Source organism: Myotis lucifugus, unplaced genomic scaffold, assembly GCF_000147115.1.
Source record: "Myotis lucifugus unplaced genomic scaffold, Myoluc2.0 scaffold_27, whole genome shotgun sequence".
In the NCBI taxonomy this organism is placed as follows: domain Eukaryota; kingdom Metazoa; phylum Chordata; class Mammalia; order Chiroptera; family Vespertilionidae; genus Myotis; species Myotis lucifugus.
In genome coordinates this window covers 8,033,708-8,149,996 of record NW_005871075.1, presented here as the reverse complement: position 1 = coordinate 8,149,996, position 116,289 = coordinate 8,033,708, and the positions used below count along the sequence as shown (strand labels likewise).

Here is a 116,289-nt window from a genome sequence, read left to right as displayed (position 1 = left end):
GGCTCTTTCTAGACGGCGGTCGGCGCGCGGTTCCCCGCCCGTACCTTCCCCAGGCTCGCCGGACGCCCCGCTCTGCTCCGCCGGGGACGCGCGACCATCCCGCGTCTGCTCCGGCCGCCGCTGTGCGCCGCTGTGGGTTGCACGGTTAGCGGATCAGGCACCTTCCCAGTCTGGGGGGGCGGGGGGAGGGGGAGGGGACGGGGAGGGGGTAGTGCCACTGTCTCGTCCAGAAAACACCAATGATGAGTAATCACCTGTTCTCCAAGCTCAGCAACGTGGCCACACATCCTCCTCGACCAAAAAAAAAAATCGTACTTGGTCACATGAAGAAGAAATCCTTGGAACCGAAAATGAGGACCATTTTACAACAGTGCCCTAGATCCTAGATTGTTGAAGCAAGAGTGCCAGAACACTCAAACTACTTTCTGATTCGTCCTGGTTTTGATGTGGGTTTCTGGTGGCCAGATAACCCCAGTTCAGCCCAAAAAAATTCCACACTTCATTTAGTAAGTGGCACCGAAAATAATCTGACAATAAAGTCCAAAAATATAAATACCCCGTGTTTTCACCAACGTATCCATTGGCATTGTTATTCCCAGCATTCCTTCCCAACACCAGTTCCCCCAGAAGTGTCTACCAGGCCTGTGATTTCAGCCGTCACTGAAAACCAATGGGCGTCTTATCTCCAACTGGGAGACAGTGGCCTGTGGTTAAAAGCAAGAGCACCAGACATAGATAACCAGGCCTGTTCTCCATTTGCCTGTTACTTACCCAATGAGTCAGTTATTCTTTTGTTCCGCAGGAGGTTACGTATGATATTATGTGTTTAAATGTGATGCTATATAAAAAGCCCTTTCTGCAGGGCCTGGCGTGTGGTAGGTGTCCTGTGCTGAGCTATGAGCTACCAATAGGTCTTCTCCTAGGACTTTCCCATGCTCCTCCCTCTGCACCTCTGCAATCCCTCACACTTACCATGTGGCATCCTCCCCATATCTGCACCAGTCCTTCATCAATGACCCTGGGCTGGGGGTGGGGGGTGGGGCTGGGACCCCTTGTTCCTCACAGGGGACCCCTGCAGCCGAGATATCCCAGTCTTGATGTACTTTCTTCTTTTACTTCTCTAATTGTAGGACTTCCATTCAGCCACCTTTCAGGCGGTGCTGAATGATGGTTATTCTGTATTTTAGTTGTAATTTGGTTGTGGTTGCGGGAGACGGGGAGTCCCACTGTGTACCTACGCTGCCATCTTGGTTCTCAAGAACATTGTTTTTAAGCTTCAATCAGCACCTTCAGTTGCTCAAGGTATATAACCTCAGTACATGGAATCACCAGAGTGACGTGGTAATCTGCACATAAATCAAGGATCTCAAGATTTTACTTTAAAACGAAATATTTGCATAGGAATTGAAAATAATGGACAATTAAAGAGGAGTGGTCCTATTGGCAGCTGATTAAAACAGGGCAACTAATTTATCCAATCATTGATAGGCTAGCTCCTGTACATCCACACTGGGGATGGAGCCTGCAACCTGGGCATGTGCCCTGACCCGGAATCCAATAGTGACCTCCGGGTTCATAGGTCGACACTCAACCACTGAGCCAAACCACCTGGACTCCATGCATCTTTAATAGCAGTCAAATATTCAACCATCAGAAAAAAATAGTGCTTTCAACTTTATAGTCAGTTTAAGCATTTTGAATGGGACAGATTCCAGAGTCACAAATATGCTTATATTTGAACATATATTTATCACTACACAATATTTGTTTCTTCTAGTATACCTTCAGCTCTTTGAAGAACAAGGACTTCCTCATGTTTGCTTCTGCAGCATCGAGCACAGTGCCTATATGGTCATTAATAAATGCTGGTTGAATAAATGGATTAGTGAATTTGACAAACATTTATTGAGTACTGCTGGGAAGGAAAATTGTTTCCTCCACCCTTCTTTTAGCTGGTCTAATAATTAAAATGACATGGGACAGATTAGGAGGAGAAAAGACAATTTACTTACTTACATAAGGGGGCCCCTTGAAAGCATGAGAGCCAAGGGCAAGGCTGAGGTTGCAATGCCATCCTGCGTTAAGGAGTGGGATAAGGGCCCAGAGCCTCAAAGGGGAGAGAGTATTGCACAGGACAGTAAGAAGAGCAGATGTTTGGCAATTCCATGTTTGCCCTGCCATACAGGTGAGGCATGCAGATCAAAGTTATCTCTGGTAATAGCTCTCTTTCTGGACCAGGCCCTCCATCTAAATTCTTCTAGTAGTTAAGGCAGATAGAAGAGTCTTTCTTGAGTCTGCTGAGTCTTGATTGCCTTCAGTTCAAAATAATCCACATGCCAAAGTGGCATATTTGGGGGTCACGTATCTGCGCCCCTGCTACTATATGCCAAGGACTGTTCATGGCCTGGGATATATAGCAATGAAAAAAAAACCTGCTAAGTCTTTGCCCTCCTGGAACTTACAGAGGAATGAATGAATGAATGAATGAGTGAGTGAAATAAACACTCCCAAATCCTCTACCTCTTGGAGTACCATTCTGGATATTCCTAATTTATTTGTGTATTCACTAATGAATTGATTGCTTGGAATTAAATAATTTTTCCATAATAATGATGTTTTTTCCAAAACATCAGCTGTCTACACACTGTACTAAAAAAAAAAAGCATCAATAAATTACATTATAAACATCATCATTGAGAGTAAGGAAACAAAATTTTATTTAATAAACTGTACAAAGATTCTTTTAAGTTTTATGAAACATAGTGTTCAACATATTTTTAAAATTTTTGTATTGATGTTTAGAGAGAGAGAGGATGGGAGAGGGAGAGAGAGAAACATTGATCGACTGACTTCTGCATGCCCCCTGCCAGGGATCTGGCCGCAACCCTGGCATGTGTCCTGACCAGGAATCGAACCAGCAACCTTTCAGTGCATGGGACAACAACCAACCAACTGAGCCACACCGGCCAGGCTCAACAGATATTTTTGAATTAAAAAAAAAAGGGAAACCAATTATATTTATTTTGATTTCTCCTTCATATCTATCATCTTCTAAATATCTCAATTTGGAAGTGAGGGGAGGGGGCTACATCTACACTTTCCACCATGCCAGAAATTCGATTTAACTATATTCAAATATCTTTATTCCAATTTATTGGCTAAGTCTCCATTTCAAAATTATTTAATTAAAATACAAGATAAGATAGCTTTACAATCTGCTCTTTCATCTCAGTCTGTTTTATCATCTATAAATCGGGTTATTTTACTGAATGTGTACTGTAGGGTTCAGGAAGAGCCACCCAAGATGTGCCTCCGTGGTCTGCAGGTTATTTTGAACTAAAGGCAACAGAGACCCTGGGGGCACAAGAGAAATTCGCCTGTCATAAGAAATCACCAGAAATAACTTTGAATGCGCTATCTACATGGCAGGGCAAACTACTAACTACTGAACATCTCCTCTTCTTACCCTCCTCCGATGACCCTTTGAAGCCCTGAGGCACCCCACCTCATCCTTAGCTCAGAATGCCACCTAGCCATGGCCAGTGTGGCTCAGTGGTAGATCGTAGGCCAGAGCACCAAAAGGTCTCAGGTTCGATTCCCAAATAGGGCCCATGCCCAGATTGCAGGCTCAATCCCCAACAGGGGGTGTGCAGGAGGCAGTTGATCCATGATTCTCACCATTAATGTTTCTATCTCTCTCTCTCTCCCTCCCCTTTTCTCTCACAAATCAATTCCATATATCCTCGGGTGAGGATTTTTTAAAATGCCAGTGATGCCCTAACCGGTTTGGCTCAGTGGATAGAGTGTCGGCCTGCAGACTGAAGGGTCCCGGGTTCAATTCTGGTCAGGGGCATGTACCTTGATTGCGGGCACATCCCCAGTAGAAGGTGCGCAGGAGGTGGCTGATCGATGTTTCTCTCACATCGATGTTTCTAGCTCTCTATCCCTCTCCCTTCCTCTCTGTAAAAAATCAATAAAATATTTAAAATAAGTAAATAAATAAAAATAAAAATGCCAGCGATACCTCATTTTAACTTTCTGTCCCTGAACCTCTCATGTCGGTGGGGCCTCTCACTCACCCATGTATGTGGGGTTCCCATGCATACATATATATTAAATTTGGTTCCTCTTTTCGTGTTACTCTGTCTTATATAGATGTAACTACTAGACCAGCAGAAGGAGCACTGCGAGGGACGGGTCTTCCTCCCCTACAACACTTGCTTAGACTGCCTTTATCCGTAGTACAAAATACTCGCAGAAAGCGTTCTTTCCAGTTCTCTGATTACCTTAGCTTTGCCCAGTAGAGTTTCGGCTGCGGGGGGGAGAGTGGGGAGGGAGGATTTTTGTTTGTTTTTTTCATGCATTTCATTAGTTTTTAAGGATAGAAGAGTGTGGTGTGATGATATAATAAGAAATATTTATTTTGCTGTTTGTCCAGGGTTCCTATTATAGAGTTCCTAAAACGCTTGTAATTTTCATGATTTGTTATAATATTTGGGTTTTGTTCCAAGCTCCTGAAATAGCCACAGAATAATAAAGGTGAAAGTGTTTTGCCCTGGTGGGTGTGGTTCAGTTGGTTGAGCTTAGTTCTGTGCACCAAAAGGTCACCGGTTCGATTCCGGGACAGGGCACATACCCAGGTTTAGTGTACAATCCCCAGTGTACAATTCCAAAAAAACAGAGAATTGGTGGGTGGTGGGGAAAAGCATTCCAGAGAGGAAATCTATAATTTGGCTTTATTCCACCCTGTTTAAACTAAATTTATAATACTTTCCTTTGAATCACATATTTTTGACTAAGGCCAGAAATGTGCCTTGTTTATAATTGTTTAATTTTCTTGCAACAGAAATAAATGTGTAACTTTTTAAAAAATATATTTTTATTGATTTTTTAAAGAGAGAAGAAGAGCGAGAGAGAAACATTGATGAGAGAGAAACATCAACATAAATTGGCTGCCTCCTGCATGTCCCAACTATGGTATTGAGCCTGCAATCCAGGCATGTGCGCTGACCGTGAGTGAATTGAACCAGTGACCTGCTGGTGGCTCAATCATTCAACCACACCAGCCAGGCTGCAATATTATTTTTTAATTTTTATTTATTGATTAATTTGAGAGAGGGAGGACGGGAGGAAGAAAGAGGAGAGAGAGAGAGAGAGAGAGAGAGAGAGAGAGAGAGAGAGAGAGAGACCCATTGCTCTACTTATATATGCACTCTTTGGTTGATTCTTGTATGTACCCTGACCTGGGATCGAACCCACAACCTTGCTGTATCTGGAAGATGCTCTAACCAAATGAGCTACCCAGCCAGGGCTAAACATGTAACATTTCTAAACAGGGTGGGAGGGAAGGCAGGTGTTCCTTTTTAAGTAAGTTGTTACATTTTAATTGTAACTATTTTGAGAGACATCATCTTAGCAATCACCTCTCAATTTTTCCTTATTGTCCCCTCCTTTTCAAAGGCCTTCATGATTGATCCAACATTCTCCCTTCGCATCTGTAAAGGAAGAAAAAAACCTGGACCTTGCAGCTACTGACACCTCCTCATTCTTTCCTCTCTTTGGTAGCTGTCAATGGCATTCTGAGTTAGTAAGATATTGCAGTGTAATAAGCCATCCCAGAACTTGGGGTGTTTTTTAAAAATTTTTATATATACACTGAGTGGCCAGATTATTATGACCACCTGATGTTTGTAGGCAAATTAGCTATAATTTCACGCTGAAGTTGCTAGAGGGCCAGACCATTATAAATAGGGAAGCAGGTTGTTTACTACGACAGTAGAAGTGATTTTTTTTCTGAAGATATGGGTAAACAACGTGATTTAACAGCCTTTGAATGTGGGATATATATATACATATACACACACACAGAGTGGCCAGATTATTATGACCACCTGACGTTTGTAGGCAAATTAGCCGTACACTGCATCGTATGGAATATGGAAGCCGAAGGCCTGTTTGAACACCTTTGCTGTCTGCAGTTACCAAGATAAAATATCTCCAATTTGCACAGGAACACAAGGATTGGACCGTCGAACTTTGGAAAAAAGTCATGTGGTTCGATGAATCACGTTTCCAGTTGCATCATGCAGATGGCAGAGTGAGAATTTGGTGGAAACAGCATGAAAGCATGCACTCCACATGCATGAGTACAACCCTTCAAGCTGGTGGGGGCAGTGTTATGGTTTGGGGCATGTTTTCCTGGCATGATTTGGGCCCTTTAATTCATGTGGAACAACGCCTGAATAGCACAACATACCTAAGTATCGTTGCTGATCAAGTTCATCCTATCATGTTGATGGCATATCCCAATGGAGATGGCTTCTTCCAATAAGACAATGCGCCATGTCACGGTGCTCGTATTGTGCATGAGTGCTTTCAAGAACATGAGGGAGACTTTACCTTGCTTAGGTGGCCCCCACAATCACCAGATCTCAATCCAATTGAGCATTTGTGGGATGAAGTTAAAAGAGCCATCAGGCAGCTGGTTCCACAACCATCAAATCTCACAGAACTGGACAGTGCTATTCATCAGGCATGGTGTCAGATTCCTCGCATCACCTTTCAACATCTCGTGGAGTCAATGCCAAGAAGAATCGTTGCAGTATTGAAGGCAAAAGGTGGCCCAACGAAGTACTGATGGGGTGGTCATAATAATCTGGCCACTCACGTTCAAATATATCCCACATTCAAAGGCTGTTAAATCGCGTTGTTTACCCATATCTTCAGAAAAAAATCACTTCTACTGTCGTGGTAAACAACCTGCTTCCCTATTTATAATGGTCTGGCCCTCTAGCAACTTCAGCGTGAAATTATAGCTAATTTGCCTACAAACGTCAGGTGGTCATAATAATCTGGCCACTAATAAAGGAAATTAATTAGAAGAAATATTTTAATATCGCTATTCGCCCTTTCTCTATAATAGAAGTGTCAACCAAATTCACAATCGACAATGACAGATCGAAACACACACGTGTGATTGGTGCCAGTGAGAGCTTTATATATATACATATAGACCTGCTTTCTGATTTAGCTAAGCTTTTTCCAGCTCAGCGAAGCACCCAACTTCTCTTTCAGGTAATTATCAGCAACACAGCAGTAAATACCAACACGAAGCAGATTATTATTGTAGATCATGCAGGGAGAACAAAGGGTAAAATATGTAAGTGCAGCAGTGTTTGACTATATTCTGCATAGTGAGAAAACCTGAAGTCATTCTTAAGGTCCACCATTTCTTACTTCTTTTCAGTCAGGTCAAGTTTCTAAGCTTTCTAAATCTCCATTTTCTGGCCAATGAAAAGAAAATAGGATTCCACCAAGTCTCCTACCTACCTACTCCAGGACTTCTGGATGAGATGAGGCATGGGAAAATGCTTCACAGACATTTGGTTGAAGTGTAAAATGTTTCCATCTGGCTATAAATCAAGCCTAGGTTATAGGCTTGATCCCCAGCCCCCATTGGGGCGTATGCAGGAGGCAGCCAATCGATGTGTCTCTCTCACATTGATGTTTCTCTCCATGTCTCTACCCCTCTCTGCCCCTCTCTCTAAAAATCAATGGAAAAATGTCCTCAGGTGAGGATTAACAACAAAAACTGTTTTGGGGTTTTTTTGTACATTTTGCTTTCATTCCCTGGCTGTGTTCTCCCCTCCAAGTATTTTCACTCCTGATGCTGAGTTGCAGCTGAAAATTACTTTGTCTTCCACCCTGGACTGATAGGTGAAAGGGAAGTCACACTGCTTGTGACCTAAGGAACTTGGAAGTAAGTTAAAACTGTCATCCTTGAAGCTGACTCTGTGTCAGAATCATCTGGGGGAGCATTATTCCCCCAAAATATAATTCTGGCTCCATTCCAAATCGTACCAGAAGGAGATGGAGTTGAATTGACTTAACACTCAGCAATGCAACACTGAACACTTGTTTTTTCCTTGACGAGACAGGATATAAAACATTATCTCTTTACTTTCTGGCACTGGCAGGCATGGATGAGCTCATGGGAGTCTCTTCAGCTTTGTGAACAGAGGAACATTTTGGCCAGGTCCACGTTGGTACTAAGATGTGATTTCAGGAATATCAAGATGAGAATGATGGGAGATTCTGTCTGAAAAGTACAGAACTCTTGTTAATCATGAACGTCTGTTGAATTCCTGATCTACAGCAGGCAATATGCAAGCAACTGGGATAAAGAAGTAAAAAGAGCCCTGGCCAGTGTGGCTCAGTGGTTGAGCGTCATCCCTGGTTTGATTCCCAGTCGGGGCATATGCCCGGGTTTCAGGCTCAATCCCCAGTAGGGTGTGTGCAGGAGGCAACTGATCCATGTTTCTTTCTCATTATGCTCCTCTCTCTCCCCCCTCTTCCTCTCTCTCTAAAATCAATAAAATCATTTTTTAAAGTAAAAAGACATTTTTAACGTCAAGTTCAAAGTCAAGTAAATTTCCATGACTTAAGTCAAATTTCCAGGGGTACTGTTATTTTTATTCCTGTTAAATTGTATGTATTGATATTCAATTCTTATGTGCTACAGAAGGCTATGTTCTCAAAAATTCTCTTCTGGTATAGAAACTGCATTAAGATCTAGGAACTATTACTAAAGAACTTTAATAGTAGTTCTTGGGGAAAATTATGCTCAAGCAAAATTACTACAATGTCTTCTTCCAGTCAAAATCTGCAAGAGATTGCCTTGAGTCTATTAAGATTCCTGAGTTGGCCATCAGAGACAATTACCCCTGACAAACTGGCCTTATCACCACCTGTCCCTAGACACAAGATACCCAAAGTGGCCCGGCTGGCATGGCTCAGAGGTTGAGTATGGACCTCTGAACCAGGAGGTCCCAGTTTGATGCCCAGTTGGGGCACATGCCCAGGTTGTGGGCTCAATCTCCAGTGTGGGGCATGCAGGAGGCAGCTAATTGATGATTCTCTCGCATCATTGATGTTTCTCTCTCTCCCTTCCTCTCTGAAATCAATAAAAATATATTAAAAAGAAATCCAAAGTGTTAAAACAGTAGCTATAACTTGGACTAATATAAAACAACTAGAGGCCCAGTGCACAAAATCTGTGCACGGGTAGGGTCCCTAGGCCTGGCTGGTGATCAGAGCCGATCAGGGCCTTCTGGCTGCTAGCCAGGCCCTTCCTTCCCGGCTGCCAGCTGCCAGGCAAGGCCTTCCTTCATTCCGTGCCGCCCCCTGGTGGTCAGCGCACATCATAATGAGTGATCAAATTCCCAGTCAAACTTCCAAGGGGACACTTTGCATATTAGCCTTTTATATATATAGATAGGTGGGAGTGGTGCGATGTCCCCTGGTAGGGATGGGGTATTTTTAGGACCCACGTATTCTTCCCATTGAAGACAAAGCCCCATAGAGAGGTCTTGAATTTCAGTGCATGTACAGCATCCTTGAAGAAGGCATGCACCTTCGAAGACAGTTGCCTGCAAGCTGACATCATTGTCCCTTGGCAGGCTATTTCTAATGCACTCTCAGGCCAATCACTTCCAGATGATGCATACATGATAAGGCCAGCTGACCCCATGGCCACGGGCCCACTCCTGCACCTCCTTTGCTGTGAAGTGAGTCTCCTGGTCAGATAGCATGTTGTGTGGGCTCCATGCCTGTGGATCAGGCACTCTCATGAGACCCGACAGTGATGTTGGCTGACTGACTCTACTGGCAGAAAAGGGAAACCGTTACCCTTTGTATTAGATTGCTAGTAAAAATTTTCACAAACTGAGAAGCTTGAACAACAGAAATTTATTCTCAGAGTTCTGGAGCTAAAAACCCATGATCAGGTGTTAGCACGACCATGTTCTCCAAAGGTTCTGGGCAAGAATCCTTCCTTGACTTTTCCCACAGTCCTTGGTGTTCCTTCGCTTGTAGATACATCACTCATTGTTCCATGGTGTTCTCCCCTCAGATGCCTGTGTCTTCTCCAGTTCTTAAAAGGACACCACTCTACTCCAGTATGACCTCACCTTAACTAACCACATCTTCAATAACTGTTTCCAAATACATTCTGAGGTAATGGGAGTTAGGACTTCAACATATCTTGGTAAGCAACACAAGTTAACCCTTGACAGATGATAATAGTAGGGAGGCCGATTTCAGTTTGGAAGAAGTAACTTTCTAGGAATAAGATTTATTCAGGAGTGCAGTAACTTTCTGAGGTTAATTCTCATCAGTGAAAGCGGTCAGGGGTGACCCCTTCAAAGATGTTGAAGAATGACTAATTCAATGGTTAGGTTATTCAACTAGAAAATATTTAATTCCTTTCCAGCTGTTAGTTAATAAGCTCATGAACTAAGTAAAATTACAGCACACTGTTTCATTGGCATTGCCACCTAAAAACTTCAGTTCACATCTTACTAATTGACTAGATAAGCTACTATACTTGGTGCTATGGGGAATACCAACGTATCTCCTCCCCCAAATTGGTTCCTCCTTTTGTGAAAGTCATCACTCCTCACTCAGTTGTCCAACTAAAAAATACAGCGTCCTACTAAGTATAAAACTATTGACTTAGAGCATGGATTTTGGAGTAAGTCAGACTCAGACTTAAATTTCAGCTTTTAAGCAAGTTGTCCATTTTCTCATTTTCCACTTCAGGTCATCATCATCATCTGCTGTTTGTATTGCTGAAAGCCGAATTCTTCTCAATTAAAGCATAATGTTCAATAAATTAGAAACACTTAAAGTGTGCAATTCAACGAGTTCTGATATGTATCTGTAAAACCAAAATAATCAAGACGAAGAACATATCCATCAATTCATGCCCCTTCCCACCACCCCTATCCTCACACAAACTCTTACTTAATTCTTGTCACTATAAGTTCCCATTTTCTAGAATCTTAATGTAAAGAAAACCATACAGTATGTACTTTTTCACCTGGGTGTTTTCACTCAGAATAATAGAAAGTTATCAATGTTGCATGCTTCAAGTTTGTTCCTTTTGTGTGTGTGTGTGTGTGGGGGGGGGGTGTTCCTTTTTTTTTTTTAATTGCTGAGTAGTACTCCATTGTATAGATATACCAGGGTTCGGCAACCCAATCACCTATTGGTAGACATTTGGGATAAACTTGAGAAAAGGTTTGTGATTCTGTGTGTGGACACATGCTTTCTTTTCTCTTGGGTAATACACAGGGGAGAAATGATTGATTTGTACAGTAGGTACGTTTTACTTTTTGAGAGGCTGCCAAACTGTACTCCCAAGTGGTTGTACAATTCTACGTTCCCATCGTCGTGTAGGGAAGTTCCCATTGCTCCACATCTTTGCCAAAACTTGGTCAATGCAGTGGGTGTCTCTCGTTATTCATTTATATTCCCCTTACGACTAATGATGTTGGGTAGCTTTTCATGTACTTATTTGCCATCCCTGTACTTTCTTAAGTAGCAGTTCAAAATATTAATAAAATTTGCCCATTTTTAAACTGGGTTTTCTTCATATTACAGTTTTTTAAATATAGCCTAAATATAAATCCTTTACCCGATATATTTTGCAAATATATCGCCTTGCCTTTTCATTCTGTCTTTTGAAAAGTCTAAGTTTTAAATTTTGATGAGCCCAATTTAGCAATTGTTTTTGTATCACAAAGCATATCCCGGGCTTTGTTTTATGGGCAACCTTCCCTGTTATTGGCCACACAGTGGCTCAGCTTTCTAATTTCCTCCCTATTGATAAATGTCCTGAGGACAACAGGAACTTTGCTAGTGCATCTGTGGGGTGGACACTGAGAGCCCAAAGTTGGTTTTTACTGAACATGTGTCACTTTCACACCATTAAGTTGAAAAATTGTAAGTTGGGAACTGTCTGTACCTGTTTAATGTCCATTTTTAACCTTAATGAGTGTGAGGTTTACCTTTATGATCCTCAGGGCTCCTCAGATGTACTTAATTTAAAGCAAGTTCTTAAGAATATATTAAAGACAAGCAATTTATCTCAGAGATATAACAAGAATATGAGAAATACCATTTTTAAATAAAACAAAGCAAACCCAATGAATTTACTTAAGAGTAATAATTTTCTGAAGAGTAATTTTCTAACTCTGGGATGAGAAGGGTAGCATGTTCTGCTCTAACACTTCACAGCGATAGTGATTTAGATGTATGTTTCAAAACTGCTGGTGCTTGCCTAAGTTTCTTTAAAACAGCTATGATAAAAGACCAAGTAAAACCAAGTTAATTCAAAAAACATTTATTAAAAGCTTATATGACAGGACTATGTGCTAGGGACACAAACACAGTTGGGACATTGTTCCTATAGTTAGAGTTCAGGATAGAAGACTGGCGGGGGGGGGGGGGGGGTGGAGAGGGAAGGACAGAGGTAACATTTGAACTGGTGCTTTCGGGTAGGAAAGCAGGTGATGGACACCCCAGGGACTGCGGAGACCATCAGCAAAGTACAGGCACTCGTGTTCTGTTACTACTTAAGGAACGAGGTGTGTGGACAGCTGAAGAGCAGTCTAGGACACCAGGACCAAGTAGTGTAAGGGGACTGAGAAAAGGGGGAAGTTTCAGAGATGTCTTAAAGACAGGCTCAACAGGGCTTAATGAGGTCAGAGATAACTAGCAAGTAATGTTCAATTCCCCGTCTGGGTAACTAGATTGGATAGAATGCTGACAGGAAAGACGTTTTGGGGTTCGAGGGTAAAAAAAATTGTAATGTCAAGCTGAATACCTTTTCTGCAGGACATAGACATCCATATTAGGTTCTCGCCTGATATGACTCTACCCACATTATGTCCTTGAAGGCAAACACATCTAAAAGATATTTTCTACCTTAGTTTATTTCAACTTTCCTATTAAAATATTTTCATACTCCACTGGACTGGAAAGGGCACACAAGTATTCCCACTTATATACTCTGCCTTAATATCATACGCAATTTAAAAGATTTGCTGACAGGGATTACAAAAGGACAGAACCACTGTGGCCTTGGGCCATATTCTCCAAGCACACAAAACCCTTAGCTGTGTCACCTGACCCTTCAACTCAGTTCATGTTTGATTTTGCTGGGTGTTATATTAGCGTGAAAAGTACTAAATACAGGAAGGGCTTCAACATAAACACTCATTCACCCTTACACTAGTGGAGAAGTCATACCATCTATGACAGGTAGAAATTATTCTGAGGATTACAGTAAAGGAAGAGAGTGGCATCAGAGTCCAGAGGAGATGGATCTTGCATTTATCTAAGGAGCTGCTCATCGAGCTGCCTAGGGCTGCAGAAACTGCCCGTTGAGATAAGACATCCCGCAGGATGGCTGCCCCAGGTTGGAGTGAGGTGCTCCCCGGGCCATAGATACCCTGTGAAAAGAACAACACTCAGACCACCAGCAGAGCACACTGGGTTTCCTCCTGCTAGGAAGAGCTGAGATGCAGAGACGGCCTTCTTCTGCTTGCTTCCTTCTCTTCTCTCATAGCTTCAGGAGTTCCTCGTTTACTTTAGGTGATGGGTCTGTATCCTCAGGAAAATATCCAGAAGTTCTGTAGAGTATGCCCTTATTAATCACTCAACTTGAAGTTCAACAGCACCAGACTCCTGTTAACTCTAAGTGCCCAGGTCTCTATTTCCATCTTTTCTGAAAACGCCCCGTCTTTCACCAGGACTTAAAGCACGAAGAAGCACTAAGAGGCACCAGGCTAAACTGCCAGGTAAAGGTGACCTGTGAGCAACACAAACAAGCCGCTCTAGTGACTGTCTTCTCTGCTGCCCTCATTTGGAAATGGACACGTTACTGTTTCCATAATCTTTTCAAGATCCGTCTTTGTAAAGAAGAACTACTACAGAAATAAATTTTTACATTATCATCTATAAAGTGGTTTAATATCTCTGCAATTTAGTACTCAAGTCTACAGGAAAAAAACAATGACAACTGCTTTATTATTAAAAGTTACTGAATTCCATGAAGCACACAATGTAATTTATATTCAACTAACAAAAGTTTGATACATGTATTTAAAAATATATAATATATAGGCTTTATCTGTCTTTTAACATTTATATTCTATTTAAAAAGCAATAGCTTTACATATTTTACAACTTGGATTTATAAAATATACACATCCACCCTCTTCAAATCTTCAAGCGCAAGCTTCCATTCCTATTAATAAAATGTACAATGTGTATTTCTGAATATTGAGAGGAAAATGGTACCAAATAAGAACAAAAAATCCATTTTGACTTATAAACATGCAGTCAATTCTAGATAATTAATTTAATAATCTATTCAAATAATTATTTTACCTCAAGCATGACAATCCATTCCATTTATGTGAACAATCTGTGGTTAATTATGGAGAGGTTTGTATTTTCATGGTAACTGACACAATCTACCAAATTGCTTAGCAGTCTTGCTTCAGGCTTTATAATTAACGAGGCAGGATTATTTAATCTTTCCATATACCAGGAAATGTGACAAGTGATGTCATGTTGAACAAGCTAAAGCCCATGCCTTTGCCTTTGAGCTTAGAAGTAATGTAGGAACAGTTTCCTCAAAAACCTGCCAGTGTATGTGCCAAGAATCAGACCGAGAACTGTTTCCTTTCCCACTAACTGCACTCGGCTCACAAAGCTGCAGTTCTTTAGGTGTGTTAGGCCAGCTTCTAGTCTGGCATTCCTTCCACACATTCAAAATGACTTCAGGTGTTACTTTTTTTTTTTTTTTTTAACCAACCAAGTACCTTTCATAAAAAATATATTCTTGTAAACATTCTGGAGATTCATCCCCAAATATATATTCCAATACTAACATTTTAGAATTAAAATCACAGTCAGTACCATAGAACCAGAACTTCCAACTTCAGGGGACAGATTTAGTTTGAAGGATGTGTTTAAATTCTGTGGGCCTCTAATGATAATGATAAACGCACAGTTTATGCTGAGAAAGCAAAAGTCTCCTACAAATTATTGTTTAAAAAGAGTCCAAATCTCAGAGTGACTTAGAAACTTAGAAATATACTTTTACCAAAACAAGTAATTTAACGGAAAGGAAAAGGGAAGTAAAGGAGGAAGGAAGGAGGGAGGGAGAAAAACTTAGAAGTCAGAAACTGCTGAAGAACAAAACACTACACACACATCTGTGAGGACACAGTGAGGAAAAAAGAGGAATAAAAAACAAAACAAAAAACAACCGACTGCAAAGAGGACTAGCGCCAGTGGGTGCAGATGAAAGACACCCTCTTCACAGATCCTACTCATGCCCAACACAGAACACCAGAGCAGCTGCTTCTGCTAACAAGGAAGCCTCAGAAGAGAAACGTATGGTGAAGACTGAGTTCTTCATAAAAATCAACTCACACAGTTATAAATCTAAAGCATTCAGCTAAAACACGCACAAAAACTAAATAAAAGTGAGACCGAGAAATATAAGCAGGAGTAACCATAAAGCCTTGAACTAGTGACACTGAATTCTTTATTTAAAAAAAGTTAACACACAGTACCTCCTCTTCTCTTCTATTTTTAGGGAGAAGCTTTAACAAGGCTTAAATATCTCAATTCTCGAAAACAATAGGCTTTTTAAAAAATAAGACTTGATTAGCAGAAACAAGTCCTATGTGGTTACATACCATTTTCACATCACTACTCATTTCCATTATCTGTCAATTCATCTTTGATGTAATCTGGGGATGATCAAGCAGCCACTAGATACCTGTTTTAGAATCTGAAAAAATTATCCACCACAGGAATCTAATGACACATTATATTGCATATATTTAAAATATCAGAAGGGAAAAAGTAATAAACTATTCTAGTTATTTTATACCAAATATGGGTATACCTAGTCAATAAGGATTAAGATCTTTCTCCAGGTGAACTGTTTAGAAAAGCTATTTTTAGCATTTGCCCCTGGGGATTAAAAAAAACATTTTATTTCCCTGCTAGCTAAAAGGAAGAATTTACACATTACAAGTAAAGTCCTTTAGAGGTGAATATCAAATTCCTTAAGAGAACATCCATAAAATTTACTTTTAAAAAGTGTATCTTAAAAAAACTGAAAACCAGTTCTCTTTAAAGTCTACGGCAAATACCTACTTGACGTAATAGTATTTTTCTCTTTTTTTGAAAGGGCCAAGTTCCTGATCTAAGCATGCAAAATAAGGAATTGAATGCATCACTGTCTTAACAGAATTTGGCAAACCAGAAGAATGGCCTTAAAATAAATAAATAAATAAACAAACAAACAAGAAGGAAGTGCACACTGTCTGAATGTGAGAGGATTCTTAGGCCTCCGCAGCAGACAGTGCCCCAGAGGGAAGCAGGGAAGAGGGAAGGCGCAGGTTCCTATGTACATTTTCTTGGCATTGTGGTTGTCTTTCAACAACATATCACAGAGAAATAGTCATTTAATTATTACAAAGCCATTAACTGCCCTTTCCAGAGCAATGACTCAGGTAAACAGCTTATGTCTTTCAATAATGTAACTTACATTTAAAATTAACTCGTTAAATCTAAGTGCAAAGGACTTGTCAATGATTCCTAAGTTCAAGGGAGAAATAAAGTGTTATCTGATTGTACATTTTGAATGGCTGGTGTTTCTATATTTTAGGACATTTCATCTTCATTTCTTCTCTTTAAACCATAAAATGTACTGAAATTATTTGGTTTTCCTCTGCTTCATTTTAATTTTTATGGTGTCTCCATGTAGAGAGAGAGGTATGTTAAAATACTGTTATTCATATTTTAAAAACTCAACTGAGGTTATATCTATAATATAGCATTGTTAATCTTTGACCTGGTATATCAATTCTTTTGGTAAATAAATGTCACAGGTCATTTTTTTAAATAAAAGGATTTTAGTAAGAGAACCAGCAGAACGAAGAGAATTTCCCCCACCCTCACCCCCCAAAATGATCAGGTTAATCAGTTTAGAGCAGTTATGTAAAATATGAAAAATACATAATTTACAGCTGCGATTTTCATATTAAAAAGCAGTTAAAAACTAAGAGTAATTCAAAGCATCTCCAAAAACATTTTCTGTCTTGGTTAAATAGGCCATCTAGTAAGACAGATAAAGACTACTGTGGGAACTTACTTATGCCTAGTCAAGAGAGAAAAAAATGTTTTTAATTTTAAAAAGTGGTAGTTGCTAACTAGCAGTATAAACAGTGTCCACAATTTGGTGGCTGGCTATAGTTTTAATTTTTTTTTCAAGTTATTTCTAAAGCAGACGTATTTTTGAAGTCTACCCACCCCTGAGTTCAGCAATTATACTTTAGAGTGTAAAATTATATGCCCATAATTAACAACATGTACAAAGCTACAAAATGTTGTCTATACAGAGATTAAAAACAAATTTTAAAATATTATTTGCCAATTATTGATTGGACAGTTTTGCTGGGGTACATATTTCAAACCTTTCAGCCAATTGGCTTTTATTTTTAAGCCCAAATTGATTCATAAATTCACTGCAGGATATGTCAAAAGAGTGCAACAATATGCATTAGTAAAAATAACATTGTAGTAGAAACAGATTTTGCATATGTGAAAAGGTAATTTATAAAATACATTAATCACTTTTAAAAAAGAGAACCTAGCTGCAGTATCATTACTTACACGGTACTGAGAATTGGACCTTTCAACAATTTTTTTCCTATAGAAAAAATTTTACTATAAAGCAAAGACTCTAAGCAAAGTCTTTTAAATAAGAAAACAAAAAAGAAATCTCTCCAGGAATAACTGTATGGTTGTGTGAGATAAATAAAATAAGTAAACATACCATTCTATAGTGTACTTCTGCCTAAATTTTAAAATAAAAATGTCCACACTCTTTTGATAAAACATTAAGCCTCTGTCAAAAATGTATTTCTTATTTTAGGGTACAGGATTGAAGGACAAGATGATAGTTACAAGTAAAGAAAATTTACAAGAAAAAAATTGACAAAAGTTTTTCAATTAAAGTATTGTAACATTCAAACTTGACTTAAAACATAACAAAAGAAACAAAATGGCAAACAAAAAATGTTTTTGGGTTTTCGAAACAAATAAATGAAATAGTGTTTAGGCAGTAGGGCTCATGCTGATGGCTAGCAGGAAGTAACAGAGTGTACTCTACTTGGAAAAATCATTAATGTACAAACAAGCCCAAATTATGGACTGCAGTAATTTAATCATCACTGCCATTTTTCTTCCAAAATAAAGCCTTGATTAAACCATTCATACCCTATTATTACTCATACCTTTACTTCAAAGATTAAAGGAACTATATACAACAAATGAATTTATTTTCACCATAGGGATAACATATTGTACCTCTCTGCCAATGTTACTTGAAAACCTTCCATGTCAAAACAACTTGACAGTAGATATAGACAATTCAATAAATACGCAATGATCTTTCATTACAGTCCTTTGAAGATGCATGTTAATTCATGCTGTTAACCTTAGGATCACAGTGCATAGAATCCAAATAGAAACAAGTTGGGGTGACTTTCAAAGTAATATTGGATCCCTCACTTTATTTATAATCCCACTAGAACCGTTACGTTAATTTCATAGGCCCTATCATGCATTAATCACTGGTTGGCAGGAGTTAATGAAAACTTTTCCTGTTATGACGTCCATTGCCGGCAATGAACGTCCCAAAACCGTCAAGGAAGTCATTGTTATTGCACAATACATGAGGACCTGGAACTTTTCCAAAAGCTTAAAAAAATAAAAATAAAAAATGGAATTATATTTGACATTTCCTGACACCTGCATTAATACTGTATGACTAATAAAAGCATGTCAGTTGCCTGGACTGAACCAGCGATCAACATGCGCCCAGAATGCACACGAGTAAAAATGCAGTAAAAGGAAGTAGTCTTCATTGCCTATAGGTCACTTCCAGTCAAAGGTTAAAGTTCAAAGACTGAATGATCAAAGTGCTCATTTTCTCAGTAGGACTATCTTCTGCTAGGAGGATGATAATAGTGGCATCAACAAGTATCATCTTGAAGAAAAGGAGAAAAAATATAATTAAAAAAGTCAAGCATGTGTTAATAAAATCTGTAAGTTAGTCTAACAAAAAAATAATTTCAAGTATCAAGAACACTAAGGTTTACATATCTGACTTGCTTCACCCAATCCCTGCAAATAAAAAAGTCCAATTTGTGTTCATTTATATAGTGACAAACAAATCAAGTCCTATTTTTTCAGGGAAATGGTAGTTCATACAAATCTTTTTTAGTTCATACAAGTCTTAAAATGACGTATTAATAGTACATTAGTTCTATTTAAAATAATAAATTAATGTATGTTAGCACATATTCAGGATTTACCAGTCTTAAGAGAATTCTTTTATGGGCAACAATTTAAAATGATAACAAGATAAGAAGTACACCCCTGAGCAACAATGCCATGCTATTTAACACAGAACAAACAAGTCATGTCTTCAGTCTATTAAAGTAACTTCACAAAGGAGGTACAATCTCCACATCAATCAAATAACGTCATTAAAAAAAAACCACGCCCTAACTGGTTTGGCTCCGTGGATAGAGCATCGGCCTGAGGACTGAAGGGTCCCAGGTTCGATTCCAGTCAAGGGCACATGCCCTGGTTGCGGGCTTGATCCCCTGTAGGGGGCCTCCAGGAGGCAGCTGATCAATGATTCTCTCTCATCATTGATGTTTCTATCTCTCTCTCTCTCTCCCTTCCTCTCTGAAATCAATAAAAATATATTAAAAAAAAAACACCACGCAGAATTATTTAGTAACGCCTTCTCGTAGCCTCAACATTATATTTCTGTAATACGTAGCATCATCTTCTGGGTTTGTGACTTGTTTTACAAGATTTATTTCACCAATCATATCTGAAGGATTTATTTTGAGGACTGGTTATTCTTCAGAAAGAAGCTAGACTAGTGGCAACTACTAGAGTTGTTAAAGCTTTCTAAGTGAAAATTCTGAAAAATTGGCTAAAGTATTTTACAAACCATTCCATGTTTGGATCAATATATTGCTATTAACATTCCCATTCATAAAGACTCAATGGGAACTAAAAACCAGTAAACTGACTTCTATTCTAGACAAACTAATGGAATATTCTGTGATTCTACACCTTCTTTTATTTTTTTTAATATATTTTATTGATATTTTACAGAGAGAAAGGGAGAGGAATAGAGAGCCAGAAACATCGATGAGAGAGAAACATCGATCAGCTGCCTCCTGCACACCCCCTACTGGGGATGTTCCCGCAACCAAGGTACATGCCCTTGACCGGAATCAAACCTGGGACCTTTAAGTCCGCAGGCCGACGCTCTATCCACTGAGCCAAACCAGTTTCGACCTACACCTTCTTTTAAAACATATTTTTATTGATTTCAGAGAGGAAGGGAGAGGGAGAGAAAGCTAGAAAAATCAATGATGAGAATCATTAATAGGCTGCTTCCTGCACAATCCCTACTGGGGACTGAGCCTGCACCTCAGGCATGTACCCTTGACCGGAATTGAACCTGGGACCCTTCAGTCCACAAGCCAACACTCTATCCACTGAGCCAAACCAGCTATGGCTGTGTTCCTACACCTTAAGGGTAATCTAAAGGGTGAAATAGACTAGATTTTTAAAATAAATCACATCTAAATTAGAATCCTTTAATAAATAACAAATCTTTAAGAAGCTGATGTGGCTCAATGGTTGAGTGTCAACCTAAGAACCAGGTGGTCAAGGTTCAATTCTCAATCAGGGTACGTGCTTGGGTTGCGGGACCGATCCACCATGTGGTTGTGTGGGTTGTGCATGAGGCAGCCAATCAATGATTCTCTCTCATCGTTGATGTTTCTATCTCTCCCACTTCTGTCCTCTCAGAAATATATATATAAACAAGTGGATAGTTTATAGCCTCTAAGTGTCACAACTTGAAACTATCTGTTTCTTAAATCAGTGTGGAAATGGGAAAAAGAGGACATATTAGTTATGGGATGTACAAACTTAAGAATATGAGTAAGTTCCTTAAAATATCACTTCTCCAGTAGTATATTTCATAATACTAGAAATTAATACTAAAACTAATCACACTTAAATCTCTAAGCTAAGAGATAGCACTAAACTCTATCTAATATGTCCAACTACTAAGGATAAACTTTAGCATCATGTCATGTGACAAAGTATGCACTAAGTGACAGATAAAATCAACTCAACATAAAGTTACCCAGCAATAAGTTTTTTTAAAAATATACTTTATTGATTTTTTACAGAGAGGAAGGGAGAGGGATAGAGTTAGAAACATCAATGAGAGAGAAACATCGATCAGCTGTCTCCTGCAGACTCCCTACTGGGGATGTGCCCACAACCAAGGTACATGCCCTTGACCAAAATCGAACCTGGGACCCTTCAGTCCATAGGCCGACGCTCTATCCATTGAACCAAACCGGTCAGGGCAACAGTAAGTTTTTATCTCCAAAGACACATCATCTTTGATAGGTGGTACCATAAAGGTACCTTTATCAGGTTGTTCATTCTGGAAGTTTTCCAGGACAATAGGCTGATGTAGAATGTGCTACCAACATCCAAAATGACTGGGAGATCCATGCGAAGCTATTCTCCCTATCTTGATTCCCATGTTGGGTCAGATGTTAAAAGAAATTTAAAACTAATGCAACATTATCTGCCTTGAGTACTGTATCCTTAGAGGAATAAACTTCCTAAATAAGTTCTGAAAATGGAGTTCAATTAAACATGACAACTCCACGATGGCTGCCTGGCATCAAGAGTCTGTGAGCAAACACTTAAGTACAGAGACAGGTACAACCAAAAGCCACGGCCACCTTCTCCTTAAAAAAGAAGACCCGCCTCTAAGCAGCAAAAAATTCATTGTTAGAAGGAACACAGCATCCTGGCTAAATGAAAGGGTTCTTGGATATCAGAAATGGCTTACAAAAGAATAGTTGTTATAGTGAACCCATCTTGGATCAAAACAAATATAAGTCTACAAAAGGTACTGAAAGAACACAACGTATTTAACCTCCTGGCTAACGTATTTGTGCCAAGATGATGTCCTAAAAAAAAAAAATCTATTAACTATTTAAATTTTTTCTGGAACTGCAGAAGCCCCTCCTAAAATTATATTCTCAAATAGAATATACAAATCACCAGTTCCAAACAGGTGACACCTACCATGGCTAACTTCACTGGGTTCTGGGAAACATGAATGAGAGAGAACTATATTAGAAGAAGGTCATTTAGTTTTCCCCAGAGTACAACTACCATCACATTATACTGGAAACCACCTTCCTGAATATTACCAGGTACAGAAGATTAGAAGAAAAGGGATACAGGTTAAGATCAGTAGATATGAAGTAGGATGCTACCTCCAAGAAAGACAAAAATCAATCTTTATAGTTAGATTAGTCTCTCAACAGTTTAGGGAATTAAAGTTTTCCTTTGATGAACCGATTCAAGAAAGATTTCAGATCAGACAATAAAACTATTATAAAGGGCAAAAAACTGTTAAAATTAGTATAAAAGTTTGTACTCATCAATTTAGAGTTCAAAAAGGTAGCACAGCCGTAACCGGTTTGGCTCAGAGTGTCGGCCTACGGACTGAAGGGTCCCAGGTTCGATTCCAGTCAAGGGCATGTGCCTTGGTTGTGGGCACATACCCAGTGGGGAGTGTGCAGGAGGCAGCTGATCGATGTTTCTCTCTCATCGATGTTTCTAACTCTCCAGTCCTCTCTCCCTTCCTCTCTCTGTAAAAAATCAATAAAATATATTTTTTTAAAAAAAGGTAGCACAAATAAAAAGGTTCACAACTAATGTAGATAAACCTATGAATTTATAAGGCAAGGAGAAAAAGAGTTTGTTAATACTAGTTTGAGATTAATTTTATGTTCTTATTCCCTTATAATCCTGCAGGAAATGTTTCAGCCAAATGGAACCAGAATGTAGTCTATAGTTTTGCAAAAGACATTCTTCTGCTCCTTATCAGTTTACTGAATAAAACATATAAACATTATGTCAATTTATTTCCTATAAGCCTAGTTTTCTGGAGCCAATACTCGAAAGCAGTCTTAAGCTATATTGTTCAATAATCTATCACCTTAAGAAAAATGCTTCAGTAACCACACATCTGTACTCCTATCTATAGAAAGCATTAATTTAAGAAACTAAGTTGTAAATGTTTTATATTAATTCCAGAAAGCAAATGGATATTAATGGATTCTAGTTGACTGCTAGCTCACTGAAAGTTTTTATAATCTCATAAAAATATTCTTTCTTATCTTTTTCAAGAACAATTGTGTCTGCTTTATAGAAAGTTGAGGCTCAATCATTCATTCACTTGTACACTGAACTGGATACAAACTTGTCTTCTAAGAAGATTCTAGCTCTCAATCACAGGTAAATCCCACAGATCCTCAGTATGCTGAGGTAAACTGTCCATTCAATACGTATTTAGCAGTGACTAGGCTAAATTTCAAGGTATGCTAACTAATAATGCAGAAGATGACAAATTTAAGCTGAGATGCTTTTTTTTCAAGAACCCAACACTGGTAATATCTGGCAGCTCAATTTTAGTGTGTCAGCTGAGTCCTCCTCTTCTAAAACCAGGAGATAAACTAAATTTCAGATTTGTTTTTCATTAATAGTGCCTTCATCCTGCATCCAGAAGCCCCCTCTGAAGTACACATAAATCACCAGTCTAAACCCAAAACCTCTCCTGTCTCTTTGGCTACACTTGACACATATTCTGACCCACGCTGATCCAAGGATGTTGGTTAGCACCACAGAGCAGGACTGTGGAGCTCCATACCTGACGCTTACCATTCTGCATGTTTCTAGAAACTGAAATGTTAAGTGTTTCAGGGAGTTCATCCAATTCCAAGCAAATCTTTGTTTAGTCTGATCTTTTTGTTTGGCTTTGCTGGCAAACTTTGTAATCCTTTCAGAATTAGATGCTGCTAAGAAGTAACAAAAGATCATCTGTCTTGGTAACTTGGTTATAAAGAGAACATGATCAATGAAGACCTTTTGGAACTAAAGCAGCTAAGCAGAATACAAACACCTAAGACTTGATGTATTCTACTTTATAAGTGAGTACGATTACCTTATTGATAAGATTTTCCAAATTCAATTACAATGTCAAGGTAGGCTATTTTTCACATTGCCCAAAACTGTTAATTATTCTTAAGTGTAAAAAGAAGACACTATATGCTACCCAGCTGACACACTTTATCTTTTTAAAGATGAAGAAAATGTTCAAATAAGATTCTCTGCACATACTGACCCACATTTATGACAGGGCAGTTGCTCTACCATCACAAAATATATACTAATATTCTCTTCCCTGATTTCACATCAGGCTCACTCATGGAGCAAAATTGTTGATTTAAGGGTAATTGTGGGAAGGGAATGATTTACACTTACAGGGTTCAAGAAAACACACTGAGGTAAGAATGGTCACTATAAGTTAATGAACTGAGGATGTTCGAAATAATTATCTGTGAATGAAAAAGAACATGTGTTCTGGGGCTAGGATACTATCCCAGGACTGAAACTGGACTAGGGTAGTCATGATTTAGTTGAATTAGAATCCAGTGCTTTTAAAAAATGGCTTACTTGTATTTTAGGGGGAGGGATAGGAAGAGGGGATACTTTTCATCTGTTTATTGAGAAAATTAATTCCAATATAAACCCTGGACTATTTTACATTAAGAGGTAAATTTTGTTTAAAAAGTCTCTCTTGGCCTGGCTGGCGTGGCTCAGTGGTTGAGCATCAACCTATGAACCAGGAGTTCACAGTTCAATTTCCGGTCAGGGCATATGCCCAGGTTGCAGGCTGAACCCCCAGTGGGGGGGATGCAGGAGGCTGCCAATCAATGATTCTCTAATTGATGTTTCTATCTCTCTCCCTCTCTTTTCCTTTCTGAAATCAATAAAAATATGTATTTTAAAAAAGCAAATCTCTTTTCTTGGCACTTTTTGGCCAACCTAGAGATGATCCATCTGAAAATATTAAAAGACTTTTCTAGTTTAGTTATGAAAGTACAGATTTCTCAGAAAGTAACTGATAAAAACTATTAATATCAAAATAACTTCTATTATAAGTGTATTTTATTTTAAAGAACTGATTTTTATATTTTTAGTATCACTGTGGCTTTTCTCCATTTCTTATTAAAAAACAGGTAATAGCCATAACCGGTTTAGCTCAGTGGATAGAGCGTCAGCCTGCGGACTGAAGGGTCCCGAGTTCGATTCCGGTCAAGGGCATGTACCTTGGTTGTGGGCACATCCCCAGTGGGAGGTGTGCAGGAGGCAGCTGATCGATGTTTCTCTCTCATTGATGTTTCTAACTCTCTATCTCTCTCCCTTCCTCTCTGTAAAAAATCAATAAAATATATTTAAAAAATAAAGAACAGGTAATAAATTCTGGACGTATTTTCAGATAAAAGGCTTCTCAATCAATCCTATATAATAAAAGGCTAATATGCAAATCGACCGAACAGCAGAACAACTGGTTGCTATGATGTGTACTGACCACCAGGGGGCAGACACTCAATGTAGGAGCTACCCCCTGGTGGTCAGTGCGCTCCCACAGGGGGAGTGCCGCTGAGCCAGAAGCCCTGGGCCAGGCTCATGGCTGGCAAGCGCAGTGGCGGTGGTGGGAGCCTCTCCTGCCTCCGTGGCAGTTTGACATCCCCCGAGGGCTCCCTGACTGCGAGAGGGCGCAGGCCGGGCTGAGGGACACCGCCCCCCCACCACCCAAGTGCACAAACTTTGTGCACCAGGCCACTAGTTTACCATATTTACAAATCTTATATACAAAAAGACCTAGAAAAGTCTAATTGTATTGCAATGTCTATTATTACATTAATATGTTTTGGTGTATGGTAGACTAATTTTCCTTCTTATCTTTTAGTTGAAAGTTCAAACTGATTTTTTTCACCTGTCATTTTTTTCCAAACCTTTTAAAACACTCACCCCATCATTCCATTGGATTTTTACTGAATTACATCAAACCTATAATTTTTCAAGAATACACATTTTTGGGGAGAGCATTTGAGACCTTGCTCTCCAACATGTCATCAGTTTGGCTCAAATAAACTCATAAAAAATTACATTTTAAAAATAATACTGGTGTCTCATTAAAATATTTTCTCACAGCTCTTAACAGTTTTGTTATTTTTTTTCTTCTAGGTCTCTATATTTCTCATTAACACTATCCCAAATATTCCTTTTTTCTGTGGCTCTTCTTTCACTGTGCTTCCTAAACTGTACCTGCTGGAATAGTGCTATTGTATGACTCCAGTCATCTTTTATTTCAACACCTAGAGAACTCCTATTATTTATTATTTTTTAACTCTTTATTGTTTAAAAGCATTACATATGTCCCTTGAGAACTCCTATAATTTAAAAAAAGTTTTTTAAAGAATGAAAAGGAAACAGTAGTAAGGAAAATTGTTTTTGGAGTCAGAGGTCCTGAATTGCAACACGGTTTCATTACTTCTTTTGTTTTTGTTGCTTCTGTTGTTGTTTCCAGATTTACGGAGGTATAATTGACAAATAAAATTGTCAGATTTTTTTTTTAAGTTTTTAATAGACTCAAATTAATTGAGGTAACAGGTTTCATACTGGATAGAAAGATAAGGGGGAAAGGCTCCATTCCTTTTCAATAGTTTTGTCAGTTCTAATTCTTATTAGATAACATTAAAACAAAAATCAAAACAAAGGAAACGCTCTTATGTATATAACTAGAGGCCCGGTGCACAAAAATTTGTGCACTCAGGGGGGTCCCTCAGCCCAGCCTGTGCCCTCTCGCAGTCTGGGACCCCTTGGGGAATGTCCACCTGCTGGCAGTCAGACATCACTCTGGCAGCCTGGGAGCCCTAGGGGGATGTCCATTTGCCAGCGGGGAGCAGGCCTAAGCTGCAGTTGGACATCCTTAGCGCTGCTGAGGAGGCGGGAGAGGCTCCCGCCATCACTGCTGTGCTGGTAGCCATCAGCCTGGCTTGTGGCTGAGCAGAGCTCCCCCTGTGGGAGCGCACTGACCACCAGGGGGCAGCTCCTGCATTGAGCGTCTGCCCCCAGGTGGTCAGTGTGTGTCCTAGTGACCAGTCATTCTCAGTCGTTCTGCTGTTAGGGTCAATTTGCATATTACCCTTTTATTATATAGGACAGAGGCCTGGTGCACGGGTGGGGGCCGGCTGGTTTGCCCTAAAGGGTGTCCCGGATCAGGGTGGGGGTCCCGCTGGGGTTCCTGGCCAGCCTGGGTGAGGGGCTGAGGGCCGTTTTCAGACTGGCCACATCCCCTTCAGGGTGGGGGTCCCTACTGGGGTGTCTGGCCAGCCTGGGTGAGGGGCTGATGGCTGTTTGCAGACTGGCCAAGCCCTCCAGCGATCGAAGCTCCCAGCCTCTCCTTTTTTCTTTTTTCTGGGATTTATTTATCTTCTATAATTGAAACTTTGTAGCCTTGAGCGGAGCGGAGGGCCAGCCAGGGCAGGCGGGAAGCTTGGCTTCCTCCATTGCCAGGGGCAAACCAAGCCTCCTGCTCGCTCCAGCTCCGTGGCCTCCACCATCTTAGTTGGGTTAATTTGCATACTCGCTCCTGATTGGCTGGTGGGTGTGGCTTGAGCATAGCAGATGGACAGTTAATTTGCATGGTTCTCTTTTATTATATAGGGTGTCACAGGGGGTGTGTTTTGTTCACTTGCTTCAAAAAGTATATTGAGAATATCAATTTTTTGTCTTTAATTTTAAGCATTTCTGGCAAAGCAGTAAGGTCAGTTTAGAAAAGATGCCAGGAGCTTTCAATTATAAAAGCTACCATCACCCTCCCCACAAGAACAGAAATTTAAAATTATAGAGTACTGTATACATAACTTCACATTTTTTGAGGAATAACTATTAGAGGAGGAAGCACTTTCTTTAATTTGATGGGTCAGCTCTAACAATGTGGTTCCCCCTCCCAGAGAACAGCACCAAAACTGAAGGAGTACACAGGCATCAAAACCTCTATTTCAAACATCAGGTTTCCCAATAACTAGCTCTAATTTGATCTAAACATTACTAAGGACTTCTTTTTTTGTAATATAATGGTAGTTTCAAAATGTTAAAGCAATTTTAGATTTTACTTGTATGATGGTTATAATTTTGCGTGCCCCATTAAGAAGCTAGTCTAACTTGCCCATAAAATATCTTAAAGTATTTTGAAAATTTTTTCTCCATATTACAAAAATTCAACATTAATTATATTCCCTTCTTTTTCTCAAGCAAAAAGATATATAATTTTTCAAATCAAAATGCTAAAAATTTATTATTCTAAAATAAAACTGCTTACCATGATACCACCATTTTGTTTTCTTTGGATTCTTGTTACATGTTCGAACATAAAAAGAATTATCTGGTGGTCGTCTCTGAAACAAAAAAGCGTTTAAATAGATAAGAAGTTGTAAAATAGAAAAGCATAAGGGAAAGACAGATTTAATAAAAGCTTTAGCAAAACTATTATAGAATGCATAAAAAAAGAATATAACTACTGATGGCATAAATGAAAGAAACCCTAGGGACTGTAGACATTTGACACTAAAATTGCTTTTAAAAAACTAGAAGTGTGTGGTGTAGTTTGAGTTAGGCTCCTGTAGGATTACTAGAGAATGAATATCAACTAGTAGTGGCATCATTAGGTTGTAAGAAATTCTGGTTTCATGTATTTTGTCTCCCTAGAAATAAGTTAGTAATAACTTTTGTGAGGTAATTAAAACAAAAAAGTCTACCCAATTAGATTTGTCTGAGAAAACTAATGCAACTTACACATCTCCACAAAGGAATTTACTTTTCTGTAAGAGCACCAAGGACAGACCATAGGACTCAGCTTCCAAATAATATGAGAAAAAAGGGGAAAAGATATATTGGCATTTCTGCTGTACATATATATGCCTTACTAGAACCATACTACAAACAGATGGCAGCTTTGCAAGGGATATACTAGTACATCAGAAACAGTGATGCCAACACTGAAGATAGATTATAGAAAAGAGCTGTCCTGAAAACTGTTGTATATTGATCAAGTACAAGGAATAGGTGACACTAAAGATTTGGAAACAGGTCAAACCTATACTAAAGTCACGGAAGGTAGGTTTGTAGCTAATAGGATAGGCTCAAGCACAATGCAATGGAGAACAGGACTACCTAGAGATAGCAGGAAGGAAAACAGGTAGTCCACCTCATCTAAAACTCACACATACGACTCTAATCTTAGCCGAGCCTCATAATGCCCCTATGAGTTAATATTAATTTAACAAAAGGGAAGAGTAGAGCATAAGATGTACAACTATCCAAGATTACCCTGTTAATACTGTCTGAGGAAATTCCTGAAAAATTATGACATTAGATGCCTGACTACTTCAAAGACTAGATGATCTGCTGTTGCTTGTCCTGCAAAGTCATAACCAGTGCTCATATGGAATAAATTGCTACTACTATGGCAAATAATTTCACAAACTACTTCTATGTATATTTACTAGAACCCAATTTAAAAAAGACACTTATTCTATTTGCTTAAGTCAAGAATATAATCTAACTGGTAAGTGCCCAAGGAGATTGTGTTCTTAGAAAAAATAAACTATATATAAAGATGGATTACCAAATTGTTTTAGAATAGGAACACAGGCTGGGAAGTTTGGACTATCTATATTATAAGGGCACTGAGAATAAAGGGTAGATTACTAAAAAACCCCTGGTCTCAAATCTACTAACACCTACTGACATAACAGATTTACTAGTAAATACCTTCAGTTTAGGAAACCATTCTTGACTATGAAAAGGGAATCTGGAACAAAACAATTGTAACTAAATCTAAACCTCAAAAGCCTATAGTAAAAATTAAAATTTGCATTAAAAAAGAGTCACTAATAAAGTGAAACTCATACAACCATGTCCACCACAGAATACCATTCACCTGCTTTACTAGAAGAGTTTTTGGTGAATATTTAAAAGACTTTTTAAAGCTTATTTGAAGCTAGAGCACCTCAAAGACAAAGCAAGTTTCCAATTTGTAATCTACTACTTAGCACAGTAAAAATAGCATAGAGTAGGTACCTAATAAATGTTTGCTGAATTTCATTATATTTCACAGAGTTAATGCAGCCAGTTGCTGACTTCCTTTGTTGAATACATTATAGTTTATACAATATAATATAGCTTATCAATAATTATAATATAGCTTATCAATAATTCAAATGGTAGGAAACAACTAAATATGAGGGGAATGGTGAAACTTAGAAAAAGATGAAGGAGGTAGAGAATACAGTAATTTTCTAGTTTTTAATAGTAAATCAATAAATTTAAATGTAAACAAAAGCTAATCATCAGGTATATGGAAGAGCTATGTCAGATATCACTAGTATTCATCTCTTAGCTTTTCTTATTCAAACCTGTTACTGCCTCACCTGTCTATAGATATTAAACATTAGCAGGGACATAGAAACCCTAGTCATAGCAAACTGCTCTGTTCTACTAAAAGCTTAAAACTGGTATGTGTCCTGGGGAAGAAAATATGGAAGTAATAAAGGAGTAAGACTTATTTCCAAAGCCCTTGGGGTTTACTAAAGCTCAAATGTAGTGTTAAAATGCAGCTTAGAAAAGAGCAAAGAGGAAACTAAAGTTAAAAAGTGATACTAACATATGTACTCTATTTCATCTCTCCTAAGATGTACATTTTTCTTGCACAGTTTAATATTCTTGAATGGAGATACATGTCTTAACTAATGGTGTGTCACAAGTTTAACTGCCCCAGTTAATTTCCTTTCTTATATAGTATATAAAAGTGCATTTTAAGGGCTCTTAATTTGAAAAAAAAACACAATCTAACCCATTATTTACCCAAGAAACCTAACATCCCAAGAAACTTACTTTGCAAACAGTGGCTTAAAGTGCTTGAGTCTAGATAACCCACTGTTTAAAAATAAAGTACTCTGCTAGCCAGTTTGGCTCAGTGGGTAGAGCGTTGGCCTGTGGACCAAAGGGTCCCGGGTTCGATTCCAGTCAAGGGCATGTACCTCGGTTGCAGGCTCCTCCCCTGCTCGGGCCGTGGTCAGGGAGCATGCAGGAGGCAACTAATTGATGTGTTTCTCTCACATCGATATTTCTCTCTGTCTTTCCCTCTCTCTTCCACTCTATCTCTAAAAATCAATGAACAAATATCCTTGGGTGAGGATAAAAAAAATTAAAATAAAATCCTATCTTAAAAGTTCTCTAAATACCAATTTAATAAAAATGACAGTTCAATTTGGAAACAGAAAAATAAATAACCGCTCAGCTCTCTAATCTCAAGGAGAAGTTTGTTTCTTCTGTAAACAGAATACAAAGGAAAGCCCCATGGGGAAGTAAGGCTTTAAAACCGTAGCACTCTATGAATATTGTGCCGCACTCACCCTCAAGTGGGAGTGACAAGAGGACCAGAAGTGCGGAGGATTTAGGGTCTTTGAAAGGATATCCTAAATATTAACTCATGTGACTTTTGTTTTTGGTCTTATTCTCCTCTGCATCAGACAAAGAACCTGTGGGTTTGTAAAGGAGAGTAAGAGGAAAAGTCCTAAAAATTCTCCTGATAATCTAGTCTGCCGCCTTCAACCTAATCATTATGATAGCAAAGCTCCGGTTCCTGGGAAATGCCCTAAAAGAGGCTGATAGGGTGAGAGCCAGCACAGGGAAGAAAGGGGAGTAGGGAACTCCCTTATGATGCTTGTTCTTGGGGCTTTTCACTCTGAAATCTAGAAACAAGAATTTCTTGTACACTTTTGCCCTGTGCATGTTTTTGGAAATAAAATCCAGACTGTTTAGGACATCTGCAGGTATTTTCTGTTTAAGAAATATAAAACAATGTCTAACTTCTATTTGGGATGAAAGATTATCAAAACACACATTCCCTGTAACTTTATAATAAAAAACATTAAGTCTTTCCTTCAAATAAAATGTATATGAAAATAGTTTCTCTACCTAAACTGAAAGAAGAGACATTACCTGGAATAATTCTGGAAAGTCCTACCTTTTCTTTGCAGCTGGAAAGCATGCTAATAATGCTAAGACAAACTGATTGGACTGAGAGCGCTGGGGACCAGTCTTCTGTTAGAATGGATAAACAGATATGACCATTGCTATAAACATGAGGATGAACGGGAATATTTTCACCAGTAAACATGACCTAAGAAAGAATAAAATTCCATTAACATGCAAATATTCTGTATGACAAAAAAAAAAAAATCCCCACATATCTTAGTATTTTTAAAACCAAATTAAAAATAAACAAAAACAGTGCCAGGAACAAGATAAATAACTGCTTTTTTATTCTCATGAATTCAGTAAATACTGGTTTCACTGTATGAATGCCCATGTCATAGGGGGAGGGGAACCCCCAAATTATCTATTTTATATTTCAGTTATTTTTCAAATCCCCTATAAAAATTTTCAAATTACCATGTATTTTTAGACTAGTAAAAGTCAACTCTCAATTTTTAAGAATGGTTTTTCAAATTCTATTCATTGCTCTCTGCATTTGATTTGTATAGAAATCAAATACAATAAAATTCTGAACAGAAAGTATTCAATTTTGAGACAATATGAGTTATAGTTTGGAGGAACACCCCTTCCACCTGTAACAATGCTACCACCTCAGGTGCTCTATGCAAAAGGAAATGACTGCAACATATTCCACCTCCTCTAAACTTACACATCCATTATGATGGGCACAAATTACTACTTATTAATCATAATCAGTAAATAACTATGTGCCTAGACCAAAATAAAAAACACAATTACTTGCTGTTTTTCTCTGCCTTTTCTTTTACTCAGTTCTTATAATAGTTTTTCCTTTACACTATTTTGCTTCTACACTATTTTGAAAGGTAATAAACCTATTATTTCCTTCCTTTTCCCTAATAATTCAACAAATATCCTAATAGTAGTGTTTCTTATACATACCTACCTAAGCATCTGAAAAGGAAGGAAAGTAGATCCATGTATCCTGAGGAATTTATAAGCATAGCCCAAAGTAGGTCAAAGACAATAAAAGTTATTTTTAAGAATGTTTGTTACTTCATATTAAATTACTTATTTTAACATAGAAGTTAATTCACCAATCTTTAACTGAATTTTATTCTGCAATAAAATGTACCATTTTTATTCTGTTGTTTAGTATTCATTCCTAATTCCCCAACCTGGCCTTTAAAAAAATTACCTGAAGATGTGGCTAAAAATACAAATTCAAGGACCCCACTTTCACAGATTTTGAATCAGTAGGTATAGTGGGATTATTATAAAGCTCATCAAATATAAACCAGTAGTTTCCAAACAAGACTTACAGTATTTTTCTCAGTCCTGCAAACGGCCTCACACTTGAATATAGCAGAATCTTAGTAAGGAGAAACTTTACCTTAACTTATGACAGAAACTGATGAAACATACATTGTTCTAGACATACCTTTCCTTCCCTTTAGAGAGAAAAGAGCCAGTGAAATAAATGTGGCCAGTGTAAAGTATGTCATAATTTAATATAGGACACGTTGTGGAAAATTACCATAAGCTAGGCTTTTGCTTTTATTTTTACACAGCTAGCTACAAATCTAATTTTATTACAATCTCACAAATACTTACATTTAACAAAGCATTCTTTCATACAAGTAGGAGTTCTCTAATATTTCAAACACACTACTAACATATGGGACTCATTTCCTTGGCTAAAGCTAATATAAGACAGCAAAAAGATTTTTTTTCTCAAAGGAATGACTTTTCAAACATTCTTCTTTTTTTTTTTTCTCTTTAAAATCTGGCCATCCACCCTCCATTCACACTAAAGAGAGCTAAAATAAAGCTGAAAAATAAAAGTAAAATCTCAAAATAAGAGACATCAAGTTACTTTCCTTGCCCATGCAGAAAACCCCTGAAAGACTGGCACAGCTGTGTTAGAAGTATACTATTTACCTCAATTATATCTGCCCATGCTAATGCCTTTTTCATGACTTCTTGCTTAAAGAAAGTGCTGCTCTGCAAAAGGAAATGACTGCTTACATGGTCTTGCAATTCTTGAATTTATCCTCGTTTCCACAGGCTGTTTTAATTTAATTTTTAAATTAAATTTTATTTTTTACCAGTACAAATTATAGTTTATTATTACATGCATTTGATATTCCCACAACCTGTTGTAGATGTCTACAGTGGGTGTTAATGAATCTCACAGAATATGCATCTGCTTTGGGGTATTCCTTTTGCCAGAAAATACCGTTGGACCAGTAGGATATATTTATTAAGAATGCAAGCAATGCCCAAGAGCTTATTCTCTGACCACAACAATTATTTTTTTACAGGATATTTTTCAGGAACAACTCTTTTTTAAGAAATCAAGTAAAACAGTGCTTTGAAATTGCCAAAAAATGAAGAACCACCAAGTTATCTTCTTTGGCAAAAAAGAACCAATGTATCAGCAACCATCAAGGAAAACACACAGACAGACAAATACAATGGTCAACACTGTATACTCTGACTAGCCAATTCACAGAGCAGAAGGAAAGCAGCATTCTTGGGTAGAAATGACGGCACACTGAATCACTTGGCCTGGGAGCCAAGAAATATGCAGGGACCAAAAGGAAACAAGGAGAAGCGAGAGGAAAGGGGGGAGCAGCCGTGGACACCTGCAGCAGAGGCAGCACAGTCTGTAAGCAGAGAAGAGCCAGAAATCAAGAGATCAGCTCTGAAGTATGAGGGGACTGAACTAAAAATCAGATCTCAGTAACCCTTAAAAAGCAAAAAAATAAAACGGGGCTTTTTAACATGCTGCATGCAGGGCAAATGCAGACAGTCCAAAACTTTTAGCAACCATAAAAACGGGAATAACTTAGTTGTACATAGTACAGGTAACCCCTAAGGCCTAACCTGACAGATACAGAATTTTAGAAGTTTCATGTCTAAACATGGAAAGGCTGAGTTTACGTGCCACAGATGAATTGCTAAAATAAAACACTTTTCAAGAGTATCATGTAAAAAGCTGGTAAGTAGTTTCCACAGGCTGTTTTAATGTAAACTTTGCTATTCTGGTCCTCTGCATGGGATTGGGAGAGTAACCAAGGCTGAATTTCTTCAAGATCACTCTCTTAATCATCCTCATTTACTTAACACCAGTAGAAGCCAAAGGAGGAAATGTACATTTCAGTTATTTTAATGCAGCTAAGTAAGTTCTAAAACCTTAAGAGATAATTAAGCTATTTTCAGAGTTCAAAACTTTTTATTTGAAGTCCCAAGTAGCTGATTAAACTATCTAAAACAAATCTGGCAAGACAACTGAATATAAACGAATTTGAAACCAAAGGGAGTAAGAATGTTGCTAATTTATTTATTTTAAAAATAATTTATTCAGATACAAACTAGTCATATAGACCTAATGCATATGAACCACACCTGAAGTTCTCAGTCTGCATTAGAAGCAGTCCTCAGATGTCTCTAAACTTCCAAACATCTCCCTATCAATGTGGCTCATTTTCAAGAGCAGGTGCGATCTGAGAACTGTGCTCAGGATCCATATAATTTTATGTGTGCATATTACACATCCACTGAATGTACGGTCATAAAACACTACTAAAATTTAAACTGAAAGCCACCAATAGTGACAAAATAAAGGCTGGAGCTCAGCTGTTCCTAATATGAAATTAATGGTACTCATATATAAGATTTCCAAGCATCAAGCTCAACCGTACAATACTGAGGTCTTACCACAGGAAGGCATACTACTATGTTCAGACTAGTGCGCTAGAAGTAATTATAAAGTCAGATACCTAATCTGGTGTTAGGTTAGGTCAAAACACAGCATATATAGAATGAGTAGTAGAAAACAGGCTATAATTATAAAAGCCAATTGATAATACAGATACCAAGATTTCTCCAGGGACAATGCGAGAGAATACTTTTTTCCTGATGAAAACTGTAAGTAGATGAAATAATGTGTAACCATAAAACTGAACACACAAGCAGAGAATTTACTGTAATAAACTAAATTGGGTATCTAATTATGAGTAATATATGATTATAGGTAGTCTAGTGTAAATGGTGAATCTTTGACAAAAGTGACTGGGGTTAGATTTTAACATAGTTTTCAACTCAATTCCTCCCTTTGGTCATCTACTATGAATTGGCAGCATCAGTATTAACCGTTTTCCCGGTCTTTCATAATTGCCATGACCATACAGCTATACCTGTACTGCAAAGACAAAATTTCTGGTTATAATTAAACTAAGATTGGGTTCCCGTGGATGGTAAACATTCTCTCCTTTATGCCCTGTGATCTTCTAGCCTACCTGTCTTTTCCTGTACCTTCCCTCCGCTTTACTTCCAATACTTGAATGAACCGGGTTCATTGTCAGATATCCTAGGTGCTAGACCATTTAAGGCAATAGAAATTGTTATTAAGACTTTGGAAAGCTTACCTGCCATCATATGACAGAGCAAGGAGAATTGGAGCACAGATAACAGGACGAGGACACTATGAAGACAGGTTTGGGATCTCCACAGTTCTCAGCAACTAAATGAAAGGTCTATGTTCGGGGCATGCAAAGGAGGGGAATAAGGGTGAGGGAAAAATGACTACTCTTTTGCCCCAATGTTTCGAAAGCTTTGTAGTCAAGGCAAGTATACTTTCAGCACTGCTCTTAGCATCAATATGGTTTCAAAACTAAAGTGTCCTCTACCTCCTAAAAAAATATTCCCCTCCTATTTCTAAAATGCCTAACATTTCTCCAACAAAAATTATTTGAAAGCTTAAAAACAACTATAACTGGGACATTTACAACCTAATATAGGTGTGCTTCAGATTTGTTTTATTCAAATAGGATGTTCTGCCCTAGCTGATTTGGCTCAGTGGATAGAGTGTCAGCCTGCGGACTGAAGGGTCTCGGGTTCGATTCCAGTAAAGGCACATACCCGGGTTGCGAACTTGATCTCCAGTAGGAGGTGTACAGGAGGCAGCCAATCAATGATTCTCTCTCATTTTTGTTTCAATCTCTCTCTCCCTCTCCCTCTCTGAAATAAACAAACATAAAACAACTAGGATGCTCTGACAGGCGAATGGGGTCTAAGATAGTGAATATTTTCAGGAAGGAAGAGTTGTGAATGTGAAGGAGGAGGTAGAAAGGAAAAGAAGCAAAATAGTAAAGACATAAGCTTGAAGACTTCCTAGTTTTTTGTTAAAAATATATTTTATATTTTTATTATTTATATTTTTATTATTATTTATTGATTTTTTACAGAGAGGAAGGGAGAGGGATAGAGAGCTAGAAACATCGATGAGAGAGAAACATCGATCAGCTGCCTCCTGCATACTCCCTACAGGGTATGTGCCCGCAACCAAGGTACATGCCCTTGACCAGAATCAAACCTGGGACCCTTGAGTCCGCAGGCCGACGCTCTATCCACTGAGCCAAATCGGTGAGGGCAAGACTTCATAGTTTTGATGCTGACCATACCTCCCAAGTCCTTTGAGATAAACTTCAAACTCCTTCACATTACTGTTTTGACAGATTCCCAAATATCCATTCACTTTAATCTCTCGTTGTAGCCCTCCAGGATCTACACACAAAACCACAACAACATAAGCTCACAGAACTCAGAAGAGGCCACACAAAACCACAACAACATAAGCTCACAGAACTCAGAAGAGGCCACATTCTCTCATGCCTTGCCCGTTTGACATAAATAAACCCTTCTTGTTCCTTAAGTCCCAGTGCAAATAGGTTTTTCAACAAAAATTAATTGAAAGCTTAAAAACAACTAAAGACATTCTACTCTAAATCAGTCACTGCTTTCTCTTTGCTCCCAAGCATACAATCACACTTCCAGTTGCAGAGCCCAAAACTTGTGGACTCCTTCCCTTCATTCACATTCCACGCTGATCCATCAGCAAATTCTGTTAGCTCAACCAACTTTTAAAATAGGTATAGCCCAGCCGCTATACCTATTGAGTGGTTGAGCATCGACCCATGAACCAAGAGGTCAGGGTTTGATTCCCGGTCAGAGCACATACCCAGGTTATTGGCTTGATCCCCAGTGGGGGCTGTGCAGTAGGCAGCCGACCAGTGATTTGCCCTAATCACTGATGGGTTTCTCTCTCTCTCTCTCCCTCCCTCCCTCCCTCCCTCTCTGAAATCAATAAAAATATATTTAAAAATAAAATAAATAAGTACAAAATATGGCACCTTCCATGATCTCCACTGCTACCCTTCCTGAATTACTTCAATAGCTTATCTGGCCCTAGCTAGTTTGGTTCAGTGGATAGAACATCAGCCTGTGGACTGAAAGGTCCCAGGTTCGATTCCAATTTTGGTCAAGGGCATGTACCTGGGTTGCAGGCTCCATCCCCAGTAGGGGGCATGCAGGAGGCAGCCAATCAATGATTCTCTCCCATCATTGATGTTTCTCTCTCTCTCTTCCTCTCTGAAATCAATAAAAAATATATACATATTTAATAAAAGCTTATCTGGTATCCCTGCACCAGTATCCCCAATAGTCAATTTGCTATTTAACAGCCAGCTTTTACCTTTTAATTTTAAGTAGGATCATGACATTTCTCTACTCAAAATCTTCAAAGGTTTTCCATTTCATTCAGAGTAAAAGTCAAAATTCTTACCATGGGCTTTAAATGTCCTATCAGCCCAAATTACCTCTGCCCTATGCCCTACACTTCCCCCCTTGTCTACATAGCACTCTAGGGACCACTGCAGGAGCACTGAAGTCACCTGCTCTTCCCCTCACCTCTATCACATGGTTCACTCACTCCTCTCTTTCAGATCTCTGCTCCGATGCCACCTTTTCAGTGAAATCTTCCCTAATCACTCTTTCAAAACTACAACACCCTCATTCCTCTTTTCTGTTTTCCCCCCCAGTTTTCCATACTATATGTATTTTACTTACTGTCTGTCTCTTTCCACAAGAATACAAACTACATGTAAGCAGGGTTGTTTTTTTTCTCCTATAGTTTTATTTACCACTGAATCACCAATACCTAGTCCAGGATCTGTCCTATGCTATGTGCTATATAAATACTTACCAAATTAATGAATAAATGTCTACCTGTCCAAATATTAAACAGATTATAAGGCAGGACCAATGCTTTTTAATTTCTGTACTCCCATCTCTGAAGTACACAGAAGGGTATTTGGCACACAATTCATGCTCAATACAAGTTACCTGCATGCTAATATAGAAAAGTAGTATATACAAAAATATTATATTTTCTGTATGGCTGGTCGTAAATGCATATTCGTAGAAACCAGTGATGAAAAGGTGTCTCATCTTGGCTCTCATATTAACTGAAAATGTTTTTTGTCATTGTTATTATTTTCTTTAAAGCAAATGGCCAGGCCAAACACCATTATTTTAGATAGATAGTCTTTTCACTATAAAGTGAAATAATGTGAGATAAATTATAACTAGTAGGGGAAAAAACTCAGCACACTATCATGTTTATGTATGGTTTTAAAGATCTCACTCACAGATACAAAAGTAATAATTTCACAATGAGATTGGTCTATTCTAGTGCTATTTCCCCAAATTCTACTCTTGTAAATAATGGTAAATTTAGTGTTGTTCATTGCACAGGAGATTGAATGACTAGCCAACCAGTGCCAGTGCTGCCAGGTCTCATCCAATATAATCTTTGCTTTGAATGAAGAAATTTACTACCTCAGAGCAATGGGCTTCTACAAAGTCTGTTATGACAAACATCTTTAAATCTATATGCATATCAAGCGTTTATTATTTAGACCCATTATAATTACATTATAACCATAAAGATGATGTGATTAAAAATAATATTTAACTATTACTGGACTCAGAGTAGCTCTGTCATGTTCTCAATCCTGGATATTAGGATATGCAACTTCTACGACATGGGAGAATTCTACAAATGATCTTTCTCTTCCAGAGATAACATTACTGAATGGATAAATAGGCATTTTTTTTCCCATGCTGGTACTCACTCCTAATTGGCAGGCAACAGAGAAGTAACTTGGGTTTGAGTCGTGACTATTCTACTAGCTACCTTTTAAACCAGGAACAAGACATTTTACTTGTATAAGTTTCAATTTCTTCACTTTTAAAATGAGGATGAACCCATCTCCCTCTAACCCAGGGGTGGGCAAACTTTTTGACTCAAGGGCCACAATGGGTTCTTAAACTGGACCGGAGGGCCGGAACAAAAGCATGGATGGAGTGTTTGTGTGAACTAATATAAATTCAAAGCAAACATCATTACATAAAAGGGTACGGTCTTTTTTTTTTTTTTAGTTTTATTCATTTCAAATGCCCACAGCTGCTCTAACCTCTTCATTAAGAGCTATTACAAACAAAATAAGGATGGATGTTACATTACAAAGTATAATATAAATATCCTATGTAATAAAAGGCTAATATGCAAATCAACCAATCATAGAGACTGGTGGAACAACCAGTCTCTATGACGCACACTGATCACCAGGGGGCAGAAGCTCAATGCAGGAGCTGCCCCCTGGTGGTCAGTGCGCTCTCACAGGGGAAGTGCTGCTCAGCCAGAAGCCTTGAGCTGGGCTCATAGCTGGTGAGCACTGCAGTGGTAGCACTCCTGCCTCCGTTGCAGCACTAAGGATGTCTGACTGCTGGCTTAGGCCTGCTCCCCATTGGGAGCAGTCAAGACATCCCCCAAGGGTTCCCGGACTGCGAGAGGGCACAGGCCGGGCTGAGGAACCCCTGCGAGTGCACAAATTTTGTGCACCGGGCCTTTAGTTCAGTGATGGCGAACCTATGACACACATGTCAGAGGTGACATGCGAACTCATTTTTTGGGTTGATTTTTCTTTGTTAAATGGCATTTAAATATATAAAATAAATATCAAAAATATAAATCTTTGTTTACTATGGTTGCAAATATCAAAAAATTTCTATATGTGACATGGCACCAGAGTTAAGTTAGGGTTTTTCAAAATGCTGACACGCCAAGCTCAAAAGGTTCGCCATCACTGCTCTAGTTACTATATAATAGAATGCATGAAGGTAACGGATAGCTAAAATTATTAAATTCAGACTTGACCATGAATGGACCTAAGCTAAAGAGTATTTAGACCTGACAGGAAATAATGAACCATTAGAGGTTTTACTGAGGAAGGTGGTTCCATGTGTACTAGTACATATAAAAACCAATGAGGTAATCGTGACTTCAAAGAAATCTAATGGCACTGTAAAAGGATGGGTAGGGGTGAAAAGAACTAGGATTAGCACTGTTAGTAAGGTAAGAGCAGAGTGACTGCAAAAGGATCTGAAAAACTGCATTTAGAGTGTGGGAAACGGAAGAATTTTAACACGAGCAGTGAAAAAAATATCTCCTTATTTTGTAATTGGAAAAGATTGAGTTTAGATGTGTTATGTTTGAGATGTCTGGAGTTACTTAAGTAGAGATGTCCAAGAAGGGAGTGAAATTAAACATCAGAAGGAAGAACTTATACTCAGAGCTGCAGACCTGGGACCAGCTGCTTAGGATGGTTGAAGTCAAAAGAGTGAGAAGAGTAAGGGAGAGCTGAATAAAGAACTCCAAAATCAGAAGGGTGGGCAGAGTACATTCGGAGAAAAAGAATTTAAAAAATATGAGATAAGATGATAAAGGGAATTTATTACAAATGACCATATGTTAAAAATGAAATTCAAATGATGCTTGTTTGATATTTGATATAGAAATAAATACTAAGGATTAGAGGACACTTTTGACTTAGTTTCACGTTTGCAAAATAGTATTTTCCTGATGAAAAATGTGTGAGCTCCCACAGTAAGCCTCCAGTAGTCAAAAGCTTCCAAGTTGGTTAGTTGTATTCTCTTTCCATATATGCAAGACCCCGTTGCCTTCAAGCATTAACAGTCAGCAATGAGGCTAATAAACCAAAAGCAACAATAGAAAGTGAAGATCATTTTCTGGAGAGAAGGAAGATATTTACTTTTGTTTTTTATTATAATCTTTTTCTATTAGACTATGGTATATCCTCTTTAAAGTAGCAATGCAATATGAATTTCCTTAAAAATAGCATATTTTAGCACCAAACAGGTTGAATTTCAGGTATTTGGGAAATTTAATCATCCAGAACACCTCATTACCTAGCAACATCAACAGAGTTGGCATTAAGTCTTATCATTTTGCCACTACGAGTAACTCATTTACCCTTACCAAGACAGAAATCTGAAGTCATCTTAGAGTCTCCCCTTCTCTAACCTCCACCGATTAATTATTCACCCTGTTAAACAGCTCTCAGAAATGTTCCTCCACCACTATTTTCCCTGTCCAAGTATTAAGCCATTAACTGACAGTGCCTCAAATTATAATGATCAGATTTGGGGCTCATGTCTAGATGTTTAACATCTCCTAATATATTCTACTCTTGCAGTGCTAAAATGTTGCAAAGACAGCATGTCAATGCAAAATCAAAGAAGTGCTCCTTTGAACAAAGCACTTGCCTCTTTACAATGTCATTCTATCATCTAATCTAGGAACGCCTAGCTATTCCAGAATGTTAAGTTCTCTCTCTGACAATCCATAGGCCTGGGTCAGATTTCCACCCCTTTTTATTAACATCTATGGTTAAGAAAGGTTTAAGTTCTTGGAAGTACAAAAGTAGCAAAGACCTAATCTCAATAATGTAAAATGTTCAAAAGATCCTGGTTTACATTATGGTAAGATAAAGGAAGAAATCTATTTATATAATTAAAATAAATTTACTTTATCAAGTTTTTCTTTGTCAAAAATCACCAATTTAGCATTTTGCTATAAGAAATACAATGAATTTTTTAAAAGCAAGGAGTTACCTGAGGAGAGTCAAAAGGATATCGACTACTAAACTTAAATAGAAGTTGAAATTTTTCCCCTTCATATAAGGTACCTGGTGCACCTTCCATGTCTACAATCCACCTAGAATAGAAAAAAAGAAATTAAAAACTTCAGATAAAAGGGATTGGGACAAGAAGGAGAAAAGATAACACGAAGAACTTCCTCTATGCCAGGTATTGGGATAGGAGTCATTTGTGTATAATAGCATACTTCATCCTCCCAATAACATTCACATTCCTGGAATGCCTACTCAAGGGTTAAATAACTAGATCAAGGTCAGACAGCTAGCAAAAGACAGAGACAAATTTTATCCCAGGTCTCAGAAAACAAACATAATAAATAACGAATGAATAAATCAAAAACAAAATAAAAACCTAACTCAGGGTGATAACAGCAAAGCCTGTGCTATTCCTACTCAATTTATCCTATCTTATTTTCTCAAGATTATTTCTACAATGACTAAGAAGATTTTATAAATAACATCAAACTAATTAACTTCCATTCTGATATCAATTATTTTAGAAGCAACGGGGGAAGTATCAGCAATGACAACTGAGAACTACAGTCATCTGACCGACGATCTCATCAGTGTTCTAAAGAAGACTAAATAGGAAAAAGAAAGCTAAGCTGACATTGGTCCACGTACTCTGATGGGCATTCAAAATTTTATATGGCTTTTCCTTAGTTTCTCATTATGTCTCAAATGTTTAATAAAACCCAGAATAGATTTCTCTGGTATCAATGCAAGCTTACTTTGTTTCCACGTATAAAAACCATGAATATAAAATAGAGACATAATTAGGAACTCATTCTTATGACTTTGGTCCACTTTGCTTCTAAAATACTGCCCCATTATCTTTCTCATCAAAATCTCTATTTCTCTACCTTCCCCTTCTCCATTTGATTTAAAAGAAAAGAACAACAGGTAATGTACAAAATATACTTATATCTCTGCACTTATAGTAATGATTGTACACCTGACCAATTCCTTCAATGTTATGCTTTTCGGGTATAAAAATTTATTATTTTAAATACAGGGAAACAAAAGAAAGAAAGAAATGAGAATACAGTTTTGGGGTTCTATTCATCACACCACTTACTACTGATTAAGAGTATGTGAAAAGCCGAAACCGGTTTGGCTCAGTGGATAGAGCGTCGGGCTGCGGACTGAAAGGTCCCAGGTTCGATTCCGGTCAAGGGCATGTACCTGGGTTGCGGGCACATCCCCAGTGGGAGATGTGCAGGAGGCAGCTGATCGATGTTTCTCTCTCATCGATGTTTCTAACTCTCTATCTCTCACCTTCCTCTCTGTAAAAAATCAATAAAATATATTTTAAAAAAAAAGTATGTGAAATAATAAATGTGCCTATTCTCTCAAAGCAACAGCGAATGTGAACAGGCTCTTAAGAGCACAGCTATTCATTTTCAGAACGCATGCTGAATACATATGTGGTAAAAAAGATATGACCACAGACCCAAGAGGCAATATTTTACAGTGAAATTAGATAGATCTGCCCCTTAGCTAGCTGTGTGGCCATAAGTAAGCTATTTTACCTCCCCCATTTTAACTATTTCAATTGTAAAACAGGTATTTTTTTTTTAAGTAATCACTTCAAAGTGTTGTTGGATACATAACATTACATATGCAAAAAAACCCCTAGCACATTCCTGACAGCAGAACCAGAACACAATAAATTAAATACAATGCAAAAGCTGCACTAAAAAACAAAATCTAAAACTATTCTCTTTACAAACTAGGTAGGTCCTTCCTAGCCATCAAAATCCCCTTTTAGCCCTAACCAGTTTAGCTCAGTGGATAGAGCGTTGGCCTGTGGACTGAAGGGTCCTGGGTTCGATTCTGGTCAAGGGCATGTACCTTGGTTGCGGGCACATCACCAGTAGGGGGTGTGCAAGAGGCAGCTGATCGATGTTTCTAACTATCCCTCTCCCTTCCTCTCTGTAAAAAGTCAATAAAATATATATTTTAAAAAAAAATCCCCTTTTACCCACCCCCCCTAATCTGGACAACCATTGCAAAGCGATATTCTGAGGAAAACTCAGGACTTCCTGGTAGCCTTTCATTCTGTTTTATAAGGTAATTTTTAGGACAATGTACCATAAATTTATGTGATCTACCCAAGCACAGCCTTTAATAAAAAAAAAAAAATCCTTGCCCAAGGATTTTTTAATGATATATATACATATTTTTTAGGAAGAGAGGGAGGGGAAGAGGGAAAGAGAGACAGACAGACAGAAAGACCCCCTACCTGGGGACTGAACTCTAACCTAGGGATGTGCCCTGACCAGGAACCAATCGAACCTGCCACCTTTTGGTGCATAAGAAAATGCTCCAACCAACTGAGACACCCAGCCAGGGCTACAGCTTTTAAACAGCTAAGCAAATACCTCAATAATCCCTCCAAAGCTGGGTGACAGGTCAAAAAAGGCATAATTTTCTATTGTACAGTATACTATACTTTTAAATAACATTTTATTAATTAAAAAGTAAAATATGATCACCACAGAAAATTTAGAAAAAGTATCAATAAAACAAAAATCACCCATAGATAATTACTGTTAAAAGTTTTTTGGGTACATCTCATTCTAGTCATTTTGTGTTGCAGTTTCTTTATCAATGGTATTGAAGATTAGTAGTTGCATTATGTGCACACTTAATTACATACATTCAAATCATCAGTGTTTATGATTTCAATCACAAGCACACCCCCCAAAGTAAGGATGAGATGGGAGCAGCCTCAGTTCTTAACTTCTTGTGAGTAGCTGAGATTCTAATGTTTAAATATAGGTTTGAACTGCGCAGGTCCACTTATACGGAAATAATTCTTCAATAAATATGTAGAGTACTGTAAATGTATGTTCCTTCTAGTCAATCTGTCTATATTTCTATTCCTTCAGATAGCACAGGGGTTTATTAGGTTAAAGGATATGATACTCGTGTTTTTAAAGGTCTTAATATATGCTACCATAATGTCTTCTACAAAGCTTAATGTGCTTTCATCATCTTTCTTATCCATATCCACATCCCATATAATCCCACTAAATAAAACTTTTGTGATTCATTTATGTTATTTTAAAAGAAAAATTACTGCCAGACAAAAATCTCTAAATGCAATATTCAAAGATAATGCATGCTGTTTTCAAAAGAAACATCAACAAAATGGCAACCAGTCAAATGGGAGAAGATATTTGCAAACAATACCTCCAACAAGGGGTCAATATCCAAAATATATAATGAACTCATACAATTCAACAAAAGAACAATCCAATTAAAAAATAGACAGAGGACCTGAACACTTTTCCCAAGAAGACAAACAAATGGCCAACAGATATACGAAAAGATGCTCAACTTCACTAGCTATAAGGAAAAGGCAAATCAAAACCACAATTATATACCACCTCATGTTGAATGGCTATTATCAATAAGATAAGAAATAATATGTATTGCAGAGGATGTGGAGAAAAAGGAACCATTATGCACTGCTGATGGAAATGTAAATTGGAGCAGTCTCAATGGAAAACAGTATGGATGTTCCTCAAAAAATTAAGAATAGAGCTACCATATGACCCAGCAACTCCTCTTTTGGGTTATCTACCCAAAATATTTGTAAAGATATAGGTATTCCTATGTTCACTGCAACATTATTCAGTGGCCAAGACATGGAAACAACTTAAATGTCCTTTGACTAATGACTGGATAAAGAAGATGTGGTATGTATATACAAGTGAATACTACACTCAGCCATAAAAAAAAGATGGAATATTGCCATTTGAGAAAACATGGGTGGATCTTGAAAGCATCATGTTAATTGAAATAAGTCACATAGAAAAGGACAAGATCATACAATTTTATTCATATGTGGGATATAAAACAAAAAACAACAAAAGAACAAACAAAATAAACTCACAGACACAGACAACAGCATGGTAGTTACCAGAGGGGAAAAGGGGGAGGTCGAAGAGGGTAAGGGGGGAAGAATACTAGATTTTGGGTGGTAAGTACACAATAAAATATAGAGATGTTATATTATAAAGTTGTATACTTGAAACATATATAATGTTAATAACCAATGTTACCCCAATAAAATTAAATTTTTTTAAAAAAGTAATGCTGGCCCAGCTGGTATGGCTCAGTAGTTGATCATCAACCTAAGAACCAGGAAGTCATGGCTCAATTCCTTGTCCAATTCCCAGTCGGAGCACATGCCTGGGTTTCGGGCTTGGTCCCCAGTGTGGGGCATGCAGGAGGCAGCCAATCAATGATTCTCCCTCAGCATTTATGTTTCTCTCTCTCTCTCCCTTCCTCTCTCAAATCAATAAAAAAATATTTTTTTTTAAAAAAAGAAATTGTTATAGAACTAGAGATGTGCATTGCATTTTCAAACATCAATATATCCATCTAAATATCAACATATTAATTGCCCATATTCCTGTTCTTCATGTTTGACTCCTGTCTTAATAACTCAAATATCAAAGTGAAAGGTAACAAAAATTTTTTCTTCTAGAAGGACGAGTATGCCCCCCAACCCTCCATTGTGTGAATTTTGGTTACTTTTGCTCTCTCAACCTAAAATATCCTATATAATAAAAGCCTAATATGCTAAGTGTCTGGTCAACCAGTTGGCCATTCAATCAAAGCATAATATGCTAATGATATGCTAAGGCCACTCAGCCACTTGCTATAACGTGCACCAGTGGGGTCCCTCGGCCTGACCTGCGCCTTCTCGCAATCTGGGACCCCTCAGGCGATGTTGGAGATCCGGTTTTGGCTCATCTCACAGGCCAGGCCTTTTAGTCACAATTCAATATTTGAATTGTCCTTATTTGTCCTACAAGATGGTCTATGGTAAACTTTTATCTTGTAGGCTTCTATCCTTTTTATGTTTTTCTGGAGATTTTTTTTAAAGGAAAGGAGCAATTATTTTATATTTCCCCCCTATTTCAGAACATTCATCCTTAGTTAACAGAATTATTAAATCAAAGGAACAGTAAGAATAGACCATACTAGGTTGTGAGATCTTAGAATGATACTCGTGAAAATATTTTAAACTAAGTCAAATTCATTTTTAAGAGAGGGGACGCATCTCTCTCTACTCTTCTTGGTATCATATCTGGGAAGATACTTCTGCTCCACTCCCAAGGAAGGAGCTGAGTTAGAGAGAATACTTGTGTTCCCTTCCGCCCTTCACTTTTTCATGCATAGAGTAAGGTCTGTTAACTGTATTTACCACTTGCTGGAAGAGAATGTGATGAAATATAAAAACAATTATATATTTAATAAAGTATACAGTCATACATTACACTGATAATAAAAGAAACTAAGTACTTTAAAAATTAAGTACTTACTGTGTAATTGAATTTTGAACACTCTTTTCATTTAAAGTCATCCCAGGAGGTGGGTCATTTTGCAAAGCCAACAGTTCTTTCTGCAGTCGTTTCTAGAAAAAAATACCAATAATAATTTGTACCTTTTTGTTATATGTCTAAATATATTTATAAAAATTGATGTTGTAAAGGATTATGAAGAGCAGCCAGCTATCCACAAAACTTCATAGCTATTTCATGGAGGTTTGTAAGGTCTCAGCCTAGGTTATAAGTGTTGAGTGTTCGTAGTGCTTCTTTTACTGTTTTTCAACTATAAATATAATCCAAAAGAACATGTCATTTCAGACATGAATAAGTTTTAAATAGTTATTTATAATTTACAACCCATATTTCTGTTTTCTTAAATATGATCACCTGCACATTTTTAATCTTTCAACATATATATGTTGAATATAACATATCAGGTCCCAAGATATGTAAATTTATTTTCCGATATAACAGATGCCCCCAAATGGATATGTATTTTGCCTTGTTTGTGCAGCTTTTATTGTCCAACTCTTCAGTTATTATCACTAGTGTACATTAATTTATAGTACACAACAACAAAAAACTCACAGAAGCTCACAATTTATGGGTTTAAAATCCAAATAATTAGAACTGTATGCAACATTATAAAGATTATGAATAAACATCTTTTCTTGGATTAAAGTAGACAAACATAAATATCTGTTCAGAACTCAAGAACTTGCTGCTTAAAAACTAGTATCAAAAAAAAGAGCTAGTATCTGCTTTTTTTCTGGACAAATATTACTATCAATATAGCAATGTTTCTAGATCTTTACAATATATGACATCTTTAAATAAGCTTAACATAACCCAACACCAATACAGTTTAGAAAACAACTCCCCTTCTTTGTTGAGAATCACTGTAACAGAACTTATCAAATGGCTCTTTAGTTGCCAAGAATGAAAAATTTTCCTCAGACCTTGCAATATCATAATTGAAAGTAACGATGAAAATAAGATATCAACTACATACAATTCCCCCCAATCCCATTCTGACCACACCCACATTATCCAGCAAAAGGGTTTGTTTTGGCAACTATATCATGTTATTTTGGTGTAACAAACTCCAACTCATCTTCAGTGCTGGCATTACATTGACTAACATTTACTGCTTCATGTGCTCTTTTAAAAATTTATTTATTATTGACTAGAGGCCCGGTGCACGAACTTTGTGCACTCTGGAGGGGTGGCGTCCCTCAGCCCGGCTTGCACCCTCTCGCAGTCCAGGAGCCCTTGTGGGATGTCCAACTGACGGCTTAGGCCAGGACCAGGCCTAAGCCGTCAGTCAGACATCCTTAGCACTGCCACGGAGGCAGGTGAGGCTCCCGCCACCACTGTTGCGCTTGCCAGCCGTGAGCACAGCTTCTGGTGCACTGACCACAGGGGGCAGCTCCTGTGTTGAGCATCTGTCCCCTGGTGGTCAGTCCGCATCATAGTGACCAGTCGTTCTACCATTCGGTCATTTTGCATATTAGCCTTTTATTATATAGGATTGACTGATTGATTTTAGAGAGAGAGGAAGAGAGAGGGAGGAGAGGGAGAAATATCAATTTCCTATTCCACTTATTGATGCATTGATTGATTCTTATATGTGCCCTGTATGGGGATCAAACCTGCAACCTTGGCATGTCGGGATTATGCTCTAACCAACTGGGGGACTTTCTCAATGTCATCAGCAATGTGCAAAAGTGTTTGTTTTCTTTGCAATCTTGCCAGAACTAAAGGTAATCATCCTCATCAATTTCTGTGAAGTTGGCAAAAAAAATATTCTACCTTGCTTGCTGTTTTAATTTATACTGCTAATGGCTACTTGAATAAATTTTTGTTGTCTACTAACTTAAAATTTGTAAGGCTTTCCCAGTTTGTCATTTGCCCTTTAACTTTGTCGTTTGCCATGCACACACTTAAAAGTTATATTATTAAATATATTTTTTTAAAAAATCAAATAAACGATGATTTCATAAAAAAAAAATAAGAACCTGAAATTTAATTTTGGTTATTTATTTATTTCATGCGTCCATTTTATTTCCCTTTTTAAGGTCTGGGTGAGACTTCTTGGGAAGCCTCTAAAAACTTTACTGTGGGCTACATGGGGCATTAGAAGCCAGAGCACTCCTCCTCCGACTCCTTCCCAGTGTCTGGAGGTGCTATCAGAACCACAGACCCAGCCAGGAGCTTCCCTAAGGCAGTACAGAGTCGGGCCAGGGGGCCACTAGGCAGGCCCTAATTAAGTTTTTCTTTAAAAAAAAATAATTTATTTTAGAATCATGTCTTTCTGTATATTAACTTGGGGAATATCAGTTAATATTTAGGAAATAAGATTTGAGGTCAGCCATCTTCCAAAAAAATTTTTATTTTTGCTCATTTAAAAAAGTACAAGTTAACTATACATCTTTTATCCATGAGTTTAGGAATTGTAGTGATATGGCTTAGAAAGCATAATGGCCGAAGTATTTTCAAAATATAAGTTCATGTGGAAAAGAATTTTGTTTATGTGTGTGGAGGAAACCTATAGGTTTAAAATAATATGTCAGCCAACTGATTTAAAAGACCTTTAATTGTTTTGTTTTTGAAGCCACCCTTGTCTTCCTATGAGGAAGAATTGAGAGGGGATGCTTCTCTGTGTAAAACTCCAAATTGGTGGTGTTGACTTTTGAGCTTGAACATTTTCAGACTTGATTAAAACTTGGTTTATTCTAATTTCTGTATCAAAAGAGTTTTACGTGGTAACTAGTCTTATAACATGTATGTATCGTATGTTTGTTCATCTAAAGCTTTTTAATCCAAATAAAAATGGAGTTTGCAAAGTGAAAAAAAAATTAAATTTCACTGTGCTGGAAATGAAAATCTGTTTAGTCTTTGAAACACATTATTTGGCTTTCAGGAGACCACAGTCCTGATTTTTCTCCTTTGTGACCACTCACTCCTTTTGGGCACTACTGTACCCCGAAAGCATGAGGAAGTGATTTATGCATTTGTCTCTCTTTAGGCTATGGGCTTTTAAAAACCAGTCTTGTAGCTTTTTGCATTCCGATTTTTGAAGATGTCAATTTAAAATAAGAATGAGTAGCTTCATTTATTGACAGCTTTCCATTTCCTAAGGGGGGGAAAGTTTCAATAAGTTATTAGGAGTTAAGGTCTCTAGAAGTGTATTTAGAATTCAGTAGGAATGAAAACATTTCCTTAATATGCCTGAATCAGTATTTTAAAATAAAATTTTATAGCTTAGCATCTCACCCAGAAATAAATGGCAATTGTTGTAATTATTTTTTAAATATATTTTTATTGATTTCAGAGAGGAAGGGAGAGGGGGAGAGAGTTAGGAACATCAGTGATGAGAGAGAATCATTGATTGGCTGCTTTCTACATGCCCCCTACTGGGAATTGAGCCCGCAACCCAGGCATGTGCCCTTGACCAGAACCGAACCCGAGACCCTTCAGTTTGCAGGCTGATGCTCTATCCACTGAGCCAAACCAGCTAGGGCTGTTATAATTATTAATATATTGCGGGAGAGGGGGAATAGTGGTTGTTATTGTCATGATATTAATGAGTACCAACAAATTTTTTTCCTATCTTGCTCCCCTATTATCCTTTCATCTTTAGTTTGTTGTTAGATGAAATTGGAAAGAAAACTTACTGGCCATTGTATGTACTGCTGTATTAGCAACCTTTGTCATATATATATATATATATATATATATATATATATATATATGGCTACATTTTTAATATTTTCCCTCATTTCTGTTTCTTCCTATGCTAAACAAGGATTTCTATCTTTTAGAATAGTTTCTTAAATCTGTCACTTTGAGATAAAACTTCACAAGATGTGAGGCCTAACTCCCCATGCCCTTAAACTTGCTCCGTTTCTCATCACATTTTAATATACCATATACTTACCTGTTTTGTTATTATTTACTGACCATCTTCCCCACTGCCCCCATCATTTAAGCTTTACAGGCCCAGGAATCTTGTCAGTTTGTCCCTTTATGCATTGCCATTGTTAGTATCTAAGAGGAATATATTCTGTTGTGTTTTTTTTAAAATATATTTTTATTGATTTCAGAGAGAAGAGAGAGAAACAGCAATGCTGAGAGAGAATCAATGATCGGCTGCCTCCCACATGCCCCACACTGGGGACCGAGCCCACAACCCGGGCATGTGCCCTTGACCAAAATCAAACCCAGGACCCTTCAGTCTGCAGGCCGATGCTCTATCCACTGAGCCAAACTGGCTACGGCTTGTTCTGGTTTTGATTTATGACAGAACTATCATTTAAATGTTTTGTGCCTTGGTTTCAACATACATTAGTGTGGGATAATACTTACAGAAATGCATTAGTTTAGAAGCTGAACTGCTTTATATATTAATGGCCTTTTTAGGATGCTATTTAAAAATATTTTAAAAATTCATTTTAGAGACAAGAAGGAAATATCCATTGGTTATCTCCAACTGGGGACCGAACCTGTCACCTTTCAGTGTGTGGGATGGCATTCCAACCCAGTGAGCAACACCGGCCAGGGCACTTTTTGTTTTACTAGGAGCGTATCGTTTGATGTGGTATTCTTTAACTTAAACAGTAATGTACACTATAAAACAAACATCTTAGTACATATTTATACTGTCATGCCCATCATCTTCAGCTGTCTGAAAAAGGAAATGATCAGGAGCTGAAGCGGCAAAAATCACATTGGGATGAAATGCCATAATACAGCACTGTGCTACACAATGTGGGCCTGTGGCTGGGTCATGCTTTTATTTTATGAGGACTTGGAAAAATCATTCTTAATTTCTCTAGTTAGTTTCTATGAGGTGGTATGTAATATAGTTTAAGCGCACCTGAAGCAGGCCCTGGCCAAGTAGCTCTATAGAAAACAAAAACAAAGTGAACTTGGGGACACTGAAATTTTGCCTTGGGGGTTTCTACCAAGCCAAGGGTGGGGGTGGGAGGAACCAAAAAGTGAGGAATCTAACAGAAGACCTACAAAAAACTGTGACCCCATCCGTGAAAGGATGAACAAGGTAGAGGGTGCAGAAGACAGCAGTGAAATCTGCCTGTTTTGAACTCAGCAATGAGTAGAGGGAAAAAATTCTTCCACGAAATGTCATAACCTCAAGTGGACATCTACAGGGGTGTGCAATCTGAACTACTACCTGAGAACCTTAGGCAAGAATTTAATTAAAAGTGTTCCATGAAGTAATGCCCCAGGCCACTGACAGAGCAAATAAAAATCCTGAAAAAATACAAGTTCTATCTTTTGAAGCAACAATTTCACTTCTTAGAATCTAGAAAGATACATTCAAAAATTCATAAAGACGAAATGAGATATTATTCAGAAAACAATAGCATGCAATACCAGATATAATAAAAATCTATCTTCCCCAGCTGGAAAAGCACTAGTTCCCCAATTAATTTACTTTATGTTCTTGTAGCATTTATATAACTGAGCAACTCCAAGGCAGAAATTATGGTCTATTCATCTTTGTATTCCTAGCATTTAAAACTGTGCTATGAATATGTATTTTTGCCTCACTGTTTGTAGGAGAAAAATCCATAAACAATATATGTATCAACAGGTTATACAAATTATTATGACATATGAAAACAAGACTATCAAAAGCATAGAGAATTATGTGGATCTAGGTGTACTAACAATAAAAGAACTGCAAAATATTGAAATAAAGAAAAAGCAAGCAGCAAAAACACATAAAATCCTTTTTTTAAATTTTTAAAATATATTTTATTGATTTTCTACAGAGAGGAAGGGAGAGGGAGAGTTAGAAACATCGATGAGAGAGAAACATCGATTCAGCTGCCTCCTGCACACTCCCTACTGGGTATGCGCCCGCAACCAAGGTACATGCCCTTGACGGGAACTGAACCCGGGACCCCTCAGTCCACAGGCCAACGCTCTATCCACTGAGCCAAACCGGTCAGGGCCACATAAAATCCTTTTACGTTAAAACAAAAGCCAAGAGATTTATTTACCCAAATGTCATATAACACATACAAGAGATAAGAAAGAAGCACATCCAACTATTTTACAGTAGTTCCCTACTAGCAGTAGAAATGGAGAGGACATCCCTATTTGCACTATATACTTTTACATTATGACTATTTACAACAAGTAGAAGGGTATTTCTTGTATAATTAGAAAATAAATATAAGGGCCCAATGGATAAAAAAAACACGTCCACATAAAAACATGTCCACAAATGTTCATAGCAACATTATTCATAATAGCCAAAATGTGGAAGCAACCCAAATATCCATTAACTGATGAATGGGGTAAACAAAATATGTTGTATATATAAAGTGGAATATTATTTGGCTATAAAAAAGAATGAAGTACTAATACATGCTGCAACATGGATGAACCTCAAAAACATTATGCTAAGTAATGACAAAAAAGTCAGTAACAAAAATCCACATATATACCATTTACATGAAATATCCAAAACAGGCAAATTTATACATACAGAAAGTAGACAGGAATTTGCCAAGGGATGGGGAGAATAGCAAGTGGGATGTTGGAGAATACATGCTTACAAGCACAAGGTTTCTTTTGGGAATTATGAAAATATTCTTATATTAAATTATGGAGATGGTTGCACACCTGATTGTACACTTTATATGGGTGAATTTTATGACAGATAAATTACATCTAAATAAAACTCAGTGATAGATTAAACAGCAGATTAAACACAAGTGAAGAGGGAATTAGTACCTAAGCGGAAGATCTGAAGAATTTTTCCAGGATGTAACACAAAGGGAACACAAAAGAGAATGGAAGGCAACATTTAAAGAGATAATGCCTGAAAATTTCCCAGAATTGTTGAATACATCAGTCCTCAAATTCAAAAGCCCAATGAATTCCAAAAAACATAAAAAGAATTCCAAACTTAAACACATCACTGTGAAAGTACAGAACACCATCTAAAATAGTTAATTCTAAAACCATAGAGAAAATATAGATTACCTACAAAACTACAAAATTCAGAGTGATGGTTACCATTAAAATATTCATTTTTTAATCTCAATTCCAGTTGACATGCAGTATATTAGTTTCAGGTGTACAACATAGTAGACATTTATATAACAACTAGAGGCCCGGTGCACAAAATCTGTGCACTCGGTTGGGGCGGGGGGTGCGTCCCTCAGCCCGGCCTTCGCCCATTTGCAGTCCAGGACCCCGTGGGGGATGTCCACCTGTTGACTTAGGCCCACTCCCCGGGGATCAGGCTTAAGCTTGCAGTCAGACATCCTTCTGGTAGCCAGGGAGCCCTCGGGGGATGTCCGACTAAAGGCTTAGGCCCCCAAGGGATCGGGCCTAAACTGTTAGACATTCTTAGTGCTGCCACGGAGGTGGGAGAGGCTCCTGCCACCACCTCCGCACTGGCCAGCCATGAGCCAGCTTCTGGCTGAGTGGCACTACTCCTTGGTCTGACCTAAACCCTAGAGATTAGTACTTCATTTTACAACTTTTTCTCAGTTTATAGGCAACAGCAAACTCAGACCACACAGTCGGGTGTGCGAGAAATGTTGCTTTCTTTATTGTTTAGTAACCAAACCTAACTTCAACTTCAGCCCCCATTCTGCCAAGTGAAAAAACAAAAACAAAATATTATTTAACTTAGGTTCCCCACCCCCTTCTCTGGAGTTGTACTTCCATGTCAGACAGTTTATATCTCAGGCAGAGGTGCCAAAGAACCGAGCAGGGTCAAGAACATGTGGATCTCAGTCTTCTGTCTGGACTGGCCCCCACCCAGTGCCCTTGACCCTCACCTGACCCTCACCTCAGAGCTCAAGTCCATGCCGACCCCTGGTATATTCTCCTCATCTGGGCCTTGAGGCCTCTTGAGTCCAATTCCCTCTCTTCATCCCTCCCTGCCACCTTCTCTCTCTCACACAAAGAGCTATTGGGCTTTCTGGGGTGAGGTCCTCTGACACCTCCTCAGCCCCGTTGCATGGACATCATCTCGGTGCCTTGGTCACGGCCACAAAGCTGTGTGGCTGCTCTCAGACCCTCCGTCTCCTGCTGCCTTAGGGAGTGACTCAGTGGGAGGGGAGGGTCACAGTCCTTTTTACATGGCTGCCAACAAACACTCAGTGTTCCTTCCCTCTAGTTCTCCTTCTCCTCCTCACCCCAGTCCAGGCACGTCTATGTGCAGGGCAGGGGAGGGTGGGAGGCAGAGGTGTCTCTGACCCAGCACACAGACTTCCAGATCCACTGCTCCCCCAGGAGGCCTTCCATGCTCTGGACCTCGACACCCAGAACCTGTCCCCTCTCAGCTGCAGGTCTTTGCCCAGTGGTCAAGTCTGTTTAGAGCAGTGTTTCTCAACCTTGGCTACACATTAGAATCACCTGGGAATCTTTTTAAAATCCCGATTTCTGCCCCTCATCCTTTGTTACTAATGTTGTGGCTCTACCCCATAACAAAGAAACAGAATTTCCAGAGGATGAGGCCCAGAAATCAGGATTTAAAAAAGATTCCCAGGTGATTCTAATGTGCAGCCAAGGTTGAAAACCACTGGTTTAGAGGCTTGAAGTCAAGAAGTGCCTCTTTGTTCTCTGCTTTCTGGAGGCGGTCAGTCAGCATGGAACATTCCTGCCCTGGACTGGGGAGGGGTCTCTGGGTGTTAGGAATACCAGGAGGGGGAGCACAGACTCCTCCTAGAGCTCTGAGATGGGAAAGGCAGCACCCCCTCACCTCTAACCCCAGGACATTTCTTTAGAAGCAGAAGCCTCATCCTGTGCAGGGGCCTGTGCTGGCTGCCTCAGTTTCTCAGAGACAACGAATTTGATGAACGTCTTTTCCCCACTGCAGTAGCTGCTTCATTTGTTTGTTCTCGAATTTTTCATTAGCTGCTAAATCGCCCCTGTGGCTGCAAACCTGTTGTGCCTGACTCAGCCAGTGGGGAGCTATGGGAGCTGTGCAGGGACAGGGGAAGGGGGAGGGGGGCCCGGCCTGCAGAGAGGGTCAGTGGTGCCTGCCTGGCTGTCTCAGAGGATGTGGCTTAGGTTAGGTCCTGTCCTTTGGCGACTTTAGGAGGGGAGGCCGTGTCCTCCGCTCCCTACTTTGACTCAGGGGCGGAAGTTCTCCTTGCTCTCTGGCCTCATAACTCAGTGGATCATAGTGGGATGCGGCAGGCAGGCGGCTTTCTGCAACTGCAGACTGCACACGGGCGCCAGCCGGAGGTTTCTGCGGCTGCACACACTGTGGGCAGGCGGCTTCTACAGCCGCACACGGGCGCAGGCCTGAAACCAGGGACTGAATCGGGTCAGGGACGGCGGGCAGGCGGCTTCTGTGGCTGTACACAGGCGTGAGCCGGCAGCTTCTGTGGCTGTACACGGACGCCGGCCTGTGGCTCGGACCCGATAGGGTCACGGGCGGCGGGCAGGTGGCTTCTGGGGTGTCCGGGGTTGCCGCCGGGCCTGTGCCCCAGCTCTCCCACCTTCGGATCACGGGGCGCAGGCCCTCCCGCCCTCCGATCGCCATAGAGATCGCTCCACAGGCCAGCCGGCAACCCCAGCCCCTGGGGTCGGGTTTGCTGCCCGGCTTTGCAATGGCGATCACAGGCTGGGGGGTGGGGAAAGGCGGCCTTTGCCCACCCCCTAGCTCTTGCCTGCCTCCTGGGTTGCCGTTCACCATTCTTCAGTCCTTCCCCTTTCGCCTCCCATCATTGAGCGTATACAAATTAGCCGCCATCTTTGTTGGCGGTTAACCGCCATCTTAGTTGGCAGTTAATTTGCATAAGAATATGCTGATTAGCCAATGGGAAGGGTATCGGTCGTACACTAATTACCATGTTTCTCTTTTATTAGTGTAGAAGTAATTACCTAGGTAAGTATAGTCCCCATGTGACACCATACATAATTATTACAATACTAGAGGCCCGGTGCACAAAAATTTGTGCACTCGGGGGGGAGAGGGGGTCCCTCAGCCCTGCCTGTGCCCTCTCGCAGTCTGGGACCCCTCAGGAGATAATGACCTGCTGGCTTAGGCCTGCTCCTGGGTGGCAGAGGGCAGGCCCAATCCCTAGGTGCAGCCCCTGGTCGGGCTCAGAGCAGGGCCGATTGGGGAGTTGAGGCGCCGCCCCCTGTCATGCACAGAGCAGGGCGGATCGGGAGGTTGCGATGCCACCCCTAGTCACGCTCAGGGTAGGGCCGATTGGGGGGTTGGGGCACCGCCCCCTGTCACACTCAAGGCAGGGTCGATGGGGAGGTTGTGGCACCACCCCCTGACACGCACAGAGCAGGGCCGATCAGGGGGTTGGGGTGCTGCCCCCTGTCACACACAGAGCAGGGCCCATACAGGGGTTTGGGGAGCTCCCCCTTGTCAACGCACCAGGAGCAGGGCCCATCAGGGGGTTTGAGGAGCTCCCCCTTTCACACTCAGAGTAGAGCTGATAGGGGAGATAGGGCACCGCCCCCCTGTCACACACACAGCAGGGCGGATCAGGGGGTTGGGGCGCCACCACTGTCCCACTCAGGGCGGGGCCGATGTGAAAGTTATGGCTCTACCCCATCACACACAGAACAGGGCCCGTGTGGGGGGGAGGGGTTGGGGCGCCACCCTCTATCACCCACAGAGCAGGGCCGATCAGGGGGTTGGGGCCCCACCACTTTCACACTCAGGATAGGGCCGATGGGGAGGTTATGGCTTTACCTTGTCACACACAGAGCAGGGCCTGTTGGGGGGGGGGGGGGGCGCCGCACCCTGTCACACACAGAGCCGCAGGGTGATCAGGGGGTTTGGGCGCTGCCCCCTGTCACGCTGATCCCGGTGCCGGCAGGCCTCACTGCTCTGCTGATCCCGGTGCTGGGAGGCATATTACCCTTTTACTATACAGGATAGAGGCCTGGGGGCCGGCTGGTTTGCCCTGAAGGGTGTCCTGGATCAGGGTGGGGGTTCCCACTGCGGTGCCTGGCCAGTCTGGGTGAGGGGCTGGGGGTTGCTTTCAGGGTGGCGGTGGTTGACTAAAGCTCCCAACCACTCCTTTTTTTCTTCTTTTTTTTTTTTTTTTTTATTCTGGGCCAGCTTTAGCTCTGGCTCTAGCTCTGAGACTTCTGCTGCTATAATCGAAACAATGTATAACTTCAGCTCTGAGATCCCCGCTGGCTGAAAGCTGGTTTCTGGGGTTTTGTTTATCTTCTATGTTTGCAACATAGTTTCTTAGAGTTGTAGCTCAGAGGCTGGAAAGTCAGGCAGGGAACGATGGAGTCCGCAGTCACTGGAGCAAGCAAGCCTCATGTTCGCTTCCAGCTGCCTGGCTGCCGGCCGCCATCTTGGCTGACAGTTAATTTGCATAAGGATATGCTGATTAGCCAATGAAAAGGGTAGCGGTCGTACGCTAATTACCATGTTTCTCTTTTATTAGTGTAGGCTAGAGGCCCGGTGCACAAAAATTTGTGCACTCGGGGGGGGGGGTCCCCCAGCCCGGCCTGTGCCCTCTCACAGTCTGGGACCCCTTGGGAGATAACGACCTGCTGGCTTAGGCCTGCTCCCGGGTGGCAGAGGGCAGGCCCAATCCCTAAGTGCAGCCCCTGGTCAGGCTCAGAGCAGGGCCAATTGGGGAGTTGGGGCGCCGCCCCGTCATGCACTGAGCAGGGCGGATCGGGAGGTTGCAATGCCACCCTCAGTCACGCTCAGGGTAGACTGATTGGGGGGTTGGGGCACCACCCCCTGTTACACTCAAGGCAGGGTCAATGGGGAGGTTGCGGCTCCACCCCCTGTCACGCACAGAGCAGGGCCGATCAGGGGGTTGGGGTGCTGCCCCCTGTCACTAACAGAGCAGGGTCCATCAGGGGGGTTGGGGCGCTGCCCCCTGTCACTCACAGAGCAGGGTCCATCAGGGGGTTGAGGAGCTCCCACCTGTCACTCACAGAGTAGGGCCGATAGGGGAGCTGGGGCACCGCCCCCTGTCACACACAGAGCAGGGCGGATCAAGGGGTTGGGGCGCTGCACCCTGTCACACTCAGGGCAGGGCCAATGGGGAGGTTATGGCTCTACCCTGTCACACACAGAGCAAGGCCCGTGGAGGGGGGTTGGGGCGCCACCCTCTATTACCCACAGAGCAGGGACGATCAGGGGGTTGGGGCACTGCCACTGTCACACTCAGGGCAGGGCCGATGGAGAGGTTATGGTTCTACCCTGTCACACACAGAGCAGGGCCCGTGTGGGCGGGGGGTTTGGGCACCGCACCCTGTCACACACAGAGCAGGGCCGATCAGGGGGTTGGTGCGCTGCACCCTGTCACACACAGAGCTGCAGGGCAATTGGGGGATTGGGGAGCTCCCCCCCTATCAGGCACAGAGCAGGGCTGATCAGGGGGTTTGGGCACTGCCCCCTGTCACGCTGATCCCGGTGCCGGGAGGCCTCACTGCTCTGCTGATCCCGGTGCTGGGAGGCATATTACCCTTTTACTATATAGAATAGAGGCCTGGTGCACGGGTAGGGGCCGGCTGGTTTGCCCTGAAGGGTGTCCTGGATCAGGGTGGGGGTCCCCACTGGGGTGCCTGGCCAGGCTGGCTGAGGGCTGTTTTCCGGCTGGCAGGTGACTAAAAGCTCCCAATCGCTCCTTGTTTTCTTTTTCTTTTTTATTCTGGGCCAGCTTTAGCTCTGAGGCCTCGCTGCTGAAAACATGGATACAATGTTGCGGTCCGGGGCTGACTGAAAGCCAGTTTTGTTTAGCTTCTTATTTGCAACATAGTAATAGTTGCTTAGAGTTGCAGTTGAGCGGCCGGCAAGTGAGGCGGGGAACGTTGGAGTCTGCAGTTCCTGGAGGAAGCAAGCCTCCCTGCTCGCTTCAGTGCATGGCTGCCAGCCGCCATCTTGGCTGACAGTTAATTTGCATAAGGATACGCTGATTAGCCAATGGGAAGGGTAGCGGTCGTACGCCAATTACCATGTTTCTCTTTTATTAGTGTAGATTATTGACCATATTTCCTATGCTATACTGCCATCTCCATGACTATTTTCTTATCTGACAATTTGTACATCTTAACCCCCTCCCATCCAGCAACCATCAATTTGTTCTCCACATCGATGAGTTTTTGTTTGTTCATTTATTTTGTTTTTTAAGTTCCATATGTAAGTGAAATCATATGGTATTTGTCCGATTTATTTCACTTAGCATAATACCCTCTAGATCAGTGGTTCTCAACCTTCCTAATGCCGCGACCCTTTAATACAGTTCCTCATGTTGTGGTGACCCCCAACCATAAAATTATTTTTGTTGCTACTTCATAACTGTAATTTTGCTACTGTTATGAATCGTAATGTAAATATCTGATATGCAGGATGTATTTTCATTGTTACAAATTGAACATAATTAAAGCATAGTGATTAATCACAAAAACAATACGTAGTTATATATGTGTTTTCCGATGGTCTTAGGCAACCCCTGTGAAAGGGTCGTTCGACCCCCAAAGGGGTCGCGACCCACAGGTTGAGAACCGCTGCTCTAGATCCATCCATGTTGTTGCAAATGGCAAGATTTCTTTTTTGTTCTCTTTTTTACAGAGAGGAAGGGAGAGGGATAGTTAGAAACATGGATGAGAGAGAAACATCGATCAGCTGCCTCCTGCACACCTCCTACTGAGGATGTGCCCGCAACCAAGGTACATGCCCTTGACCGGAATTGAACCTGGGACCCTTCAGTCTGCAGGCCGACGCTCTATCCACTGAGCCAAACCGGTTAGGGCACAAGATTTCATTCTTTTTTTCTAATGGTAGAGTAATAATCTATTGAACACATGTACTATACCTTCTTTATCTAAAAGCTGTAACTATGTTTAAGGGTAAAAAGGCTATCAGAAGCCAGTCTGCATTTCATAGACATCAGTAAATATTCTGTCCTCTGCAAGATCTGAGAGAACCAATCACAAAAACCCTAGACCAAAACCTCACCCCACACAACCTCATACCCTCTCTTCCCACGAACACACACAGACAAATATACACCCAGACACATCCTAAAGAATAAAACATTTGGAAAAGGGATACAACATCAAGAATGAGAAGTAACCTGAAACACAACATTTCTGTGTTTAGGGAGAAAACGATCACATAATTTCAGTATCAATGAAGCAAGATCTGAGATGATTTGCTGTCAACATTTTAAGGTTTGTGAACTGGAAGCTTAAGAGAAAAACACTGCCCTGGCCAGTTTGGCTCAGTGGATAGAGCATCAGCCCGAAGACTGATTCTTCTTTCCTTTCTTCTCCAGGTTCAATTCTTGCCAAGGGCATGTACCTCAGTTGCAGGCTCGATCACTGGTCCTGGTTAGAGCACATGCGGGAGGCAACTAGTCGATGTGTCTCTCTCACATTGATGTTTCTCTATGTCTCTCCCCCTCTATTCCACTCTCTCTAAAAATCAATGGAAAAATATCCTCGTGTGAGGATTAATTTTTTTAAAAAAGAGAGAAAAACACCTACCATCAGAAAAAAAAACAGAATTTCATTGCGGCATTATCTACAAAGTGAAATAATCATCAACCAAATATTAATCTAGTTGAAAGAGATGCATGTAATTAACAGAAAATTTACACTAATTTTAAAATACTATATACGGAGAACCAAGATGGCGGCATAAGGTATAGACCTGTGCGTGCTGCCTCCCACAACAACATTGAAACTACCAACTATAAGACAAAACAGCTATCATTCAAAACCATGGGAAAGCTGGCCCAGTGGAAGTTCTACAACTGGAAGGAAAGAAAAAAGCACATTGAGAACAGAGGTACGGAGTCACGCGCCAGGCGGGCTGCAACTGGATGCGTGGTTTTTTCCTATCAGAAGGGGATACAAGCTCTCAAATCCACTGAGCTTGTTTGGGGCGGGATTCTGAGATCCCAGACCCCTACGGGGAGAGGCGGGACGGCCTTGCAGTGGGTCGGAAAGCGAGGGTGGCTTTCTCGACTCAATTTACATCCCCACCCAAGCGGGGACGCGGGGACGCCATTGCTGTCTGCTCCGCCCTGGTGATTCTCTGAGACTCCGCTCTACTCAATTTACATCCCCACCCAAGCTGTGCCAGTGGCACAAAAGGAATCACCTGCGCTTTTGCAGCCTAACCCAACAAACTGCAGATTTCAACTCCTCGCATCCATAAGGGACACACTCAAGAAGCAGAATCAGGTTCGGAGGAAGCCGGAGCCGGACCCGGCTGGGCCGGCGACATGGAACCGCTGTACCAGCAAACGCACAAGCAGGTCCACCAGATCCAGTCTCACATGGGACGCCGGAAGACGGCAGACAAGCAGCCTGTGCACTTAGTAGAAAACAAAATCCAAGCAAGCATACCAGATATTCAGCCAGCTAGAACACCTGGAGATTTTGTCCAGCAAGGAGCCTCCCAACAAAAGACAGAATGCCAAACTTCGTGTTGACCAGTTAAAGTATGATGTCCAGCACCTGTAGACTGCTCTCAGAAACTTACAGCATCAGCGATACGCAAGGGAGCAGCAGGAGAGACAGAGAGGAGCTTCTGTCTCGCACCTTCACCCCCAATGTGGGATGCGGCGCCCCCTTCGAGGCTGCATGAGGCTGTGACAGCCCCTGCGAGGCAGTGATGGACCCTGTGAGGCTGCGACGGCCCCTGCAAGGCTGCGTGAGGCTGCCTTGGCCCCTGCGAGGCTGCAACGGCCCCTGTAAGGCTGTGTGAGGCTGCGACGGCCCCTGCAAGGCTGTGTGAGGCTGCGTGAGGCTGCGACGGCCCCTGCGAGGCAGCGACGGCCCCTGCGAGGCTGAGACGGCCCCTGTGAGGCTGTGTGAGGCTGCGACGGCCCCTGCGAGGCTGCGATGGCCCCTCCGAGGCTGCGACGGACCCTGTGAGGCTGCGTGAGGCTGCGTTGGCCCCTGCAAGGCTGCGACGGCCCCTGTAAGACTGTGTGAGGCTGCGTGAGGCTGCGACGGCCCCTGCGAGGCAGCGACGGCCCCTGCGAGGCAGCGACAGACCCTGCGAGGCTGAGACGGCCCCTGTGAGGCTGTGTGAGGCTGCGACGGCCCCTGCGAGGCTGTGTGAGGCTGCGACGGCCCCTGCGAGGCTGCAACGGCCCCTGAGGCTGTGTGAGGCTGCGACGGCCCCTGCAAGGCTGCGACGGCCCCTGTAAGGCTGTGTGAGGCTGCGTGAGGCTGCGACGGCCCCTGCAAGGCTGCGACGGCCCCTGCGAGGCTGTGTGAGGCTGCGTTGGCCCCTGCGAGGCTGCGACGGCCCCTGGGAAGCCGGCAGAACCCCGCAAGCCGCCCAGACGGCTTCGTCGACAGCCCGCGAACCAGCTTGCAGCCCCACACACAACTATCACCCGAAGGCGAGAGGGGCGAGAGCAGCTGTAGTGTTGCTTTCTCCTCACTTTTGGTAGCGAAATCCTCATTTTAAACATAAGAGGACACATTATTTTAAAAAGCCGTTACGTGGCTCTGTACCCTTTCTGAGTAGAGCGTGAACAAGTCGTGAGAGACCTTTCCGAACACAGGGACACGTTGCGGATGGAAATAGCTACATTTTCCATGTGTATGACCTTTGACCGGGCGACAAAAAGCGTACACCTATGGATGAGGACAGTGGGGGGGTAAGGGCAGAGGGTGGGGTGGGAACTGGGTGGAGGGGAGCTATGGGGGGAAAAAAGGGCAACAACTGTAATAATCTGAGCAATAAAGATTCATTTTAAAAAATTTTAAAAAAATACTATATACTTTATCCTATTTAATTCTTTAGTTTAATTGGGCCAGGGAAGAAGCTGAAGCAAAAGGAATCAAAGACAGGGCAAGAAGCGATGTTTGCATATTGTTTATGACCTATTTGAGGGGGGGGAGTATTTACTTAGAAAACATATGAGTGCTTACAAACAACAGAGTTGTCCTTAGTGAGTTAAAAATCTAATAAAGACAAAGTACCTCTATATTAAGTATGAGGCAGAAATGAAAAATCCCATGAAAGAGGCAAAATGTGCTGAGAGCACATAAGGTAAAAAAATGTGTACACTGTGAAAACAGGCTAAGTTTGGTGGGTTCATAATGTCAGGTATAAAGCTGTGAAGAACTAAAGTAGATTTGAGTAAAATATGAATTCAGAAAAATAGTACAAAGAGTGGAAGGACTAACTAATAACCTGCTAGACAGGAAAAAAATTATCCCAGAAACAATGACAAGACAAGGGGAGCTATTGAACTAGCCAGAATTCAAAATGGAATTTCAATATAAAAAGTGACTAAAAAACGTTGCTAAGTTTTCCTAGCAAGTAAAGGAGAACAACAGAATGTACACAGCCGCAGTAATGTCCACTTCAACCTAAGGACAAGGGAAGATAGACCCAGGACAGAGAATCAAAAACTACCTAACTCCCAGGGATATGAATGGGCTGAAAGGAAGTTCAGCATTGGTTTGCAAAGGGAGATGCCTGGCTCAGCAGTTCAGCGTCTCAGGAGGTCACAGTATGATTCCTGGTCAGGGCACATAGCCAGGTTGGGGGCTCAATCCCCAGTGTGGGGCATTCACATCATTGATCTCTCTCTCTCTCTCTCTCTCTCTCTCTCTCTCTCTCTCTCTCTCTTTCCCTTCCTCTCTGAAATCAATATATATTAAAAAAATAAATAAATAAGGAAGATGCAAGGGCTAGCAGCAATGGCCCTAAAGAAAGGCTATTCACATTTTAATACAAGGCTCCTAAGATTATTTAAAACAACAATAAAAATTTGAGTGTGAGTCATGGTTTGGGTTTGGCTTGAGGGACAGAGCGTTGGCCTGTGAAGTGAAGGGTCCCGGGTTCGATTCTGGTCAAGGGCATGTACCTCAGTTACAGTTCCCTACCCTAGTTGGAGGCATGTGGGAGGCAACCAATTGATGTGTCTCTCTCACACTGGTGTTTCTCCTCTCTTTTTCCTTTCCACTCTCTCTAAAAACCAATGTAAAAAATATCCTTGGACAAGGATTTAAAAAAAAAATTTTTTTTAAACAACAAAAAAAACACTTGAGATTGTAATTATCCAACTCCAAAGATTCATGACATAAAATTTGTAGGTTTATCTAGGTACACAACTGGTATATAGGAGAATCACTTAGCTCATAACCGAGTCTGGAGGACCACCCAGCAGCCATATCTTAATGCACTTGGTACACTAATCCTCCTCCACAAGGAACTCTCAGGGCAGTTACTTTGTTTCTTTGAATAAAATAGCTACCACAGTGGTCGGCAAACTCATTAGTCAAAAGAACCAAATATCAATAGTACAACGATTGAAATTTCTTTTGAGAGCCAAATTTTTTAAACTTAAACTATATAGGTAGGTACATTGTTATTAACTTAACTAGAGGCCTGATGCATGAAATTCATGCAAGAGTAGTCCTTCGCAGACACAGCGGCTGCCTGGATCCCTCCCTCACAGCCATGGCGGCTGCCTCCATCCTGTGGCTGCAGCCCCGGCTTCGTCCAGTCTAATTAGCATATTACGCTTTTATTATTGTAGATTAGGGTACTCCTAAACTGGCCTTTGCTAAAAACGTCCTCAATCTGATTGAGGTACGTTCGCTGAGGTCGACCCCTTCCAACTCTCCCATCCGCACTCGTCTTGTATACTTGTTTCGTCTATCTCCTTTAGTTCATCCTCTCTATGTGTCCAAACCATCCCAACATACCTTTCTCAATCCTCAACACTACATCTTCTTTCACTCCACAACGTTCCCTAAAATTAACTTAATAAACTTTACTTAAAGTTTTAAGTCAACTTCGCACTGTACATGCGCGCCTGCACGTGGTATTTTGTAGAAGAGCCACACTCAAGGGGCCAAAGAGCCGCACGTGGCTCACGAGCTGCGGTTTGCCAACCACTGAGCTACCAAATGAGATTTCACTAAAATTATAAGGCAGTTAATATTGGCTCTGATATTTAGTTCAGGAAATGAATGCTCTTTAATAGAAATGTGATTATGTGGACAGCAAGGAACATGTATAAACATTTTCACAGTCTCACAATTAATTCTTTTAAAAAAACACATATTTTTATTGATTTCAGAGAGGAAGAGGGAGATAGAAACATCAATGATCAGAGAGAACCATTGATTGGTTGCCTCCTGCACGCTCCCTACAGGGGACTGAACCCAAAACCCAGGCATGTGCCCTTGACCAAAACCAAAACCGGAACCCTTCGGTCTGCAGGCCGATACTCTATCCACTGAGCCAAACCAGCTAGGGCTCACATTTGATTCTTAAAGCTCTCCCCAGATGTATCAACTTTCATATGTCTACCATCTCCTGAACTCTGAATCTGGTCCAAGATGTATTACATCATCCAATTTACAAAATCTGCACACCTAAAATCCCCCATTGTAGTGAAGATCAACTCTAAACTTAGGGTGTGCATTAGCTGAGAAAAAATCCAATGCCCAAGATTGCTCTCTGGGGATAGTTTTGTTTTGTTTTGTTTAAAGCTTCCCAGGTGACTTAAAATATAATGCCAAAACTGAAAACCAGTAACTCAAATTGTGTTGGCAACTCTAGGAAAAAAACTGGGGGGAGGTATTGATCTACAGTAGAAAATGGAAAAAGGCAAAAAAAGGAATCTGAATGTAGCAACATTACAATTGTTTAATTGATTTTAGAGAGAGGATGGGAGAGGGAGAGAAACATCCATATGCACAAAGAGAGAGAGAGAGAAACATGGATCGGTTGCCTTCTGTGCACATGACCAGGAATGGGACCCACAATCTGGGTATAAAAAGCTCTGATCCCGAGAATAAAAACCCTCAACCTTTTGGTGTGCGGGACATCACTCCAACTGAGCCACACTGGCCAGGGCACAATGTTACTTTTTACCAGCTTTAACCAGGCTTCAATACATTTCAAATTAAAGGTGAACTGGTAATTTAAATAAAAAATAGTCAATTCTCATTAAATTCACCGAAGTTATGTTCTATAAAGTCACAGCAAATATTGAACCACGGTTCCTAGGGGAAATACAGGGATAGGTTCCTGTGATCCTCTGGTCACATTCAACCAAAAATAATAATGGTTCCTGTGTGTTTCTGTTTAAAGACACCTTAATATAGACTGTTGGTTCTTTAACACCGAACCCGAGGCCAACAGCACATGCCTGAACAAAGGTTACCTAACACACAGTCTTCTTGCAATTAGGAACACTAGGCAGCACTTCAGTCCTCCCCTTGGGAGCCATTTTAAAGACAGAAATGTGTGTGTGTGTGTGTGGGGGGGGGGGAGGGGTGGTGGCATTAAATAGACTGAAAAAAGGACATCTGTTTACAGTACAATAGCTGAAACAAGGCAGAGCATCACCTTGTTTGACTCAGCTGGGAACATGAGCTTCCAGAAACTGAAATTTTTTGGTTTTTTTGCCAATCGGTTGTGTAAATCACCACGAAAGCACCATAAATATCCATTTTTAGTATTACAAATAAATTTTACTGAGTAGACAGATTCAAAAATACAGAATCCGTGAATAAGGATGGACTGTAGCAGTATCAAATCAAGGTAGTTCAAACTAACTGTCATAAAGACATGAATTCTATGAGGTTCCTACTAAGCACATCAAGAGCAAAGATGGCACCAACATATGCACTATGTAATTTTTTCCATTGGAATCCTTAAACTGGGTTTCTTAAGAATGTAACAATTTTTCTCACAGCAAAATCTTCACACTAAAAAAATCTATATACCCCATTTGCTCAATATATCTTCCTTTCATGTAGTAAAAAAGCAAAATTATATTTTAATTAGTATTTCAATTACCTCTAATTACAAAATGCAGCAATGATTTTAAAGAAAGGATATGGCCCTAGCCAGTTTGGCTCAGTGGATAGAGCGTTGGTCCTCACACCGAAGGGTCCCAGATTCAATTCTGGTCAAGGGCATGCACCTCGATTGCAGGCTTGACCCCGGCCCCCATCGATGTATCTCTTTCACATGGATGTTTCTGTGTCTCTCCCCCTCCCTTCCACTTTCTAAAAATCAATGGAAAAATATCCTCGGGTAAGGATTAACAAAAAGATTGGACTACACCCATGTTTCTCTCATTGATGTTTCTCTCTCCCTCTCTCCCTTCCTCTCTCTAAAATCAATATAAAAATATGTGGGGTTTTTTTAAAGACACAAACACACTTTGGGACAAAAATAGAAGGCATCTCATTAATTGCAAAACAGAGTAGCACAATGACTGCGAAGATGATTATCCTAGCTAATGCTTTTGTTCACTTAGACTTGACTCTACTATCCACTGATGTTTATCATTCAAAGGGAACACCTTTAATTCTACTGTTCCCCCTTTCTCTGGGCACTTGGTCCAACAGCTCCTGAACAGCCCTATTCCCTGCCAGAACACCCAGCCAAACTTCTTAAATACTATAATTCTAGCTATATTCCCCAAGTCCCCAGTGCTCAGTAAGCCTCTGTATACAAGATGACAGTCAATTTTCTAACTTTTGATTATCCTGTAACCCTTCATAACGAGATCAACAAATAGTCGTGTGGAATTTAATTGTAAAGGCAGCATGACTACAATAGTAATGTTGGTAAGAGCCCATATTCCACCTCTCTCAATCACTACATCCAATTACTTGAGTAATGAGCAATGAAATTATGAATAATCCAAAATAATTTATTTCTAAGTCACCTGAAAATTAGCACACATTCATAGTCCATCTTTTGTTGTTAAATCGAAAACTCCTTCCATCTAGCCAAATCAAGTCAATAGTCTAAGATCCAAAATTAAAAATGAAAAAATAGTCTAAGATCCAATTAGGTAAGAGAGGAAGAAAATGCAGAAAATCCACAAGAGTAATTCAACTGACCAGACCATGTCTCTCAATTATACCACTGTTTTTAGATTTGACAAACATCAACTATTATGCACTGGCTTTCTAAGACCTTAGACATAAGGGAGTCCACACCTGAAGTTAATAAATAAATCTGGATGGTCAAATTAGAAAAGTATACCAAGTATATTTAAAACTTCCAACGTAAGAGAAGTCTGAATGAAACAGTTGTATTCTAAGATCAGAAAATATATTCAGTAGGCTAAGTTAGTTAAATACTTTATAATACATATTTGTGAATGAAATGAGCCAATAGGGAAAGAAAAAAAAGATTAAACAGAAAATGAAAATAAAACAACACACAAAATACAATTTTATGGTTTAGCGCAGTGGTTCTCAACCTTCCTAATGCCGTGACCTTTAATACAGTTCCTCATGTTGTGGTGACCCCAATTTCATTGTTACAAATTGAACATAATTAAAGCATAGTGATTAATCACAAAAACAACATGTAATTATATATGTGTTTTCCGATGGTCTTAGGCGACCCCTGTGAAAGGGTCGTTCGACCCCCAAAGGGGTCGCGACCCACAGGTTGAGAACCGCTGGTTTAGCTGAATACAGAATACCCCAATACTGCTATACTCTTATGAATGTTTAGAATCACATAAAAATTCTCTTTAATAGTGCTTTTGTAGTTTGGAGACAGAAAATTTGTAGCAAAAAATCAAGATCCCTAAAATGTTATATCTAAAAATTTGCTACAAAGAACTTTCATTTAGTATTTAAAGATTTCTAGAATTATCAAAATCAAATGTAAATCTCTCTCTTTAATCTAACTCATACCAACTTTAAGTACCATCACGAGCCCACCATTCTCTAAGAATAGTTTCTTAAAACATAAACTGGCCCTTTCCCAATAGCTCAGTTGGTTAGAGTGTCGTCCGGATATTCAAAGTTGTGGGTTCAATCTGCAGACAGGGCACATACAAGAATCAACCAATGAATGCATAAATACTAGTAAGTGGAACAACAAATGGATGTTTCTCTCTCCCCCCCCCCCCCACCCCACATCTTAAAAGAAAAAGGAAAGAAAAACAAACAAAACGTAATTTAGCCATAATCTTCTTAGTGACTTGTGACTGTTCCAAAAACTGGGAAACCATGTCTCAAAGGGCTCACATGAGTTTGAAAACCACAATCTTGAAGGGTAAAGAACAACTCTAGCAACATGACAGAGCAGGGCTTCCCCAGCACTACAGGTGTGCCAGGGTACTGATCCTCATCCTCAGCGTTTCACACACCTAGCTTGCAACCTCCAACTACCTCACCCATCTTAATGTGCTATTCAAAAATTATTTTCTGCATGTGCCACAACTTGAAAAAACATTGGGAGGCACGACTAAGATGATACTAAAGCAGTTACAACTTCAACTTTAAAATACATACTCTCCAAGGAGAAATGCAAAGTCTACCCTTAGTTATGGATCCTAAAGCATACTTCATTTTTATCAATATGAGTAATCAAATTCTATGTTACATTTGTATTAATATGCAAAATACAGTTCCTCTTACTGCTTAAGTAACCTCTTCAGCAGCAGTAATATCCTGCTGTGGCTAAAATAAAGAAATCTGGCGTGGCTCAGTGGTTGGGCATCGACCTATGAACCAGGAGGTCACAGTTTGATTCCCTTCAGAGCACATGCCCGGATATCGGGCTTGATCCCTAGTAGGGGGTGTGCAGGAAGCAGCCGATCAATGATTCTCTCTCATCATTGATGTTTCTGTCTCTCCCTCTCCCCTCCTCTATGAAATCTATAAAAATATATTTTTAAAAAAATTTGAAAACTTTTTAGCTAAGGACTTGGTCAGAGCACAGCATTTGTGCACTCTATACTTCCTAAGCCTAACTGAAATTCCCCAAATATCCATTTCTTAACCTCCTTCCATGCTTTTTCTCCACAACACGATCACCTTCTAATATAATATGCAATTAACTTAAATATTTTGTTTCTGTCTCTCCCAATTAGACTTTTTATATCCAAAAAGACAGAAATCTTGTCTACTTCTGTATCCCCAGCACCTTAGATGAGTACCTGACACATAATAGGCCCTCAAAAAATTATTGATGAGTGAACGAACAAATTTGATTGCAGTTTTATGTGTAATTTAATTGTTTTGAAAAAGTTAAGCTTTGCTCTTAAGATGGTCAAGGAAAAAATTTGTTCACCAAAGACAGAACCACAGAAAGTTGTGTTGTGTTTGAAAAATCTTGATTTCTGTATATTAAAGTATTTGTCAAGATACTACCAGAAATTTAAGATGTTTTAAAAATACAAATACAAAGAAAGACTTCGTTTTATTTTAGTTAAGTTAGGGAACATCAGTTTTCCATTCCTCTCATCAGAAAGCACAAAGGAATAAAGGGTGATAAGACAGTTAAAGGTAGTACTTGGGACACAAAAAAATGCAGTATTACACTGGCAAGTTTTTTCCCCATTGCTTAAGTCGCCATGTAAAATTCATAATTATCAATATTGAGTTCTTTACTGACTCATTTTTCTCTTAAAAACAAAACTGCTGGCCCTAACAGGTTTGGCTCAGTGGATAGAGCATCAGCCTGCGGACTGAAGGTTCGATTCCAGTCAAGGGCATGTGCCTTGGTTGCAGGCACATCCCCAGAAGGGGGTGTGCAGGAGGCAGCTGATCAATGTTTCTCTCTCATCGATGTTTCTAACTCTCTATCCCTCTCCCTTCCTCTCTATAAAAAAATCAATAAAATATATTTAAAAAAAAATTAAAAAAACCTGCTCTTTCCAGACACTTGAAGCCTAAATCTAACCAGCAAATTAGTTATTCCCATACTTCTCTTGTGCAATACCATCACAAATATTGTGGATTTTAATCTTAATTCTCAGTCTTAAAACAAGTATTTTTAATCTTAATACAAATCATCTTAAATTGGTCACACAGCCCAGCTACCGTTCAACTAGTGTTCCAGTTCCTTTTGGGGCCTCAAATGACGGAACTTCTCTCACATCTCCGGGGAGATTCGTGTAAAGGATAATGTTTCCTGAAATTGTTCTTGTTTTTCCCCTGCACCATTTCATCACATCTCTTCAACGAGGAATGTTCTATACTTATTTTTTTTTTCCTATTCTGCAGGAAAGTCCAGAGGATGAAGCAAAGGTAAAAAACAAAACAAAACTATGAAGAACAGGTTGAAAGGGGTGAACACAAAAGCACAGAAGTAAATGTGAACCCAAGTATGTGCACAAAAGAGGAAGATGATGGAAAAAAAGGAGAAGAGATAAAAGAAAACCGCTGTTCTGGCCTACAAAGGAGAAAAACCCAGAGGGGGGAGATCTGCTTATTATTCAAGCGACAAAAGCACGAAATCCTTCTAAGAAAAACGTGGTCTCTTTTCTCTACTCGAGGCGCCGTCGTTAAAATCCCAAGCGCGCCGGCTGGACACTCTCACGCGCGTCCCACCTCCTCTTCCCACGCGCTCGGACCCGGGGAGCCCTCCCCGGGAAACGGGGCGCAGGCTGCGGATAACGTGGAGCCCCTCTCTCCCAAACTCCAACTCTGGTTGCCATCTTTGCCAGAAAAACACATACACAATTCCTCGGATTCGGGAGATCGGGGCGCTGTGAAGTTGGAAAGCCGGGAAACCACGCACTGCCAAGCCAGGTCGCGGTGACACGGGCCGGTCAACAGCTCCGACCCGACGGAGGCTGCACCGAGGACCCGGGGAGAGAAAGGGCAAAGGGCCGGGGCCGCCCGCTACCGCAAGGGCGGGGCGGGGCGCCGCGGGGGAGGGAGACCTGCAGCCGAGCGACCCCGGGGGGGTCCACGGGGTCGCGACTCGGCTCCCGGGGACGTCGCGTAGCAGGCGGCGAGGGGTGTCGAGGGGCCGAGGGCAGCTCCGGGGAGCGGGAGAACGCGGGCTGCTGGGCGCGGATCGCGGCGGCTCGGAGGGAAAGGTACCCGAGAGGCGAGAAGCGAAGGGGCCAAGGGAGAGCCGAGGGGCCGGGCAGCCGGGGAGGCCGGCGTGGGAGGCCTGGGCAGCGGCCGCCGGGCGCCCTCCCCGGGAACGCCTTTGCAGCTCCCCCACCCTCAGCCCCTCTCGGGGCCGCTCCTGCCCCGGCGCCGGCGGCCAGAGCAGCTGTTTCCGCCGGGCCGGGGACCGCGGAGGGGAAGGCATCCCTGCGGCGGGCGGGCGGGCCGGCAGCGGCCAACTGTGCGAGCGGGAGGCGACTCCGAGACGACAGCCGCCGAGCCAACGCCAAACTTCGCCCGTTCCTCCCCTTCGCCTTCTTTAGCCCCCAACTTCCCGATCGGCTGGTGTCCGCTTCGACCGACCGAGCCCGCCGCCGCCGCCGCCCCCCCCCCCGCCCTTCTTTTCGCCGCCTCTCACTCCTCCCCAACGCCCGAAGCCTGGGGGGGGACTGGCGGCCCGGGCCGCTCCCGAGCCCGCCCGGTGCCCCTGAGCCCCAGACGCCGCCCCCGACGAAACGCTCGCATCCTCTCGGAGGCTCCCTCGCCCGCCCAGATGCTGCAAACTCCTCTCACCTGCATTGACGCCATGATGGAACCATCCCTCCCCCCCGAGGCCGGCGAGGCCAGAGACGCAGGGGGCGGAGCCGCCGTGCTCGCGTCACGCGCGGGGGCCCAGCATCCCGGGCGCGGGGGCGGGGCTTCTGATGGAAGGGAATGGCGCGACGGGATTGGCTGGCGCGCTTGGGCTCCCGCCGGGCCGGACGGGCGGGGTGGGGGGGGGGGGGTAGACGGCGCTGTCAGTATCCTCGGTCCCCTCCTGCGGTCGGGCATCCGCGGCGAGCCCCCCGGCGGCCCCGATCGCGCGGGGCATGCTTCTCCGGTTCTGAGCGGGCCGCGGTTGCTTTCTTTTCCGTCTGTTCCCCGAGATCCTGATGATGTCCGGACTCGTGGGGTGTTTTTGTTTTTTTTTCTGGTTTGTTTTGTTTTCCCAACCACAGGTAGATGGTGTACAGATGTTCCCCTTCGGAGGTCTTTCCCCACCTTTGGGCCCCCGTGCGCACCCTTGGGGCTGGAGAAAACTTTCCGCGGGGCTGCTTTCTGGTCTCAGAGCCCTCATTTGGGAAGAGAGACACGGGTTTCCTTGTGCAACGGTCTGAGAATGGAAAGCAGAACCATACTTTGCTGTAAAGGCAAGCGTAGGTTTTGTAGAGCTGAAACTTTCCCGGAAGGGAAGGGAAATTTTTGAAATTGTTTTTTCCTCTCTGTGTGTGATTTCAGCCCCTGAGTTTAAAACTTTACGTGTATCAGTAATAGTTAACAGTTGTTAGAGCATTGACATTTGCATTGACATTTGACCCTAGACAGGAATTTCTTTGTTTAATGTATCAGCGTCACGCTATAACATACACATCCCTTCTATCACATCCATACTTCAGCCTGTTTCGTGGTGGACAGTTATGTGGTCATTCGACATAGGGATGTATTTGAATAGGGAACGCTGAGCAGACAAAATTTATTCTGGGAATGCACCAGTTCTGCCAAAATTCATCAGAAGTCACGTTTAAAACAGCGATTCCAGAGCTGAATATGTCATTGGTTTGTAAGAGGAAAATGGAAGCCAAAGGCTTGCACCTCGTGTCCTATCTCTAAAAAATGAAGGGGTGTGGTAATATATTGAGTTGAAGGCTTTTACTTTACCAGAATGAAAGCTTAAAACCTCTCATTTCATTCACTTGGAGACCTTTTAGAAGTTTCTATAAGATTTAAATACAAGAGCAATGTAGGATATCATCATTTCCACACTTAAATTATGTTCTCTGGGAAATTCCCTAATGTAGAATGTCTTCAAAATGAAAAAGATCTTTAAAATACACCAATTATTCTATGGTATAGAGAGGAAGTTACTATATTGGTATACTTTTTTTTTTTTTTTGCTCTCAGACTTCCACCCTAATCGCCAGAAATGGGCTGGTTTTCCCTTTGTTGTGCAAAATGACCTTGTCCTTAAGGAATGTTTGGAGGCTCTTGGCGACCAAGAATAATCCAGAAGCGCATCAGGTGTTAGCCCAGTGTGTTGTCAACATTTCAACTGTGAGTAAAACTCACATGTACCAATGAAAGAGGAAAGCTGTTCCAGATTCATTTTCTTTGAGAGATTTTTTTATCCCATCATCTCAGAAAATTGCTCCAGAAGATCACATTTTATCATCTAAGGTTCACCTTGTTTAAAAGCTGATTCTTCCTAAGGTGTGAGTGACATCAGATGACCCCACAAACAAAGCATTATGACATCATCAGAGCCAACAACCAGCTGTGACAAATATGAGAAAAGGGGTTTTGGTAATCTTGGCATGCCTCACGGTAAAAATCAGCGTCTGGTCCCTTGTGTTTTATATGTGTTAAAAAGGATCTTCATAGGAGGGAAAAGTCAGTACCATGCATGCTTATGAACTTTTGTATTTCAGGGAGTTACCTGACCCCGCCAAGTCCATCCATTGGCAGAGGTGTGTAAACCTCAAGATAAGAACACCTTTACTAAGGAGGTGGCAATGGAGATCAGCTCACTCTCGTGCCCTTCGAAACCTACCTTTTACGGAGATATAGATGGGGTAGCAGTTCTTTTTAATTGTTTATGTTCCCAGTCTTCCTTTAAAGCAGGGTGCTGTGTGGAAAGCTCTGGGTTGAGACCCAGAAGAAGCTGAGCGCTTGCCTTGGTCCTTCCCAGCGGTGATGCTAAACATAATTAACAACAGATGTGGCACAGATGTGGCACAGGGACCAACCATACAGAACAGAAGCTGCTCATGCTGGGGCAGGGATCTGGATGCTCCCTGCCTGGTGGGCCGGATCAGGGGGAGCTCTGTGGGTATTCAGAGGCCACTGAAGGGAGATCCTTTGGGGGGCGGGGGTTGAGGGCACTGGCTCTTTACTAACCTCTATAGAAGTATTTTAGTGTTTTCTTCTGGGGGTGACAGAAATGTTCTAAAAGTAGATTGTGGTGATGATTGCCCAAATGTATAGATTTACTCAGAATGACTGAGTTATTATCATGGGTGAAGTTTATGGTATATAAATTATACCATAACTAGAGGCCCGGTGCACGAAATTTGTGCCCTCGGGGTGGGGGGTTTCCTCAGCCCGGCCTGTGCCCTCTCGCAGTCTGGGAGCCCTCAGGAGCAGGCCTAAGCCATCAGTAGGACATCCTTACTGCCACTGTGCTCGCCAGCCGGGAGCCCAGCTCAGGGCTTCTGGCTGAGTGGCGCTCTCCCTGTGGGAGCGCACTGACCACCAGGGGGCAGCTCCTGTGTTGAGCATCTGTCCCCTGGTGATCAGTGCACATCATAGTGACTGGTAGTTCCGCCGACCAGTCTATTTGCATATTAGCCTTTTATTATATAGGATAAAACTGTTCAAAGAAAGAGAAAGTCATTTCAGTGTATTAACACAGCCAACACCAGTAAGGCCTAGATGGCCTTCAGACTGGCTCTCCCCTTAATTAATTGTATGAGACAGTGGTATGATCAGTTACCTCCCTGGGTCAGCATTTCTTCAAAGCTTTCCAGATAAGTTATTTCCATTGTGAAAAATTCCATAATGGTGTCATTACAATTCCTATTGCTCTCTCTCACCTGCTCATAAGGCTTTCATTGCCCAATCACATAGTTATCTTTGCTATATTGCTTAGGAGGACAGCAGCCCTAGTGTTTTTGTCCCTGCCAGACAGTTCTTTCTCAGCCTATGACCTTATGTCCTGCCTAACTTTCCCATCCATTTTTTGTGAGCATTTTTGCCTGATCTTGCTTAACCTGTATTAGGAAAGGCACTAGATTTGAAATCAAAAGGCCTAGATTTGAATTCTAACTCAGCTTTTTCTTAGTTCTGTGACCTGAAGTGGGTCACTTAAATGTCTCTGGACTTAGTTTCGTCCCCTGTAAAATGGGAGTAAAAATGCCCACATGCAGTTTGTGGTGGAGTCTGGATGAGATGATGTAGAGGAGCTCCATGTGCTGCACAGCAGCACGTGGATGAGAGGCCATACCTGGCTCTTCCCCTGCAGTACTCTGTTCTCTCTCCAGTCGGCCGAGGAGATGCTGGCTAGAGATAAGAAGTGAGGTTACACGCCATGACTGAGAAATACCCATGCCAAGATCCCCAGGTTTCATATCACTGTGAACACAGGCAAGTCTGGGCAGCCACTCTCTCTGACCTGAACTCTCCAGAGACAAACTTTCGAGGTTGGGATGTTGCCTCTCCCTACCCCACCCAATGTCCTTGCCTGAACGTGGCACCCTCCCAAGCCTGCCCTTATTAATGACAGTTATGATAACATCTACCTTGGGTTGAATATTTCCATGTGCCACACAGGCACTGTGAGAGACACTTGCATTTCCTGTATTATTTAAAGTTTAAAACAGCATTTTGAGAACGTAAGCCAGTTCCCATTTCCAGGTTAGGAAGAGGCGTAGAGAGGCAGCTGATGAACAGCAGAGTCAGGCTTCTACTTTGGGAACGCTAACCGCGTGGCTCTGCAGACTGAATTATTTGACTAGTATGCATGCAGCGTTGTCCTTCCAATGCCAAGTAACTAATCAAATTGAGTCATTTTAAACTTGAACTTAACAGACAAGGTGGATTTTACATTTCACCCAGAATATCTGATGCCCCCAAATACATCTAATTGGTGGGTTTTCACACAGTTTGACAAAGTAAAAAAATTAAAATTAAAAAGTGTCAATTTTGACCAAAAAGCACATACTGAATGCCAGGCAGTGCGGATATAAAGGTGAGTAAGACACAGTTCCCATAGTCGCATTGCTTACCATCAGGAAAACAGATGAAAGAAAAGTTTTGATAGAAGATAGGAAAGCTACTTGCTGCCTCTGATGGGATGCTAAGTGAGGCTCAAGGAGTCTTGCCTAGGAGCTGAAGAAGACTTCCTGGAAGAGCCAGAGGTGAAAAGGGGTAGAAGAGAGGCGTTCCTGAGAGGGAGCAGGCCTGTAATTGGTGTCTACAGGGGCTGTCAGTTTGGTATTGCCCAATGGAAAGTGATGGGAGGAGCTGGGAGACAAGAGGCAGGCAAGATGTGGTCATTGGAAGGCTTTGTTGGCTGACGAGGAGGTTGGACTTGATCTTAGAAACCATTTGACAAATTTGAGGTGTTATCAAATGGGAAGTGATGAGGCCAGATTTGTGTTTTGGAATGACTGTTCTGGTGGCCGAACAGATTTATCACAGAAGATCAAACAAAAACCAGAGAAGGAGGCTATTGTAAGGGTCAAACAAAAATCAGAGACGGAGGATGAGGGCTTGGTCGAAGGCATATTGAGGAAGGAAGTGAAGGACTCTAGAGATATTTAGGGAGGGAACATACGGGACTGGGATTGTTAGTATGTAGGGACAAGGAAAGAGTTGAGCACCAGGTTTCTGATTTGAAAATACAGGAGTTGTCAGAATGGCTATCATCATCAAATCAACAACCGACAAGTGCTAGCGAGGATGTGGAGAAAAAGGAATCCTCCTGCACTGCTGGTGGGAGTGCAGACTGGTGCAGCCACTGTGGAAAACAGTATGGAGTTTCCTCAAAAAATTCAAAATGGAACTCCCAATGGACCCAGTAATCCCACTTCTAGAAATATATCCCAAGAAATCAGAAGCATCAATCAGAATATATGCTCCCCTATATTTATAGCAGTGCAATTTACAATAGCTAAGATTTGGAAACAGCCTAAGTGCCCAATAGCAGATGAGTGGATTAAAAAACTTTGGTACATATACACAATGGAATACTACACCGCTGTAAAAAAAGAAAGAACGTTCACCATTTGCAACAGCATGGATGGACCTGGAGAGCATTATTCTAAGTGAAATCAGCCAGTAGGAGAAAGATAAGTATCACATGATCTCACTCATTTGTGGAATATAATAAACAACATACCGATGAACAAAAATACAGTCATAGAAGCATCAAACAGACTGACAAACCACAGAGGGAAGCCAGGGGAGGGTGAGAGGGGAGAGGTAAGAGATCAACTAAAGGACTTGCATGCATGCATGTAAGCATAATCAATGGACACAGATAGTAGGGGGGTGAGGGCATGTGCTGGGGGTGGGTGGGTGGGAGAGGACAGGGAGAGGTCAATGGGGAGAAAAGGAGACATATGTAATAATTTCAACAATAAAGGATTTTTTAAAAAGAAGCCCTACCCAGTTTGGCTCAGTAGATAAAGCACCGGCCTGCGGACTGAAGGGTCCCAGGTTCAATTCCAGTCAAGGACACATGCCCGGGTTGCAGGCTCCATCCCCCGTGGGGGAGTGTGCAGGAGGCAGTGGATCAATGATTCTGGTCATTGATGTTTCTATCTCTCCCTCTTCCTTCCTCTCTGAAATCAATAAAAATAAAAAATAAGTAAAAAGAAAGAAAATACAGGAGTTGATAGAAATAAAAGGAATGATAGTAAAGGGGGAAAATATAATTCCATTTTGGACATGTTTGAGGATTTTAAGCTTCATGTAGGACATCTGTCCTACCTTTTTCAAGTGGAAGTTGTAAAATCTATCTCAAATGAATTTTCTAGGAAATCCTGGGGACAGCGGTTCAACTGATATGAGGACTCCTTTCTGTCCGTCTCTGAGGTGACCTAGGTGCCCTCTAGTCCCCAGACTCTCATCCATCCAACTCATATCCAGCTCAGTAACCCCAGGATAGTTCCAGCTACAAAGATCTGGGAGGGGCTCTAGTTGGCTTAGTTTTAATCAGCTCCATCTCTCAACCAATCAGTGATGAAAAAGGTGAGATACTATGATTGGTAGGGCCTGGGCTGACTCTTGCAGCATGGGTGGGCCAGGGGTCCGCCCCACTGGAATCACATGTAAAAAGAGCTCTCCGAAGAAAGAAGGTGCTTATTCTACAATGAGGGAAGACAAGAGGAGAGATGCCAGAGAGACAAAAAGCATGGAAGTCCACTACTACATCTGAAGGGAATATATTCAGCAGGTAATTCTGCATCACAGGCCTGAAGCTGGAGAGGGTGGGAGAAGCTTTCCTTTGGGTGTAGTTTGGGATGATTTTAACATTAGATGGCCTGAAATTTTCTTCTTTTTTTAGAGGAAGGGAGGGAGGGAGAGAGAGAAACATGGATGTGAGAATGAAACATTGATCAGTTGCCTCCCACACACACCCCGACTGGTACTGCACCTGAAACCTAGTTAAGTACCCTGACTGAGAATTGAACCTTCCACCTTCTGGTGTATGGAGGATGCCCCCACCAACTGAGCCAGCCCCAGAAGGAGCCCAGTTCATTTAGTAAAATGATTACATTTGAAAGCATGAGAATAAAGAGGTCATTTCAACCGAGAGTTTAGGAGAAAGAAGAATATGATCCTGAGGTCAGAAGCTAGGGGAATACCAACATTTAGGAGGAGAGACCTAGCAGCCAAAAGAGAGTGGAGGAGGGAGTAAGTTGTCAGTAATGTAAATTCATCTAAGAGTATTTGTTTTTTAAAAAACAACTGGCAACTGGAGCATATCAGTGATCTGCATCAGTTTACTTTTTGAATTGTGGTGTGAACTGCTAAGTGAAGCCATAGAGACATCAAGAGGCTTAGCTGAGAAGAGGGAAATCAGACTATACTAGAGACAAATGCCAGATAGAGGGTGGGGGAAATTTTGGTTTTTTGTTTGTTTTCAGAAAGACATTTGACTATTTTCATATGCAAAAAGGAGTCAACAGAAAGGGAGATAGAAGTTTGAAGAGAGAGGGATCATATATATTTAGTTTGATGTTGAGTAAGTCTCCTAATAGCTTCTGAAATCATAATATCATAGAACTGGGGGAAACAGAATCCTAGGATATGGCGAGGTAGATGAAACCACAGGATAAACACCGTACATGGTCCTAGAGCATGAATTTTACTGTTTAGTAGCTTATTTAAAATAGAACATTCTTCAGACTCTTTGATATTCAAGGGCACACTTAGGGTTACTTAAGTGGAAACCTGGAGAATCACTGAGGTAAATATTAAATTTAAACCTGTTGCTGGCTTCTTTTGCTTATTGGCTTTGTCAACTGCAATGAAAAGCAGCAAAGAGTTTAAAATTATTAGAGAGGCCAACTTTGAAGGGACTCTTCTGGCCAAAGATAAGATGGTTTGAGCAACAAAACAAGTAAGGACTGCAATAAACTGAAGCACATCCACATGGAAATATATATATGCACCTCTATGTACACACATACACAATCATATTATGCCATAAATTCATAATGATATAAGAAAAACCCTGCATTGGTCAACTTTTGAATTTGCTAGGTCACCAACTCATTTGGGGAAAAGAGGAAACATTCACTTCTTTCTACCTCTCCTATATGCACTGTATTTCAAGGTAACCAAATGGTTGATAAAGGGGAGTCCTTCCTTATAGGAGAAATTCAGCTATTGCACACAGAAGCTATGAAGCAATAAGAAGAATAATTTTGCAAACTTTAGTGAAGTAATGGAGCCCAACATCAATCATTAATGGGTGCTAAAGCAATCAGATGAAAAGGGAGGGGGAACTTTATCATGAATGGATCATGATGACACACCTGAACCAAGCTGGAAATGGTACAATAGGAAGTAACATGAAATGCTCTTGCCAAAAAGCCTAATCATGACTATATCTCATGATCAGTTTGTAGGAAATAAGGGTGAGAGAGGTGCAAAACAGAGAACTTTTAAAACCACACCATGAGGCTGAAGTCAGATAGGAAATTCTACAGGACAAATGCAGTTTCTTCAATAAATGGCTACCTAAGGAAAAAAAAGAAAGAAGACACAAATTACTAATGCCAGAAATGAAAGGGGGAAATCCCATGGACATTAAAGGGACAAAGGGATATTATGAACAACTCTATGCTCACAAATTTGATAACCAAGATTAAATGGACCAATTTCTTGAAAAATACACCTACCAATACTTACAGAAGTAATAGACATGTAAATAGGCCTACATCTATCAAAGAAATTGAATCAATAATTAATAACCTTCCAAAACAGAAAGTACCAGGCCCAGATACATTCACTGATGAATTATACCAAGCATTTAAGGAAGAAATTATTCTAATTCCCTATAATCTTTTCAAGAAGATAGAAATAGCCCTAACTGGTTTGGCTCAGTGGATGGAGGGTTGGACTGGGGACTGAAGGGTCTCAGGTTCGATTCTGGTCAAGGGCACATGCCTGGGTTGCTGGCTTGATCCCCAGTGGGGGACATTCAGGAAGCAGCCAATCAATGATTCTCTCTCATCATTGATGTTTCTATCTCTTTCCCTCTCCCTTCTTCTCTGAATCAATAAAAATATATTAAAAAAAAGAAGAAGAAGAAGAAGAAGATAGAAATAGCCCTGGCCAGTTTGGTTCAGTGGATAGAGCGTCAGCCTGAGGACTGAAGGGTCCCAGGTTCAATTCCTGTCCAGGGTACATGCCCAGGTTGCGAGCTCGATCCCCAGTGGGGGGTATGCAGGAGGCAGCCGATTGATGATTCTCATCATTGATATCTTTATCTCTCTTCCTCTCCCTTCCTCTCTGAAATCAATAAAAATAAATTTAAAAATATATATATGTTAAAAAAAAAGAAGATAGAAGTAGAGGTAATACTTCCTGACTCCTTTTATGAGGCCAGTATTACCCTAATATGAAAACCAAAGACAATACAAGAAAACCTCAGATCAATATAGCTCATGAATGTAGGTGCAAAAATCCTCAACAAAATATTAGCTTATCTAATCTCACAATATATAAAAAGAGTAATACTGATCAAGTGGGAAATTTCCCAGGTATGTAAGGCTTTTCAACATTCAAAATTAATTAATGTAATCTATCATATTGATAGACTAAAAAAGAAAATTACAAGATCAAATCAATAGATACAGAAAAAGCATTTGACAAGATCTAACACCCATCAATGATCTAAGTTCTCAGTAAACTAGGAATAAAGGGGAACTTTCTCAACCTGATAAAAATGATCCTTAAAAAACCCCTACAGCTAACATCATAATTAATGGTGAGAACCTGGACGCTTCCCACTAAGGTCAGGAACAAAGCATGGATGTCCCCACCATTGCTTTCCTGGGAGGGGACCTCCAGGTATGTGCGTCTCTGCTTCTTTGCATCTAGAAGATGGTGGCAGATTGATTTAGCTGTTGAGGATGGGCATGAGGGGGTTCAGTGTGATTCCTGTTTAATTTGGGGGGTTCCTACTCTTAATCAACATTCAAAATTTTCCATGGCAGATGTGTAACCACAAGCTGCCAAATCAACTGACATTTTAATTCAGCAACTTTCTGAATCGGGTTTCAAGTTTGGTTTTATAGTTGTCAGAAAGCTGTTTGTGGCTGAAGAGTAAAATATTAGAAATGTCCTAAAATTCTAACGGTGCTTTGAAAAGAAACAGGATTTGAAGTTGTCCTCTTTCATTAACCTGTCAAGTACCATCAAAAGCAACCACTCCCCTGGATATAAATTCACACTGTTAATTCTCCAGGCATTGTAAGCATCCAAAGCCCTGCCCTCAATGGGCAAGAAAAAACGTGAGTAGCTATTTACCTCTCCTGAACTCTTGGCTTTCAGATCCCCATTTGTGAGTACTTTGGAACTGCCATAGTTGGTCAAGGTAATCAATCAGATTCCCCCATTTTCCCAAGGGTTTGTTGCCTGCAACCCACCCTCAATATCAATTCCTATAAGAGTCATGGTTCTTAACTGAAAGCAACTGAAAACAATTACAACTCCCTGGGTGGAAAAGAAAAGGCAATCACTGGAAGAATGTGGTGGGCTCCTTGGCTATGTGCCTATGCCAGTGATGGCGAACCTTTTGAGCTCGGTGTGTCAGCATTTTGAAAAACCCTAACTGCCAAACTGGTTTGGCTCAGTGGATGGAGCGTCCGCCTGCGGACTGAAGGGTTCCAGGTTCGATTCCGGTCAAGGGCATGTACCTTGGTTGCAGGCACATCCCTGGTGGGAGGTGTGCAGGAGGCAGCTGGTCGATGTTTCTCTCTCATCGATGTTTCTAACTCTCTATTCCTCTCCCTTCCTCTCTGTAGAAAATCAATAAAAAATATTAAAAAAAAAAAAAGAAAAAGAAAAACCCTAACTTAACCCTGGTGCCGTGTCACATATAGAAATTTTTTGATATTTTCAACCATAGTAAAACAAAGACATATTTTTTATATTTATTTTATATATTTAAATGCCATTTAACAAAGAAAAATCAACCCAAAAAATGAGTTCGCCTGTCACCTCTGACACGCGTGTCATAGGTTCGCCATCACTGGCCTAGGCTCTGGTAGTCAGGAGGCAGGGAAGAAGACTCTTTTTAGCTCCTGTAGTAGGATGTTAGGGTCCCATCTTCATGTGGATATCTTAATGATCACTTGCCCTTTTTCCTCCTTCTCCATGAAAGAGAGGGAAATGCCTTAGTTGTCTTGACCCAATAACATGAAAGCCAACATAGGTCCATACAATACTAGTCAACAATTAGATCTGGTGGCCAAAGGTTTCCCTCCCTGTATGTGCAAGAGACAACAATGGGCTCGCCACTGACTCTTCGTGTGCCTCATTCAGTGTGAGCTTTTTTTACTCTCATCAGACTCAGGGCTATCTGGTAGAAGACAAACCTCCTATGAAGTTCTTTTATTATCTCCATCTAATGTCTAGTGCCCGCTGTAATATTCTGAACCTTGCTACTCTCCTTCTCCTTCCCTCCCATGAAACCCCTCACAACTGCCTGACATTAACAGACCAATTAGTTGCATGGCTTCTTTGTCTCAGTGGATACAGTGTTGGCCTGGGTTCGATTCTGGTCAAGGACACATACTTCAGTTGCAGGCTTGATCCCCAGCCTTGGTCAGGGTGCGAGTGGGAAGCAACCAATCCATGTGTCTCTCTCACGTAGATGTTTCTCTCTCTCTGTCTCTCCCCCGCCCTTCCACTCAGTCTAAAAATCAGTGGAAAAGCCCTAGCCGGCTTGGCTCAGTGGATAGAGCATCGGCCTGCAGACTGAAGAGTTGTGGGTTCAATTCCGGTCAAGGGCACATGCCTGGGTGTGCAGGAGGCAACAGATCAATGATTCTCTCTCATCATTGATGTTTCTATCTCTCTAGCCCTCTCGCTTCCTCTCTGACATCAATAAAAATCTATTTAACAAAATAAAATAAAAATCAGTGGAAAAAATATCCTCTGGCGAGGATTAACAAAAAACAAAAATAGACCAACTAGCAAGTCCTTAAATTGATTTAAAGAAAACACCTCTTGAAATTGCTGAATTAGCTTGATTTACTGGTAGTTCTTACCTAAAAGATGAAACAGGCCAGTATCAAATGGGCTATGTTATTATCTCTATAAATAAAACCACTGAGGGGGACAAAAGAGGGGAAATGGGGGACATCTGTAATATTTTTTAAAAAATGAAACCACTGAGGCCAGTCGAACCTTCTGCCCGACAAGCAGAGCTCTATGCATTAACCAGAGCTTGCAATTTGGCCACAGATCAAATGGCTAACATTCATACTGACAGCAGGTATGCCTTTGGTTTACCCATGACTTTGGTATGCTTTGGAAACAGAGAAGATAGCTTCCCATGTATGCCAAATCTGCCCAAAGCACTACTCTGAAAAGCCCAGTCAGACTTCCAGGTGGCATTTTCCCTTGACTTTAGGACCTTTGAGCTTTGGCCAATGGATTTGATTCGGTTGTTCCCTTCCCAAGGACACAAATATGTGCTAGTGATCTCATTTGGTGGAGGCATTCCCATGCCCCAGAGCCACAGCCTTTGCAGTCGGTAATATGCTCCTAGGAAGACCTTCCCCACTTGCGGAATCCCCTGAGTTCCATAGCAACTGGGGAATTTGATTCACAGGACAAATTATACAATCTCTTTATACGATCTGACTGATTTTGCAACATTTCCATTATGCTTATCATGCCCAGTCCTCCAGTCTTGTAGAACTAATGCAGCAATTAAAATTCAATTGGCAAAAGCCGGGGAGTCCTTTACTCTGCTTTGGCCTAAGGCCCTTGCCTTGATATAGCTCAACCTAAGATCTCCCTTCCACAAACATAGATTTTCTCCTTTTGAAAGTATTACTGGCAGGCCCATGAGATTAGATCAAGGAATTTACACCTGCAGTGTGAATGGAGCCCTCCTAATTTAATGTAAATAACTTATAAGGGCCCTTAAGACTAAGGTACAGTTCACAGAGCAATCACTCCACAGGCCCTCCCTCCCATGAAAACCTACATCATGATCTTCATCCAGGAGACTGTCTACCACAGTGGTTCTCAACCTTCTGGCCCTTTAAATACAGTTCCTCATGTTGTGACCCAACCATAAAATTATTTTCATTGCTACTTCATAACTGTAATGTTGCTACTGTTATGAATTGTAATGTAAATATCTGATATGCAGGATGGTCTTAGGCGACCCCTGTGAAAGGGTCATTCGACCGCCAAAGGAGTCGCGACCCACAGGTTGAGAACTGCTGGTCTATTGGAAATGCAATCTCCATAAAGATGCCCTTCTGCCCGATGGAAAGGGCCACATGAGGTGTTACTTACTAACCCTTGTGCAGCTAAACAAGGGTACTGACTCATGGATTCATGTTTCTCATATGAAAAGAACACCCACACCTGAGTGATCACCTCAACCTATTGGAGACTTTAAGCTAAAAATCCCTGAACAACCCAAGACCACCACTAGGATTCTCATTCTGGGATCAACTCAGACGGCACCTGATGTGCATGGCTCTCCCAAGACCCACATCAGACCAGTAGTACATGAATCCACTCAGCAGCCCTTACATTTGGTCTTCCCTTTGGCCACCTGTTTCATGTACTGATTATAAAAATGTGTAACTGTGGGGAAGCACGGGACTTGGCTGGAAAGTCTGTAAGGAGGATTCCCCGAAAGGTCGGGGGCCTCTGAGGGGACCTTGCCAAAGGCGGCAGCCCCTGCCTTGACTTTTCCAAACAAGTCTGATTCCCCGGGGTGTTTTACCAGAATCTCTATGTTTGGTCTTTAAAGACCCGACCTTGTAGAAGCATATACTTTCTCAAGGATACTTACCCTGCTGATTGTATCTAGAAGTTAATTTGAGTTCAAGCTGTTGTTCCAATAAAAAGCCAACGAGGCAGGTGAATAGGGCTGCTTTTACTTCTAAGGTGAAACAGTCCCTCAGCCTCTCTTTCACAGAAACCTGTGTCAGCAATCTGTTCATCCGTTGCTCAGGGTCTGCTGGTCAGCCCAGCAGCTGGTGCCCTGTGTGAGGAGGCCAGGATGCAACGAAACGTGGCAGAACCCTCGAAAACAAAGAGGAAGAAAATGAAAGTAACTGCGCAGTAAGTCATTGGAGCCCGCTTGGGATTTCCAAGTTCAAGGGAATTCTTTCTCAGCTAAGGTTTCATAATGGGACAACAGTTGTCCACAGAACAGCAGCAATATATCGCAGTGCTGAAACAGTTATTAAAAGCAGGTGGTGCCTCTGTTACAGAAGAACAACTAAAAAACTTATTAAAAATTGTTATGATTTATAATCCTTGGTTCCCTGATGCTGGAACACTAGACTTTACTCTCTGGGAACAAGTGGGGAGGAATTTAAAAAGAAATGAGGCCCAGAGAAAACAAGTGCCCTTATCATCAACTATGTGGGCTCTTGTTCGGGCTGCATTATGCCCACTTCATATTGAAGATCAAAAGCCTACAGAGCAACAGGAGGACTTACCACTGCCCCCTCCTCCTGAAGCAGAGCCTGCAGAGCCTGTAATACCTAAAGCCCCGCCGCTGGAGGAAATATTTCCGATCTTCTGCCTCCGGATCAACTAGATCCTCAGTTATGGGGTCCTGTGTCAGGCAGGCCATGTTAGGAGGAGAGCTTTTGGCTTGCCCAGTTATGCAAGATCAACAAGGTAATAGAATTTATAAGCTGCTCTCCTTTAATACCTTTAAAGAAATAAGGAAAACTGTTAGAGAAAATGGGGCTAACAGTCCATTTACAAAAGGACTCCTTCATGCCTTGTCTGAAAATTATCACATGACTCCTTGGAACTGGCAAATTTTAGCCAAGACAACTCTGGACGCCAGTCAATATCTATTATGGAGAGCAGAATATAATAAAATCTGTGAACAACGGACTATTTGTAGGTGTTCACTAGCCACCCCACCCGGGAGCCCTCTGCGCCGCATTCTGGCTATAAGTCCCCGGCACTAGAAGACATCTTCTGAAAAATCCATGGAAAGGACTTTGGTTTACTAAGTCTTGTCTGTAGGTTGTGCACCCCTATAAATGTTGTTCATAAAGTGTCTCTGTTAATTGTTGTTTTGTGTCTTTGTTGTTTAGTTTAATTTGTTTAAAGATAGGGCACATTTCACATTACTAGGGGCCCCAGCTACTTGTAACAGGCTAAGCTTATAATAGGGATTCCAGGAACTTCCCAGCAGCTGCCAAGAACTCTTATGCTTGGGGACCTTCCTGTTCTCCCTCTCAAGACACCAGCCACTAGAAACTCTTGGCTAGTAGAAGTTCTTGTCTGTCTATAATGTAACTTGGTTACTGATTGATGTTCTTTACTTGCTTTCTTTTCTTTGGGGGACTTAGTTTGCACTTCACCATTTTATAAAAATAGTAAATCCTTGGTCTTCACTGTTTAGGCTTTATGCCACTCAAAACTCATGTGCTATATTGGGTTAATATAAAATAAAATTCTAAGACTAATATCCCAGTCCACCCTTTTGTAAGTACTCATTCATTTACTGTAGGGTTTTTTGTTTCTGTTTTTAAAATCTCTTCTTATATACAAAATCTCATACTGTTAGTCTACTCAGAAAGAGAAAGAATATGAGAAATAATTATTTAAACTCCCCAAGTATTTATCCTAGAGGGCTACAGCTACAGAAGTACCCTTGAATAGGCTGCAGAAGTGGCAGCAGTGGGGTGGGGGAGACAATCTTCTTGTTAAAAAAAAATGGTACTTTTACACTAAAGCTGTTAAAGGCCCAGAAGTTACTGCAGTCCTGGGAACAAGCCCCAGGACCTGCTATCTCCCCACATACACACCCATCCTTTCTCCAGCCTCCTAAAAGTTGTCAAGGTCATATTACCTCTATTATGCTTCTTAAAAATGTAAATATATTTTCCATTAGAAAAATAAGCCTATTTCTAAAAGTAAGAAAAAAACAACAGTTTTTCCTATATTTGCTATAGGAAGCAAAAATTATATATATATTATTAAAATAATTATATTATGTTAATCAGGAAGTTGATTACTTTAAATGAATAAGTTACTTAATACTGTTTAATAATAATTATACATAATCTTTTAGTCTAATATAACTAACTACCTTCCCAGGGTTTACATTTTAAAATTTTCTCTTCTTATAAAGGAAATTTTATACTTAAAATATATTAAAAAACTCTGTCAAATAAAAGAATAATTATATTCTATTTATATATGCATATTAAACAAATCCTAATATGCTTTCATTTATAATTAATTATTATGTTATAATATTGTAGAATAATATATTTTTCAAAAAGGAAAAAATTCCATGTCATTTACATTACTGTATAAGTATCTGAATTTATAGAAATACTAGCAAAAAGCCCCCAAAAGAAACAACAATTTTATTATAAAATTAAATAAATAAAAAATAGTTATATTGTTTTTGTAACTTTGTTGAAAGTATTGCTAATTCTTAAACTTTTTATTTTTCAAATATAAAAAAGCATCTTTAAAACAATTTAATAAATTATATATTTTTCTCCCTACCTGTTCCTCCAAAATTTAACAATTCTTAATGAATAGCAATACATTTCTTTACATAAATTCAATAAGACCTATTTCCAATTATAGCTATATTAACCAAAATAAAAACTAACAATAGGCCTGCTTACAGGACTTAGTCCATCCAGCATTCCCCGGGAATCCCTTACAATCCACAGGGGCAGGCCATTATTGAACGTGCCCATTCAACATTAAAAAACATACTAGTAAAACAAAAACGGGGGAATATGGGACTCAATGAATTATTCACACGGGGGAGAGGATATGCATGTGTTTCTACCCCCACAGGGCCGCTGTGGATTCCAGCTTGTTGGATTGAACTCTATCATGGCATGGCACCGTGACTACCAGAACTCCTCCGGCCAGTATAGCGTAACTTTTACTAGTAATCTTACTGACAATAGCCTGATTTGCACCACACACCCCTATGTCTTTGTTATGGGCCCCAATCTACTCATCAGCCATAGTTCATAGTACAGGTTGGAGAAGGAGCTTATTTTGCATCCTGTATTACCACCCAGAATATTACTTCATTGAACATCAGCACTATTATGGTATTTAGGAGACAAGCAGAAATCCTAATACCTGTTAATCTCACCAAGAAATGGCAAGGCTCATCAGCTGTCGAAGTTTTAGAAAGAGCATTGAGCCAATTACGGCCCAGAAGATTTTTGGGAATGCTCATTGCAGCCATTATCTGGGCTGTTGTTATTCTTACTACTGCCAGCGTCGCTGTGGCGGCCCTTTCTGAGTCTGTGCAGACGGCCACGTTTGTAGACAGTACGGGCCTATAATGTAACTAGGGAGTTCACTATACAACAGCACATAGATTAAAAAAAAAATAGTAGCTGGACTACAGGCAATAGAGGCAGCCATTGAATATCTGGGGGAAAGACAGGATGCTATGGCATACAGGCAAGTGCTTAATTATGATTAGGAGCATAAGCACATATGTGTCACCCCTTTAAAATGAAACAGTAGTCGCCATCATTGAATTGATGTTAAAAAGCATCTATGGGAGGTCTTTCATAATAACCTTACTGAAGAAGTAAACATGTTGCAAAGTCAAATTAGAAAGTCCCTCCTTGGAATACTGCTTGGAATACAGTAAAGAAACATTTGAAGTGGTTAGAACCCACCACATGGTTTCCTACAATCCATTGGTACCTGATTGAGCTAACCATTGCTGTCATTGTAATTCTCTTTGTTTTTCTTATAGTCTGCAAAATCAAAACTTGAGCAGACCCCAACCTTCCAAAGTAGGAAGTTCACTGCCTCCCTCTGTCTTCTGCAGCCAGCAAAACAAAAAGAGGGGCGATGTGGGGAAGCACGGGTCTTGGTTGGAAAGTCTGTAAGGAGGATTCTCTGAAAGGTCGGGGGCCTCTGAGGGGAACTTGCCAAAGGCAGCAGCTCCTGCCTTGACTTTTCCAAACAAGTCAGATCCCCGGGGTGTTTTACTGGAATCTCTGTTTAGTCTTTAAAGACCCGACCTTGTAGAAGCATATACTTTCTCAAGGATACTTACCCTGCTGATTGTATCTAGAGGTTAATTTGAGGTCAAGCTGTTGTTCCAATAAAAAGCCAACAAGGCAGGTGAATAGGGCTGCTTTTACTTCTAAAGTAAAAGTCCCTTAGCCTCTTTCACAGAAACCTGTGTCGGAGCAATCTGTTCATCCATCGCTCAGGGTCAGCTGGTCAACCCTGGCACGTAACTATACTTTTTTGTATGATTCAGATGATGAGTTCACACCTTAAGCAACTATAACTTCTTACAGTGTCTCCTTAATGTGGGGAAATTCAGGGGATAACACCACTCAATCCTGAAAGCAGGTGTCCTTCTGCTCTTGAATACTATTTTGGGGACTAGATAAAAAATCTGGTATTTGGTGGAAAACAAAAATGTTTCAAAGAATCCCAGCCCAAAAACTTGAAACAACCAAACCCATACTAATCTTCCAATCCTGACCCAAACATATCGAAACCTCAGGTGCTCTTTTAATCATTCATGATAAATTATGACTTTGTCTGCCGTGATGATGACTATTATTTCATCCAACAATTGGAGAACATAAAGTCCCTGTCTCACAAATAGAACTTAATACTGTATCAGGGTCTGGGTTGAGGGCCTAATCACAGGCTCTCACTTGACGGCACTGGGTTTTTACTCTTGTGTGGGACCCAAACATGTCACCTTGCTGATGATGAGGTAGATGTGGTACTGTTGTTAGTACCTGACGCTGTCACCAGAAAGACTTTTCTTCCTCTGCCATTATCCCTAACCTAGGCTCTTTTGTCTATAAACTTTGATCAAAATAAACCAAACAAAATTGGAGTTTTGAATATTGTCTTTTTAGTCCTTTCCACCCCAAATCGCATAATAGATAAGCAAGGCTTTGGGCATGTCTTCCCTAGTTTTCTTTCTTTGGCATGATATAGTTGAATTAGAAATGTCGACCAGAAATCTATTCTTGGAAGACAATCATGGAACGTTACTGCCACTGCTCTTGACTGCCTGCCTGAGATAGCTTTACAAAAACTTGGGGTCCGCCCAGCAAGGTGGTACTTGTGCCCTATTGGAAGAGCAATGTTGTTTCTATGTCAACAAATCAGGTAAAGTGATACAAAAGTTTGAGGTTCTGAAATAAAATATTACAATCCTTGGACAGAACATTAGCCCCTAAATTGGGTTTGGACAGACTTATTTAGCTGGCTGCCTGCAGGAATAGGGAGCTGGCTTCGTTCTCTATTATAAGCCCTTCATTATATTGGTGTTTGATTATACTGTTTGCCACATTAATCAGGTGTCTTTTTAAAAAATATATATTTTATTGATTTTTTTACAGAGAGGAAGGGAGAGGAGAGGTATAGAGAGTTAGAAACATCGATAAGAGAGAAACATCGATCAGCTGCCTCCTGCACACACCCTACTGGAGATGTGCCTGCAACCAAGGTACATGCTCTTGACCGGAATTGAACCTGGGGCCCTTGAGTCCGCACGCTGACTCTCTATCCACTGAGCCAAACCGGTTAGGGCCTAATCAGATGTCTTACCAGGTGCATCGAACAATCACTAATAGCTATTACCAGAATAATGCTAGTCCATTGCCTAGAGATGTTACAATAAATAAATCTGAGACCACCTCTACCAAAGAACTTTAAATGTGAGAAATATGATTTAGGCTTGTTTCCAAGCCCCCTTGTTGCTCAACTGTGGCCATATGCTCTTGTACACTCGGGAGACCACTTACCTCCTACGTGGGATATGACATACTGGAAATGAGCCCTCCTGGAGATGAGGGATCAATGTTGCTTTTCAATGACAGACCAATTATACTTCCTAATGGCTGGTCCATGCTTTCTAAGATCTGGATAGAAAGGGGAAAATGTAATGCCCAACCTGCATGGCTCAGTGGTTGAGCGTCGACGTATGAACCAGGAAATCACGGTTCAATTCCCAGTCAGGGCACATGCCCGGGTTGGGGGCTCGATCCCTAATGTGGGGCATGAAGGAGGCAGCCAGTCAATGGCTCTCTCATCATTGATGTTTCTACCTTTCTCTCCCTTCCTCTCTGAAATATATATTTTTTTAAAAAGGGGGAAATGTGAAAGAAAAATAGAAAAATGGAGTTGGTATTGTCAAGGGAGCAATCTAAAATGGAGCCGAGGCCTCTGGGAAGCTGAGCTAAAATATCCCCATCCTTAATCAAGGTACTCTCCAATGACAACCTTTTCCTAAAGAGCTGAGGCCACGAAGTTACATTAACCAGTGGAAATTTAAAAAAATTTTAACAGTGGATCTAAGCCCGTTGTTATGCACAGGCAGAATTAATCACCAGCCTTATTTCCTGATGTAAAAGGCAACTCTAAGATTTTGAACAATTCTGGTTGAACAAAAGTCATGAAATTAAAATTTTTCTTATCCTGAGCTGTCATCTTATACATGCTTCTCTAAAGAATGAAGCAATAGATCCTATCACAGATAAAGGTCAGCACATACATGTATCTGGGTAAATGTAATAAAACATTTTCTATTACAAATTACTGAAAACATCTAGTACTATAAAGAGGGGAAAATCTGATTCTGATCCAGTTATGTCCTATGGAAGAAGTAACAAACACAAGATTTAAAGAACTTGATGATTAAGACTGTAAGTTCTATGCCAAAGCAACTTAGAATTTTCCAATTAAAAACAACTTGGATTGGGGGTACCAACCAGGGAATGTGGAGGAAGGAAATGGAATATTCCACAGGACATTACAAAAAAGTCTTTTGTTTTCAGCTAGATACATGAATTAAAGATTTTACATATGTACCTAATTCAGGGTAAGTTAATTAGAGTATGAATGAAAAATGAGTTTTGGGTTGACCTGGCATTGCATATACTGGTATGAAAACAGCACAATTTCCTTTTATATCAACAACTAGAGGCCTGGTTAATGAAATTCATGCACAGATCAAGGCTGATCTGTGGGGAGACTGGTGGGGGCCCCAGTGGCACCCACCTAGGCCAGCCTGGCCCCACCCACTTGCCGGCCCCACCCCCCCCCATGCCAGTTGCCTCCCTCTGCAGGGCAACCAGTGGGGCGATCGCCCCCCCCCCCCCACTGGCACCCACCTTGGCTGGCCTGGGGCCTGCGGGCAGCTCCTGCGTTGAGCGTGGTCAGTGTGTGTCACAGCCACCAGTCATTCTGCCAGTCAGTCCACCGTTCAGTCAATTTGCGTATCAGGCTTTTATTATATAGGATTATTGATAACCAGAGCTAAAACTGGATTTTCTTTATATGGCAGGCAATAGAAAACTACAAGAATCCTAAATTAATCTAGTTAATATATTTAGTACTGATGTGTAATAGCTAATGCCTAATCAAACGCAGCAGTTAAATTTATATAATTATTTAAGAGATGCAAAAAGAAAACCATTTTCTCTAATTTATTCTGATCTAATGATCTGTAATGTTGCAATCTTGTTTGCTTATAAAAAGAAGTGTTGTTGGTCTAACTGGTTTGGCTCAGTGGATAGAGCCTTGACCTGCAGACTGAAGGGTCCCAGGTTTGATTCCAGTCAAGGGCATGTACCTTGGTTGTGGGCACATCCCCAGTAGGGGGTGTGCAGGAGGCAGCTGATCGATGTTTCTCTCTCATCGATGTTTCTAACTCTCTATCCCTCTCCCTTCCTCTCTGTAAAATATCAATAAAAATGTATTTTAAAAAATACTTTAAAAAAAGTGGTGTCTGGCCAGCCAGCATGGCTCAGCAGTTGAGTGTTGACCTATGAACCAGGAGGTCATGGTTTCATTCCTGGTCAGGGTACATGCCCGGGTTGCAGACTTGATCCCCAGTGTGGGGTGTGCAGGAGGCAGCCAATCAATGATTCTATCTCATCATTAATATTCCTCTTCCTTCCTCTCTGAAATCAATAATATATATTTAAAAAAAGTGGTAAACATCACCCTAGAGATGTGCAGCTTCCTTATTTTCTAGATGTGAAATTAAGGCCTAGTGACTTATTCAAGATCACATGGCTAATTTGCACAAGATTTCAGACTTTCAAACTCTCAGTTGGTGCTCTAATATACCAAAATACTTCAGGGCAAAACAATGTTTAAACCAACAAACCATTAAGTACAATATTCAAGAGTTTAGCCCAACAGGAATATAAAACTGAGCACAAACATGACTGACTTAAAATTAAACCAGATTTATATATTGCAAATAAAATACCATATATATATAAAATCAATGGCATGTATTAATTTCCAGATCATGCTTTATCAAATTTAGGCATAACCAATCAAAACCTCAATTTGGCACCGCTAAGTCTGTATGAAATTTCCTCTACATAAGTAAGAATTACTAGGGATTAATTTAATCACTCTTCAATCTTTAACAGCAATTTCATATTATTTCTCAGAATATTTATACTGTTTTGAAAGAATAATTGATAAACTTAGCAAAATGACTCACTAAGATGACAGGTCCATGCATAGCAAGATGTCTCTAAATATTTCTCTCTTGTAACGAGCTGAATTTGCTGCTTATAGTAAATTGTATTTCTCACTATCAACAAGATTCTTCAAAAGGAAACTGTTATCTGTCAATAATTACATAAAAGACAAGCAATCTAGAAAGCATAAAATAATCTAGATAGTACAAAAATTAAATGTTAACTGAATAAAACAGAGGATTTTGTGGGAATATTTGTGCATAAAAAAGATATAGAGGAACTTGCACATAATTTAAACATAATTAAAAAAGTAAACTAATTACCAAGTGTCAGAAAGCTGGTAAAGTTTCCATGCTATATAAAATTAACTTCTTAAATTTAACCAAATAAAAATCCCTGCTGTTCAATCATAAGATGTCCTGAAGCAAATAGTTTCATGAATCCTCAAGAAGAGAAAATTAAGGCTAAAAAGATCAAACACCAAGTGTTCATCAAACCTTTCAGTCAACAGAGCCTTTATTAACATGAAAGTACCATTTGCCACAAGATATACATGTTCTCCTAATCTTTCAGTTCTTTTTCAATATTTTGACTTAAGGTTACTTGTGGATCTAACATAAAAAGTAACCTACTAAAATCGGTCAAGGTAAAACTTGATTCTAGCTATCACCTTAACCTTTTATTATTTAGGCTTATAATTGACATTATTTGTCTCAAGTAGCAGAATATAATTCTTGTACTTGATAATCTTCTATACTGAAATATGTACCAGAATATCTTAGGAAGTTACTAAATATATGGAATTAACATATATATTTAACTGCTTTCAATAAGCTGGAAAGTATAATGTTAAGTTTTCTAAGAGGAAAATCATTTCTAGATCTTGGTTATGATTTTTGCAGTTTCCATAAAAACTGGTCCATATTAAACCAGTCTTGAAGAACTAAGATGAAAACTTAAAAACCCTAATGATAGCCTTGATTTACTAAGATAGAAATAATAAACCAAACTACAGTTCTCTTTTCCCAGGCCTCAGCAGAGATACTCTGTCATAGCTTTTGAAATTTTTTTGTCTGCTTGGTATAAAAGTTGAATGATCTCTTTATAAGTTAGATATCAGTAGAAGACCCACAGATGATGGGCATATTTATTGGGACACAAGATAATTCATATATTGTATCAAAGTGCATTATAAGATTTGCACTATGTCTGTCCACGTTTGTCACATTTTATAACATTTCAGTTGGATGCAGGAAGACTGGAATTGTTCAGAAAAGTCTAGCTTTTAAGATGTGAGTAAAGTTCATAGTGAGTCTTTTAAAACATTTAAATAACCAGAAGTATAATCACAACAAGGGACTATGTAAGAAGAATGAATATTGCAAAGGAAGCTTTATAGTCGAAAATACAGTACTTTGGATTGGCCAAAATGCACAGTACACATGAAATCAAGGTCATGTACTTTACTTATTGACCATGTGGCTACAGTTCAAAAGGTCACTGTTCCAACAGCCGTACCAAGTAATCTGTCAAACTGCTTTTAAATAAAGTTTTTAAATTGTAGCAATGAACAAAAAGACAAGATACACTTAAACAATACTGCAGTTTATCAAAAGACACATAAGAAATTTCAACTCATGTCTTTGACAATTATAAAAAAAATCAACATTTGGCTAAGTTATAAACATGTTTATAATGCAATTATTTGCATAATTCTAATGGTAATGATGGCTATAAGATCAGAATAGGTTAAAAAAAACACACACTGAAAACAAAAATACATAGCCCAATATTTACCTGTAGAATATGTTCATTTATGACTAAATTTCAGCATTTACTATATTGCCACCACTCTAATTTTAAAAATCACATCCAAAGGGTAAGGCAAAACTACTTAGCAACTGACATATTTGTTTATTTCTCAATTTGTGAAAATGTCCTTAATCTGTTGATGTAGCAAACAAATTTCAACTGTGCTATGCAAAAGAAGAGACGATAGTCTGCTTTGCAATGAACTTTAAAGTTCAATCGCACACAGGCAACATGCTATATATGAAAAAATTACTAACTGAACTACAGGTATTAAATACTGAAAAAAGTTAACAGTTTATTATAATTTATTTTATTTAACAATCTAGGAAGTTCGCAGCCATCAGCAGTTCCAGTGCAATTTCAGGTGCAATTGGGAATTCAGGAATTTCCGTGGAGCTGTTAGTGTAGCGAACCTTGTAAGTAAAATACATGCACACTTTTGATAGCACGTGTGAAGGGATCTCTCTAAAATTGACTTCATTAGTTTCATTCTCAGCAAATTGACCTATGAAAGAAAAAAAAAGGTAGGTTATGCACTGAAGTGTGTTCCTCCAAAATTCTTATGTGGAAGTCCTTACACCCAGAACTTCAGAATGTGACTGTATTTGGAGACGGGTGTTTTTTCCGCCCCCCTCCTGTTCAGGAAGCATTTTAAATATGGAATGCTTCACAAATTTGCATGTCATCCTTGCACAGGGACCATGCTATCGTTCCAATTTCAGTATACGTACTGCCAAAGTGAGCATGGAGACAGGGTCTTTAAAAAGGTAATTAAAGCAAAATAGGATTTATTAGGATGGGCTCTAATCATGTGACTGCTAGCCTTATAAGAGGGGATTAGGGTTCAGGTGGAATGGCTCAGTGGTTGAGCTTGACCTATGAACCAGATCACTGTTCGATTCCCGGTCAGGACACATGCCTGACTGCGGGCTCCATCCCCAGTGTGGGGTGTGCAGGAGGCAGCTGATCAATGATTCTCTCTCATCACTGATGTTTCTATCTCTTTCTCCCTCTCCTCTCCTCTCTAAAATCAATAAAAGTATATTAAAAAAAAAAAAAAAGAGGGGATTAGGTCACAGACACAAACAGGGGGAAGACAATGTGAAGACACAGGGAGAAGGCCATCTCAGAAGAAACCAATGCTGCTGACACCATGATCTTGAATGTCTACCCTAGGACCATGCAAAATAAATTTGTTGTCTACATCACCCAGCCTATGGTACTTTAAACATTATTTATTTATTGATTGATTTTAGAGAGAGAGAAAGGGATAGGGAGAGAGAGAAACATCAATGTGAGAACACAACATGGATTGGCTGCCTCCTGCATGGTCCCCTACCAAGGATGAAGCCTGAAACCCCAGCATGTGCCCTGACTGAGAATCAAACTGGCAATCTCTCAGTGCACGTGGATGACCGAGCCACACTGGCCAGGGCGGGTCTATGGCAGCCCTAGCAAATTATTACGACATGAAATAAATCCAACTAGCATCAAGCAAAATATCTAACTCTGACTTTTGAGTATAAACAAAAAAGATCTTTATTAAGATAGCATTTGAGATTCATCAAGACTGAATTTAAAATTTTGATTCTCTCCTGAAAGTCTGGACACTTTGGAGCTTTTCCAAAGAATCTTGATGTTGGGATTACTGAAGGGTAAGTAGGAATCAAGTCTTCATGGACCATAAGGAGCCCTGTGCTATATTGAATTGCCATGTAAAAATAAATAATAGGTGAAATACTATTTTAAAAACCTTTTCAGGAAAGAAAATGTACTGTTTCCCCCTTTAGTTTTTAAAAATATAATCATGTTAATGAGATCTTATTTAATAACTCTTAACAATTTGTAGTGATCTCTCAAAATTTCTTTAGTCATATAAAGAAATTAATCATTTAGCTTTTATTATAGGGATAAAATATATTCTTAGCCCAGGCCAGTGTGACTCAGTTGACTGAGTGTTGCCTGTGCACTAAAAGGTCATCGGTTTGATTCCCAGTCAGGGCACATACCTAGGTTTTGGGTTCGATCCCGTTGGGGTGCATACGGGAGGCAACAGGTCCATGTTTCTCTCTCACTTTGACAATTCTCTCTCCCTTCCTCTCTAAAATCAATAAATACATATTTAAAAAAATAACAACCACCAAAAATATTTTCGTAGCAGTCATGCACTAGCACTATGACCTAAATACAAAAGGCAGAAAAAATATACTTTCTGAGAATGTAGTATTTTAAAGGTTTTCTAATTGCATGTTGGCTGGGGGATGGGAAGAAAGAAGAGCAGGATTCAGCAAAATAATTCACAGCTATAGGTAACTTGGTTTGCCAATAATAAAAATTTTCTTTCTTGAATATATGTATGAAACATTACCAATAGGCATTTATTTGAGACTAGACAAACATTTATGGTTTTTCTTTGAGGTGAAATTCGTATCACAAATTTAACCATTTTAAAAAGAGTACAATTCAGTTTACATTCACAATGCTGTGTAACCACCCTATCTTGTTTCAAAACATTTTTATCAAACCCAAATATAATCCTGTAACCATTAAGCAATTACTCCCCGTTTTCCTACCCCCAACCTCTATTTTCTATCACACCAATCTACTTTCTATCTCTATGGATTTATCTACTCTGGATATTTCATACAAATGGAATCACACAACACGTGACCTTTTGTGACTGGCTTCTTTCACTTAGCTTAATGTTTAGAAGGTGCATCCATGTATGGCCTGTATCAGCATTTCATTATTCTTTATGCAAGCATTAGTTTTGGGCTGAAAGTTTGATCTTCAAGATAAAGCTCTTCTTATTGAAGTAAAGGAGATCAAGCATACAACAAGCAAAAGTCCTCTAATTTTAATTTTTAAAATTTTCTTGGCATCTGTGATTTCCCCCCCTAAAGTACATCCCAGCTCTGTCCAATAGAAGTCGAAAGCAATTCAAGCCAGGAGCAACGTTCCTGCTAGCACACAGACTGGGGTCCCTAAGTACCATTCCCATTAAAAGAAATAGGGGCTCTTGGAAAAATGGTCATTTTCAGGATTAATGGAATAACATGCAAAATGAGCCTGAGAAATCTTGGTATTACAGAAAGTAGTAACTATCCAAGATCAATGGAGCCATGTCAAAGGATGCAGAAACCAACATGACGTGGGTCCTTCTGTCATAAAAATGGAGCGCTTGAGCACCAATGAGAATGACTGGGCCAGGTGAAAAAGCACTACATATATAAAGTCAGGAGCTGATAATGATGTGCAAAAAAACAAACAAAAAAACCCCAAACACTCTTTGCTATTGGAGGATGCTGGAGAAGCAATTCATTACACTGCAAAATTATATGTAAAGGGGGAAAAAAAAATTAAGCATTTAACTTTTCTTTCCTGTACAGCCTGTATTTCAGGATCACCAAACAGTTCTTTAAAAGAGATTTCTAACTAATAAATGCAGAAGAAACTACACAATTAGAAAAATCACTGTTTTGTAATTCCAAATGAAGTATATATCTTAGCAATAATCATAATGAATGCTAAAACCATTACATGAAAGTCAGACTGGGGAATTGTTCATGGATGAAATCAGCCTGATAACCCTGGAACCACTACTCAATCTTGACATTGCTAAAATATGTGTTACAACAGGATACAATAGTACCACCTATGAAGTATTCTTGCCCAGTAAAATGAACCAGATTCTAAGCAAGCCTCTGGAGTTCTAATTATGAGTTTACAAGCTGAAACAGTAAGTCTAATCAGGATGTGGACATTATATAAATAATATTGTTTCTTTGTAAAACTGATGGCCTGGAACAAAGGGAGGGTTCAGGGGGACTATAAAGATTTTATGAGGGAAATGACAATGTCAAGGATTTGCTCGAAATATTCTTTAAAAAGTGAGAATAAGAGACGAAACAAGATTGGCAAAATGTTGGTAATTTTGGAGGTGTATTAGTCTCTCTACTTCCATGTAGTTTTTAAGTTTCCATAGTAAAAAAATATAGAAAGGGAATTGCAAGGGACCCCAAAGAGCCAAAACAATCTTGAGCCTCACATTTCTCTATTTCAAAACTTACTACAAGGCTACAGTAAATCAAAAGTTTGGTACGGGCCCTGAGCATGGTTAGAGCCTTGGCCCCTGCACTGAAGGGTCAAGGGCACATACCTGAGTTGTAGGTTTGCTCCTTGCCCTCAGTTGGGCGCATGTGGGAGGCAACCAATCAATGTGTCTCTCTCACATTGATGTTTTCCTTTCTCCCCGTCCCCTCCCTTCCACTCTCTCTGAAAAGCAATGGAAAAAATATCCTCAGATAAGGATTAACAACAACCCCCCCAAACTCCCCATGAAACAGTTTGGTACTGAGATAAGGACAGATACATAGCACAATGGAAAAGAATTAAGAGCCCAGAAATAAACCCGCACATCTGTGATCAACTGATTCTCAACAAGGGTGCCAAGACCATTCAATGGGGTAAAGAATAGTCTCTCTTGCCCTAGCCGGTTTGGCTCAGTGGATAGAGGCAGCCGATCAATTATTCTCTCTCATCATTGATGTTTTTTTCTCTCCCTCTTCCTTCCTCTCTAAAATCAATAAAAAAAATATTTAAAAAAGAATAGACTCTTCAACAAATGGTACGGGTATGTCCACATGCGAAAGATAAATTATTACCTCATGTCATGCACAAAAGTTAACTTAAAATAAAAAACCTAATTACAAGAGCTAAAACCATAGCCCTCTTATAAGAAAACATAGGGGTAAATCTTCATGACATTGGATTTGACAATGGATTTTTAGACAGGCCTCCAAAAACAGCAATGGGATAAGAGATAAATTTGGCTTCATCAACATAAAAACTTTTGTCCATCAAAAGATACTACTAAGGACTGGCTGGCGTGGCTCAGTGGTTGAGCATCGATCTATGAACCAGGAGGTCACGGTTCCATTCCCAGTCAGGGCACATGCCTGGGTTGCGGGCTAGATCCCCAGTGTGGGGCGTGCAGGAGGCAGTAACTGATCAATGATTCTCTATCATCATTGATGATTCTGTATCTCTCTCCCTCTCTGAAATCAACAAAAATATATTTAAAGCCCTAGCTGGTTTGGCTCAGTGGATAGAGCATCGGCCTGTGGACTGGAGGGTCCTGGGTTCGATTCCGGTCAGGGGCACATGCCCGAAATGCAGGCTCGTACCCTGGTGGTGGTGGTGGTGGCGCGCATGCAGGAGTCAGCCAATCAATGAGTCTCATCATTATGTTTCTATCTCTCTCTCCCTTCCTCTCTGAAATCAATAAAAAATATATATTTTTTAAAAAAGCATTTCTAAAAAAACATGTATTTTTTTTTCTAAAGAAAAGAATAAAAGATACTAAGAAAAAGACAACCTACAGAATGGGAGAAAATATTAAATCATGTATCTGGTAAGAATCTAGTGTCCAAAATTTATAAAGAACTCTTACAACTCAACAACAGAAAAGACAAACAACCCAATTAAAAAGCCGGCAACGGACTTAAAGAGACATTTCTCCAGAGGATACACAAATAGCCAGCAAGCACATGAAGAGATAGTCAACATCATTAGTCACTAGGGAAATGCTAATCAAAACCACAATGACACACTACTGGTACCCATTTGGATGGCTAGAATAAAAAAAAGTGCAAATGAAGTGTCAGTGAGGATGTGGAGAAAACCACATAAGGAACCCTCATACACTGCTGGTAGGAATGTAAAACGGTTCAGCCACTGTGCAAAGTTTGGCATTTCCTCCAAAAGTTAAACATAGAAGCCACCATATGTTCCAGAAATTCCAATCCTCAAGAAAAATTACTCAGAGAAAATGTGAAGGATAGATATTTGGGAGGTGGTAACTTCTATAATTAAACTTTAGAAGCAGGAGCACAAATGAAACCAGGAGCACAAATCACCAGAGGCCTGTGTAGAAGAAGCTGACCATGGAAACTAACCTAGGAAAATGATCCTTCTTATTTCAAAGTAACCAACTGGCTCTTATTGAAACTAGGGTAAATACCTAAAAACAGGGTATGGCAGAAACCAATTTCCCCCCAATGCAACATTCAATTATGCGATGTTCAAATAGTTACTGTCTCTTAAATGTTATGAGTCATTTCGCTCAACTTAAAACATTCATCAAACATTAAAAGTGAAGATATATGAAGAGAAAATAAAGGAAATGTTCCTACCTGGGCCACTCAACATGGCTTTTATTGTTCCTGATGTTAATGCATGTTCTCTTTTTACAATAAACTCATGACCATCTGAAGATATCAATTTGACATACATGGCATCAGGGCCTTCACAGCCACCATAGGTTTTCTCTTCTCCATCTAAATAAAGTAGTAAAATGACTTTTGAATCACAAAATTTAAGAACAATAAACAGGTTTACCAAGGTTAATATTTGAGAAACTCAGACCAGAAAGATTTCTCGTGGGTAATAGCTACCAAGATTTTAAAGATTTTAAGCTTCTTGTTTATTACTCTCTACACATTTTCCAATGTCACAATAACTCTACATTCAAGGATGTTACTTTGGGTGAAAATTTACCACTATTTTTCAAGGAAGTATTAATAATATTTTTGTGACCACAGCAGCAAATTCAAATTTGAAGACTAAAACAAAATATTCATATAGTAAAATTTTAGCCCTGGCTGGTGTGGCTCAGTTGGTTGTGCATCGTCCCATGCACTAGAGACTCCATCCCCAGTAGGGCCATGTAGGAGGCAGCCGATAGATGTGCTCTCACATTGATGTTTCTCTTTCCCCCACCTCCCTTCCTCTATTTCTAAAAAATCAATTTAAAAAAAGGTAAAACTTTAATTCTATCACCTGAAATACTTATTTTAAAAATAAAATGCATAATGTGTTAATGAATGAATGATTGTTTATATGCCATGTGAGCTCAACTTCTGACAAGCCCAAATGTTAAATGTTAGGGCTTCTTTTACTTAGGATTTTATTCTTGATCCACAAAAATAATTATCAAAATATTTTACTGCTCAGTTTAAATTATTACACAATGAAAGTAATGAATACAGACAAATTCAGTCTTTAAACACTGAAAGCAGAGGTGAGGAGACAGGACTGTGTAGATGTCACTTGCTACCATCTAACCTCACTGATGGCATACTGGCTTCAGCACAGTGGCTAGCTCAATATAACTTTCTGGGAAGTATATATATTTATATATTCCTTTAAGATCTTTCTCACATATATAACTCTCACAATATTATACTGACAGAATTTTAATTTTTATGGTTACCAATATCTGAAAGTTTCTTAGGGCTTTTTCTAAAAATTTAGGGAGCCCTAGAGAGAAGTACATAGGATGAGGTTGAAGTAATGTTCAGGTACTAACACACATTTATTCATTTATTTCTTTTCTTCTTTTTTTCCCTCAGGTGAGGATATTTTTTCTTAGAGAGTAGAAGGAAGGAGGGGAGGGGGTGAGAAAAGGAGAAAGAGGAAAAGAGAGAGAGAGAGAGAGAGAGAGAGAGAGAGAGAGAGAGAGAGAAGCATCGATGTAAGACACATTGATTGGTTGCCTCCTGAACACACCCGGCCCCGGCTGGAGATTGAACCTGCAACCTTTTGATGAGAGGGCCAATGCTGTAACCACTGAACACACCAGCCAGGGCCACTCATTTATTTCTTAATAGTTAATTTAGAAATCCCTAAAATTAACATTAATATCAAAATCATTTATGTGCTACTGCTGCCCAAAATGTTTACTCTGAATGTAATAGGAGAAAACACTGAGACAAATCTAAATTTAAAAGTGCCATGGAAGACTTCACTCCTCACCCCAGGACAGCCAGGTAGGGAACTGTTTAAAGGAGACTAGGGGGGAGGGGGCTAAAGGGAGTGAAACAGGAGACATCTGTAATACTATCAACAATAAAAACATATATGTATTAAAAAATTAAAAAGGAGACTAAAGAGACAAATTAATGCAATAAATGATTCCTAATTAGATCCTGGATTTAAAATAATAAACCTGTTATAAAGAACACTATTGAAACAACTGAAAAACTTTGAATATGAAGCGAACACATGCTGATGTATTTAGGTGTGTACAACTAAATCTTAAATGATAGATAAAAAAAGCATTTTTTATGTTTATGTGTGTATATACTCATGTATATAAGTATATATAAACACCCCCCCCCACACACACAGAGCGAAAGCGAATGTGGCAAAACATTAACAACTGGTAAAGGCCAGGTGGTGCATTATTCTTACAATTTTTCATAACAAAAGGCTGGGGGACTCGTAAAGATGCAAGTAACTTCTAAGTTATGAACTAGCCAAGCATACAGGTTCTCAGCAGTTTTGCCAATTTCTGAGAAAAATACAAATAATTATCAGTTATTTAAATTTATACTTCTAGTATTTTTTTGTAAGCTAAACCATTTTATATGTCTGCTGGAAAAGTTTCTAATATCATAAGGTAAAGTACTCACTAGGAATCACAAATTTTATTGGGTACAATAATGGTACTGATCTGTCTTTCAAGATTGTACAGTAAACATAGGTTGTTGAATTAAACAACTACTTGTGGTCTACTTTGACCACTTTCTAACTTGCATTTGCATTCACTGACATTGAAGGCCTATCTTTGAGTGGGAAAACCAGCTTCTACTAGTTAAAATACCCGTTATTTTCTTATGAAACTTACCCATTATGTTCTTATGAAATTCTACTTCGCTTGCACAGGAAGTTTAGTAGTTTCCTGAAAATATAACAAAGCCATATTAAGACATGTTTTTCACCATTATTTAATATGTCCTTGGTGTTACAAGTTTAAGGACTCTCTCTCTCTCTCTCTCTCTCTCTCTCGCTGCTAAACAGGAATTTTCTAGCCACCACACTGTGGAACAGCATCAAGTTTCTGAACATATGAGAAAAGATGATCGCCTCCGGGACAATTAAGTCGAAATACGGACTTTTTTTTTTTCCTTTAAGGCAACTATTCTGAAAGATTTAAAAATACAGATGCTGTTCGTTAGGACCTAAACTGAACTTGAAAGAGATCCTTGGCCTTCATCATCTTCATATATATACTACATCTACTTGATTCTGGTAGACATAAAATATTTGCTGAATGAATGACAACACGATAAATCCAAGGACATGAAGTAGCTTTCATGAGAATGAAAAAGGTAAAGCTTGCTCACTTCTTATGTAAATGTTCACATCTATATGTTTTATCCCTTCTGCATATAGGCTACCAATAATCTAATTTAACAGAAGAGTGGTAAAAATTTATAATTTTTTGAGAAATCTTAAATTTTATAAAATATGGTGGTTGCTAAATAAAAAGGGCTCGTTTTCAGTAATTTGTACTTTAACAGCATTGCTTCAAAGAAGGATTTTATTAATACCAGTATTATTTTTTATGTGACTATTAGGAAAACAGCATATCCTCATTATCCTTTTCTCTAAGAAATTCCTGGCTAATACTTTAATTCTAGCCTTAAGGGGAGGGTCAAGAAAATAAGCCACACATTTTAGAGCAAGAAAGAAACTTGGAGATAACATGTCATCCTCACCTTAAAAAACAGTAACATCCTTGCTGTACAGAGAGGATAAATGACTTGTTCCAGGTAATGATGGAGTAAAGCAGAAATCACCCGTTAGAACACTGGCTAAGCACAGAGGGAGATATTTAAAGTACCATTTCTAATGGAGGCAATGTAGCATTACTACCAAGAATTTGAGGGCCTGGTAAGTGGTAAACACTGCATTAAACATCGTATATACATTGTCTTATTTTAAACCAACATTTTCACAAAAGAATTATTGTTCCCATTTTAAAGATGAGGAAACACTCAGAGACTGCTACCTGCTCAAGGATTCTACAGCTTAAGTGGCAGCCTCAGGATTTAAACCTAGGTAGGCAGGCTCAATAGCCCACACTCCCTTCCACTATTCCATACTGCCATGGCAAAGCATGCTGGCTCCAGTTAAAACTTAGCCACTACTGCTGAGAGCTGTGCTGCATTCTCTAAAATTAAAACACAGTACTATGTCATTTTATAATAATAAAGTAGACACTTAAAAATTCATCAGTCATTATTTTCTTCTGTTCATACTGCTTTGTAATCATTCTCCTAAAAAACAAACAAAAAATACAAAAAAAGGACAAAATGCTAGAAAAGCTAGACCAAGAATTTCAAGTGCTAACTTTGCTATCTGGAAAATTTTCAGAGCAAAATATCTAGAATGTTTACTTAACTAGCAGTAGCTAGGCAACCATGCAAAGTGACATCATAGAAGCCCTTTGGGTAGCAACAGTTTCTCCAGACTTCTTAATATAGTAAATAAAATCCAGCATTTATACAAGGGTTAAAGGGGGAGGGGGAAGGCTCCCTATCACTAACAAAGAAAGAGTATTATCAACAAGAATTAAGAGCAGCCAAAACCGGTTTGGCTCAGTGGATAGAGCGTTGGCCTGCGGACTGAAGGGTCCCAGGTTCGATTCCAGTCAAGGGCATGTACCTGGGTTGCGGGCACATCCTCAGTGGGAGATGTGCAGGAGGCAGCTGATCGATGTTTCTCTCTCATCGATGTTTCTAACTCTCTATCCCTCTACCTTCCTTCCTGTAACCTGTAAAAAAATCAAATAAAAAATATTAAAAAAAAAAAAAGAAATTAAGAGCAAATTCTTAATTCTTAAAAATATATTTTATTGATTTTTTTACAGAGAGGAAGGGAGAGGGAGTTTAGAAACATCGATGAGAGAGAAACATGGATCAGCTGCCTCCGCACACCCCCCACTGGGGATGTGTCCACAACCAGGGTACATGCCCTTGACTAGAATCGAACCTGGGACCCTTTAGTCCGCAGGCCGAAGCTCTATCCACTGAGCCAAACCAGTTAGGGTGCAAATCTTAATTCTTAGCTAGAAGCTAAAAATATTTGAAATATGAGGAAATTTGGACTTAACCCACAAATTACCTATAGCCGTGGTCGGCAAACTGTGGCTCGCGAGCCACATGTGGCTCTTTGGCCCCTTGAGTGTGGCTCTTCCTAAGCCTTAGGAGTACCCTAATTAAGTTAATAACAATGTTTAAAAAATTTGGCCCTCAAAAGAAATTTCAATCGTTGTACTGCTGATATTTGGTTCTGTTGACTAATGAGTTTGCCGACCACTGACCTATAGAGATCTAAGTTTGGGGTGGCAAAAATCTGTTTGAACATTTGAACGTCTATTCCATAACTGGGCTGAGTTCTGGAAATATGAATAAGGCAAAAAGCAAGTGGTCGAGAAGCAGTGGGCTGAATGTCTAGGCAGCAGACAGCTTGTGAACAAAGGCCTGACTGAGATATCATTGTGCTCTCAGAGTATTACATATAACATTACTCTTTTATAATTTATAATATTTTGGTAACAAATAGAAATTCCAGGTGAACCTAGGGCCTACAATGTAATTAGTTTTGAATCTAGTATCCTTGAACACTGAAAATCCCATCCTATTTCTGATTTGAAATGTTACCTTTTCATATACCATATTGTAACATGGATATCCAGATTATATTGTTCCATCAACCCTGTTTGTACCTGACCAATATAGCCCATTTTTAAAATTATAATAGCCTGATAAACATGTTTTGCTCAATGGTTGGGCAATCCCCTTTTTGTTATTACACATTTATTGTTAGGTCTATTTTTCAGTATAGTTTCTATTATGAATGGGATCCGTTTCCCTATTATATTTTTGGAAAGGCTATTGCTGATGTTTTAAAGAAAAGCCTAAATTCATTCAGTTAATCTTGTATCCCAACATCTTTGCAGAACTGTTCTAATAGTTTTTCAGCTAATTTGCTTGGATTATTTAAGTAGCAATTTAAATATTACAGCAACAGCTACAAATAAGTCTACTGTTTATATATTTTTTCCTTTTTCTTTTTTACATTGGATATTTACTTGGAAAAAATGTTGGATGTCTGATATCACTCTCAAAATAAACTGTAGGTTAAAATACCAAATGTAAGAACACCACTCTGGAAAAATAGCTGCAAAAACAAATGGACCTGTGAAAAAATGCTCCATCTCCACGGTAAGCAGTAAAATGCAAATTTAAAGTACTCAAATTTGCTAAGTATGAGTGTTGGAGAGGGGGAAGTGGGTGATACCAAATAAACGACACACTAGTTTTGGAAGACAGCAGCAGAATCATCCATCAGGAGGGTAGCAATTCTTCCAGGTATCTACTTTAGAGAAACCCAGCATCCTGTGTATAGGCTCTTTATTGTAATACTAGAGGCCTGGTGCATGAAATTCATGCGTGGGTATGGTCCCTAGGCCTGGCCTGCGATCATCTTCCCTAGCTGCCCGCAGCCGGCCCCACCTCCCGCCCCCCGGTTTCCAGCTCACCATCGGGCGATTGGAGCCTGGAGCCTGCGGGAGGGACGGAGAGGTTGGCTGTTCCCGCCACAGGTCGCTCTCTGTGAGGCAACAGGCGGGGCGGGGGCCTTGGCCTGGCACCGCCTGTGTCTCCTGCTACCCAGCCCCGGGTCCCATTCGCCATCGGGCGATGGGAGCCTGCCAGCCAGGAAAAGGGACCGAAAGGTGGTCAGTGTGCCTCATAGTGACTGGTCGAGTGGTCATTCTGGTCATTCCACCCTTAGGGTCAATTCTGCATATTACCCTTCTATTATACAGGATGTATACAAAGAAAAAACTGAAAATACCCTTACAGGTTCACCAATTAAGGAATGAGCTAAATAAAAACAGTGTATCTATACTTATAAAATACTAGAGGCCCGGTGCACGAAAATTAGTGCACTGGGGGGGGGGGGGCGGTCCCTCAGCCCAGCCTGCACCCTCTCGCAGTCCAGGACCCCTCAGGGGATGTACACCTGCCGGCTTGGCCCACTCCCTGGGGGATCAGGCCTAAGATGGCAGTCAGACAAAGCCCTCAGGAGATGTCTGACTGACAGCTTAGCCCCGCTCCCCAGGGGAGCAAGCCTAAGCCGCAGTTGGACACCCTTACCACTACTGCGGAGGTGGGAGAGGTTCCCGCCACCACTGCTGTGGTTGCAGCCGTCAGCCCAGCTTGTGGCTGAGTGGAGCTCCCCCTGTGGGAGTGCCCTGACCACCGGGGGCAGCTCCTGTGTTGAGCGTCTGCCCCCTGGTGGTCAGTGTGCGTCATAGCAACCGGTCATTCCACCGTTGGGGTCAATTTGCATATTACCCTTTAATTATATAGGATTATGGGATAATGAAAAGGAAAAAGTTTAATCTATTTGTAATGTCATGGAAATACCAAGATAAACTTTTAAAAAATCTTATCTATCAATTACAGTTTACATTCAAATATTATTATTATTAAACCCTCATCCGAGGACTTGCTGTGAGAGAGAGGGAGAGAGAGAGAGACATTGATGCAGGAGAGAAACATCAATTGGTTTTGAGCCCTGACAGATTGAACCAGCAACCTTTCAGTGCACAGGACAAAGCTCAACCAACGGAGTGACTCTGGCCAGGCTCAACATTATTTTGTACTAGAGGCCCAGTGCATGAAATTCGTGCACAGGTGGGGTCCCTAGGCCTAGCTGGTGAGGAGGCGACGGTCGCCAGGCTGGGTGTGGAAGGACTGGACGCACCCTGACATTGTGTTGTATTCCCCTCCTCCTTCCCTGGCCGCCACCGCTGCGGGTGGGTGGAGGGCCGATTAGGGCCTGCTGGCCGGGGAGAGGGACTGCGGGTGGTTGGCTTGGGAGCGCAATGACCACCAGGGGGCAGCTCCTACATTGAGCGTCTGCCCCCTGGTGGTCAGTGCACATCATAGCGACCAGTTGTTCCAGTCGCTTAGGCTTTTATATACATACTAGAGGCCCAGTGCACAAAAATTTGTACACTGGGGGGGGGGTCCCCCTCAGCCCGGCCTGTGCCCTCTCGCAGTCTGGGACCCCTCAGGGGATGACCACCTGCTGGCTTAAGCCCGCTACCCAGGGGATTGGGCCTAAGCTGGCAATCAGACATCCCTCTGGCAGCCCGGCAGCCCTCGGGGGATGTCCACTTGCCAGCGGGGAGCAGGCCTAAGCTGCAGTCGGACATCCTTAGCGCTGCTGAGGAGAGTGGCTCCCACCACCACCGCTGTACTGGCAGCCGTCAGCCTGGCTTATGGCGGAACAGAGCTCCCCCTGTGGGAGTGCACTGACCAACAGGGGGCAGCTCCTGCATTGAGCATCTGCCCCCTGGTGGTCAGTGTGTGTCATAGTGACCAGTCATTCCCAGTCTTTCTGCTGTTAGGGTCAGTTTGCATATTGCCCTTTTATTATATAGGATATAGACTAGAGGCCTGGCGCATGAAATTTGTGCACGTGTGTGTGTGTGTGTGTGTGTGTGTGTCCTCAGCCCAGTCTGCACCCTCTTGCAGTCTGGGACCACTCAGCGGACATCCCTCTTGCAGTCCAGGACCCCTCGCTCCTTACCGCTAGGCTCACTGCTCCTTAGCACTGCCACAGAGGCGGGAGAGGCTCCTGCCACTGCCACTGCGTTCGCCAGCCATAAGCCCGACTTCTGGCTGAGCAGTGCTCCCCCTGTGGGAGCGCACTGACCACCAGGGGGCAGCTCCTGCATTGAGTGTCTGCCCCCTGTTGGTCAGTGCGCATCATAGCGACTGGTCGTTCTGCTGTAACAGTTGCTTAGGCTTTTTTAAAATATAGATTAGTTTCAGATGTACAGCATAGTAGTTAGACAATCATATACTTTACAAAGTGTTCCTCCTGTATTTCCAGTACTCACCTGGCACCATACAGTTATTACAACATTATTGACATTTCCTATGCTGTACTTTATTTCCCCATGCCAAGATAAACTGTTTATTTTTTAAAAGCAGATTAGAATAAGTACAGTTTGATGCCATTATGTAAAATAAGTGTCTTCTTCTTGCCTATTAATCTCATTTTCTGCAGATAAATGCATAAAAATACATGTTCGAAAGTTTAAATAACTAGAAAACTAAGATTTAAAACTGATTTTTAAAAAGCAACAAATAAGTGTATAGAACCAAGCAGTGCACGAAGGGAACAATGGTCAGTCAACTTGATGATTATTAACTATGTGTAATATGATTAATTTGGAAAACAAAGTAAATAACACTAACCAAAAATTATCTGATGTTCAGGCCTATTTGATGAGGCTTGACAAAGACATGAGAATATCCTGCCTAGAATGAGCTTATGGTGTTAACAAATTCATGTCTCTGAGGATGAGTTAAAATATTCATTCTGGCCATTAAACTTATGACAATGCTTCCATATTTAACTCTTAGGCAGACAGTCTTAATACTTTTAGCAAACAGTACCCTTTCCCATCTTCTCCTCCATGGTGGAATTTATAGTTTTCTTCACTATTAGACACAAATATTTCACAGCTGCCTTATTAGTGTGTCTTTTTAGATATATTTGTCACCCTAACTAGCTATGGAAACATAAGGCAGGGAGGTTCTTTCTTTATGACCCACATGCCCAGCACACAATGGTATTAAGTGGTCCTGTTAACAGAGTAAAGCCGTATACAACAATGTACCTGCCACAGACATAGATAGTATTATCCTGAGTGTTCCAACAAAATAGTTATTCAATGGCACTATGCTTTTGACCAAATTCTTTTCATGTTTTTCCTTGACGTTGGTTGGCCTTAAAAAACTCGGAACTTTCAGACAACCACAATAAAAATTGTTCTTTCTGGGAACATCTATTTAAGTTTACTGAAATATTTTGGTTTATACCGAGGGAAGGAAGTGACTAAGGAAGGAGACAATATTCTATCTTTCACAATAGAATTAAGTCAATATGAATTCTAATTCTTTTTAAAAAAAAAAAATATTTGTATTGATTTCAGAGAGGAAGGGAGAGGGGGAGGGAGATAGAAACATCAATGATGAGAGAATCATCGATCTGCTTCCTGCATGTCCCCCCAAGGGATCAAGCCCCCAACCAGGGCATGTGCACTGACAGGGAATCAAACCGCAACCTCCTGGTTCATGGGTCAACACTCAACCACTGAGCCACACCTGCCGGGCATGAATTCTAATTTTTAAAACAATTTAATTTTAAAGACTTCAGGGTACAGACACATTTTGTGAAATTATGATAACCAAAACATCAATCTCACATTTTTTGCACACTACCATAAACTGCTAAACATGTATACCTCTTGTATGTACATGATTTTTGGAATTTCATGTTTCCTAGAACTAATTCAGTTATCTTGGACTTTCTATCTTGAGACGCAAATAGATTAAGTTGTAAGATTTCTGTTTCTTCACTTTCTAAATGAAAAAAACAAAACAAAACAAAACCAAAAACAAAAGGGCTAAATTGCGTCTTTAAGTCCCTTTCAGCTCTACCATTTCATGACTGAACCGATCAGAAATTCATCCTCTCTCTACTACAAATGCCTGGAACTCCCAATTTCCCATCTTTCTTAAGCAGAGAGGCTCCCACACAGCACAGAACTTTCTGGCTCCAGCCTTGTGTTTCCACTGAGTCTATTTCACCCCTGGAAACTACCTAATCTCCCTGAGAGAATGATCTCCAAATTCCTTTGTTTAGGTTTGAAAGGTATGAGCAAGTATTCCCACTATATAGTATATACTTAAGTATAGATTCTTGCATTATAAAATGATTTAACAAATATTTTTTATTAATTTCACAGAGGAAGGGAGGGAGAGAGAGAGAGAGAGATAGAAACATCAATGATGAGAGAGAATCATTGATCGGCTGCCTCCTGCACACCTCCTACTGGGGCTCGAGCCTGCAACCTGGGCATGTGCCCTTGACTGGAATGGAACTTGGGACCCTTCAGTTCGCAGGCCGACACTCTATCTACTGAGCCAAACCGGCTAGGGCATGACAAGATCAATCTTTAACAGAGCTTATAGTCTTTTTGCATCTAAGATAAGGTATCATTAAAATGTCAGGATAACTTGTAACTTCCCTTTTTTCTGGACCCACTTAGGGCACAACCAAATGCCCTGGGCGCCAGGACAGATATCACAAACTCCTTCACAGTTATTGTTATCTTTATCGTGTTAATTGTTGACTGTTAACTATCCTGTACCCACCTAAGTAAAAGAAGTGTCTATCATTTTATTCTTTATCCAGTCCCAGAGGACCGCCCCCACTGTCTCCCCATCTCTAATCTATCACCAATGGATTTCATGTAACCCACATCCATCTCCTCCTTTGATTGCAAGGTTTAAAAAATAGATGAAAAAACCGCCATTCTCTGGAGCATTATCCCAATACATTAAGATTTTGCTTCCCAGAAATTGTCAACAGTTTGGCTCAAATAACTCACAAAAATTCTTTACAGGTTTGAATGTTCTTACGTTAAATATATATATATATATACATACACACACACATACACAAATAAAAAAGAAAAAACAAAACACTATATGTATATATTTAGAATGGTAGATAATTATATGTTTTCTTATATTTATTTGCTCATCCCACATCTCATTGTCCTTATATCCCTAACTCCCTGACCTCCACCAAACCCAATTTTCTGCCTAGCTCAGGTCTAAACTAAAGAGACAACCATTTTGGCTGGTCTTAACTTTAAATTCATGCCTATACGTTAAATAGGAACTTGACATTGTATTGATCCTAGAAAAATGGCTTTTCTACTCTGAGAAAATTTCCCGCTTCCTTGAAATCTCCAACACCCATCTCCTACCAGGCCTGACCACTTGTTTCTTCAAGAAAATGGAAATAGCCCTG

General features: G+C 40.5%; 3 protein-coding genes and 1 pseudogene across 7 annotated transcripts in view; all 4 read right to left on the bottom strand.

The window, feature by feature from the left end:
- STAU2 (staufen double-stranded RNA binding protein 2) overlaps nt 1–184 on the bottom strand; it is a 226,565-nt gene extending 226,381 nt beyond the window's left edge. The window contains exon 1 of the mRNA XM_006086356.3: nt 45–184. The gene's annotated coding sequence lies outside the window, so the exon portion shown is untranslated. The remainder of the gene's footprint in view (nt 1–44) is intronic.
- Nucleotides 185–13,842: 13,658 nt separating this feature from the next.
- UBE2W (ubiquitin conjugating enzyme E2 W) lies at nt 13,843–74,637 on the bottom strand. The gene is made up of 6 exons (XM_006086353.2): nt 74,537–74,637; nt 48,146–48,237; nt 42,760–42,862; nt 31,949–32,104; nt 28,241–28,316; nt 13,843–18,922 (listed from the first exon to the last, which is right to left on the bottom strand). Exons 1-6 carry the CDS (start codon nt 74,549–74,551, stop codon nt 18,909–18,911), a joined length of 456 nt encoding a protein of 151 aa, XP_006086415.1. The 5' UTR covers nt 74,552–74,637; the 3' UTR covers nt 13,843–18,908.
- A 23,450-nt stretch (nt 74,638–98,087) lies between these two features.
- The window catches only part of ELOC (elongin C), a 26,970-nt gene continuing 8,768 nt past the window's right edge, over nt 98,088–116,289 (bottom strand). For 2 of the 5 annotated variants that reach the window (XM_006086351.3, XM_006086350.3), the window contains exons 2-4: nt 107,222–107,275; nt 104,727–104,870; nt 98,088–99,037 (exon numbers count right to left, since the gene is read on the bottom strand). In XM_006086351.3, the coding sequence (XP_006086413.1) occupies nt 98,847–99,037; nt 104,727–104,870; nt 107,222–107,225 (339 nt within the window). In that variant the 5' untranslated portion in view covers nt 107,226–107,275 and the 3' untranslated portion in view covers nt 98,088–98,846. Of the gene's footprint in view, nt 99,038–104,726; nt 104,871–106,785; nt 106,886–107,221; nt 107,276–108,095; nt 108,652–116,289 lie in introns of those variants that run through there. The other 3 variants (XM_023751973.1, XM_006086348.3, XM_023751974.1) reach the window with 3 other exon arrangements.
- LOC111825463 lies at nt 99,184–99,278 on the bottom strand (annotated as a pseudogene).

Excerpts from the sequence above, each read along its gene's own strand:
- UBE2W (XM_006086353.2), bottom strand. Across the intron at positions 32,105-42,759 it reads ATCCTTTTGACTCTCCTCAG|GTCATGTTTACTGGTGAAAA; the intron begins GTAACTCCTTGC and ends ATTCTTTCTTAG. Across the intron at positions 28,317-31,948 it reads TTTCCAGCTGCAAAGAAAAG|AGACGACCACCAGATAATTC; the intron begins GTAGGACTTTCC and ends TTTTTGTTTCAG.